This window comes from Leucoraja erinacea, chromosome 8, assembly GCF_028641065.1.
Source record: "Leucoraja erinacea ecotype New England chromosome 8, Leri_hhj_1, whole genome shotgun sequence".
Lineage (NCBI taxonomy): Eukaryota > Metazoa > Chordata > Chondrichthyes > Rajiformes > Rajidae > Leucoraja > Leucoraja erinaceus.
The window spans coordinates 22,074,055-22,218,233 of NC_073384.1; the positions used below are offsets into that span (position 1 = coordinate 22,074,055).

General features: G+C 44.8%; 3 protein-coding genes across 8 annotated transcripts; 1 reads left to right on the forward strand and 2 right to left on the reverse strand.

Annotated features, from left to right (window-relative positions):
• Positions 1-40,426: 40,426 nt before the first annotated feature.
• Positions 40,427-83,447, forward strand: txlnba (taxilin beta a). 3 transcript variants are annotated; one of them, XM_055639175.1, is made up of 10 exons: positions 40,427-40,583; positions 50,532-51,028; positions 53,175-53,266; positions 58,751-58,921; positions 62,701-62,895; positions 64,238-64,357; positions 66,596-66,670; positions 77,389-77,481; positions 78,500-78,595; positions 82,415-83,447. In XM_055639175.1, exons 2-10 carry the CDS (start codon positions 50,548-50,550, stop codon positions 83,354-83,356), a joined length of 2,265 nt encoding a protein of 754 aa, XP_055495150.1. In that variant the 5' UTR covers positions 40,427-40,583; positions 50,532-50,547; the 3' UTR covers positions 83,357-83,447. The 3 variants fall into 3 exon arrangements, with proteins under 3 accessions (XP_055495150.1, XP_055495151.1, XP_055495152.1); XM_055639176.1 differs by having other exon boundaries at positions 40,438-40,613; XM_055639177.1 differs by lacking the exon at positions 40,427-40,583 and adding an exon at positions 41,385-41,633.
• A 2,249-nt stretch (positions 83,448-85,696) lies between these two features.
• Positions 85,697-111,905, reverse strand: heca (hdc homolog, cell cycle regulator). The gene is made up of 4 exons (XM_055639178.1): positions 111,318-111,905; positions 98,125-99,132; positions 92,618-92,772; positions 85,697-91,430 (listed from the first exon to the last, which is right to left on the reverse strand). Exons 1-4 carry the CDS (start codon positions 111,553-111,555, stop codon positions 91,266-91,268), a joined length of 1,566 nt encoding a protein of 521 aa, XP_055495153.1. The 5' UTR covers positions 111,556-111,905; the 3' UTR covers positions 85,697-91,265.
• Positions 111,906-127,698: 15,793 nt separating this feature from the next.
• On the reverse strand, positions 127,699-143,550 carry abracl (ABRA C-terminal like). 4 transcript variants are annotated; one of them, XM_055639179.1, is made up of 3 exons: positions 143,170-143,550; positions 130,423-130,489; positions 127,699-128,094 (listed from the first exon to the last, which is right to left on the reverse strand). In XM_055639179.1, the coding sequence occupies exons 1-3, from the start codon at positions 143,239-143,241 to the stop codon at positions 127,910-127,912; spliced, it is 324 nt and encodes a 107-aa protein (XP_055495154.1). In that variant the 5' UTR covers positions 143,242-143,550; the 3' UTR covers positions 127,699-127,909. The 4 variants fall into 4 exon arrangements, with proteins under 4 accessions (XP_055495154.1, XP_055495156.1, XP_055495157.1 ...); XM_055639181.1 differs by lacking the exon at positions 143,170-143,550 and adding an exon at positions 133,154-133,310; XM_055639182.1 differs by lacking the exon at positions 143,170-143,550 and adding an exon at positions 133,217-133,304.
• Between the last annotated feature and the right edge of the window lie 629 nt (positions 143,551-144,179).

A 144,179-nucleotide genomic window follows, 5' to 3' on the forward strand; every position in this document is an offset into this window, starting at 1 on the left:
TTCAGGAAGGGTACAGTAATATCATATGCTCATCTGATCTTTCACCAGCTTCACTTTCTTCCTTGTACTCATACAGCACAGATGCAGGCCCTTTGACCCAACTCATCCACGCCAACTCAATTTGACCCGTATCCCGCAGAACTCATCCAAATGACTTTTAAAACTTGTTATTATACCTGCCAACGAGGTGTAATAGTCAAGGGATATGGAGGGGTGGTGGGGGGGGAGTGGGAGTGTAGCTGTCTCAAACATTTTATTAGCCTTCCCATTTATTGCTTTACACACATGCTAATGTATCTGTTGGATAATGCAGCATCTATGAACTCATAACCTCACATTCAAAATCCCTGGAGCGTATCGTTGCGTCGCAACTTCATTCCCACCTCCTCGCGTATAACCTACTTGAACCCTTCCAATCTGGCTTTCGCCCCCTCCATAGCACATAAACTGCTCTCCTCAAAGTCCTCAATGACCTCCTCACCTCTGCTGACACTGGTTCCCTCAACATCCTCATCCTCCTCGACCTGAGCGCAGCCTTCGATACAGTGAACCATAACATCCTGCTCACCAGACTCAAAGACCTCGGCATTGAAGGCTCTGCACTCAGCTGGCTCCGTTCCTACCTTTCCAACAGATCCCACTTCATCTCTCTCCACAACCACACCTCTGCTACAGCCACAGTCACTCAAGGCGTTCCCCAAGGCTCCGTACTCGGCCCCGTCCTCTTCATCATCTACATCCTCCCCCTTGGTCAGATACTCCGCCACTTCAATCTGGACTTCCACTGTTACGCTGATGACACCCAGATCTACCTCGGCACCAAATCCCCCCCCCTCTCCCATATCAACTCCTGTTTGTCAGCTATAAAAACCTGGATGCAACATAACTTCCTCAAACTCAACAGCGATAAGACAGAATTCCTCCTCATAGGCTCCAAAGTCACACTCAGCAAAATCAATAACCCCACTCTCACCATCGACGGCACCACTGTCTCCCCATTTCCCCAGGCCCGCAACCTTGGCGTGATCTTTGATTCCACCCTCGCCCTTGAGCCTCACATCCGCCATGTCATTAAAACCTCCTTCTTTCATCTCCACAACATCGCCAAACTCAGACCCTCTCTCACACCTCCCGCTGCTGAAAGACTCATCCATGCCTTCATCTCCTCCTGACTGGACTATTGCAACTCACTTCTCCTTGGCATCAGCTCCACCTACATCAACCGACTCCAACTGGTCCAGAACGCAGCCGCCCGACTCATCACCCACACCAAATCCTGGCATCACATCACTCCAGTCCTCAAACAACTTCACTGGCTTCCCATCTCCCACTGGATCACCTACAAAATCCTTATCCTCACCTACAAAGCCCTCCACCATCTGGCCCCCCCATATCTCACTGGCCTCCTCTCCCCCTACCAACCCTCACGGTCCCTCAGATCCACATCAGCCGCCGGTCTCCTCTCCATCCACAAGTCCAACCTCCGCAGTTTTGGGGACAGAGCCTTCTCCAGGGCAGCTCCCAGGCTCTGGAACTCCCTCCCCCAACTGAGCCGCAATTCCGTGTCCATCTTCCAGTCCCGCCTCAAGACCCATCTCTTCACCTCTGCCTATGCTTAGCCCCATGTCCCCCTCCCTTTTCATCTGTGCATTAATTGCCTCATATTGTGTTTTGAATTGAATTCTGTCTTTACTTTGTGTACTAGTCATGTCCCTACTATTTATTTCATTCCCCTTACATGTTTTTCCTCTACCTGCTAAATTTTTGTAAGGTGTCCTTAAGACTCTTGAAAGGCGCCCATAAATAAAATTTATTATTATTATTATTATTATTATTATTATATGACATACGTTTGAGTCTGAGATACAGCATGGAAACAGGCCCTTCGGCCCATCAAGTCTGCGCTGACCAGAGATCCCCACACACAGGCAATATTTTACACACACTTTACAATTTACAATTATACCAAGCCAATTAACCTACAAACCCCTGTACATCTCTGGAGTGTGGGAGGAAGCCAGGAAAAAAATCCACGCAGATCACAGGGAGAACGTACAGAGAAGTCGGGATCGAACCAGTGTCCCTGGCGCTGTAAGGCAGCAACTCTACCGCTGCGCCTCCGTACCGCCCCAAACTTTTCAGCCAAGATTTTCCCATTCGCATAACTTACTGCTATCCCTTGGTAGACTGGGTAGATTTGATTGGGTGAGGTGGGTTTTTGTTAAATCTTACACCAAGGGTGTAAAATGAGTCCTGGCAACACTTGTAAATCGTCTTCGCAATGTTTTCAATGTAAACAATGTTTTTCCCATAATAATTAAAAATAAACTACAGTTGCTGCTTTATAGCAAAGATAAACACAAAATGTTGGAGTAACACCCGGGTCAGGCAGCATCTCTGAGGAAAAAAATGGATAGGTGATATTTTGCGTCGGGACCATTCCGACTGATCGTGATGGGGGGGGAAAAACAAGAAATGAAGAAAAACCAGGTCAAATCGGAGCCGGCAACAGATGTCCTCTGGCAAGGAGGTTCCCTGATTGGCTGACTGTTGGCTAGACAGGTGAGAGCCCAAGAGGGATATATAGCTGCAAACTAGTGAACTGACTTCTAGTGGGGTGGGGGAATCCAGGGACCTTGACGGACTGAGCGTAATTGTTCAGCGAAACTCGCTGAATCTATGCTTGGTCTCGCTGATGTACAGAAGCCCAAATCAGGAACACCGGATGCAGTAGATTAGGTTAGAAGAGGGGCATGTGAACCTCTGTCTCACCTGGAAGGACTGCTGGGGTGGCTGGATGGAGGTATGGGAAGAGGTATAAGGGCAGATATTACATCTCCTGCGGTTCCAGGGAAAGGTACCTGGAGAGGGGGTGGTTTGGGCCAGAAGGGATGAGTGAACCAAGAAGTTTTGGAGGGAGCGGTCTCTGCGGAAGGCAGAAAGGGGTGGAGATGGGAAGATAGGATTAGTGGTGGGATCACTTTGGAGGTGATATATATTTCGGAAGATGTGGTGTTGTATATGGAGGTGCTGGGGTTTATGGAGGTGCTGGGGTGAAAGGTGAGGACCAGGGGAACTCTGTCCTTGTTATGTCTGGTGGGAGGGGGAGGGAGATCGGAACTACGGGATACAGAGGGGATACATATATGACAGATGGGGAGAAACCAAGTTCACTGAAAAATGAAGATGTCTCGAATGGTCTTGTATGGGAAAACCTCATCTTGGGAGCAGATGCAGCAGAGATGGAGGAATTGAGAGTAGGAGATAGCATCTTTGCAAGGGGCAGGGTGGGAGGAAGTGTAGTCCCAATAATGTTGGAGTCAGTAGGTTTGTAGTAGATGTCAGTCGGCAGTCTGTCTCCCTTGATGGAGGCATTGGGAGATCAAGAAAGGGGAGAGAGGTGCCCATGGCTACGCCTTTAAACTTTGCAAAAGGGAGGAGTTGAGAGAAGTTGTTGATGGTGAGGACAGGTTCCTCTAGGCAGAGGACTGTGTTAGGAGAGAAAAATGGTTTGGTTCATAGAAGAAACAGGGGGACCTTGAGACCGTCCTGGTGCGGGATGGAGTTGTGGAAGGACTGGACGTCCATGGTGAAGATGAGTGAACGGGGGTATAGAAACTGAAAGTTCTTAAAGAGTTGAAGGCTGTGTGAGGTATCTTGAATGTAAGTGGGAAGTGATCAGACCGTGTGGGTGTGTAATAGGATAGGATAGAATCGAGCTATGTGGAGATGAGTTAAATGGGGCAGAAAAATACTTTTCCTATAACAGGCTGACCAAAACAATGCACAATATTCCAAGTACAGTCTCATCAGCGAGTTGTACAACTGCCTTTCTCAATTGCGCCTGGACTAATTAACTTGTTGGCCATTCCAGGGGGCAGCTCATGAGTCACAATCGCATTGCTCTCTTATCATATATAGCCAAACCAGGCTCACCGCTCTCCCTCCACCCCTGCTGCCCTGAAGACCATTGGTGAAGCAGTATGGCAGTTAGTGGTTTTATGGGGACTCTTAGCGATACTAGCTGTTTATTCAAGATTTATTTAATTAACTGACTATAAACTTCCCAGTTGCCGAGATGGGATTTGAACCCTATCTCTCGATCATTAGTCCAAACCACTTTACTAGTTTGCCTCGGATGTTGTAAACATTTGCACACATTTTTAAGCACGATGTGTACACCGGCTATTTTGTGCTTGTTGTATTGTGCATGAGGTAACTTCCACCCACCAGTAAAGTTGGTCCAGGTAGTTCTGTAGGCCCAAGTCGCAAAGAGCATCTCATGGTTGTTTAGATTCAGACAGGCATCTAATGACACTGTCCTGAGATCCCATTTCTCCATTTACCAATAAGCTGGGCCACCATCTGTGTCTGACACAGTGAAGAAAAGGACCAACCACTGGCACCAAGTCGGCAGAGATGTGAGAATTAAAGTACCCACACGGGCACCAATGATTTGTCCCAGGTTTCTGCCAGATTCAAGTTCTGTGCCCTGTTTTTGCTTTCTGGGTCCCATTTTGTCCTCTGTACCCTATTTTAGACTTCTAGTTGTAAGATGCAATCTTCTGTCCATGTGATGAACACCCACTACCGCCCCCCCCCCCCCCCCCCCCCCCCCCCCCCCCTTCCATTTCCCCTCATCTCCATGGCAACAATACAACATCTCGGATGTCCTAGAATCTTAGGGTCAGATGCAGCACAGATGGAAAAATTGAGAGTAGGAGACGGCATCCTTGCAGGAGGCAGGTCAGGAGAAGGTATGGTCCAGATTACTGTGGGATAGAATGGGTTTATAGTAGGTCATTTGAAAAACTGTGATAGAGACTGAGATTGAGAAAGGGGTCAAAGAAACTCAAAATCAAATTGCCTCGTCTTCATCTTAAATGGATTATCACTTATTTTAAAACAGTGACCCCTTGTTCTAGATTCTAGCATAAGAGGAAACATTCTCTCCATGTTCACCCATGACCCAAGTTATCCACATTATATCCATATCTTGCCTGTTGAACTGTTTGTGTAAATGCCTCTTAAATGTAGTGATTGCATCTGATCCCACCACTTCCTCTGGTAGCATTTCAGATAACAACTGTTAAAAAAAACAAAATCTCCTTAAACTCTTTCCTCTCACCTTAAACATCTGCTCGCTTGATTTTGATATCCCTAGCATGAAAAAAGAAAATTAACCATGAACCCTATCTATGCCTCTTGAAATCTTACATACCCCTCGCACACCTTTGCTCCAGGAAAAACGAGCCCAGCCTGTAAATCTTTCCCCATAACTAAAGTCCTCCAATCTAGACAAATTCTAAGAGCGGTATCAGTTTATCCCCTGGGCTGTGGGTCTCTACTGGACCAGTCTTCGTCATCCTCTTGCCTTTCGCTCGAAGAGATTTGAGATTATTAACAGAACGCCCGGCCCCTCATCACCCCTCTTCCAGCCACGGAACTGGGCCAATTTTAATGCCCTAGCCTCCTGTCACCTAACTCACTGCCCCCAGCTGCCTGCCTTCCCCATTCCATGCATCAGAGCTGGAGGAAGGCACCATCCCATTCTGTTCTGGGCAACACTGACAAACAAACTGAAGACCCAAACACCATTGAACTCATCCTACCCAACCAGCAGCGAGGCCTGATTAGTGGTTCAATGGGAAACAATGGACTGCTGTGGACCAGATTTGATAGAGTGGAGTGCTGCACAGTGGCTCGGGCAGGTGTGTGTGCACCTGTATACACGTTTGTATGTGTGTGTGCCTATAAGTGCACGAGGATATATGTGTCTGTTTATGAACCTATTAGAGTACAAGGATGTGTGTGTGTGTATGTGTTTATGAACCTATAGGTGTATGAGGATGTGTATGCCTATGTCTCTGTATGTATTTGTGTGTGCGTGTATTAATCTATCTTTGACCGCCTCTTTAGTCTCACCTCCACATTCTTCCCCCAAAAGCCACCCACTCCTCTCCTTCACCTCTGTGCCCTGACAAGGCAGAGCAGCTGATATCACATACTCTGGGAATAAACGGGCAATTTTCTTTCCAGCATATTCAACAGTGACGATAGATCTCTGAGTCACACCTAGTCACACAGACAAAGCGCCTTCAGTAGCAGCAGCATCGCTGGCAGCAGAGTCAATGACTGAAGCCTCAGATACAGCTCCACATGACTGTCCTGTGACATGCTCCCTGATGTGGACCATCCACTCTCCCGAGTGTTCCCACGCACAGGACAGGCACGGCAGTGTTAAAATATTCCTCAATGGCTGTAGTGTCATAGAGGGTTCTACAGTACAGAAACAGGCCCTTCCACTGAAGTTTGAAATGTTAGTTTAGTTTATTGTCACGTGTACCATACGATATGATACAACAGAACTTTATTTATCCCAGGAGGGAATTTGAGCTGGCAATGGTCATAAATACACAAGATACATGAAACGTGAAATTAAAGTAACAAGTCTGAAGGATTGGGAACGTGCAAAGATTGGAGGATGGGGGAAGGGAGGAGGGGCAGGGTTGGAGGGGTCAGTCTACCCCACGACAGAAGGAGAAGGAGTTGTACAGTTTGATAGCCAGAGGGAAGAAGGATCTCCTGTGGAGTTCTGTACTGCATCTTGCTGGAACCAGTCCGTTACTGAAGGTACTCCTCAGGTTAAGCAGTTGACCGCAGTTCGAGGAGCATCCTCCCCGCCAAGACCACCTCCTATGAATCCATCTCCACCCCCAGGACAGAGCCAACCGGTCAGTGGAAAAGCAACACATGATTGTAATCGAGACATCCACAATGTATACATACACAATAAAATGAATAATGTGCCAGATGTGCCTGTTCCTGTACTGAACTGTTGTATGTGCTATGAAAGAAAACATTTAAAATGCCTTTTCACCAGTCTATCTACATGTATTGCCACTTTCATGGACCTATGGATTTAAAGATCGCTCTATTCATCAATACTACTAAGTGCCCTACTATTTACTGTATATGCTCTAATTCTATTTGATTTCCTAAAATTTATCACCATACACTTGTTGTGATTATATTCCATCTGCCAACACCCTGCCCAACTTTCCACCTGATCTATATCCTGCTGTAGCTTTAGGATAACCTTGCTTGCTATCCAGTGATTTGCTTACAACTGATGTAGTGTCAGGCTCCCCGACCTGCACTTCCTCACCAATCACCTATAAGTGAGATTGGTATTCCAAAAAACACAAGGAATCATGGGATTTGCCATGGTCATTCGCGAATGAAGGGCTGGCTGTGTATAAATTCTTATCTTTATTCATAATTTATGTGTATAAATATATTTAATCTGAGGAACGGGGGTGCCAGGTAGCGGGAGAGCTGGGTGTAACAGCGAGAGAGAGAGGGGGCAGATGCAAGTGGGAGACGGGGACAGACTGGACTGGCGGAGAGACATTCTCGGCACCTGATCTGCTGCGTGTGTACAGACCTGTGTTACATCTGTAGTCAGGATCGAACCAGGATCTCCGGCGCTGCAAGTGCTGTTGAATTGCTACTGGACCGTCCCCGACCCCTCCCGAGTGTCCCATCCCTGTCCGAGGGTGGCCGAAGATGTCCGGGGTGACCCTGGACTGGCAGGAAACTGGTCCGGGGGGGGGTGGGGGGGGAAACTTTTAAAATATTTCCCCTGCACGGAGAACCCGACCTTTTCCCTGTTGGGTCTCCGTTGTCATTGGGGCTGCAACATGGAGCGGCCTCCAGCAGGAACGACCCAGGGCTCCAGTCACGGAGCTGCGGACCTACTCATCATCGTAGAGCTGGCCGAGTTCGGAGCGGGTGGAGCGGTGGTGGCGCGCTGCTGCGACCCGACCCTGTGGATTCGGAGGCTTACTGCAGGTCCGGTGGACAGTGACACCGGGAGCCCGCGGGTCCCTGCTGGGAGACCGCTTTTCGGGGCTTCTGCAACGGCGACTTCACCCGCCCGAGTCGCGGGGTCGAGGAGTACCTGGAGCGGGGCCTTACATCACCGCCCGGCGCGGCTTCAACGGTTGCGGGACTTTGCTAGCGCCCGCCGGGGGCTCCAACAACAAGACCCGGAGCGTGGCCTTGCATCACCCGGCGCGGCGTTAATGGCCGTGGGACAATTGCCATCGCCCGCCAGGGGCTTTGACTCTGACATCGGGAGGGGAATGGGGAGTGCAGGGGAGAGATGTTTTTTTGCCTTTCATCACAGCGAGGAGGAGATGCCCTGTGATGGATTTCATTTGAGCCTCTATGAGGTTCAAGTGACAAATAAATTGTATTGTGTGTATTGTGTTTGTGTGGCGGCCCAGGCTTATAGCCAGCGCGGAGAAGAAGCGCTAACTCCAGCTCAACTCTGCCTGTCCCACCGGGTTAAGTGGCAACTCTGGACAGACTGGACACCTGCCCGGAGCAGTGGCAGCCCCCGGCTCACAGCCAGCGCGGACCGTCAGTGCAGGGGCTGTCGGTTAACCCCAGCAGGACAGGCAGAGTATCCCGTCAGTCCAGGGTCACCCCGGACATCTCCGGCCGTCCCCGGACAGGGATGGGACACTCGGGAGGGGGCGGGGACGGTCCAGTAGCAATTCAACAGCACTTGGAGCGCCGGAGACCCGGGTTCGATCCTGACTACGGATGAAACGCAGGTCTGTATGCACGCAGCAGCTGAGCTGCCGAGAATGTTTATCGCAAATGACCTATGACCTGGGCATGCGCAGTCGGAATACCGAACTCACTTATTGCGCTTCTTAAATAAAGTAACAAAATTAGCACCGCATTTCAGCTGTGGCTAACAAAGATGCAAAAAATCATTGCCAGCATTCCAGTTATCTCCTCTTGCTTCCCATAACAACCTGGGATGGATCTCACCTGGTCCTGAGGATTTATCAACTCCTCACAGCGCCAGAGACATGGGTACGATCCTGACCTCTGGTGCTGTCTGTGTGGGGTTTGCACCTTCTCAGTATGGCTTTCCTTCAAGTGGTTTCAGACACGCAGATATCTGAGCAGTTATCCTGGCTTCATATGATGTAGGCTAGTTCTCAGATGCAAGCTCACCCATTAGATCAGTGGAGCCCAGCTCTGAGACCAAGGGGACTGAAGCTGTAATGGGGTAATCAACACAAACAGTGCAAATGTTCAGCAAGTCAGGCAGCCTCTGAGGAAGAAGAAATGCTGTAATATTTTCTCTGCTGCATCTGCTAAGTGTCTTCAAGCTCTCGTCTTGTATGGTGAAGGGACATCTTGGGTTTGGGAGATGCTAAACTTTGTTCATATAAAAAATATCTAAATACTAGACCAAGTGCAGACCCGTTGGGTCTGTTCCCCCAACGTGGGGTGGGGGGGGGGGGGGGGAGGCGGCATGCAGCGTCCCACACACTAACTATCCCCCCCCACCCCCCCCCCCACACTCTCGCTAATTATCCCCCTTGATATTATATTAATATTATTAATTTGCTCCTTTTACCCCCATAACCACCCTATCTACTGATGCATAGCCCCCAACTTGCAGTCACATCTAGAGTGGGGGGGGGGGGGGGGTAGAGAGTGAGGACAGAGAGAGAAGGGGCAGGGACAGAGAGAGGGGCAAGAGGGGCAGAGAGGGGCGAGGGGAGGGGGGTGGGTGGGGAGAAGGGGAGGGTGGGTGAGAGGGGAAAGGTGGGGGTGGAGGGGAGGAGAGGGGTGAGAGTGAGGGGGGAGAGAGGGGGGAGGAGGAGAGGGGAGGGGGGGGGGGGGGAGAGGGAGGGGAAGAGGTGAGGGGAGGGGAGGGGGAGAGGTGAGGGGAGGGGGAGAGGGGAGAGGGAGAGGGAGATGTGGAGAGCAGGGAGGGGGGAGGGGGTGGAGGGAAGGGGGTAGGGGTGTGGGAGGGGAGGGGGGTTTAGGGGAGGGATGGTGGGGGAGGGGATGGAGGGAAGGAGGGGAGAAAAGAGTGGAGAGAGAGGGGGGGAGTGGAGAGGAGAGGAGGGGGGTGAGAGGAGAGGGGGGAGAGAGGGGGAGGGGGGGGGGGGGGAGGCGGGGGGGGGGGTGAGGGAGGGGGGGGGACGGGGGGACGGGGGGGGGGAAAGGGGGAGGAGGGGGGAAAGGGGGGGGGGGGGGGGAGGGGGGGAGGGGGGAGGGGGGGGGGGGGGGGGGGGGGGCGGAGGGGAGGAGGAGGGGGGGGGAGGGGGGGGGAGGAGAGGGGGGGAGAGGAGAGGAGAGGGGGGGAGAGAGAGTGCCTTTTTATTTCAACCCAAATCCCCCAAACAACCATTTGCAGGCAGTGCTTTTTTAACCATATTTTCATTGTCAAACCACATTAAGGGTACTTACTCACAGTTGTGTGGACATGTGTTCAGTGTTATTCACAGCTCAGAGAAACGTGACCCTCTGCTTTCCTCCAGCTTGCAGACTAATTGAGGCACACCACTTCCTGGTTTTATAATCCATCCCCCCTGCCGCCAGCGGGGGCAGCAGAGAGAATGGGGAATTTTGTAAAATCATTAATATCTCTGTCATTTTTCATCGACTGGAAAAATCCTCGGCACACATGCGGCAGAGGGGAGCTCTGAGCGAGGTGGCCAAAAATGACGACCGTAGGTGGCGGCGTTCTCTCAGAAATCGCAGCACAGATGGCCAAAATCGGTCAAGAACAGACTTCTAATAATATAGATGGTCAGCATGGTGGCACAGTGCTAATGTTACAGCACCAGAGACCCGCTTCAATCCTGACTAAGGGTGCTGTCTGTACGGAGTTCATACGTTCTCCCTGTGACTTGCATGGGATTTTTCTGGGATCTCCGGTTTTGTCACACACTCCAAAGACGTACAGTTTTGTAGGTTAATTGGCTTGGTATAAATATAAATTGGCTTCATGTGTGTAGGATAATGTTAATGTGCGGGGATCGCTGGTCGACGCGGACACGGTGGGCCGAAAGACCTATTTCTGCACTGTATCTCTCAACTAAACTAAAATAAAAACTATGCAAAAATCTTAAAACAATCTTGGTGTCAAAACAGGCATTCCCCAATTTACAAAAGAGTTACATCCTTCACATAAGTCAGGTTTTACATAAGATGTAATCACCAACTTTTGCCGTTGGGGCACTTTCTGCGGCCTTCTGCCAGCTTGTTTCTGATGTAAACTTGCGTGATCGTACAGTGTTGTGGACATTACAAACTGCATTAGGGACTGAGTACAGAATTACTTACCTAAGTGCGAGTTTACTTATGTAGCTTATAACGCAAGTCGGGGAGTGTCTGTATATTTGATCTTGCTAGTGTTATACGATACGATATAATTTTATTTATATCAGGAGGGAAATTGATCTGACAACAGTCATCATAAATCACAAGAGGGGAGCCAGTCTGCACCATGACCAAAGGGGAGGAGTTGTATAGTTTGATTGCCACAGATCTCCAAAAAGGATCTCCTGGGCTGATCTGTACTGCTTGGTGGAACCATATATATCCAGCAGTGTTATCACCTCTCTTTTTCCTTACACACAGCACCATTGACACTCATGTGGACCCCTATAGCGACATCCCTTCCCTGTTTGAGGGGGGGTCCCCATCGGACTCAGCCCCTCAGCCTCCAGCAGCGCAAGGACCCTAGACTGTGGTCCTCCCCCACAGAGCCTTCAGGTTGGCTGCACCGAGCTTCAGTGCATCCCTCAGCACGTACTCCTGCAGTCTGGAATTGGCCAGTCGGCAACATTCCCAGACGGGCACGGTTCACAGACTCGCCAGCTGCCTGCCACTTTTGCGGGCTGGAAGAGTCTGTGTTCCACTTGTATATGGATTGTGTGAGGTTGCAGCCCCTGTTCCAATATCTAAAGGGGCTGCTCCTTGCCTTTGGCTGCACTTCACACCCACCATCCTCATCTTTGGACACCCTGTGCGTAGGTGAGAGGGTAGGGCTGATTGGGTTGTGTGTTCCTGGGCCTGGCCAAATTGGCCATCCGTGAGTCAAGGAGACGGTTGGAAGAGGGCTCTGCCCGAGCTGGCTGCCTACCTCTTTTTTGGGGTTACGTCCGCACCCGGGTGGTTTTAGAAAGAGACCGCGCGCTGTCCACGGGCACCCTGGGGGATTTCTGAGACGGTTGGGCCCTGTGGGGGTGGCATGTACCCTCAATGATGGAGAAATAGTAATTTAATATTCAGTATTCAAACATTTTTGCTTTACTCTGTATTATGATGGTGGGTTTGTTTGCATTTTTGTACAGTACACATCATTTTTCTGAATAATTGATTAGATTATTTTTTGTTTTAAAAAAAAAACATTCCCAGACGGACATCTCACTGCATAGGGAGACCAGCAGGTTTCGCGCAGACCAAAGAGCGTCTTTCACTGAATCGGTAGTCTTCCAGTAGCATGTGATGTCCGTCTCCGAGTTTGTCTCTGGGGACTGCCCGTAAAACAGGGAGTCCTCTGTTACATGGCTGCCCAGGAAGCACTGCTACAAGGACTCCTGTATCTTTCTCCAGATCCTTTTCGCAAATCCACACTCTGCAAAGAGGTGGGCAACCCTCTCCCCTCAGTTGCAGCCATCCCGAGCACAGACTCGAAAGACGTACAGGTTTGCAGGTTAATTAGCTTGGCATAAATGTAAATTGTCCCTAGTGTGTGTAGGATAGTGTTAGTGTGCAGGAATCGCTGGTCGGTGCGGACTCGGTTGGCCGAAGGCCCTGTTTCCGCGCTGAATCTCTAACTTTAAGACATTCCTTAAATCCTCTCTCTCTCTCTCTCTCTGGTCACCTGCCCTGATACCCCCTTGTACGGCATGGTGTCAAATTGCAATTCCAAGTGTTTCTGTGAAGCACATTGCGACATGTTGCCATGTGAGGGGTGTAATACAAGTTGTCGTGGTTTCTGTTGATGCACGGTCCAATTGGAACTGGGAACTGTTAATAATCATAAACTTCAGTGCCCTATGGTGGGACTAGAGGCAAATTTCTTATTGAAACTGCATAGAAAACAAGTTGGAAATGTTTCCTTGCTGCGTGTAAGTTCAAGACTTGTATCCCCCTACTAATTTCACAGGGAAACATTTTCCCTCCAGCACAGACTTTGTTTTATTTGCCAGCTGTACCTCCCCTAATGTAAGCGATCTGGCCTTACCCCTGCCCCTTAGTGCTGTGCTCAACCTCTTTTGCTGGGTCCGTGAAACATCCAGCGAGTCAGGGGAAGCCTTGTGCACAGTGTCAGGTTACATGTCGGTGACCTGCTGGGGTCTCGAGTCACCTCCCTTCCCCCACTTCAGACACTTGGCAACCTCGGCTCTGCAAAAAAACTTCACAAACCACTGCTCCTGTACAATGCCGCAGCTCTCTGTGTGCACAGAGTCCAAAACCAATAAATCGCCAACCATGTAACCCGTCCCAGGCTCCCTCCCAGCGCTACGATTACTGTTCTTTCACCCACTTCAAATTTAAATTGCCCATTTCAGAGGGGTGAGCATATCCCATCATGGAGCTAGTGTGGTCCCGCGCAGCACAAGCCCCGCTCTGACCAGACCACATTGCACCATGGGGCCAGCAGGGGCGGCACAGTGGCTCACTAGTAGACTTGCTGCCTTACAGCACCAGAGACTGTGGGTTCAATCCTGACTACGGGTGCTGTCTGTACAGAGTTTTTTATGTTCTCCTCGTGACCATGTGGGTTTTATCCAGATGCTCTGGTTTCCTCCCACACCCCAAAGACGTGGAGGTTTGGAGGCTTATTGGCTTCTGTAAGAATTGTAAATTGTCCCTAGTGTTCGCTGGTCGGCATGGTCTCAGTGGGCCGAAGGGCCTGTTTCCACATTGTATCTCTGAAGTCTAAAGACTAATGCAATATTTGGTGGTGGGGAGCTATGTAGACAGCAAGTCATCCTCTGTGGATCATAATGGTGGATGTGTTCATTGAGGCCCACTCTGTGGATATGCTTCTCAGTTGGGGCTGATGTGTATTCAGGATGTGCTACAATCTCAAGGCTGTAATGGTTCCGAAGATCTTGTTTGGAATTGCATTGGAGATTTAATGCACAGCACTCTAGAGGGACCTTAGACCCAATAATCTCTGCATTTAGAAGCCATCCAAGCCACACTAGATATTGACAACTGCTGGAGAACAAAACTACCACAAACAGGTTACAAGCCAAACAGAGCCCCCAGGATGAGAGGTTTGTTTCAACATGGGTGGATATTAATGAGCCCAAAGCATTTTCTTCAAGAAGCCTGACATGCTAACCAGCTACTGTTCCTTCTGACATGCTAACCAACAACTTTTCCTTCTGACATGCTAACCAACAACTTGTATGTTAGCATGTTGTATGTTAGTATGTATGTTGTATGTGACCGGGTGGATTTTCCCCGAGATCGTCGGTTTCCTCCCACACTCCAAAGACATACAGGTTTGTAGGTTAATTGGTATAAATTGTATAAGTGTAAATTGTCCCTAGTGTGTGTAGGATAGCATTATAGTGCGGGGTGCACTGGTCGATGCGGACTCGGTGGGCCGAAGAGCCTGTCTCCGGCTGTATCTCTAAACTAAACTTAAAGCTATTTCCAAAATGACTGTGAATATGGTTGTAACAATATGCTTGGCACCAGGGGAATGCAGATTGAGGATTGACCTAAAGATAATTAGGAGTTACTTGGCTCATCAACGTTAACATTACCAGAAATACCACGCATTCTGCTCAATATACTGTCCCAGTTCTTCCTGAACTGATTCCAAGACATTTATTTTCCACACCAAGCCCCAAAAGCCTTTGTGCATCCTCCACAGTTGGTGATTGCTTCTCGGATCCTAAATGCTGGGATTCCAACTTGTGTCTCCTCCAATCTGGCTCGCTGTCAAATTGTCGGATTACGTTCTGCAACACGCTTTAAAAGTGGAAATTGTTATCCAAATGCAAAATACTCCATTTAAATACTCCAGTAAAACTGAAACATGAATCCTAATCTGCCCACAGTTGTGTGCATGACCTGTTGAATATTTCCACCACTTTAGACTTTAGACATTAGTTTAGTTTAGAAATACAGCGAGGAAACAGACCTTTCGGCCCACCGGGCCCGCGCCGGCCAGCGACCTCCGCATATTAACACTATCCTACACACACTAAGGACAATTTTTACATTTACCAAGCCAATTTACCTACAAACCTGTATATCTTTAGTCTTTCAAGATACAGTAAGGAAACGGGCTCTTCGGGCCACCGAGACCATGCCAACCAGTGATCACCCCTCACACTAACATACACACATTAGGGACAATTATTTTACAACTTGCCGATGCCAATTCACCTACAAACCTGTCTTTGGAGTGTGGGTGGAAACTGGAGCACCCGATGAAAACCCACGCAGTCACAGTGAGATCGGACAAACTCCGTATAGGCAGCACCCGTAGTCAGGATCGCACCCATGTCTCTGGCATGCAAGACAGCAACTCGGCCACTGAGCCACTGTGCCGCTCTTTCTGTTTTTATTTAATTTATTATAATAAGTCGTTCCACTATTTAATATCACACATACCCCTGACAGGCCTCTGATAAATACAATACAAGAAACAGTTCCCTGGCAATGTATATTGCTAGTGATGCCAGCAATAATATATTTCCAAGAGCGCTCTGTTTATGACATTCCTTTGTCATGTAGTGATGTGTAAATAAGATGGATTGAGTTAAAACTAACCTCTCCTTTCGGGGATTCTATTTGTGTTGCAACCCACCAGGACTGGTCCGAGGTTTTTGTTATTGAAAGTGCAGTTTAGTTTAGAGATACAGCATGGAAACAGGCTCTTCGGCCCATCGAGATCATGCCAACCAGCAATCACCCATACACACGTTCTATCCTGCACACTAGGGACAATTAACAAAGCCAATTAACCTACAAACCTGCACGCTTTAGGAATGTGGGAGAAAATGGACACCTAGAGAAATGGCCACATGGTCACAGGGAGTACGTACAAACTCTGAGCAGACAGCACCTGTAGCCAGGATCGAACCCAGGTCTCTGGCACTGTAAGTCAGCAACTCTACCGCTATGCTCCAGTCCATTATTGCTCCTGCCTCTAAATGCAGAGGTCATGTCTCTCTCCAGGGATCTGTGCCCAAGTCTACAATGAAGCCGCAAAGTGCTGTATTTGTGAGGGTTGCCACAATGCAGGTGAAATGCTAAACCAACCAACATTATGCCCACTCAAGGATGAGTCACATCCCGGTCACTCCCACTTCTCCCCTCTCCCATCGAGCAAAAGGTATAGAAGTGTGAAAGCGCACACCTCCAGAATCAGGGACAGTTTCTTCCCAGCTGTTATCAAGCAACTAAACCATCCTACCAATAACTAGAGAGCAGATCTGAGCTACTATCTATCTCACTGGAGACCATCAGACTATCTTTGATCTGACTTTACTGGACTTTATCTTGCACTAAACATTATTCACGTTATTCCCTTTATCATGTACCTGTACATGGCGGATGGCTCGATTGTGATCATGTATAGTCTTTCCGCTGACTGGATAGCACACAACCAAACCTTTTCACTGTACCTCGGTGCACGTGACAATAAATTAAACTCAAGTTCTCTCACCGCACAACCCTCCAGAGTTCTCTCTGCTGTACTGACAATAGGGCCCTCATCCATCACAGGAATCACACTGAGGTTTGTGGTAACTTGCTGTGTTGTCATTTTTATCATTATTATTAACATTAAGTAAAATGGGGGAGGGGAACTCCCTCAATAATAGGGATGGGTCGGCTCAGGCTTTGCTGTTTTCTGAAAAAGTGGATGAATTAAAATATAATCTGCAATTGATAAAATGTGCATCGATCCACATGCAGCCAAGAGCCTTAATAATGAGATTATGACCCGCAGAGTTAAATAATATTAGCAAGGTTTATAAAACCTACTGCCAGTTCTTTTCTATTCCTTTTGGCCCCAGCAAACAAATAATTCAGATGGATTTTGATCATAAGCAGGGAGGGGATGCCTAAAATCCCTTTTGATAGACTTTATGGATGATTGAACCAGCCATTCATTTAGCCAGGATACTAACAAACATCCTGGGTAATATAAAGCCTATAGTGATAGGCCTCCAATGGGAAAACATGTACAAGTTAGTGACTATGCTTCCTACATTTTAACAAGTTATACAGTCCGAACTATTTCATTGCCTGCAAAGTGCCCTTAGGTCAAATGTTGTACTTAGGATAGTTCCTGATTGAAGTTTGTCAAATTATGAGAGGCATTATAGGATCTATAGCCAGATAGTCAGATTGTGTAGATAGTCAGAACCTTCTTCCAAAAGGATGGATATGTCAAATATTAGAGGGTATAGCTTTAGGATTTGAGGGAGAAAGCTGAAAGGAGATGTATGGGTCAAGATTTTTTCACAGAGTGGTGGATTTCTGGACCACGCTGCCAGGAATGAAGGTGAATCAGATAAGATAGTGGTGTTTAATAGGCACATGTATATTGCAGGAGATAGAGGGGTATGAATCACGTGCAAGCAGATGGGAGTAGTTTAATTTAGCATCATATTCAGCACAAACACAGCAGGCTGAAGGGCCTGTTCCTGTGCTGCATTGTTCTAAAGCGGAACAGGCAGCATCGCACAAGAGAAGGAATGAGTGCCGTTTCTGGTCGAAATCCTTCTTCGGTCTGAAGAAGGGACTCAAGACGTCGTCCATTCCTTCTCTCCTGAGATGCTGCCTATCCCGCTGAGTTACACCAGCATTTTGTGTTTACCTTCGATTTAAAGTTCTTTCCTATGCACTGTATTGTCCTATGTTCTTCGTCTAGTTGGGGAAAATGGTGATGGGAGTCAGCAATGATACCTTCATTCTCTTGTATCTATTTGGCTGCTGGGTGAGTTGGTAAATTGTCCATGATGTGCAGGTGAGTGGTAGTACCTGGGGGAATTGAGAATTGATTAAGGGGCGGCACAGTGGTGCAGCTAGTAGAGCCATGGCCTCACAGCGCCAGAGATTCAGGTTTGTGATCTGCCTGTGTGGAGTTTGCATGTTCTCCCTGTGACTGCGTGGGATTCCTCCAGGTGCTCCAGTTTTCCCAAAGACATTCAGGTCGGTAGGTTAATCAACCGCTGTAAATTGCCCCTTATGACTAGGTGATTGGAAGTAACTAGAGGAGAGTTGATGGAAATGTGTGTAGGTGCCAGGATTGCTCTGCCAGGGGAGGTGATGGAAGCAGACACAATAACATCATTGAAGAGGCATATAGACAGTAACATGGATAGGAAAGGACTGGTGGAATACTGACCACATGCAGGCAAATGGGATTAGTTTGATTGATATCGTGGCCAGTCCAGATATGACGGGCCTAAAGGCCTGTTTGTTCAGACTTTAGATTTTAGACTTTAGAGATACAGCGTAGATACAGGCCCTTCGGCCCACCGATTCCGCGCTGAACAGCAATCACCACGTACTCTATCCTACACACACTAGGGAAAATGTTACAACTAAATGAACCTACAAACCTGTATGTCTTTGGAGTGTGGGAGGAATTCGGAGCGCCGGAGAACACCCATGATGGACCACAAGGAGAACGTATAAACTCCCTACAGACAGCACCAGTAGTCAGGATCGAACCCGGGTCTCTGGCACTGTAAGGCAGCAACTCTACCGTTGTGCCACTCTGCTGGTTATGTGCAGTATATGAATTTTGATACATTTCAGCCTAGAGTTGGCTGCTCAGTCCCATATCTATTGATTACAATGTCACCACCAAACTTTTCCAGTATTTTCTATTCTTTATATCGATTTAGCATTTAAGCCCGGAATTAAGTGTAGCCGTATGGTGGGTCCACCAGGGATATAATGTTAAGCAGGATACACCAGAGATTGCAGGTGCCAGAGTAAAGAACAAACTGCTGAGTGACCTCTATGGTTAATGCAGCATCTGTGGAAGGAATGGACAGACGACATTTTGAGTCATGACACATTTTCAGACTGATACTAGCAGACCCACTGAGTTCCTGCGTAATAAAGTTAACCAAATCTTTTTGCGACTTTCCGTTTAGATTTAACAACACAAGAGTTAAAGAGAGAGAGAAAAAAGCTATGTTGACAGGTTATTCTTAACCAGTGCAATTGGCATTCATTAGCTAGCATTACACCTCAGACATGCTGAGAGTGTCTCTTGCTGTGTAACATTCATTTATTTTTAAATGCCAGCACATCGGAACAGTGACAGAGCTTGGCCACCCTTTTGTGCGTCTGGTGATGGAGGGGGAGAGGAGGTGGGTGGGGAAACGGCTCAGGTTCACTGCAGTGGCAGCAGAACTTGCTGCTCTGATGGTATTTTTGGCCGGCTCCCTGTCGGGTGTCCTTTGCAGTTGACGTTTGCAGGTAATGCTTACATCTTCACTTTGCCCGATTTAGAAAGGAGAGGAACATACGGAGCTCGACTGAGACAGGTTCCATAGGGCCGCATGTTTTATCTCTATTTAACCACTTGACTGGATCCCCCTCAAATACCCTAAACACTCTTTAGACTTTTGAGATGCAGCGCGGAAACTGGCCCTTCGACCCACCGAAGTCCAACGCTGACCAGCGGTCACCCCATACACTTACACACTAGGGACATTTGTTACAACTTATGGAAGCCAATTAACCTACAAACCTGTAGACCATTGGAATGTGGGATGAAGCCGGAGCACCCGGAGAAAATGCAGGCTGTCACGGGGAGAATGCATAAACTCCATACAGACCGCACCCATAGTCAGGATCGAACCCGGGTCTCTGGCACTGTAAAGCAGCAACTCTACTGTTGCACCACTGTGGAGTCCACGTCTCCCTCCTTCATCCGTTACACTGACTGTAGTGTGGTGAGCAGAGTGATAAAGAAGGCATTTGATATACTTGCCTTCATTGGCAGAGGCATTGAGTGCAAGAGACAGAATGTCATTTTACAGCCCAACAAGACGTTGGTGAAACCCCACCTGGAGTATAGGTGTAGTTCTGGTCCCCATTCTATAGGACAGAGGTGATTAGGCTAGAGAGATAAAAATGCCAAGGATGTTGGATTAGAAGGCTTGATTTCTGAGGAAAGAGTGGATAGGTTAAGTGTTTTCTCTGGAATGAAAGAGGCTATGCAGTGACTTTGGAGAGATTTACAAAAAATCATGGGTGGCATAGATAAGGTGAATGGTCACAGTTTTTTTTAGTCTAAAAGTAAAGATTTAAGCAGGTGAGGGAGGATGGGAAAGTTTCTCACATAGATGGTATGTACATGGAGCAAGCTGCCAGAGGGAGTGGTTGAGGCAGGTACAATTACATTTAAAAGTTATTTGGACAGGGACATGGATAAGGAAGGTTTAGAGGGATATGGGCCAAACAGAGGCAAATGAGACTAGGTCAGGTAGGCAGGCATGTTCGTCGACATGGGTGGGTCGGGTCAAAAGGCCTGTTTCCACGTTGTATGGCTCCCTGACACTGCCATGAGTATGCATCATCTGCAAAATACACCACAGTTTATCACCCAGGCCACCCTGAGCATCTCCCATAACTGCAACCTCTACCACCAGAACACTAGCAGCAGGTCCTTGGGAATGTCACCAGTCGCACATTCCCTTCCAAGTTGCACACCTTCCCAACTTGGAAATATATCTCCATTCCCTCGTCATCGCCTTCTCCAAATCCTGGAACCACCTCCCGAACGGCACGGTGGGGGTGTTTACACAAGAAGGACTGAAAATGCTTCAGAAACTCAGCTCACCTCCAACTTCTCAAGAGCAATTAAAGGTAGGCAATAAAATAGACAAATAAGCAGTTAGAAAGGTACGTGGATAGGACAGGTTTGGAGGGATATGGACTGATCTGAAGCGCAGGCAAGTGAAACTAGTGTAGCTGGGACATGTTGGCCGGTGTGGGCAAGTGGGCCGAAGGGCCTGTTTCCACACTGTATCACCCTGACTCTAAATGCCTGCCTAGTCAGCACTGACCAGATCCCATAACAAAGGCATGAATCATCCACTTTAGGGTGGCACATACCGCCAGGGCTCAGGGTCTGTCTCAACACATGACAATGGTTGAAAGATGGGAGATTGAAAGATATAGCTCGGAAAAAGTCCCTTCAGCCCATAGAGTCCACACTGGCCAACAATCTCTCATTCACACTAGTTTAATCGCATACACCCCTTACACACGGACAAATTTACAGAGGCCAATTAACCTATAAATCCTCATGTCTTTGGGATGTGGGTGGTAGCCGCAACACCCGGAGGAAACCCACGTGGTCGCAGAGAGAACGTGCAAACGCCACTCAATCAGCACCCATTGTCAGGATGCTGGAAGACAGCGAGGCAACCCTTCAGTACTGCTCTGCAGTCCTGGGAATGGGAATGGAACTCACAAACCACTGACGCTCCAAGAAGACACCTTTGGCTGTCAAATGAGCTCCAATGGAGCTCCAGCAAGTTTAGGCGTCCAGTCGCAAAGTGGTCACGTTACTGAATAACCAACTGCAGGCTTCACAACCATTAACACCCCAGTGTCGAGAGTTCAAATCCCACCATTAGCAGTGGGAGATGTCAATGCAAGTGATTATAATAATATCTGGAAAAGGTGGCAAATATAGGTGCCTCACAGTGCCAGAGACCTGCGTTCAATCCTGACCTCAACCACCATCTATGTGGAGTTTACACATCCTCCCAGTGACCAAACGAGTCTCCCAGGAATGCTCTGATTTCCTGTCATGTCCCAAAAACGTGCGGGTTGGTAGGTTAATTGGCCGTTGTATATTGCCCCCAACATAGATGGGTGGTTGAACCGAAGGAGGAGTTGATGCAGAAAACAAAACAATTTAATAAATAGACATAAAGTGCTGGAGTAACTCAGCGGGTCAGGCGGCACCTCTGGAGAAAAAGAATGGGTTGGAACCTTTCGGACTGAAAGTAGAAGGGAGGGAACTAGAGGTAGTAAAAAGCCAAAACAGATGACCAAGGAAGGGTGGAGCCCACAGAGACCCATGGTTGGCTGGGGAAGAGATGATAACGAAGGGACATTAGAATGAAACTGTGGAGCTAGTAGGATGACCAAGATGGGGGGGGGGGGGGGGGGGGGGGGGGGGGGGGGGGGAGCAGAGGGAGTGCAGAGGTTACTTGAAATTAGAGGAATCAATTACAAAAAATAGTATACTCTCATTGTTATCTGTGAAGCTATCAGGTTGTACTACAGCGACATCTGGTTCACCAATGCCCTCTGGGGAAGGCATATGCCCTTTGGCTCCATGGCACTCAAGACCCAACAGTGTGGTTGACTCCTCGGTCGAGGCTGTACTTACTGGGCAATACATCCAACCAATAACTGCACCCCAAATATATAAAGCAAAGGGCCATCCCATCACCCCTAAGCCTGTCTCCTCAAGCTGAGGGTTAGGCCAATGGTGGGTATGTGTTCCTGAATTGTATGCAATGTATCCTGTCAGCTGCACAGTAAACCAAAAGTACAAATAGTGCTCCTCCTCTGGATTCAGGGCTGGGGTGACGAGGAGGGAATTGAAAATTGAGGAGGGTGGCACGGTAGAGTTGCTGCATTGCAGCGCTTGCAGTCTTGGAGACGCAGGTTCGATCCCAACTACGGGTGCTGTCTGTACGGAGTTTGGACGTTCTCCCCATGACCGCGTGGGTTTTCTCCGAGATCTTCGGTTTCCTCCCACACTCGAAAGGCGTGCAGGTTTGTAGGTTAATTGGCTTGATATATAAATATGAATTTTCCCTAGTGTGTATAGGGTAGTGTTAAGGTACAGCGATCTTTGATCGGCACAGACCCGGTGGGCCGAATGGCCTGTTTCCGCGCTGTATCTCTAAACTAAACTAAACTAAATACGTGACAGATGGCATTGCTAACAGCGTGACAGCCCACATCCCCCCCCCCCCCCCTCCATAACAGATGCCTTCAACAACCCAGCCCTCAGCTCAGTCACCTCAGGTGACCGGTCTCTCTGGGTGACTGTATCTTTAATAACAAAAGCTCCTCTGCCAGTTCTGTTCTTCCTTTTGTGCAACTGTCTCCTTTTTTTGATGGACTTCTTGACACGCTGCCAGGCATAAATTCTGCTGCAATCCGATCCAGGAATATGCAATAAATCCCACCGGAGACCTACGCTCGGCACTGAAGTGCATAGATCAAGGACATGAAATTCGGGCTTCAACTGCTCCTCATTCCTTCCTTGTTCAACTTTGGTTAGGCCGCGTTTGGACTTTTTGGAGTAGTGTATGCAGTTCTGGTCATCCCCATTATAGGAGGGCTGTGGAGGCTTTGGAGAGGGTTAAGAAGAGGTTTACCAGGATGCTGCCTGGATAAGAGGCTATAGGCTATAAGGAGAAGTTGACAAACTAGGATTATTTTCTCGGATGTGGGCTGAGCTGATGGAAGTATATAATTATGACAGGCATAGATAGGGTAAGCAGTCAGAAACTTTCTCCAATGATGGACATAGTTTTCAGGTCAGATGGGAAACTTTAAAGTAGATGTGGGGGCGAGTGGTGCCAAACACATTCCAAAGATGTACAGGTTTTAGATTAACTGTCTTTGGTAAAAATTGTAAAGTGTCCCTAGTGTGTAGGATAGTGTTAGCGTAAGGTGTATGGGGATGTCTGGTTGGCGCAGACCCAGTGGGCCGAAGGGCCTGTTTCCGTGCGGTATCTCTAAACTAAACTGAACAGAACAAATCCTTTTATACATAGGGTGGTGGATGCCTGGAATGTGCTGCCAGGGGTGGTGGTGGAAGCAGATATGATAGCGGAATTTAAGAGGCTTTTCGATAGGCACACATCGATGATCAACCATGATCACAGTGAATGGCGGTGCTGGCTCGAAGAGCCAGATGGCCTACTCCTGCACCTATTTTCTATTGTCTTTTGTATAGATATGCAGGGAATGGAGGGGTGTGGATTAGGTTCTGGCGGAGGGGATTAGTTTAACTTAGCATCAACATTGTGTGGTGTAGGGCCTGTTCCTGTGCTGTACTGTTCTGTGTTCTGTTTGCCTTCTCCCTCAGCCCTAGGGCTGTGACGTGGTGGATGGGGATGGGCAGCACTTGCCAGAATGCACACATGCTGAGGCAGTTTCTACAAAGGAAAACAGAGCTCTGTTCTATTTAGTGACCAATGTAACAGGATGAAGGCCATGGCATCTTTGCAACTGAATGCCAAAGCAGTGGGTACAAATCCTGTTCCGGAGAGTGAGGGGCAAAACATCCTGCGCCCTGCACGGTGCCACTGAAGGAGAGCTGCATTGCCAGCGGTCCCGACATTGGTTTATTATTGTCACTAAGTTTATCGGACCAAAGATATTTGTGTGCTATCCTGCAGGTCGTACTACACATGAGTACAATCGTACCAGACACAAGAGCAAGGGGAAAGAAAGTGCAGGATATATTATACATTCTCCCCATGACATGCGTAGATTTTCACCAGGATTTCTGGTTTCCTCCCACACTCCAATAATGTACAGGTTTGTAGGTTGTCGCTGGTCAGAGCGGACTCGGTGGGCCGAAGGGCTTGTTTCCACGCTGTATCTCTAAACTAAACTAAACTAAATGACACAGGGAGGATAATTTGGATGTGAGTGAGCACAGGATGCTGAGCGTACGTACCCCAGCCTCTGCCTCTCAGACAACGTTCCCACAAGTGGACCAGCTTCCCCGAGTAGGTGAGGTGTTTTCCACTCACCACTCTCCAAGCGGGCAGTTGGAAGTGGAATAACACAGAACTCATTGCGGGAAGCATCTGTACAAAGGGACTCTGTGGCTGCTTATCACAGTGAGGAGAGAGGCAGAGGACTTCGGGCTGTCTCTCAGTATAAATTGCCCTCTCTGTCACACTCTCCTGGCTGTGTTGTTGCTGTGGTTATCCTCTCCTTCCAGTGACAGATGCATCCATTCCATGGAGAGGCAGGCACCTGCAGTGATTCAGCCTGTTAGTTTCCACAACAGGCAGAGATTTGGACTCTTGTCTGATGCAGTGTCCCCCTGTTCAAAATGAAGTCTCAATAGAAGAACCCCAGGGACTTAGAGATTGGGCCGGGTTGTTCAGAAACCACCCAACTGCACAGAGATAACATGTCAGGCACAGCCCTCAACGCACCGCAAGACATTCAATGTCCGAGAAGTGTCCTTCAGCCCCACCTGAGTCAGCTGGTGAATTACTATTGAACACCGAGCTCAGTAATCGGACTCCTCACACTGCCCTGTATTGCCTGGGACAGGGACCTCGTCTCTCACAACTGAGGCCTCCTGTCCAACCCTGAGGTTGTTCGGTTCTCGTTCACGCCCACATCTTCAGCAGTCTGCATCATAAGCTTCGGAAATTCCCTCCAAAATCTATTCTCTGTTCCTCCCACTGATGTGTGAAAGGAGTTTGATTTGAATCATGAGTACAAGGGTGTTGTTTCTCAATTTAAGCAGGCACCTTACCAGAGATGCTGTCTGGCCCGCTGAGTTACTCCAGCACTTTGTGTCTGTCTTTGGTATAAACCAGTATCTGCAGTTCTATTTTATTACTATCAAGCAACCTTCTCCAGGTTTATCAGATTTAATCAATAATAACCAGACATTGAGCTTGCTTTATTCTCTGGAGCGCAGAAGGTTAAGGGGGGACATTGATAGAGGTCTTTAAAATGATGAGAGGGATAGACAGAGTTGATGTGGATCAGCTTTTCCCTTTGAGAGTAGGGAAGATTCAAACAAGAGGACATGACTTCAGAATTAAGGGACAGAAGTTTAGGGGTAACATGAGGAGGAACTTCTTTACTCAGAGAGTGGTAGTGGTGTGGAATGAGCTTCCAGTGGAAGTGGTGGAGGCAGGTTCGTTGGTATCATTTAAAAATAAATTGGATAGGCATATGGATGAGAAGGGAATGGCGGGTTATGGTATGAGTGCAGGCAGGTGGGACTAAGGGTAAAAAGTTGTTCGGCACGGACTTGTAGGGCCTAGATGGCCTGTTTCCATGCTGTAATTGTTATATGTTATATGGTTATATGGTTATATGGTGAACAAGACATTAATAGGTGGAGCAGATGAAACTATTTCCTCGGTTGGTGGGATGTAGAGCTGTCTGGAGCCTAGGTCATGGACTCTGTAAGAATATCCATGACACATCAACTCTGTAAGTTTATTTAGTTTAGTTTAGATATACAGCACGGAAACAGGCCCTTCGGCCCACCCGAGTCCGCGTCGACACAGCAATCCCCGCACATTAACACTATCCTACACACACACGGGACAATTTACAATTATACCAATCCAATTGACCTACATACCTGTATGTCTTCAAAGTGTGGGAGGAAACCAAAGATCTCGGTGAAAACCCACGCGGTCACTGGGAGAACATACAAACTCTGCACAGACAGCAATCGAAGCTGGGATTGAACCCGAGTCTACGGCGCTGTAAGCGCTGTAAGGCAGCAACTCTACTGCTGCGCCACTGTGCCACCCCTTAAAACTAGGGGGCAGAGATTTAGGGTAAGAGGTCAAAGATTTAGTGGGAATCTGAGGAAAATTGTTTTCAACCAGACCATAAAACAAAGTGATGGAGGAATTCGCCAGACATACATGCATTTAGATGGACAAGGGCTGATTAGGGATAGTCAGCATAGAACACAGTACTTAGAAGATCTTGTCTCATGAATCTGATTGAGGTTTTTGAAGATGTGACCAAAAAGGTTGATGGGGGCAGTGCTGTAAATGCTATAAAAGGGCGGCACTGTGGCGCAGCTGTAGTTGCTGCCTTACAGAGCTTGCAGCGCCGGAGACCTAGGTTCGATCCTGACTACGGGTGCTTGTCTGTACGGAGTTTGGACGTTCTCCCTGTGACCGCGTGGGTTTGCTCTGTGATCTTCGGTTTCCTCGTACAGGTATAAAGGTTAATTGGTTTGGTGTATGTGTCAATTGTCTCTAGTGTATGTTGGATAGTGTTAATGTGCAGTCGATGGTTGGTGCGGACTCAGTGGGTCGAAGGGCCTATTTTTTCCGCTGTATCTCTAAACTAAACTAAACTATATAAGGATTTCAGCAAACCATTTGACAAGCTTAGATAGGCTGCTCTGGAAGCTTAGATTGTGTGGCATCCAAGGAGAGATAGCTGAATGGATAGAAAATTGGTTTCATGGAAGGAAGCAGAGGGTGATGGTGGAAGGTTGCTTTTCGGACTGGAGATATGTGACTAGTTGTTCCGTGCTGGGACCATGACTGTTTGTCATCTATATCACTTATTTAGATGAGAATGAACAAGGCATGATTAGCAAGTTTGCAGATGTGATTGTATAGTTAATAGTGAAGGTTTGTCAAATATTGCAGCAGGATCCTGATCATTGGGCAGGTGGGTTGAGGAATGGCTGATGGAATTTAATGCAGAGAAATTTTGAGGAGGTGCATTTTGGGAAGTCTAACAAGTCTACTCAGTGAATGACAATAGACAATAGACGATAGACGATAGGTGCAGGAGTAAGCCATTCGGCCCTTCGAGCCAGCACCGCCACTCAATCTGATCATGGCTGATCATCCCTAATCAGTACCCTTTTCCTGCCTTCTCCCCATATCTCCTGATTTAAAGGTTTAAATCAGGAGATATGGTTTAAAGAGAGGGGAGAAAGATCTGATAGGAACCCAAGGGATAACATGTTTTCCACTAAGGGGGGTGTATGGAATGAGCTGCCAGAGGAGGTAATTCGGCCCGAAACGTTGGTAATTGAGCTTTTCTGTGTAACCTCCGGGTACTATCATAACATTTAAGAGGCTTTTGGACAAGTACATGTATAGGATAGGTTTAGAGGGATATGGTGTCAGTGGGACTATTGTAGATGGGACATATTGGTTGGTGTGGGCAAGTTGAGCTGAAGGGCCTGTTTCCATGCTGTATGACTCTAAGACTCTATGAATCTATGTGGTGGTGGAGACAGATATGATAGTGGCATTGAAGAGACTTTTAAAGAGAAGAGGCATGTTAGGAATGGAGGAATACAGATCATGCACAAGGAGAGGAGATTAGTTTTCCTTGGCACCATGTGTTTGGCACAAACACTGGGAGCTGAAGGGCTTGCTCCTGTGCTGAACTGTGTTCTATGTTCAATAAATCTTGCTTCCTTTGTAATGCCATGTTGGTATTTCTATGGTGTTTCATTGGCTTTGCTGGCAATTGTACAGACTGAGCTGAAACCGTCTGGAGATGGTAAGGGTGGCAAAGCCATCTTTAACCCTGGCATGCTAACCTACTTCAGGGCTGATGCCCTGTGAGGCTCCAGACTGCAGGGCATCATCTCATCTCGCTGTCCGTCCACCATCAGTGAGTCAAATCCTGGAACTTCCTCCTTAACAACATTCACACCTCAAGGACTGCAGTGGTTCAAGAGGCCGCGAAAGGGATGGGTAATTAAATACCGGCTCACTGCAAAGTCCGCATCCTTCATATGTTTTGGATTAAAACGTCGATTAAGGCTCATAATAATGCAAAAAAAAGTATCTGCTATTGGCACAGCATGTCAAAAATGGTCAAATGCTTCAATTAAATCTCGAGGACCATTCCCAAAGACTCAATAGGCCTGATGCAAGGTCACATGAAAGTCATAAAATCACACAGCAGGGAAACAGGCCGTTTGGCTCATCAAGTTCTTACTAATCATCAACCACCCATTGATAAAAATCCAACAATAATCTAATTTTCTTTTTTCTCCCCACATTTCCATTCATCTCCCCCCAGATACTACCGCTCCCCTACGAACTAAGGGAAATTTGCAGCGGCCATTATACTCGCCAACCCGCAGGTCTTTGGGATGTGGGGGGGGGGGGGAAACCGGAGCACCCGTAGTAAACCCATGCAGTCGCAGACATGCAAACACCACATAGGCAGCAACAGGGGTCAGGATTGGGTGTGGGTGGTCAGAGCTATGAGCTCTACCAGCTTTGCCACTCTTCTGTCCTGGAAGGGGCAGATGACAACATCAGGCCCCGAGGATGCAAAGAAATTTGAGAGGCTGTAGAGTCATAGAGCCATAGAGGCCCTTCAGCCCAACTTGCCCACACCGACGAACATGTCCCTTGCACAGCAGTCCCACTTGCCTGTGTTTGGTCCATATCCCTCTAAACCTTGCCTATCCATGTAACTCTCTAATTGCTTCTTATACATTGTAATTGTACCTGCCCCAACTACCTCCTCTGGCAGCTCGTTCCATTCACACACCACCCTTTGTGTGAAAAATTTACCCCTCAGGTTCCTATAAAATCTTTCTCCCTTCACCTGAAACTTATGCCCTTTGGTTCTCAATTCCCTGATTCTCAATATGCCCACCCGATCTATTTCACCTCTATAAGATCACCTCTCATTCTCTTGCACTCCAGGGAAAAGAGTCCTAGCCTGCTCAACCCCCCCTGTTGCTCAGATCCTCGAGTCCTGGCAACTTCCTTGTAAATCTTTCCAGCTTGACGGCATTAGGTTTGGCCCCAGAACGAGCAAAGTGGCTGAGACCATGATTAGTTTCACGAACAAGGCGTACATATTAAAATTAGCAGGGGTTATTGTGGCAGGGAGGTGGGGAGGGTGGGGGGTGAGGCCAGCCCTAACCCTAATTCTACTCCCAGCACCAACTTATAGGGGATGTGGGGGGGGGGGAGAATGGGGGTTAGAGATTAGCGGAACGAAGGGGGGGAGGGGGGGGGGGAGAGGGGGGGGGGGGGGGGGGGGGGGGTGGGGGGGGGGGAGGATGGGGTGGGTGGGGGGGGGGGGGGGGGGGGAGGGCGGGGAGGGTGGGAAAGGGGAAAGGTGGGGGGGGAGTGTTGATTGGGAATTGGTACACATGAGGAGAGAGGCACAAGAGTTTGCAAATGAGGCGGGATTTGGATTGCAGAAAGCAAGAGGCTTGAGTGGAATGCGGGGAGCGACGCGCTAGCATCATCTGTCAGAGGGGAATGAGTGCTCGTTGAGAGCAGGATAAATCATCACTCGGACTGTGAGAGGCGTAAGTGGGACAGTGCAGCGTACGGTGATGAATTGTCAGCTGTGCACCTTGCCCAGCTCCTCAGCTGCCTGCCTGACGAGCTGCTTTGTAGTTCTGCCTGTCGCTCTGAAACGCTCTGAAGGTTGAAAGTGAATGGGCTGCCACTCGGGTTAAACACTCAGGCTCTAGAAGGCGCTGGCCAGGCTGCATTTGGAGCTCGGTGAGAAATTTTGGGCACCATATCTGTGGAAGAATGTGCTGGCTCTGGAGAGGGTCCAGAGGAGGTTTACAAGAATGATCCCAGGAATGATTAGGTTAACATATGATGAGCGTTTGATGGCACTGGGCCTGTACTCGCTGCTCTAAACTCGCTTGAGTTTAGAAGGATGAAGGGCGACCACCTCATTGAACCTTACCGAATAGTGAAAGGCTTGGACAGAGTGGATATGGAGAAGATGTTTCCACCAGTGTGAGAGTCTAGGGCCAGAAGCCATAGCCTCAGAATTAAAGGACATTCTTTTAGGAAGGAGATGAGGAGGAATTTCTTTCGTCAGAGGGTGGCGAATCTGTGGATTTCTTTACCACAGGAGGCTGTGGAGGCTGTCAATGGATATCTTTAAGGCAGAGATAGATAGATTTTTGATCAGTACAGGTGCCAGAAGTTAAGGGGAGAAGGGAAGAGAATGTGATTAGGAGGGAGAGCTTGATCAGCCATGATTGAATGGTGGAGTAGACCAGATGGGCCAATTGGCCTAATTCTACTCCCATCACTTATGACCTTATGACCTACTCGACTCCCACTCAACAGAGAAGGTAGATACCCGAAGCACCGACTATCACTACAGCGATGTCCATTCCCATTAGAAGCAAGCGTGATTCACTAATTCAACACAATACTGAAGTGCGTGCGTGCAGTATAAAGAGATTTAAAAAAAACAAGGCAGACTAATTAGGCTAACAGTGAGTATGTGCAACATCAGCAGAGGAGAGCGTCAGGATTTTGGATGAGTTTTCAGCCCAACGCTCTCACAAAGAAGCAAAGGTAAACAGGTTAATGCTGCTGTTAAACAGATGGAGGTCAGGTTGATGTCACACAAACACATTAAGCATTTGTAGACTGGGATTAACAGAGGTTTGCAGTCTCTTGAGTCAGCAGCGAGTTGAGTTTATTATTTAAACTATCTCACATAATTACAGACACACCGGTTCCAGAAGGTCATGGGGAGAAAACATTGGGGAGGCTCTTCGCTAAGTCACAACAAGGCACTGCATTTAGATTGTACCTGCAGCACAAGGGAGCACTGTGACGTGCTGTGTCAGAGCTTTCACAAACAATCCCCGGCAACAGGGCCACAGGACAGCATCAGTCGTTAGTGATGGGTGACCACTTTGTCGGGCATTTCCCTCCAGCAGCAAGGGGATCGCTGAACTTCCAGCTCCCCATCCTTGTCATTCTCCCACTTTGCCTCACCCTTTGGCCTCCTGCACTAGTCCAGTTTAAGCACCTGACCTTACAACTAGGCACGTTACAGTAGTCCATACTGTGAGCAAATTTGGGCCCCATATCTGAGGAAGGATGTGCTGGCTCTGGAGAGGGTCCAGGGGAGGTTTAAAAAATGATTCCAGGAATGAGTGGGGTGCACATGAGCGCCTGACAGCACTGGGCCTCTGCTCATTGGAGTTTAGAAGGTTGGGGGGGGCACCTCATTGAAACTTACAAAATAATGAAAGACATAGATAGAGTGGATGTGGAAAGGATGTTTCCACTGGTGGGAGAGTCTAGAACCAGAGGTCATAGCCTCAGAATTAAAGGGCGCCTTTTTAGAAAGGAGGTGAGGAGGAACTTCTTTAGTCAGAGGGTAGTGAATCTGTGAAACTCATTGGCACAGAAGGCTGTGGAAGCCATCAGTGGATCTTTTTAAGGCATAGATAGACAAATTCTTGATTAGAACAGGTGTCAAGGTTATGTGGAGAAAGGAGGAAAATGGGATTAGGAGGCAAAGATCAGCCATGATTGAATGGTGGAGTAGACTCGAGGGGCCGAGTGGCCTAATTCTACTCCTATAACTTGTGAACGTGAACTTCCTGACTCAACACTGTTTCCCATGATACCTTCTCCTGACCAGTTTACATCTCCTTATTTGTCCCGGTTACAATCTCCTTTACACTTATAGCATCAGTCCTCTCTGTCCTTGCACCTCCCCTGCGCCTCACGTGCCCACGCCGATAAACATGCCCCATCTAACTAGTCTCACCTGCCTGCGTTTGGCCCATATCCTTCTAAACCTGTCCTATCCATGTATCTGTCCAAATATTTTTTAATATTTTGATAATACCGGCTTCAACTACCTCCTCTAGTAGATCATTCCATATACTGTACCTACCACCCTTTGCGTAAAAAAGTTGTTCCTCAGGTTCCTATTAACTCCTCCCCCCTCACCTTAAACCTATGTCCTCTGGTTCACGATTCCTCTGCATATAAGACTGAGCATTTATCCTATCTATTCCCCTCAGGATCTTATATACCTCTATAAGATCACTTCTCGTCTTCGTGCACTCCAAAGGAATAAAGTCCTAGCCTGCTCAACATCTCCCTAAAGCTCAAGCCCCCAAGTCCTGGCAACATACTCGTAAATCTTCTCTGCATCCTCTCCAGCTTAACAACATCTTTCCTAATACAGGGTGATCAAAACTGAACATAATACTCTTAATGTGACCTCACCAATGTCTTGTACAACTGTAACATAACGTCACAACTTCTGTACTCAATACTCTGACTGATGAAGGCCAATGTGCCAAAAGCCTTGACCACCCCTTATCTACCTGTGACGCAACTTTTAAGGATTTTAGTCCTTGCATTTTTTTAAATCTGAAATTTCTCTTTTGCTATAACACTACATTCTGCACTTGGGCATTTGTCAGTTTGCACTAGATTCAGATTCAAACTTTATTGTCATTGTGCAGTGTACAGTACAGAGACTACCTCTTGTACTTGTGTATGGTTTGTTTGTACTCATGCATGGTATGATTTGACGGGATAGCACCCAAAACAAAGTATCTCATTACATGTGACAATAATAAACCAATACCAATACCAATGCCAATTCACATCGAAGCAGCACTTTTGAAACACGAGCCATACCTCAGATTATTCCAGCAAGAACTGTTGAGGCAGACCTTGCCTGAGACACAGGTGATTCTGTCTCCTGTTGCCATGTGATCTAGTTGCTATGGGGTGAGGTCATTTATGGTATGACATTCTTCCCCCTGAATGAGACACATCACTGGCTTCTATGATGGTGCAGTGGTTAAAACCCAATGCGGGTGGAATTTAAATTTTGTGAATAAGTTCATAACTGATAGGAGAAGAATTTAGCCATTCGGCCCATCAAGTCTAATCTAGAATGCTCGAGTTTGGGGAAACATCAGCAACTGTAATAATGTCCCATCCAGTTCAGTGTTGTCCCTCAGGGGGAAATCTGTCCGTATCCAGCATGGCCTACAGGTGACACGTGTCACGTGCCCGTGGGGCGCACGGTGGCACAGCGGTAGAGTTGCTGCCTTACAGCTCTTGCAGCGCCGGAGACCCGGGTTCGATCCCCACTACAGGGGGTTTCTGTATGGAGATTGTACGTTTTCCCCATGACCCGTGTTGGTTTTCTCCGAAATCATCGGTTTCCTCCCACACTCCAAAGACACACGGGTTTGTAGATAAATTGGCTTGGTAAATGTAAAGATTGTCCCTAGTGTTGATATTCCCTATCCCAAGGGATAGTGTTAAGGTGTGGAGATCACTGGTCGCCATGCACCTGGTGGGCCGGAAGGCCTAGTTCCGTGCTGTATCTCTAAAACTAAATCTCTATAACTAAAATGATGACTGAAATGGCACATCCTACTACACAGTTGTAGCCAACATCCTTCTTAAGGTGCAATTAGTAATGGGCAATAAATGCTGTCCTTATTAGCAATGTGCAGATCCTCAAAATAGTGAATGAAGAAGAAATAAGCCTCCAGGTCTTCCTACTAGTCCTGACAGGAGCTTTGTGGTTCCTGAATTTGAGTGCAGGCTGCTAGAGCGCTGTTTTTTCATGGATTATGAACCAGTATCACCAGTCCTTGCAAGGGTTGGTACTGCAAGCTGCACCTATTTACATACAAAAGGGACTGATGTTCCCATCAAGAGTGTGGAGGTGCACAGCAAGGACTGCTGGAGATAAATGAGGTTATTTGGAGCAACAGGAGCCGGTGACTTGGTTCGAAAGACAACATTCAGGGCAAGCGGGACAAGGGTCACATGCAGGAGTTCTGTGAATGGGCCAGTAGGTGAGGTAGACACAAAATGCAGGAGTAAGGAATAGGTGACATTTTGGGTCGAAACCCATCTTCAATGAGAGTCTGAAGAAGGGTCTCGACCATAAACGTCACCTATTCCTTTACTCCAGACATACTGCCTGACCCGCTGAGTTACTCCAGCATTTTGTGTCTTTCTTCGGTGTAAACCAGCATCTGCAGTTCATTCCTCCATGGAAGGAGAGGAAGTTGTTCAGAATCACAAGGGCAGCCATTTGGTCTACCCTGCCTGCTTTTATGTTCCTTTTCCATCTTATTTTTTGTTTGTAACTTCCCTGCTTAAAATTATCGTTGTAATAACGTTCCACCATTGTTGTGAGATCATTCTGATGCCAATAACTCTCTGGATGAGAATATTTCCCTGCATTTCCCTTGCAGGTTGGTTGGCAATGATTTTGAATCAGTGACCTCTGGTTTCTCACTCGCCAGGGGGAATAGATTTATTTCTTATGTACTCATGCTTTGATCTTTTCTGTTATTTTAATGAGGCTTAGCTCTTCTTTAAATACATTTTGTCTTGGCCCTGTTGTGAATGATTTCACTGCCAGGTCCATCCCGGTAACTTTGGTGGAAGACAAGGCCTTGACATGGAGGATGAACAACATCATCACTCTCCATAGAGGGAACTGGTTTCCTAAAGTGAGGCGCTCCTGCCACCTAGTGAGCAACTGTGGAACTGCCGCCGATCTGGGCATGAAAAGTAAAACTTCGGTAGTCTACTGGTACACAAAAAAGCTGGAGAAACTCAGCGGGTGCAGCAGCATCTATGGAGCGAAGGAAATAGGCAACGTTTTGGGCCAAAACCCCAAAATTCAATGTTCATGAACATTCATGAACATTGAATTCTCCCAATTTTGTTAGTCCTTGCTGTCTCCTCCCCTTCCTCAGCCTTCCTGCTGTCTCCTCCCATCCCCCAGCCTTCGGGCTCCTCCTCCTTTTTCCTTTCTTCTCCCTGCCCCCCTACCCCCCATCAGTCTGAAGAAGGGTTTCAGCCCGAAAAGTTGCCTATTTCCTTCGCTCCATAGATGCTGCTGCACCCGCTGAGTTTCTCCAGCTTTTTTGTGTACCTTCAATTTTCCAGTATCTGCAGTTCCTTCTTAAACATTCAGTAATCTGCTATCTGCCTATTCAGATATCTTGATGGTTCGGCATCTGGCTCACAAGCCAGGCTCCCTTCCGACTTTGCAGATGTGCAGTTGAAATTGGTATCATGGTTGGCACAGATGCCGTGGGCTGAAGGGCCTGTGCTAGCTTGGACTCCAGTTCCAGCTTTCACCTTGACACTCACCTCTCTCTGTTTCCTGCAATGCCTTGAAACTTATGGGGCCTTTGTTTCCTTAAGCTTCCTTTAATCTTATGTGTCTAATTGGAACATTTATGAATTTACTGCATAACATTTAGTGAATTAAAAATATGTTGGAGTATTACTAAAAATAAAATCCATTAGTCTGGAAATTCTGCATGTTCTAGCTCCACCAAATTAGCTAAGGTGCTGGATTGACAGAATTTTACTATTGCATCTGACCTTATGGCACAGGCTCACTTCACAGAATGATTCTGTGCACAGACATATCTGGTCTGAATGCGGAGGGCCTGTTTTTATGCAAGCTCAAAGCTCAACCAGCAGGGGTAGTGCCTTGAATGTGGCACTGAAGGAGCTGGCTTCCTGTAAATCGTAGCACAGTGGAGTAGCCAGTATAACTGCTGCTCATACATCCAGTGGCCAAGGTTCAATCTTGGCCTTGGGTGCTGTCTGTGTGGAGTTTGCACAGTGGCCCTGTTTCATCCGGGTGCTCCCCAGTTTCCACCCACATCCGAAAGGCGTGTAAGTTGATTAGTTTGTTGTCTATTGAAAAGTGTCCATGGTGTGTAGGTGAATGGGCAAAGTTAATGAGTATGCAGTCAGAATAAAATGAAATGCGATTTGTGTAAATCAATGTCAATGAGTGCACGATAGGCCACATGAACACAAAGGGCCAAAAGACCAGGTGGCATGGTGGCACAGCGGTAGAGTTGCTGCCTTACAGCATCGGGAACTCACATTCAATCCTGATTACGGGTGCCGTCAGTAAGGAGTTTGTATGTTCTCCCTGGGACCGCGTGGGTTTTCTCTGAAATCTTCCGTTTCCTCCCACACTCCAAAGACGTACAGGTTAGTAGGTTAATTGGCTTGGTATTTAAGTGAAACTTGTTCCTAGTGTGTGCGTGTGTGTGTGTGTGTGTGTGTAGGATAGCGTTAATGTGCGTGGATCGCTGGGCGGAGTTGACTCGGTGGGCCTGTTTCCGCGCTGTATCTCTAAAACTAAAAACAAAAACCGATAAACACTGAACACTTATAATGAATGTGTTGCTATCCACCATTTGCCAGGAGGCATTTGCTAAGATGCCTCATTAAATATCATTGCAGAAAATAAAGCTCATGATGGTGGAGCTCATTTAATGATGACAGAAGACTGGTTGGAGAACAAGAGTCACAGGTTAGGCAGAACTGGGTCTTCTGGCTGGCACAGTATAATCACAATCACAATCATACTTTATTAGCCAAGGTATGTTTAGCAACATACGAGGAATTTCATTTGCCAAGTCAGTCATACAGATAAAAAGCAACGGAACACACAAAGCACATTTTAACATAAACATCCACCACAGTGACACCTCCACATTCCTCACTGTGGTGAAAAAAAGTTAAAATCCCTTCTATGCTCTCCTGCGGTTGGGGGCCTTCAGCTCTCCATTGACGGGACGATCTTACTCCCATAGCCAGCGGCGTTTTGGCCCTCCGCATCGGGACAATCAGCTCCTGCATCGGGAGGATTTCAGCTCCCTTGTGCCGGTGATCGGACCCCGTGTCGGGGCTGGTTGAGCTCCCGACTAGCCTCTCCCGAGACTGCGAGCTCTTGATGGTAAGTCCGCAAGCCGCAGTTGGAGTGATCCCAGGCATGGGATCAGCTCCGATGTCAAGTCCACACCTCGTGGTGGGGCACGTCAGTCCGAGGAGGCCTCAGAGCAACCGGAGACGCGATCCGGAAAACAATCGCATCTCCGGGAAGGTAAGAAGCTGAGAATAAGTTTCCCGCTCCCCCCTCATAAAACAAACCGGAGAACATTTACACAAACTTTTAACACACATAACAGATTTATAAAAAGGCAAAAAAAGCAGACAGACTGTTGGCGGGGCTGCCAATCGTGCAGCGCCCCTGGTGTTTGGGTGGTGTGTCACTTGGTACAGTGCAGTATTTCTGACGTATGTCTTTTTATGTAAAAGACTTGGATGAATTTTAGCTAACTTCTACAAACATATTCTTTCCCCCTCCACTGTCTGGGACAGTAGAGACCCTTCTTCAGGCCGGATCTGAAACGTCACCCATTCCTTCTGTCTAGGGATGCTGCCTGTCCCGCTGAGTTACTCCAACCTTTTGTGTCTATCTATCTTCGGTTCAAACCAGCATCTACAGTTCCTTAGATTTACGTAAGAATTATTTAAGCCGAAATCTGGAAAGCTTCAAGAAGTGGATTCCTGATCCTCTGGACGAGACAAAGTTCTTTTGAGCTGGATATTTACTGAATCCTTTAATCGGGTATATGGATAGGAATGGATTAGAGGGATGCAGGCACAATGCAGGCCTGTATGGAACTTGCTCAGATAGGTCACTTGGATGGCACAGAAGAGTTGGACAGACTTTGAATCCATGATTTAATGTTCATACTGTTGGGCTGTAAGTTACAAAAGTGAAATATAGGCTGCTTGAAACAAGGAACTGCAGATGTCGGTTTACAAAAAGGACACAAAGTGCTGGAAATACTCAGCGAATACCAGCGAGATACTCAACATCGCTGGAGACAATGGATGGGTGACGTTTCGTGTCGGGAGCCTTCTTCCGATGGGGTGCTGTTTTTCTAGTTTGCTTTTGGTCTCACCGTGGCAATGGAGTCAGCCGAGGACAGATAGGCCTGTGTGGGAATGTGAAGGGGAGTTGAAATAGCTTTCAACCATCAGCTCCAGACTGCCACGGTAGACAAAGGGCACTTGCTCTGCAAAATGGTTGCCTAATCCTCACTGGGTCTCGCCAATACAGAGGTGAATCTCAGCCCGACCTGGAAGAGCTGTTTAGGTCATTGGATGAAGGGGCTCCCCATCCAGCTCCATCTTCCTTGTATTCCAACCCCCATATGTGGTTCCACCCATCCACCGCTCCTTCACTTCCCCTGCACTTCTACACACCAGCCATCTTTCCTCTTTCTCACCCTCTAGATCTAGTCTTTAGACTTTAGAGTTACAGTGTGGATACAGGCCCTTCAGCCCACCAAGTCCATCCCAACCAGCATCACACCAACATTGGCACCAGTCTACACACAAGGAACTGTCACACAAGAAGTAATTTAACCTACAAACCTGGATGTCTTTGGAGTGTTTGAGGAAACCAGAGCACCCAGAGCAAACCCACGCGGTCACAGGGAGAACGTACAAACAGTGCCCATGGTCACGATCGATCCTGGGTCTCTGGCGCTGTAAAGCCCCTGTCCCACTTTCACGACCTAATTCACGACCTCTGCCAAGTTCGCTCTTGACTCATACTCTCAGCATGGCTGCCACGAGGTCGTAGGAGGTCTTCCTCATGCTCGTACTCGTGGCATCAAGTAGGTTGCGGCATTTTTTCTAGCTTGATAAAAAAATGTCCACGAGTAAAAAAAAAAAGTCGGCATGGAAAAAATCGATACTTTTTACTCGTAGGTTGGTCGTAGGTAGGTAGTAAGTAGGTCGTGATGCTAGTCGTAAGCAGTCAGAGGTGGTCGGAGGCAGTCGGAGTGAAAAAAAGGGCAGTAGAAAAAAAAGGTTATTTAAACAGCAGAACGTCACCTCATTCACTCCAAGGCATGTTCATTCATAGCTGGAGAGGTTTTTGGAGAGGAGACTTGGCATAGAGATGGCACCAAAAAGGCAGCAGCGCAGGGAGAGGGCACAATCCTAAAAAAAAACTGCCATGCAGGTGTTGCCCACCCAGGAGGAGGAGTGGCAGGAGATGATGCCACAGGAGGTGATAGTGCAGTAGGAGGTAGCCCTGCATGAGGGACCCCTGGAGGAGGAGACCAGGTAGTATATGTCCCCACCACCACCACATCCTTCACTGCCTCATTTCATAGCAGCCCTTTCTCCTGTGTCTGACACAGCATCATAGGCAGATACCCCATTGGTGGTGAGGGAGGGCTGGAGGAAGGTTATGCCCTACACCTTCACCAGGCAGCAGGAGGGGGACCTTGAGGAATGGTTCCAGCAGAATGCCATCCTGAACGAAAAGGAAAATGAAGGGTACAGGGACAGGGGCAAGAATGGCATGCTTGCCATCCACTGCCCCACATGTGTGCTTAAAGTTCCATCTTTTGTCAAAGTCCAGCGAAACTCTCTTCCAGTCATCTGGTGTACTGGGACAGTCGATCACATCATCTCCATTCACCCATTGAGACCTCTTCTTGTGCTTCCTCTTCACCCTTGCTTTTCCCCTTCTGCCTTTCTTAAAAGGACCTGAAGCAAAATGGCCACTGCAAACAGCAGTAAAACATACATGGTCGAAGCCAGTCTTCAACATAGTCAAAGGAGGTCGTAGACATAGTCATGGAAGGTCGTAGACATAGTCGTGGAAGGTCGTAGGCTACTGCGACCTCGATTTTTTTTTTAGGTCGTTTAAGGTTGTCAGAGGTCCCGATTTAGGTCATGAAAGTGGGACAGGGGCTTAGGCAGCAACTCTACCGCTGTTCCACCGTGAATTAGCATCTCGACCCAGAAAGTCAACCATTCTCTTGCCTCCACAGATGCCTCTCAACCTGCTGATCAGCCATCTCACAGCCCTGGAAGTGAACCTTCAACCCATCATGTCTGAGGCAGACATGATGGCAACCAGAACTGCACAGAATACTCCAAATAGGGCCTTATCAAAGATTTACAAAACTACAACATGACTTCCAACTCTTATACCCAAATGCCCCTACCAATAAAGGCAAGAATACCACAGATCTTCATTAGCATTCTTAGTATCACCACTTAAAATGTGGAGCAGGCTCAAGGGGCTAATTGGACCACTCCCTTCCAATTTATTCCCAACTCTTGTCTCTCCATGTCATCCTGAATCACATTTGCATTCTGAAATGGGGGGTGGGGGGCGCGTGCGATTGATTTAAGCAAGAGTCTTAGTATGTCCTCGTGATTGGGGTAATCTCCCTGCTCATTCAGTGTTGACCTGGTTTATTTTTAGCCTGGAGCTGTTCCTGCTCACTTTCACTCAGCTGTCCTGTCACTCGAATAGCAGCGTCTCTGAGTCTGTTCCACAAAGCACTGGGACGGCCGGAGGTGAGCTTGCAACTAACTTTTTCATCTACGGTGTGTGTGTGTGTTTTGTGTTTTTTGTATGTATCTGCACACACTCGTGTTTGTACACATGTGGTTGGGTTGGTGTGTAAGGGGAAGGAAATCACCGTAGCACTCAGCCCCCTTTTGTGGCCGCTGATAGTTTACTGTGCGCTGGGAGTGGGTGGGGTGGCTTTGTGTGATTTCGGTCACCGTTGCAATTGTTAGGTGCTGTTGTTCCTCTTTCTCTCTCTCTCTCTCTCTCTCCCTCTCCCTCTCCCTCTCCCTCCTACCCATTTCCTCTCTTTCGCTCTCTCTCTCTCTCTACATAATTTTCATCAAAATCTTTTGAGGTCCTAAAACATAATCCCTCTACAAACGATGGTATACTTTCAGCTACCTGGTGTAAACTCTAGAATAACGACCTCCAAATATCTAACTTTCTCTCTCTCTCTCTCTCTCTCTCTCTCTCTGTGTTTCTTCGTTTAAAATACACCTCCCAAACCCAATCTCAGAGGCTTGAGCTAACAGCTGTGTTAGTTATTCATCATCTCTTTTTAAATACACCTCTGAATATACCTGGGGATATGTTGTTACAAGATACTACATAAGTGGAAGTTGTTGAATGTCAGAGGGGAATATTGTTTTAATTCATTCAAGGGATATGAGCACTACAGCAATTAATTGCCTGAGAAGGTGGTGATGAGCTGCCTTAAATCGCTGCAATCCTTGAGGTGTGGATTTGCCTTCAATACTTTTGGGGAGGGAGTCCCAGTGTTGTGGCATCAAAGGAACGGTGACATATTCCCCAGTCAGTATGGCTTGAAGGGCAATTTCAAGGTGGCGATGTCCTCATGCTTTTGCTGCCCATGTCCTTGTAGCCAGTTGAAGTCGGGAGTTTGGAAGATGCTGTTGAAGGAGTCTTGTTGAATTGCCGCAGTGCATCTTGTAGAAGATACAAATTGCTGCTACTGCCCTTCAGTGATGGAGTGAGCGAATGTTTGTTAATGCTGTTGTGGTGCTTGAGTGTTGTTGAAGCTGCACTCATCCAAGGTAAGAGGGGAGTTTTTCCATCACACACCTGACCTGAACCTTGTAGATGATGGAACAGGCTTTGGGGAGATATGTGAGCTATCGCCACAGGATTCCTAGCCTCTGATCTGCTCTTGTTGCCTTATTGTGCACATGGCTACCCCAGTTCAGACTCTGGTCAACGGTAACTCTTGGGATATTAAGAGTGGTGATTCAGTGATGTGTATGCCATGAATACCAGGGGGTGAGAGCTGGATGTTCTCCAGATGTCAAGCAATTTCCACATCTGTGTTCTTCTTTTTACAAAAGCCCAACCTCAACCACTGATCAGGTAATAACTTGAGATGGTGTAACTTGAGTTATACCTTGAGTTCATATAATCATATTGAGTAATAATCAGAGTTACTAATAATAATATTTTGGAGTGGTTTATCGTTTCATCACTCTAATAATTGTATTATGGATAGAAACAAAGTTCTGGAGTAACTCAGCAGAACATAGAAACATAGAAAATAGGTGCAGGAGTAGGCCATTCGACCCTTTGAGCCTGCACCGCCATCCAATATGATCATGGCTGATCAGGCAGCATCTCTGGGGGAAAAAGGGTGGGTGATGTTTCGGGTTGGGACCCTTTTTCAGACTGAAAGGTTTTCAGTCTGACCCGCTGAGTTACTTCAGTACTTTGTGCCTATCTTCGGTGTAAACCAGCATCTGCAGTTCCGTTCTGCATCACTAATAATGATACTCTTCACTATCTCAAGCAGGAGGCAGGTTTGCACTGTACGTTTGAGCTGTGATTGGTGTGATTCCATCGACATCCAAGTGGGTGATAATAATTGGGAGCCGTGTCATGATGCCCAAAATAACAAGCCGCTACTTCCTCGGGCAGCTGACAGCTGCTTGCTCTTCACAACATTTGACGCACACACAGGACGTTTTTGTTTCCCTTGGTAACAAGGAGCTGGGTCACTTGGACATTCATCTCAGTTACTGGGTCCCTCCAGGGTCTCTCCATCTCGCCCATCCCCAATCACACTGAGCTACTCGTTATGGCCAAAGAATAGACCAGCTCAAGTAATTGGAGTCTATTGTTTCTTAATAAAAAGTAGATAGATTCTGTCATAGAGCCATAGTCCTAGAGTAGTAATACACTGTGGAAACAGGTGCTTCGGCCCAACTTGCCCAACATGCCCCAACTACACTAGTCCCACCTGCTTTGCCCATATCCCTCCAGACTTGTCCTATCCGTGTACCTGTCTAACTGTTTCTTAAACGTTGGGATAGCCCCAGCCTCAAGTACCACCTCTGGTGGCTTGTTCCATACACCCACCACCCTTTGTGTGAAAATGTTACCACTTTGTGTGAAAAGGTTATCCCTTTGTGTGAAAATGTTACCCCTTTGTGTGATGTTACCCCTGTCATAGAGAGATACAGCACAGAAATAAGAGTCTTCCAGGTCACCCAGTCCTTCTCTCCAGAGATGCTATCTGGCCCGCTGCAGCTTTTTGTGTCTATCTACAGAAACAAGCATCTTGTGGGCACCTTGGTATGGCAGCCAACAAGTGCCCATTTCCACATCTGGCACTAATCCCGTTTTATTCTCTCCACATTCACACCAACACCTTTCAGAATTCTACCACTCACCTACACACCACGGACAAATAATTAACCCATCAGCCCGCACACCTTTGAGTTGTGGAAGGGATTTGGAGCACCAGGAGGAAACTCGCATGGTCACAGGGAAAAACCTGCAAACTCCACACAGACAGTATTGAATCAGGGTCACTGAAACTCTGAGGCAGCAGCTCTACTTGCAGCAACGTTGTGCCTTCCAAAACTCCCCCCCCCCCCCCCCCCCCCCCCCCCCCCATTTGTCCCCCAAAATTAATCACCACTGATGGTGACAATGTCTTCACCAACTTGTGCCCTGGAATTCCCCTCACTGAACCTCACTGTCTGACTAGCACTCTTTCTCAACCTTTCAACAATGGGCAACAAAGAATTGGTTTCTAGTCGGGAGGGCCCATTTTAATCCACATAGAATAGTTCAGCACAAGAATAGATCTTTCGGCCAAATATGATGGCCAGTTAAATTAAACTCCCCTCTTGCATGTGATCCATATCCCTCCATTCCTTACATATCTATATTCCTATCTAAAAGCCACGTTGGCTTTTAAATCTCCTTTACATTTTCTGCTTCTGACCTCGGCCTCCAACACTCCAGAGAAAACAATCCAAGTTTGTCCAACCTCTCCTTATAGATGCTCCTCTTTAATTCAGGCAGCATCTTGGTAAATCTCTTCTGCTCTCTCTTCAAAGCCTCCACATCTTTCCTGGAATTGGGGTAACCAGAACAGCACACATGACTCTTTATAAAGCTGAAACAATAGACAATAGGTGCAGGAGCAGGCCATTCGGCCCTTCGAGCCATTCAATGTGATCATGGCTGACCATCCCCAATCCTGCCTTCTCCCCACATCCCCTGACTTTGCTATTTTTAAGCCCTATCTAGCTCACTCTTGAAAGTATCTCGCCACCACCGCCCTCAGGCAGAGAATTCCACAGACTTCATGATCCTTGTACTTCATGATTCTTGTACTCAATGCCCTGAGCAATGATGACTAGCATACAATATAAAGTTATAAGGTCATGTGATAGGAGTAGAATTAAGCCATTTAGCCCATCAAGTCTACTCCGCCATTCAATAATGGTTGATCTATCACTCCCTCCCAACCCCATTCTCCTGCCTACGCCCCATAACCTCTGACACCTGTGCTTTCTTTACAACTCTATCTAATTGTATTTGCACTTGAAGGATCTATGGACTTGGACCTCTCTACATCAATGCTGCTAAGGGTCTTGCCATTAAATGTATACTTGCATTCGACCTCCAAAAGTGCAACACCTCAAATTCATTTTTTTAGATGAAACTCAAAGTAAACAGTATACACATAGCAACGATAAATACAATGACGTGCCAAACAGTAGAATGGTGCAAGATTGCAGAACAAAATCCAAGTAGTACAAACGAATATTAAAGTACAAAGGGGATTTAAATTTGAAGGGGGTCTGAATGTTATGTTTTTCACACATGGGGTGGTGGGTCTAGAGAACAGCCTACCAGAGGATGTGGTAGAAACAAGTATAATAACAATGTTTAAAAGACATTTGGCCTAGTGCATGGATAGGAAAGGCAAAATGGACAACACTTGGGTCTTGGTCGGCACAGATGAATTGGGATAAAAGGTTTGTTTCCGTCCAGCATAACTCTATGAATCTTTGGATTTCTATTCAAATCATCCCATGGAATCCTCTAAATCCCCCGGGGCTCCAGAATCAGAAATCCCCAACGCAACAAAGAAGCGTGATGATGCTGTTTTACTGCCATTAATCAATCTTTCTTTTAGGCAGCAGTATATACAACTCACTGGTAAATAATGGGGCCACTCATTCACCCCACTTCCAGACCTTATACAAGTTGAGTTTCAAGAGTCAAGAGTGTTTTATAATCATGTGTCCCGAAACGGAAGAATGAACAAAGTGCATCAGTAATATATACACACACACACATACACACACACACATACACACACACATATACACACACATATACATATACACACACACACACATATACACACATACATACATATATGTATGTGTGTGTGTAACAAACCAACAACAATAATGCAAAGACAAAATGCCACCCATCGATGATATGATTATGGTATGAGTGCAGGCAGGTGGGACTAAGGGAAAAAAGTTGTTTGGCACAGACTTGTAGGGCCGAGATGGCTTGTTTCCGTGCTGTAATAGTTATATGGTTAATGTAGTTTGGAGCTTATTTTGAAGTTGTAGTGTTTAATAGTCTGATGGTTGTAGGGAAGAAGCTGGTCGTGAACCTGGACTTTACAGTTTTGCAGCTCCTATACCTTCTTTCCGATGACAGCAGTGAAATGAGAGTGTGACCAGGGAGGTGTGGATCTCTGATGATGTTGGCTGCCTTTTTGATGTTTTTTACTTGCCTATAGATCCCTTCAATGGGAGGTCCTGATGGAGGGGGCCCATGATGGACCTGTTCAACACTTTTTGCAATCTTCTTCGTTTGTGGGCTTCCGAGTTATTGAACCAGGCCGTGCTGCAACCAGTCAATATGCTCTCTACTGTACACCTGTACAAGTTTAAGAGAGAATTCATTGAGGTGCTGAATTTCCTCAATATTCTAAGGAAGTAGAGGCATTCATATGCTTATGCACAATCACAGTGAGGTATAGGTATTGCAGACTTATCCAGGCATGTAGACTGAGATAACACTCAAAAGCATCCTACACATAAATCACACATATTCTACAAGACAGTGAAAAGAAAAAGACTGCAAAAACAAAACATGAATGGTACGGTGGCACAGCAGTACAGTTGCTGCCTTATACCGCCAGAGAACCGGGTTTGTTCCTGACTACGGGTGCTTATCTGTACGGAGTTTGTACGTTCTCCCTGTGACCTGCGTGGGTTTTCTCCACGATCTCTGGTTTCCTCCCACACTCCAAAGATGCACAGGTTTGTAGGCTATTTGGCTTGGTATAATTGTAAAGTAAATCGTCCATAGTGTGTAGGATAGTTAGTATGCGGGGATTGCTGGTCAGTGTAGACTCAATGGGCCGAAAGGCCTGTTTCCATGCGGTGCCCCTAAACTAAACTAAACCTAAACTAAACTCCCCCCCCAGATTCTACCACTCGCCTACACACTTGGGGACAATTTGCAGGAGCTAATTAACCAACGCATTCATTGTGATGTAGGAGGAAACCAGAGCACCCACTGGAAACCTATATGGGCCCAGGGAGAGCAGGCACCACTGCGCTGCCTACAATGGTCATGGCATGAATGCCACATGCCACTTACCAGCCCACACCTGATTATTGTCCAGGCCTTGTGCATGCATGTTTGGACCGGTCGTTTATTGGGGATAGACACAAAATGCTGGCGTAACTTCCACCGTCTCTCTGACCATCACCGCCTCCTCGGCCGATCCCACCAAAGTTGCCACTGCCGCCAACCTTCACCACCACCCCGGAAACAACAACGCTTCTGCCATTGAGTTACTCCAGCATTATGCGTCTACCTTCAGTATAAACCAAGATCTGCAGTTTATGCCTGTCCCGCTGAGTTACTCCAGCATTTTGTGTCTGTCTTTGGTTTAAAACCAGCATCTGCAGTTCCTTCCTGCACATTTTGTCTGCTCCACTGTGAAATCTCCTCAACGTATGTCTACTTTGAAGAAGTTCTCCTCCTCTCTCCGACGAGAGTTCTGCAACATCCTCTCTCACTGCCTTTCCCCCGACTCTAGTCTGAAGAAGGGTCTCGACCCAAAATGGCACCCAATCCTTCTCTCCAGAGATACTGCCAGTCCCGCTGAGTTACTGAGTTACTCCAGCATTTTGTGTCTATCTGCAGTTCCTTCCTACACACTTCATTTGCTAGGGAGTTGTGGGTGGAATTGAATATAATACAATCATGAAATTCCTGAAATAAAAAAACCCAGAAAAGACTGGAAACACACAGCAGAGCAGTAGATCCCTGAAGAGAGAAATAGCTGATTTCCTACATCTGCAATTTTTTAAATCTTTATTTACAGAAGAAGTTACAAACCTGGATTGAAAACATAGAAGAAGCACAGCTTGTTTTTCTTTACAATTTTTAAATGATCTTAATTAATGATTATCACATGTATGCCTCAAACCTGATACTTCTTAATGCGTTATAACCTTTTATATTATCGTTAAGTGAGACCAGAGGCCTATGAAAAGGAGTTCAAAGACGTACAAAGATGTACAGGTTTGCAGGCGATTTGTCCTGGTAAAATAGTCAATTGCCCCGAGGGTGTGTCGGATAGTGTTGGTGTGCAGGGATCACTGGTCGGCGCGGACTCGGTGGGCCAAAGGGCCTGTTCCTGCTCTGTATCTCTAAGCTAAACTAAACTAAAGAATGGCCTTAACTAGCAGCGAGTTGTCTAAAGGCGGTAATGATGGCAGAGTCTCAGGATCCATTACCAGAGGCATGGTTGCTGCTCACAGACCATATCCCTTCCAGGACAGCCAAGTGTCCAACACAATCTGACACGTGGGGGCAGCATAGAAACATAGCCAAGCATAGAAATTAGGTGCAGGAGTAGGCCATTCGGCCCTTCGGGCTGCCATTTAATTTATCAACCCTGGTTCATCTCCTCAGTTCCCGGCTGCCTTCTCTTACCCTTGATCCCCTTGGCCACAGGGCCACAGCTAACTCCCTCTAAATATAGCCAATGAACTTTATTTTACCCTCTGTGGCAGAGAGTTCCAGATATTCACCACCCTTTGTGTGAAAAAAGTTTTTCATCTCGGTTTTAAAGGATTTCCCCCTTATCCTTTAAGCTGTGACCCCTTGTCCTGGACTTCCCCAACATCGGGAACAATCTTCCTGCATCTAGCCTGTCACACCCCTTAAGAGGCATGAGGCATTGGGCCAGAAAGGGCGATCCAGTCCAATGTTTCGGGCTGAAATTTAACCCTGGTTCTCTCCTGTTGGCTGAGAATGTTTAGTTTTATCTCAGCGTAGCAGCATCTGCAATATTTATTTTAATTTACATTTAAAAAACTTTGTTTTGACCATGTGTTCATGTGTGTGTTGTGTGTGTGCACATGTGTAGATTTGTAAATATGTATGTGTGTGATGCTTGCTGTGTTCATGTGCGTATGTGTGTGTGTACAAATATACGTCCACACCCATGTATGCATGCATTTTTGAGTATGGAAATATGTATATGTATATGCACACGCAAACATTTTTCTTCCATATTCAAGCAGATGACTGTCACAGCTAGGTTAATGGGAAGGGAAACTTAAAATATTTCAAGGGTTGAGACTGTGCTAACCCAGAAAAAGCTCACAGCCGTGATATGAGAGTTCACTGTGCTGTCCTTCTGTGGGATTAGCAGTGAAGCTGCCCAGTCAGAGGGGAGAGGGGGGAAGGGAGTGTGTGACAGTGACTCTGGAAAATGCTGGTCAGCACAGCCCGATTTAGATATGATCGGAGGGACAAGTCATCGTGGAGCAGCTGCTGCACACTGGGCAGCTCCACGCACAAGGCAGTGGGTTATAATTAACACAGCCTGTCATAGCATCATAGCATGGAGCCTCTGCCTTAAAGGAGAATCCCTCTGCAGCTCATCGCATGCAAACACCATGAACACTTGCGCACATGTACGCCCACATGCACACGCATTCACGAGCACGCACACACACGCTTGTACACATACACTGGCTCTTGCCAACTCCAAGCACAAGTATACACACAGCACACACATACACACAATCTAAGACTACACAACCAGGCCTGCATATTCGATATGTAGTAATGCGCAAACACACAGACACTGATGAGGCCATTGTAAGACCCATGGACTCTTCCACAGGAGGGTAGAAGGTGGTTGACAGAGAAGGTTATTGGTAGGTGGATAGCTTATGCGCTGATATGCTCCTTCTTTCACTTACACAGGGTCTCTGTGTGCTTCTAATACATAGGCTTGTGGTTCTCAATACCATACCAAATGCCCCTTCCCCCTATCTCAGCAAACATGTTGGGGTGCTTCATTGCCTTTAAGAACATCCATTAACCTTTCCCTTCATCTGCCTGGTATTTTCTTTCCACGACTGCTTGGAATAGAATGTTTTGCTCAAGACTTTGGTGTCAGGCATACAAACACTGTGAGACACAAAGCGCTGGAGTAACTCAGCGGGTCAGACAGCATCTCTGCAGAGGGATGGATTGACCATGTATCAGGTCAGGACTCAAATTAAGCCTATTTACAGTATGTTCTCCAGAGATGCTGACTGACACACTCAGTTACCCCAGCACTTTGTGCTTTTTATTTGTAAACTGGCATCTTCAGTTCCTCATGTCTTACAATATGGCCTGCACAGTGTAGCCATGCATCACTGGAACTCAGTGTTGGGGACATAGGCCAGGGGGAGAAGAAGGAAACTATGTTGGTGATATCTTTAGAGAGTTGTGAGGTGCATGTTGTAAATAATCCAGTCTCAGAACCATGTTTGAAAGTCAGAGTTGCTGCTCACTGGACCATAATTTTTGTGTCAGATCCAAGATCTTTATCTTCAAAGGTCCATCCCCTCATTTAACCAAACGTTGGGCTGGCACTTTGAAAATGATGGAAAAAGCTTCATTATTGATATCCCTTTTTTGTCCACCATCTCTCCCTAGTAATGGAGTCAAAGACCATGACCAGAAGATGTTGCTGATGCTAGCATTACTCTCATTGAAGATTATGCCCACAGTGTCTATTGATGGAGGATCTATACTGGGATTTAGGAGCAGCCCTTTCACCAGTGGATGAGACATCCACCAATGGCACTCCCTGTGGCAGACATCAGTAAGACCATTCTTGGTTAACATGGTCACCTTTCTTGATCATGATTACAGCATTTCTGATGTTGTCTGGTATATCCTTCTTTGCCCAAATATGGATGATGAGACTGTGGCTCTGTCATTGAAAGCTCCTCATCTCCGCATTTTAGAAGAGCATTAGTATTCCAGGCAGTGGCGGACTGGCCAGGGTGTCAGCTTGCCCAATGGCAAGTGGGCCCCTGATGAAGTGGGCCCTCTTTGTCTCCTGGCAACCAATATTTTTAGACCCAGTCCGCCACTGATTCCAGGTGTGACCTCACCGACATATCTTACAACTGGGACAGCTCCATGAGACTGGGAATGATAAAGGTTTGGGAGTAGCTCCTTTGCATCAAGGAATGTTGCTTGTTGCTGAGAAGAGAGGGAAATGCTTGAAAACCATGACTTATAAAGGCTTTGACACAACTGGGTCAGTGCAGCCAGTGTATGTGTGGCTTTGACAATGTGTTATTCCTCCTTAGGCAACGTTGAACAACAATGGAGTGCCATGAGTCCGCCAACAACAATAATCCCTCACAACATGTCCCTCCTGATGGAATTGGGATGCAGGAACCTGTCCAATCTCCAGCATTGGCACCCAACGCTGATCAACTAGAGAAGCAAGGAGCACCTGAGAAAGACCCAAAAGATCCCATCACTTCCGATCAGGCGCCGGTAAAGGCGGCTTCCCATGCACTGAAGGAGGAGGCTCTGCCTGAGCCGGACCCGATAGGCCCTGACATCGGGGAGGAGCTGAACAGGCAGCTGGAGGACATCATCAAAAACTATGGCTCCGGGGACAACACGGTGGGCAAGGAGGTGCAGGAAGAGGCGGGGAGAGGTGAGGCTTTGAACAACGGAGAGGTGGAGGCCCAGGAAGATGGGGACAGGGAGCAGCCAGGGTCTGCATTCACTGATGATGCCGACAAGGAAACAGAGAAGGAGCAGAAGGTGGATAAAAAGAAGCTGAAGGGAATGGGTGAGTCGAAACAGAAAACAAATAAAACTGCAGACTCGTAGGGTCATACAGCACAGAAACAGGCCCTTCAGCCCGACTTGTCCATGCCGACAAACATGCCCGTCTATACAGGTCACATTTTTCCACATTTTGACCCATATCCCTCTAAACAAGATACAAGATACATTTAATTGTCATTTGGACCCCTTGAGGTCCACACGAAATGCCGTTTCTGCAGCCATACATTACAAACACATAGACCCAAGACACAACATAATTTACATAAACATCCATCACATCGCTGTGATGGAAGGCCAAATAAACTTATCTCTCCACTGCACTCTCCCCCTCCCATCTCAGAGTCAAAGTCAAAGCCCCCGGCTGGCGATGGCGATTGTCCTGCGGCCATTAAAGCCACGCCGGGTGATGCAAGGTCGCACACCGGGTCTTGGTGTTAGAGCCCCCGGCGTGCGCTCGCAGAGTCCCGCGGCCATTTCAGCCGCGCGGGGCAGTGATGTAGGCCCCGCTCCAGGAGCTCTTCAACCCCGCAACTCGGGCGGGGAAAGTCGCCGTTGCGAGAGCCCTGAAAAGCGGTCACATGAAACCTGCACCAAACCCTGGGAAAAAAGATTGAACATTCACCCTATTTATTCCCCTCATGAATTTATACACCCTTATGATCGCCCATCCTACAATTGCCACAGTCCAACAAATAAAGATCTAGCCTGCCCAACATCTCCCAATAACTGAATCCCTCAAGACCTGGAAACATTCTCGTATATCAGAATAAAACAATGTACCTCAGAATAAAAGGACATAAGGACATGCCTTTAGAAAGGTGGAGGAATTTTTTTAGTCAGAGGGTGGCGAGTCTGGGATTATTTGCCACAGACGCCTGTGGAGGCCATCATGGGTATTTTTAAGGTGGGAATTGACAGATTCTTGATTAGTATGGGTGTCAGGGGTTATGGGGAGAAGGCAGGAGAATGGGTTGAGAGGGAAAGATAGATCAGCCATGATTGAATGTCGGAATTTACTTGATGGGCCGAATGGCCTAATTCTGCTCCTATGACTTATGAAAATCTTTTCTACACTCTTTCTAACTAAAGCTAGAACAAAGGCTGGGATCTGAAAAACAAAAATGCTGAAAGAACTCGGCCTGTCAGGCAGCTTCTGTGGAAAGGGAAACCAGCATGGGGTTATAATGGAGAGGGGGGAGGTTAGGAAGCTTGCAGGCAACACAAAAGTTGCAGACAGTGAGAAAGGCAGTCAAAGGATGCATTTAATTTTGTAAAAGTTTGGAGCTAATAAGAAGTGTTAAATTGCAGAGAAGGGAGGGGGGTGGAGAAAACAGATGGGAATGCTTGCAATAGGGTGGATATGACACAGAAGATGGATGGTCACAGTACATATTGAAAAGTGTAAATAAAATGATACAAATTAAATATACGAGGAGGGAGAACTTACTAAATGCTATAAATGTGAGATGGAAAACTGGATGGTAGGTTTTCTGAAAATGTTGAATCCAAAGTGAACTCTGCCATGGTAGGATGAATAGGATTGTACATGATTATTCCAGAGATTACAAGGAGATTCCATGGGCAACAAAGAGGCATGGCTGGTAGAGCTAGTGTCTCGTAGATTCAGTATGGGGAGGAGGGGAAGGAGAGATAGAAATTTGGAATTTACCTCAGAAAATGGCAAATGGCAATTAATGCTGGAACAATTATTTATTTAAAATTTGAGATTGAGGTAATTCATAGATCGCAAAGTAATAAAATATGATGGTTAAGTTACTAGAGGAGCAGCCAGAGTTTGGATCACTGATGCAGGGATGTGAGTTTGAATCCCGCCACAGCAGCTGGGTTAATTAAATACAACATGATTGAATAAAAACTAGAACTTTCAGTCATTTTCTATGACAAAAGATTGCCGTTAATATCCATATGATGTCCTTCAGGAAAGTAAATCCACTGACCTTACCTGGATGATCCATCAATGGCATTGTCTTCTCAACACAAAAGCATCTTGATATGAATGTACAGCATTTTACCTCAGTATTTTCCTGTTGCCAGCTCTACAGTCGCTGGACATGTTGTTACCATCACTCCACTGGGGGAAAATAGATTTCTGTTTTTAACAAAATTTCTTCTGTTTTGAAATACAGGGAAGGAGATCATTGCCTTGGTGCAGAATCTGAGTAAGATCAGCTCGCCCGAGGAGAGGCAAGATGCACTGCTCCTGAAGTACTCGGAACTGGTCAGTAAAAGTGACTCCATCGACTGCATGCACTTTTCCCACTCCTTGTTGGGAATGCCTGCCTCTTGTGTCCTTAAACAGGTAAAGCTCCGGGTGACAAGTGGTCATGAGGTCATGGTGCTACAGCAACAACATGTCAACACCTTTAACAAGATGCCCGCCAGAACCATGCTCTTTACTCTCCATTCTAAGCCCAGGGATTCATGGTCAACTGACAGTGCTTTATATCATACTCTCATCACAGCAGGATGTCCCAAAGAACTAGATAGCCAACGAGGTACCCCAAACTAGAGTAATCTAATGAAAAACATTTTTTCCCTTTGAGAAAAAGTAGACTGCAAATGCTTCCATGGATCAGTAAAAAGGAAAACATTAGCAAAGATTAATGTGGGTTCCTTACAGACCGAGGCAGAAGAAATTATAAAGTCACGGCATGAAAGCAGGCCCTTTAACTCAGGACGGCATGGTGGCACAGCGGTACAGTTGTTGCCTTACAAAGCCAGAGATCCGGGTAGGATAGAATTGGTGTATGGGGTGATTGTTGGTCGGTGTGGACTCGGTGGGCCGAAGGGCCTGTTTCCACGCTGTATCTCTAAACTAAAACTAAACTCAGCACGTCCATGTCAGCCAAGATGTCTTTCTGAGCTGGTGCCATTGTCTGTGTTTGGGGCCATATCCCACCAAACCTTTTCTATCCATGTACTTGTCCAAATGCCTTTCAAATGGTGTAATTGTACCTGCCCCTACAGGTTCCTCCAGCAACACATTCCATATACACACCATCCTTCTTGTGACAATGTTGCCCCTTTAAACCTTCCCCTTATTCATACCCCTTATGATTTTTATATACCCATATAAGATTCTAGGGAAAATGGCCCAGCCTCGCTTTACAGCTAAATCCCTCCAATCCCGGTAACGTCCTTATGTTTTCATTCCAACGAATAACCATAGAACAAGTGGGATTAATTCAAGATAACGTGGCTAATTAGTACGTGGAGCCAGAAGGTTTACGTGAGGTCCGAAATGAACACTGTTCATCAGGATTCACAAAGGAAAAAACTTTGTGGTTGGAGAATTTGGTGTAGGTTTTGGTGAAAGTCTTGTGCAAATTCACAAACTGATTATTTTGGCATATAGAAGACAGATGGTAGAGGATTGTTTTTGTGATTGAATACCTGTTACTACGAATGTCCCACAACAATCGGTGTTGGAGCCCTTTAGGGATTTGTTTAGTTGGGCCCATTTGTTGGCATGGACAAGTTGTGTCCTGACTTGATCTGTTTTTGAAGGAGGTGTCTATAGGTGGCACTGATTGTCATCTTTCCAAAATTCTAGATGTTTGAGAGTGCTTCCCTCAGAATGTAAAGTAACAATTGTAACCCCCACTATTTAAGAAAGGTAGGAGAGAGAAAACTGGAAACCATTTTCCAATTAGCCTGGCACAAGTAATAGAGTAAATCCTAGCATCTATTATTTAAGAAGTTGCAACAAGGGCCATAGAAAATATTGTCAACTTTGAATATAGAAAGAGAGATCATGTTTGACAAATCTGTTAGAATTTTTTGAATTTCTAACAGTGGAATAAATAAGAAGGAACAAATAGATGTAATGCATTTGAACTTTGCTTTATATTATACTTGCATCACAGCAGGATGAGTTATTACACAAGAGTCGAACATATGTGTTGGGAGTAAATATGATTGTGGACTGAGTTCGAGAGAGAAACCATAATGAATAATTTTCAGGTTGGAATAGTGGAGCTGGTAGAGATGCCACAAGGTCCATCTGTCATTATGGATTATACATATGTGGGGACTGTAAAATGTATCCATATTTACCAATTACACAAAAATTAATACAAAGAACGATATCAACGCCGGTTGCAAGGAAGTTACATGGAGACCTCAAAAAAAGTAAATGGTTAGGAGCATGGCAGATAGTCTTTACATGGTAAAATATGAGGACATCCACTTTAGTTGATAAGGATAGAAAATAGGAGTTTATTTTAAAAGGTGAGCGATTGACATGTGTTGGTGTTAAGGAGAACTTGATTATCAATGAAAGTTAACACGCAGGTACCAGAAGCAATTAGACTTCTAGTGACGGCTGTGGAGGCCAAGCCATTGCGTATTTTTAAAGTGCAGATTCACAGATTCAATGATCAGTAAGGGTTTCAAAGGTTATTGGGAGAAGGGCAGGAGAATGCTAAGTCCTTCAGAAAGTCTTTGATAGAATACTACAGGAGAGTTGTGGGAAGATAGAAGGGAAAGGTAGATCAGTCATGATTGAATGATGGAGTAGATTTGATCGGCCGAATGGTCTAATTGTGCTCCTATGACATGAACATGAACTTATGTATTAAGGAGGCAAACAGTCCATTGGTCTTTTTTGTCAAAGGATTTGGGTATCATTCTGCTATTTAGCACTGAGATGAGGAAAAACTTCTTAGGACAGTGATGAGGAAAAACTTCTTCACCCCGAGAGTTGTGAATCTGTGGAATTCTCTGCCACAGAGCGCAGTGGAGGCCAATTCACTGGATGTTTTCATGAGAGAGTTAGATTTAGTCCTTGGGGCTAAAAGAATCAAGGAATATGGGGGGAAAAGCAGGAAATGGGTAATGATTTTAGATGATCAGCCATGGTCATATTGAATGGTGGTGCTGGCTCAAAGAGCCAAATGGCCTACTACTGCACGCATTTTTCCATGTTTCTTTGTAACTGGAATATTATGCATGGTCTGATCTCCTTATCCAAGGAAGGATATAGTTGTAATTGTAGCAGTTCATTAAATTGATGTTTGGACTGGGAATCTTCTGAGAGGGGATTAAGCAAACCAAGGCCACGCTTCCTCGAGTTTAGTAGAACAAAAGGAGCTCATATTGTAACGGTTCCCATAAGCCTTGGACAGGTAGATGACAGAATGGTGTTTTGCCTGGTTGGATAGCTGGAATCAAACATCAGTGTCAAAATTTAAAAATAGGCCATTTAGTACATGATGAGAAATGTCTTCACCCAGAGACTAGTATTTCTTTTCAATTTTCTTCACAACAGAACTGTGGAAGTTTAGTCACTGAGTTTACTCGAGACATTTTTGGAATGTGGGAGTAAACCGGAGCACCAGGGGAAAACCCACACAGGGGAGAAAATACATACTCCGTGCAGACAGCATTCATAGTCAGAATCAAACCCGGATCTCTGATGCTGTAAGGCAGCAACACTGTGGCCTGTGCCACTCTGCCATCCCATCCTATGGCAGAATTTATCTCCCATGTTATTGTCCTTTGTGTAATGGAAATTCTCCATTATAGAATTCACAAATCATTCCCTAAAAAGTTCTCCCTTACCAAATAGATGCAGTATTTTTGGGTTCCTGTTGGGGTCACTACAGAGGCCAATATGGCTCCCTGCTGCCATCTTCAGGGATGTAGCAGTACTCCTTGCCTTCCAAAAATATCCATGTCAAAATGTTGCTGATGGGATCGAACCACCAGTCACATCTTCCCATTTCCGCCTTTTTCTGCTTTTGGTAGAAACCACTCTACTCAATCTTGTTTATTGCATTCGGTATGGCCTCCTTTACATCAACGAAGCCAAGCGTAGTCATGGCGACTGCTACGCAATCACTTGAAATTATAGGGTCACACAGCATGGAAGTAGGCCTTTCAGACCAACTCCCCATGCTGACTAAGATGCCGCATTTACACTTGTCCCGGCTGCCCATGTATGGCTCATATCCCTCTAAACCATTCCTATCCATGTACCTGGCCAAATGTATTTTAGATGTTGTTATACTCCTGCCTCAACTACCTCCTCTGGCAGCTCGTTCCATATAACCACTACCCACTGTGTGCAAAAAGTTGCCCCGCAGGTTCCTATTAAATCTTTCCCCTCTCACCTTAACTTGCGCAGTGTGTGCAAATTCCAGTATTTAAATCTGATATAGGACATTTGGACAGAAGCATGGAATGTGAAAGGTTTAGAGGGATGAGGGTCACATGCAGGCAAATGGACTAGTGTAAATGGACATCTTGGTCAGCATGGACATGTTGTGTTGAAGAGCCTATTTCACCGTTGTATGTGCTTTGATGTTAGGTAGCACGCCTGCTGTCCAATGTGCTTGATGAGGTACCTGGTGTATCCAGTATCCAATTCCCATTTCCTGGGAATTTCCAACTCTTTTCATAAGGAAAGAGCTATGATGTGATCTGACCTCTCTGGGGATGGATGGTTGTGTTTCACCATGTTGAAATGTAAATTTCATGGGAAGATGGTCATAGAGTAATCCAGCGTGGAAATAGGCCCTTCAGCCCAACTTGCCCACAACGACCAATATGTCCCATCTACACTAGTCCCACTTGCCTGTGTTTGGCACAGACCCCACTAAATCTGTCTCATCCATGTACCGAAGATAGACAGAAAATGCTGGGGTAACTCAGCGGAACAGGCAGCATAACTGGACAGAAGGAATGGGTGATGTTTCAGTTCTCGATCCGAAACGTCATCCATTCCATCTATCTAGAGATGCTGCCTGTCCCGCTGAGTTACTCCAGCATTTTGTGTCTTTCTTGGGTGTAAACCAGCACCTGCAGTACCTTCCTACACTATCCATATACCTGTCTAATTGCTTGCTTCATAAACATTTCGAAAATCAGGTTAAGATATCAGGAATTAAGATTACAGAAAGTAAGCATGCAGGTATAGCAGGCAGTGAAGAAACCTAATGGCATGTTGGCCTTCATAACAAGAGGAGTTGAGTATTGGAGCAAAGAGGTCCTTCTGCGGTTGTACAGGGCCCTGGTGAGACCACATATGGAGTATTGTGTGCAGTTTTGGTCTCCAAATTTGAGGAAGGACATTCTTGCTATTGAGGGAGTGCAGCGCAGGGTTCACCAGGTTAATTCTCGGGATGGCGGGACTGTAATATGTTGAAAGAATGGTGCGACTGGGCTTGTATACACTAGAATTTAGAAGGTTGAGAGGATATCTAATTGAAACATATAAGATTATTAAGGGATTGGACATGCTAGAGGCAGATAACATGTTCCCAATGTTGAATAAGAATAAGGGGTAGGACATCTAAATCGGAGATGAAGAAAATCTTTCACCCAGATAGTTGTGAATCTGTAGAATTCTCTGCCTCTGAAGGCAGTGGAGGCCGATTCTCTGGATGCTTTCAAGAGAGAATTAGATAGAACTCTTAAAGTTAGCGGAGTCAAGGGATATGTGGGGAAGACCGTAACGGGATATTGATTGTGGATGATCAGCCATGATCACGGTGAATGACGGTGCTGGCTCAAAGGGCAAATGGCCTACGCCTGCACCTATTGTCTATTGAACCATTGGATTAGATTATCAACGTCAGGGTGATTGGAGTGGGTGGTCTTGTGTCACGGGGATGATGTTCCTCCTGCTGTTGCTGGCCAGTGCCAAGTGTTCCTCAGTCACCCAGTGACCCTCTGGTGTGTGCCTGTTGTCTACCTGCAGCTGGAGGAGTACCGGGGAGAGCAGAAGCAGAGGAAGTTGGTCCAGAGGAAGCAGACGCAGCTGACCAAGGAGAAGGACCATCTACAGGGTGAACATACCAGGGCCATCCTAGCCCGCAGCAAGCTCGAGAGTCTGTGCCGGGAGCTCCAGAGACACAACAGGACCCTCAAGGTGCGTAGTAGAGGGAACAATCCCCAGCTTAAAGTAAGATAGCAACCATTAAACCCTACACGTGAGTAACTCTCGTAAACACAGCTCGCCGTCTGTCATCTGCTGACAGAGCGGAGAGAAGACAATCTCAGTGTAGGAAGGAAGTTCAAGTTCAAGTTTATTGTCATGTGTCCCTGATAGTACAATGAAATTCTTGCTTTGCTTCAGCACACAGAACATAATAGGCATTGACTACAAAACACATGAATAAATAAACTGATAAAGTGCAAATGACAAATAATGGGTTATAATGTTCAGAGTTTTGTCCAAGCCAGGTTTACTGGCCTGATGGCTGTGGGGAAGTAGCTATTCCTGAACCTGGTCGTTGCAGTCTTCAGGCTCCTGTAACTTCTACCCGAAGGTAGCAGGGAGATGAGTGTGTGGCCAGCATGGTGCGGGTCTTTGATGATACTGCCAGCCTTTTTGAGGCAGCGACCGATAAATCCCCTCGATGGAAGGAAGGTCAGAGCAGATGATGGACTGGGCAGTGTTTACTACTTTTTGTAGTCTCTTCCTCTCCAGGGCGCTCAAGTTGCCGAACCAAGCCATGATGCAACCGATCAGCGTGCTCTCGACTATGCACCTGTAGAAGTTAGAGAGAGTCCTCCTTGACAAACCGACTCTCCGTAATCTTCTCAGGAAGTAGAGGCGCTGATGTGCTTTCATGATAATTGCATCAGTGTTCTCGGACCAGGAGAGATCTTCAGAGATGTGCACGCCCAGGAATTTGAAGCTCTTGACCCTTTCAACCATTGACCCGTTGATATAAACGGGACTGTGGGTCCCCATCCTACTCCTTCCAAAGTCCACAATCAGTTCCTTGGTTATGCTGGGGTTGAGGGCCAGGTTATTGTGCTGGCACCATATGGACAGTTGCTCAATCTCTCTTCTATACTCTGACTCATCCCCATCAGTGATACGTCCCACAACAGTGGTGTCGTCAGCGAACTTGATGATGGAGTTCGCACTGTGACTGGCTACGCAGTCATGAGTATAGAGTGAGTACAGCAGAGGGCTGAGCACGCAGCCTTGAGGTGCTCCCGTGCTGATTGTTATCGAGTCTGACACATTTCCACCAATATGAACAGACTGTGGTCTGTGGATGAGGAAGTCGAGGATTCAATTGCAGAGGGATGCGCAGAGACCCAGTTCTGTGAGTTTGGTAACCAGCTTGGAGGGGATGATAGTATTAAATGCCGAGCTGTAATCAATGAATAACAGCCTGACATAAGAGTTTTTGATGTCCAAGTGGTCCAGAACGGAATGGAGGGCCAGTGAGATCGCATCCACCGTTGATCTGTTGTGACGGTAAGCGAACTGCAGTGGGTCCAGGTTTTTTTCAAGGTAGGAGTTGATTTTCGCCATGATCAACCTCTCGAAGCATTTCATCACCACAGGTGTTAGTGCCACAGGTTGATGGTCATTGAGGCACGTCACCTTACTCTTCTTGGGCACTGGAATAATTGATGCCCTTTTGAAGCAGGTGGGAACCTCAGATCTCAGTAGTGACAGGTTGAAAATGTCTGTAAAAACTCCAGCCAGTTGGTCCGCACAGGTTTTTAGAACACGACCGGGTATACCATCAGGTCCAGGTGTTTTTCGGGGGTTCACCCCTCTGAAGGATTTCCTGACGTCGGCCTCTGTGACTGAGACTGAGATACCATCACAGCGAATGAGGGCTCCATGCAGATGCTGGTTTAAACCGAAGATAGACACAAAATTCTGGAGCAACTCAGCGGGGCATCTATGAAGTGAAGGAATGGGTGACGTTTCAGGTCGAGACCCTTCTTCAGACTGAAAACAATCTCGGTATTCTCCTTCGGTTGGTGTTACCATGGACAGAGCTGGTTTAAATGGGTTGGGGGTGGGGAGTGGATCACACAGTGGTAGGGTGTCTCAAGTGTGAGGAGATCTGACAGAAGTATATAAATTATAGAGATATAGATCCAGGAGGCAGTTAGAAAACCTTTTCTCAGGGTGAAAATGACAAATACTAAAGGGCATAGCTTTAAGGTGCGATGGGCAAAGTATAAGTAAGATGTGTGGGGCAAGTTTTCTTTTTTACACAGAATGTGGTGAGTGCCTGGAACACATTGCTGGGGTGGTGATGGAAGCAGATACAATGGTGGCAAGCAAGAGGCTTTTAGATTGGCACATGCACATCCAGGGAATGGTGAGATATGGATCCCACAGAGGGAAAGAAGATTACTTTAACTTGTTTGGCACAGGCATTGTAGGCTGAATAATCTGTTCCTGTGCTGTACTGTTTTATGTCCTCTGGTCAAACCAGGTACAGGAAGATCAGCAGATTCCACCATCCACAAAATAAAATGTTCCATTAGTGTTTGACCTAAAAAAGATTTCTGGGAATTCTTTAAAAAGTGAAGCAAGCATATTTCACAGTAGGTTAATTGGCCATGGCAAAGTACCTTGATGTGCGGGTGTGTAAATAGCATGTGTGGGAAATTGATGAGAATGTGGGAGAATTAAACGGATTGGTGTGAATTGATTGGCATGTACTCGAAGGGCCAGTTGAATAACTCAAGGGTTTTTTTTCCTTCCTCACTATCCCATCTTAACCTCTCCTCCTTTTTCTTTCTTACTTTCTCCATTTTTTCTTTCCACACTATTCATCCTTTGCCTCCCCGTTTCTCTTCACCTTTCCTCTTTCTGTCTCTCCCATGCTTTCTGCCTCGTACCTCTCTCCCCCTCCTCTTCCCCCTCCCCCCCCCACCACCTTAATGCGTTACCCAACATTCTCGTCTCCCTCTCCCACATTTTCTCTCTATTCCTCATTGACTGCTTATCGAGTCCACATCACAAGATTAGAAATTGTTCAGCCAGAGCTGAACGCACTTCTCGGAATCTGCATACAATGGTGTCTTGCACTTCTTGTGCTTCTTGTGCGTGGTGGTGGAAAGATTGGTGGAAACAGGGCCATGACGTGAACGCTCTTTCCTTGACTTTTTTCCCCCCCCCCCCATTGAAAACATTTGAGGAAGGACATTCTAGCAATTGAGGGAGTGCGTAGGTTCACAAGGTTAATTCCCGGGATGGCGGGACTGTCATATGCTGAGAGAATGGAGCGGCTGGGCTTGTATACTCTGGAATTTAGAAGGATGAGAAGGAATCTTATTGAAACATATAGGATTATTAAGGGTTTGGACACACTAGAGGCAGGAAACATGTTCCCAGTGTTGGGGGAGTCCAGAACCAGGGGCCACAATTTAAGAATAAGGAGTAAACCATTTAGAATGGGGATGTGGAAACACTTTTTCACACAGAGAGTTGTGAGTCTGTGGAATTCTCTGCCTCAAAGGGTGGTGGAAGCCGGTTCTCTGGATACCCTGGCAAGAATGCATGGGGAGGCAATTCCCTCAAGCAGCTTCTGGAGCTTGGGTTGTTTGGAACCTGCCTCCACCTCAGAGGGCGGTGGAGGCAGGTTCTCTGGATGCTTTCAAGAGAGAGCTAGATAGGGCTCTTAAAGATAGCGCAGGGGATATGGAGAGAAGGCAGGAACGGGATACTGATTGGGGATGATTAGCCATGATCACATTTAATGGTGGTGCTGGCTCGAAGGGCCGAATGGCCTACTCCTGCACCTATTGTTTATTGACTGTCTTGCTCAATCTCCTCCCCTCTCCCCCTTTATTTTCTTCTCTCTCCCTCATTCTCTCCCCCACCCCCTCTCCCTCTCCCTCTTTCTTACCTACGGACCTGATGCCTCCCCCCTGCCACAGGAGGAGAGTTTACAACGAGCAAGGGAAGAGGAAGCAAAACGGAAGGAGGTGACCAAGCATTTCCAGGACACTCTGGCCGACATTCAGACCCAGATAGACCAGCACACCCAGCGGAACATCAAGCTGGGTGAGGAGAACACGGAGCTGGCCAGCAAGCTGCAAACCATCATTGAACAATACGAGTCTCGAGAGGAGGTAATGACCAGGGCAGGAAGCCAGGCAGTCTGTTCCTTACACAACATCTGAAGCTCCTGCCCAGTATAGACGTCTTTCACCTTGGCATCTTAGTCAGCATGGACGCATTGGTCTTGTTTCCACGCTGTATGACTATGTTTTACAGCTAGTAATTGGAAGAAAATGAATTCAGTGCCACAACCATGCCAAGAAGCTTAATTGGTAAAGGGGTAGAAGGAGAGCATTGTATCCACACAAGCCATAAAGGAGCCCTTAGTCAATAGCCCTGCCAGAACTACTATACCGATCCAGGTCCTTGTAAATACGATGAGATTATCAGCCTCCATTGCCCCTCCAGGGACCTCTCCCCATCCAGGTGAAATTGATTTCTTCAACTGCCTAGTTTAGTTTAGTGTAGAGATGCAGCGCAGAAACAGGTCCTGTGGCCCACTGTGCCCATGCCGACCAGCGGTTCCTGCACACTAACACTATCCTACGTACACTAGGGACAATCCACCTCTTTGTCTTCCTCACTTGTCACCTCCATCCTTGGTTACTCTATCCACTCTTTTCTCTCCCATCTGACTCATTTGCCAATCAAGTGCACAAGTTATAGGAGTAGAATTAGGCCATTCGGCCCATTGAGTCAACTCCGCCATTCAATCATGGTTGATCAATTCCTCCTAATCCAATTTTCCTGCCTTCTCCCCATAACTCTCGACACCCGTTCTAATCAAGAATTTGTTTATTTCTGCCTTCCACTGACATGGCCTCCACAGCATTCTGTGGCAATGTTCCACAGATGAACTACCCTCTGACTTTCCTCCTCACCTCCTTTCGAAAAGAGCACCCTTTAATTCTGAGACTATGACGTCTGGTCCTAGACTCTCCCACCAGTGGAAACATCCTTTCCACATCCACTCTATCTATGCCTTTCATTATTCAGTAAGTTTCAATGACGTTCCCCCTCAACCTTCTAAACTGCAGCGAGTAGAGGCCCAATGCTGTCAAACATGCATCATATGCTAATCAACCCCCTCCTTACCTCGATCCACCTGTGACTTGCCAGCTCTTGGTCCATCCCTTCCCCTCATCTCTCTCCACCTGCTGCCTCCCCTCCACTCCATCAGTCTGCAGAAGGATTCCTGCCCAAAACACTGTTTGTCCATTTCCCTCCACAGATGCTGCCTGACTGGTAGTGTTCCTCCAGCAATTTGTTTAAGGTTTTACTGTCTCTGGTGTCTCTTGAGGCAGTGGGAAATTGGAGTTGGGCTTACTCACTGCGCAAAAGCTCTTGAACCGGTTTCGCCAGAATGCAGTCACTAACCATTTTGTCTGCCCGTGTGTTTAATCTCCCCTGCAGCACTTTGAGAAGATCTTCAAGCACAGGGATCTGCAGCAACAACTGGCAGATGCAAAGCTACTGCACGGACAGGAACTGATGAAAGAGGCTGATGAACGGCATGGGCAAGAACGAGAATATGCAAGTATTGGCCGATCTTTCCGTCCACAAGGAGATATGTTCATCTAACCTCACATCTCTGTTCACCCACCATCGGTGTAGATGTCTGTCAATTCCTCAAGGGTCGGTATAGTGGAGCAGCGGTATAGTTGCTGCCTTACAGCGCCAGAGACCCGGGTTCGATCCTGACTACGGGTGCTCTCTGTACGGAGTTTGTACGTTCTCACTGTGACCTGCGTGGGTTTTTCGCTGGGTGCTCTGGTTTCCTCCCACACCCTTATGACGTACAGGTTTGTAGGTTAATTTGGCTTCCGTAATTGTAAATTGTCCCTAGTCTGTAGGGTTTTGCTAGTGTATGGGGATCACTGGTCAGCATGGACTCGGTGGGCCAAAGGACCGGTTTCTATGCTGTATCTCTAAACTAAACTAAACTAAGTTAAATCAGCCAATTCATTTTGAGGGATGTGGGCCTGATGTACGCAAATGGGACAAACTCAGGTAGGCAACTTTGTTGGCATGGGCAACGTAGGTTGAAGGACCTGTTTTCAAGGTATATGACTCTGACTCTAAATGTTGGTCAGGTCTTAGATTATTTTGTAGAATATAGTTAGTTAAACACATGCCTAGTGTTATAGAGAATCATGGAGAGAGATATAGCATGGAAACAAGCCCTTCAACCATTCAGCCATTGAGTTCACCAAGACTATTAACCACCTATTTGCACTAATATTCCATTAATCCTATCTTTATTCTCCATATATTCCCCATCAACTCCCTCAAGATTCTACTCACAAACCCACCAGGGAAAACGTATAGTAGCCAATTAAACAACCAGCCCACCCGTCTTTGGGTTGTGGGAGGAAACCGGAGTTCCTGGAGGAAACCCACATGTTCACAGGTAGAACATGCAGTGAGATATGGGCCAAATGCAGTCAAATGAGACTAGCTCAGCTACAACAGCAGGTCGGCATGGATGTGTTGGGCGGAAGGGACTTATTCCATGCTGTTGGGCTCCATGGCCCAGGTCACTGAAGCTGTAATGTAGCAGCTTTACTGGCTGTGCCGCCCTTGCTCGTGCTGGTAGGAAGCCAAGAGGAGTAGATGCGAAAGCCTTTCTTTGACCTCAACAAGGAGAGCTGGTGACCAGATCTGTGTGTGACACACCAGGGGATCTTCCCATTGCCGAGAGAGTTTTGCACCCATCCCACATAAACTAGGCAGAGCAGGAGACTGGGCAGACTGTCTGAGGGAATTGGCAAAGTTGGCTGGCACAGCCTGAAGTACTGCTGCCTCATAGACCCAGCGACCCAGGCCCAATCCTGACCTTGGGTGCTGTCTGTGTGGAGTTTGCACGTTCTCCCTCCAACCCCAATGGTTTTCCCCAAATGCTCCAGCTCCCACGCAGATCCCTAAAACATATGGGTTAGTAAGTTAAGCAGCCGCTGTAAATTTTCCCTGGTGTATGGTTGAGCGATAGAACGTAGGAAGAGCGGATGGGAATATGGAGAGAATAAAATGGGATCAGTATTGGATTGATATAGATGGATGGCTGGCACAGACTCAGTGGGCTGAAGGGCCTGCTGCCATGCTGTATGACTTCATCTATGACTGTATTTAACCCCTCCAGCCTTCTCCACCATTGGAATAACCACACACTTCATTATAACCAGTTGTACCAGAGCTGCTGATGAACCCCAGTTATGATGGACCGAAGGGCCTGTCTCCATGCTGTATGGCTCTATGAGTCTGACTCTATGTGGAGTGGCTCAGAAGGGAGATTAAAGGGCAGTGAGTGATCATGAGGTGTTGCCCATCATGGGGGTTTGTGCAGGCTTGAACGACCAGTTTCAGTTTAGTTTATTGTCACGTGTACCGAGGTACAGCTAAAAGCTTTTGTTGCGCGCTAACCAGTCAGTGGAAAGACAATGCATGATTACGATCGAGCCATCTACAGCTGGTCTTTTCTTGAGTTCTATCTCTGCCAAATATTAGTGTTGGCACTGGTACTGGAATCTGGAGAGAGTGGATGGAATGTAAAGGGGAATAAAATGGCATTAGTGGAAGATTAGTGAAAATAGATGCAGATTTAATTTAAATTAAATTAAAATTAATTTAAAATCCAGTTAAATTTCTAACTGTTGATGTAGATGCTGAAATATGTGTTTTGGACGTGGAAGGGTAGGGTGGGGAGGTTGGGGGTAGCTGTCATTCATGGCTAATTGGCTGTTTTCCATCTCTCTCAATGTCTCCCTCCTATAGCTACTGACCCAAGCTGCTGAGTGGAAGCTGCAAACCAACATCATGAAGGAACAAGAGACGCTGCTCAAGTCCCAGGTTGTCCCACTATTGATGTCGGCACGGAGGCATTTGTGCACAGCTGCATGGTGTGCCAGCTGTGCCTCAGCTGCTGACTCGTTGATTCATACCCTTTGCATGGGAAGACATGCTCCTCCATTTTTAATGCACCCATCCCTAACACAAAAGTGAGACCTAACATAGCTGATACCAGTAAGTGTGATATTTTAACCTGTTGCTAATCATAAGAAGCACTTATTAAAGAGTTTGGTTGGAAAGCTCCACAAGATGCTGTATTAAGCAATGAGATGAATGGTACTTCTACCCATTTTATGGGTGGAGTAGGGTGCAAATGTCAAGAACTGGATGTTTTCAAACCAAGGGGATCCTTTACTTCGAAACCCAAGAGACTGCGGGCGCTGGAATCTGGAGCAACAAACAATCAGGGGGTCGGGAAGCATCTGTGGAAGGAGATGGACAATTAACTTTTTGGGTCAGGACCCTGCTTCTGGACTGGAAGGGTAGAGGGAAGATGACCATTAAGGAGGAGAGGGCATCCGCAAAAAGAGACTTATTTTAACACTATCTCCAGTAATGTGGCACTCCCTCAGTTGTGCATTAGGCTGCCAACCTGCTTTCTGGGCCCCCATCTACAGTCTGGCATGGACCTGCCTTCTGCAATACCAAAACATTTTGTAGCTAATGCACGTCCTTACATCATGCTTTCATTAGTTATTCATTTATGCCAGGTTTTACAATTTGATCTTGCAAATGTTGGGGATGCAGCTCAGTGGGAGAGCACATGTTTTGCATATATGAGGCTCTGGGTTCAATTCCTGGCAATGCCGCACTGGTACCTGTGATTTTTTTTCTTTCCAATACCAGTATATTGGCAAGGATCTTAACTAAGTTCCAGACGTGATGGGGAGGAGAAAATTGTGTCTGGTTAAGAAAGTTAAACACCCACAGAACAGCAAAGTTGTTGCCTCGGGAAACCTAACGGGAAACCATAACGTTACTGAGCATTTTGACTGGAAGGTTGACACCAGTGGGGTTCCACTGACTTGGTTCTCAAACCATTTTGTTATCGACATTAGATTTGGATCTAAATGTAGGGAACGGAAGGAAGATACTACAATTGAGCATGTGTTTAAAATTGCAGACGACAGCTTTAGACTGCAGGATGATAGAGATATCTAGAGGCAAACTTGAAAGTGCTTGACAAAGAGTGCTATAGACTGCTATAGGTGGGGCAATGGGGTTCATATGGAAGTATACCCACTGGTCAAGTTGGACTGAATGGTCTGTTTCCATGCTGAGTGATACTGTATGGCCAGAAAAAATATCAAATACAGCAAAGTGGAAATTGAAGTACAAGGCCAGGTTGAAGTACAATGAATGGAAAGATATTGAATGGTGTAGGTGAACAAAGGAAGTGTGGATGAGAAGAACTTTTTTCACACAGAGAGTGGTGAATCTCTGGAACTCTCTGCCACAGAGGGTGGTTGAGGCCAGTTCATTGGCTGTATTTAAGAGGGAGTTAGATGTGGCCCTTGTGGCTAAGGGGATCAGAGGGTATGGAGAGAAGGCAGGTACGGGATACTGAGTTGGATGATCAGCCATGATCATATTGAATGGCGGTGCAGGCTCGAAGGGCCGAATGGCCTACTCCTGAACCTAATTTCTATGTTTCTATGTTTCTATGGATGTAACAAGTAGAATGGATAAGGGAGAGCTAGTGGATGTAGTGTATCTGGACTTTCAAAAAGCCTTTGACAAAGTCCCGCACAAGAGATTAATGTGCAAAATTAGAGCACATGGTATTGGGGGTAGGGTATTGACATGAATAGTGAACTGGTTGGCAGACGGGAAGCAAAGAATAGGAATTAACGGGTCCTTTTCAGGATGACAGGCAGTGACTAATGGGGTGCCACAAGGCTGGGTCCTGGGACCCCAGTTGTTTACATTACATTTTAACGATTTAGACAAGGGAATTAAAAGTAACATCTCCAAGTTTGCGGATGACACAAAGCTGAGTGGCAGTGTGAGCTGCGATGAGGATGCTATGAGGCTGCAGGGTGACTTAGATGGATTGGGTGAGTGGGCAGATGCAGTATTATGTGGATAAATGTGAGGTTATCCACTTTGGTGGCAAGAACAGGAAGCAGAATATTATCTGAATGGTGTCAGATATGGAAAAGGGAAGGTGCAACGAGACCTGGGTGTGCTTGTACATCAGTCACTGAAAGTAATCATGCAGGTACAACCGGCAGTGAAGAAAGCTAATGGTATGTTGGCCTTCATTGCAAGATAATTTGAGTTTAGGAGCAAGGAAGCCCTACTTCAGTTGTACAGGGCCAGGGTGAGATCACACCTGGAGTATTGTGTGCAATTCTGGTCTCCTAATTTGAGGAAGAACATTATTGCTATTGAGGGAGTGCAACGTAGGTTCACCAGGTTAATTCCCGGGATGGTGGGACTGACATATGATGAAAGAATGGGTCGACTGGGTTTGTATTCACTGGAATTCAGAAGGATGAGATGGGACCTTATAGAAATATATACTGTAAAATTCTTAAAGGGTTTTTACAGGTTAGATGCAGGAAAAATGTTCCCGATGTTGGGGGAGTCCAGAACCAGGGGTCACATTTTAAGAATAAGGGGTAAGCCATTTAGGACTGAGATGAGGAAAAATGTTTTCACCCAGAGAGTTGTGAATCTGTGGAATTCTCTGCCACAGAAGGCAGTGGAGGCCAATTCACTGGATATTTTCAAGAGAGTTAGATTTAGCTCTTAGGGCTAAAGGTATCAAGGAATATGGGGAAAAAGCAGGAACGTGGTACTGATTTTAGATGATCAGCAATGATCATATTGAATGGCTCGAAGGGCCGTGTGGTCTACTGCTGCACCTATTTTTCTATGTTTCTATGATCCATTGATCCTTCAAGACAGTAGGACAAATGAACAAACATTGCTTTCCTTTTTTAGCTGAGGTTTAAAATATAAATGCATGGCATTCCTGCCAGATATGTATGTAAGATAGGATGATATAATAGATAGATATGTATGCAAGATATGCATTCTGAGGAAAGGTCCTGACCCGAAACGTCACTGATCATTTTTTCTCCAGAAATGCTGCCTGACCAGTTGAGTTACTTCAGCACTCTGTGTATACAGTGTCTTCAGTATAAACCAGCATCTGTAGTTCCTTTCTACACAGATATGTGTACAATATCCATCATCCTCAGCTCGAGTACAGAAAACAGTTCTGATATTGCCTGGATTGGAGTGCTTTAGCTGCAAGCAGAGATTGGGTAAAGTGGGTTTATTATCACTAGAGAGGAGAACCTTAACCCTAATCATGATGTGCAAAAACTGTATATCTGTGGAATTCTCTGCCTCAGAGGGCGGTGGAGGCAGAGAATTCCACAGGATGCTTTCAAGAGAGCTAGATAGGGCTCTTAAAAATAGCGGAGTCAAGGAATATGGGGAGAAGGCAGGAACGGGGTACTGATTGGGGATGATCAGCCATGATCACATTGAATGGTGGTGCTAGCTCGAAGCGCCGAATGGTCTACTCCTGCACCTATTGTCTATTTATATACTATTATCAGTTCGGGAGGGCACAGGTTTACAGTCAGAGGAGATAAATAAAAAAATCTATTTCATGCAGAGGGTGGCAGTTATTTGTAATGAGGAGTCAGAGGAGGTGGTCGAGCAGATTTAATTATTACGTCTAATAGTCATTTGGTCAGCTATTTAGTTAGGAATGGAGTAGAGGGATACATGTCTAATGAAGGCAAATGGGATTGTCTTTTCTCAGCTGTTATCAGGCAACTGAACTGTCCTCTCATCATCAGAGACCTTCAATCGGACTTTATCTTGCACTAAATGTTGTACCCTTTATCTTTTATCTATACATAGCGGTGATTGTAATCATGTATAGTCTTTTCTTTGACTAGAGGGCAAGCAAACAAAGGCTTTTCACTGTAACATGTGACAATATTAAACTAAACTAAACATCACAGTTGCCATGGACACATTAGGCTGAAAGGGCCTATTTCAGCACAATGGGATTCTATTATTCTATATAACCAGGTTCATGTTTTAAATTAAAAACAGTTAAAATGATTGTTTTACTGCAGATAGATTGAATTTTAGGAATAGCAAATGTCATATTGCCCATCAAAAGATTAAAAAAATGTTAGGCAAACAGCTATACTTTCAAAAAACATTCAGATATATATAATTATGAGAGACACAGATGGGGAGACAATCAGAATCTTTTTCCCTTAGCAATGTTATGAAAAACAGAGGACATAGTTTAAGGTGACAGAAAGGGAATCTGATGGGAAAGCTTTTCACACAGAGTGATTAGTATTTGGATCTCGTTGCCTGGGGTGGTGTTGTAATCAGATACAATCACTATGTCTGAGGCATTTAGACAATCACCAAAGGCATAGAAGGGTACATACCTAACTTGAGTAAATTGGATGAGTGGATACGGACAAAACAGTTGGCATGAACACCGTGGGCTGAAGGGCTCATTTCTGTGCTGTATGACTCCATGTCAGAATCAAATGAATACAGGGAAACCAAACCACTCGTGCAAGGACATAATTAGGAAAAATGTTGCCAGTGTATTTGTGACCAAACTTCATTGAGAATGAATGGCAAGTGGAACTCTTGAACCTGTAATGTAATGAAGTGTCCCAACTAAGTCACAGCGACCAGGCAATAACATTGCAGCCAGTCACACATGGAGCCACCAAAGCTTGGCCAAGGAGTGTTCCAGGGATCAGAGAGATGAGGGTGAGCAATGTCAGAGGTCAGGGGCCCAGTGATGATGCAGTGAAGGGTGAGCATGTAGAATAGGTCACATGGAGGTTACAGGCATGACTACTTTATGCAGGAGCTCATCTATTCCACAAGACATGTCAGTGTTAGGCTGGGTTGATGTTAGAAACAAGTATGTGCTTGGGCCGAGTCTGCTGTTTATAAATAAATGTGCTAATGCTCAGGTCCCTATAAATAAAGGCATGTTAGCAGGGGCAATATTGCATTGCTTGGTCAAAAGTGTATATGATTGTGCTGTGCACCTGGGCTGCTGCTGAATTTCAGATCGGGGAAGATCATGTATCAAAAATGATATAAATTCTAGGGTTGGGGCTAGATTCAGATAGGCTGTCATTTTAATTTTATACCTGAGGAGATCTCCACTTTACAACCATAGAGGTAATTTCTGAAATAGTTCTCTAGCATAACAAGATCATTTTTTGAGTGTACTCCACCAGTCCCTCCACCGTGATGGTTAAACACCCCACTAAAAATATGAGTATGGGTATCATAGAACATCTATGGGGGGGGGGGGGGGAGAGAGAAGGGGAGAAGGAGCGAGACGGAGTGGAGACAACTTTTAATGCCATACACAGCTGTGAAGCTCGGCGGACATTTAACATTACCGGTCGGTTATCCTTGGTTCTGAAAACTACTGCTTATGTTTTTTTTCCCCAATGAGCCAATGAAATTCACCGGTCAGCACCGGCTACAACCTATGAGTACCTAAGAGAACCTTCGACCTCCTGGCAGCCCATTAGGACCTCCTTGCGACCCACCTACGGCACAAGAATCCTCGCGACTGTCCATGGCAGCTTCATTCTAGTCACCGCTAATTTTTCAACATGTTGAAAGCAATAGTTTCAACATGTTGAAAAATTCTCGGCGACCATAACGAGGCCACGACTAGTTCCCAAAATGTGGGAACTCCACACGACCATGCAGGCGACTTCCCTGGCAACCACCCGCAAACATGTGGTGACTGCATGGTCTCCTGCAGTTGCCTAAAAAGTCGCCTAAGTGGGACAGGCCCATTAGTCACTGATAAAGGAGAAAAAAAGTTCTTGCCTCAAAGGCATTAAGGAGTTTGGGAAGAGAGCAGAAATACAGTATTGAGATGGATGATCAATTATCACTGACAAATATTTTCTTATTTTCAATGATTTACAGTAATAGCACTTTCATTTATATAGCACCTTCCACTATCTCAAGCTATCCCACCTAACGTTGCAAAGGAGTTTAGTTTCATTTATTATTGTCACGTGCACCAACATACAGGGAAACGCTTTTGTTTATTTACTATCCAGTCAAAGACAATACATGAATACAATCAATCGGTCCACATTGCACAGTGTAAAGGCTAAAGGGACAAAGTATAAAATGACCAGGTAATCGGTTCAGGATTATATGTTGGCCCAGAGTCAATGGAGAGTCCTCTGTACTACCCTGAAACAGTGCTTGTGGCAATTTTACGTTCCACCTGAGATACTGGGCAAGGCTCCAGTTTAATATTTCATTCCAAAGTGGAGCACTCTCCCTCAGCAACAGACTGAGACACCAGCCTGGATTTTATGCTCAAATCACTGGAGTGGGGTTTGAACCTACAATCTTCTCGTTCCAAGGGCAGTGTCAAATAAAATAAACTACACTTTTCAATCACAGGTAGTATGAGTCCAAAGCATGTTATGTATTCTAATGCCGATTGGCAGTGATAGTCATTTTGTTGTACTGATCAGCTCATAGTTCACAAGAATCCATAATTCTCCATCCCTTTGCTGTGTCGGCTACGAGATTGTGGAATGAATTGCCTCTGCACGTTAAACAGGCCCCTTCTCTAGCTGTTTTTAAGTCACTCCTGAAGACATATCTATTCTCCATGGCCTTTGTAGACCAGTGAGGTGTTGATTGTTTATTAACTTTATTTGCTTGGTTTTGCTGCGTTGTTCGTACTCGTGTTTTATGTTTTTTAATTTATTGTTTGGATTTTTGTATGTAATTTATGCGCCTCATGTTAGTTATATGTTCTGTTGTTCTGCCTGTTTTATGATGTCTTGCTTGTTTTCTTTTTTCTGTACAGCACTTTGGTCAGCTTTGGTTGTTTTTAAGGTGCTTAATAAATAAAGTTATTATTAAGTTATTATTATTATCCCAGTGGACGGCTAGGAACAGCGGCATTGGGACTGAGTGTGCTTGTCCTGCTGACAATTTGGGCTGCTCTGCTTTCTCACACGTCCCATCACAAGTTTTTGAGGGATTTTTTTTTTTCCCCCATTTGAGCTATGACTTTAGAGAGAAAGAAAGATGTTCAGTAAGACAGCAATGTGAGGGAACAGTGAGAAGGACAACAGCTATTAGCACGAGGTATATCTCCCCACTAGTGACTATTGAGGAGCGACCGTTTGATTATTTAAAGGAAAAATAGATGATGCATACAAGGACAGGTGGTGCTGTGGGATTGCATTGCTCCAGTTGAAGAACTAACACCAATGACGGGCTGATTGGCCCAACGATCTGCAAATCTGTGTGACAACAGACATTATCTTGTCAACATGATCCGTATTTTGGCTTGGTAGAATTAGTTTAATTCATGAGATTGGGACTTTGCGGGCAAGACCATCATTTGTTGCCCACATCTAATTACCATTGAGAAGGTGGTGGTGAGCTGTCTTCTTGATCTCCAGTGGTCCTTCTGCTGAAAGAGCTGTTGAGTCAGGAGATTGAGGATTTAGACCCAGCAGCGATATATATCTAAGTGGGGATTGTGTGTGGCTTGGAAGGCAAGATGCACATACTGTAATTCCATTCTGCCTGTAATATTTATCCTTGTTGGCAGACGACACATGTAACAGCTGTCAGAGTAGCTTTGAGAGTAACTGCTACCCATTGTGTGGATGATACACACTGCAAACAGTGTAAAGGGACTGAATGTATAGGGTGGTGGATGGGGTGCCTATCATATATGCTGCCCTATCCTAGTGTCAAGCTTCTGTGGTGTTGGAGCTGCTTTCATCTCGCATTCCTTTAATAAGAAGAAACTAATTGAAATTGGGCTGACAAGATAAGCCGTGTGATGAGCTAAGGCATGAGCATGAGAATTCATTGATGTTTAATTACACTTACTATTTTAAAGCTATTGGTAAATTAATGTTAATGCATTAATCACTAACATTGGATGAACACAAATCCATAGACAAGTGTAGAATGCAATAATGTTCTCAGGAGATCCAAGGGCACGCATTGACTTTCTGTCTCCTCAAGCCTGCTGCTCCATTCACTAGATGATGGTTAGTCCAACCCTGACCTCCTCACTCTCTCCACATACTCCCTTGTAATTTTGAAAGCCAAAACCTCTGCCATGGAAACATTCTATGGCTGCACTTCCACTCCCCCTTGGAATAGAGAACTCCAAAGATCACCGCACTCGGAGAGAAGTTTCTCTTCATTCCCATCTGAAATTGATGACTCCTTATTCTAAAATTATATGACCTTCTGAAAGAAAGTAACTAATTGAAATTAGTCTGTGCATCCACTCTAATCAAAGCAGTGCATACCCCTTCTACTTGCATTTCTATTTCAAGCACCAACATTCCAGATTTTCTTGTATTGCAACATTCTGTAGTCACGCTCAGTTAAAATATAATTTGCACTTTACAGATATAATTTGCTTCTTCATTCCATCTTCCAAAGTGGATAACATCACATTTTGCCCCTTGATACTCCATCTGTTGGATTCTGGTGTACTTTTGCACTATCCTTTTGTAGGCTATGTGGGTCCACCTTGTGACTTGCAAACTCACCCATTGTGTCATAGTCTGGCTGCAGTACAGTTGGTGCTAAATCACCAGCATGGATGAGAAGTAGTTGATGCCCCAGCAAGATCTCTGTGATGCACAGCTAGATATTGCCAATCCAAAAATGACCCATTTATCCCTACGCTGTTACTTACCTGATTGTCTAGTTGATTTCTACATGTCCTACTGACACCTATTCATAATAGAATCCAGTATTCCCCTTGTTGCAGATGTTAGGCTAACTGCCCATACTTCCCTCTTGTCTCTGTCACTACTTCTTTGAACAGTGGCGTTACATTTGCAGTCATTTTGCGAGACCTCTCCAGATCCAAGGAATCTTGGCAGTAGATTGCAACCAATGCAAGCCAAAAGTTCCAGAGCCTTTAGTTTTGTTACTTTGCCGAATATATCTCTAAAGTATTGTAGAAAAAAAAGGACTACGGTTGCTGGTTTATACCAAAGATAGACACAAAGTGCTGGAGTAACTCAGCGGGTCAGCCAGCATCTCTGGAGATCTTTCTCCCCTCATCTTAAGCCTATATCCTCTAGTTCTCGATACACCCATCATATCGCTAAGCAGCAGTGAAACAGGCCCTTTGGCCCAACTTGTCCATGCCGACAAAGTTGTCCAGCTGAGCTAGTTCCACTTGCCACTGCCTGGCACATATCCGTCCAAACCCTCCCTATACATGGACCTGTCCATGTATCTTTTAACTGTTGTAATTGTTTCCATCTCTGCCATTCCCTCTGGTAGATATTTCCATATATCCACAACCCTCGGTGTGAAAAAGTTGCCCTTCAAGTCTCTTTTAAATTTTTCCCCTCCCATAATAAACCTGGGCCCTCTAGTTTTAGACTCCCCTACCCTAGGGAAACTACGGTGACACTTCACCTTATGCTCCTTTGCTGAGATTTATGAAATATTTCCTCATGTCTGCTGCTGCTGCTGATTCACTGTTTTACCCTTCAGGTTATTTCTATTTTAGCCAACTATCCTCATATCCTCATGCCTATTTCTTTATTTATATCCAGGACACTGGTTTTGGAAACCAAGTTGCTCACCCTCAAACTGAATTTGAAATGTTACCATCCTATCATCACTTTTTCCTAGGGGTTCTCATTATGTTGTGGCCATTAATTAATCTTGTGTCACCATACTGTATAATGTCAAATCCTTCATGTCTTCATCTGTCTTGTACACCCTGCACAATGCCTTTCACCCAGGATGAAAGCTATTTGCATCACTTTAAGTCACTGGGATGCAGTAGGCAATGCACACACCATGCGCTCTCACACACTGTGTGGGATGATGTTCAAATTTAGTGCGCTGATTGAGGAATGAATACAGGGAGAGCTCCTGTACTCTTCTTCAATGCAATGCAATTGATTATCTACATTTATACAGCAGAGATCAAACGCATTTGGCCCAACTGATCGAAGCTCTCCAAGGTCCTTTCCTGAGCTAGTGTTTGGCCCGTGTCCCTGTAAATCTTTCCAATTATTAAAAAAGCATTGTAATTGTATCCATCTCTACCACATCCTCTGGCCGTTCATTCTATATACCCACCGCTATCCGTGTAGAAAAACTTGTTCCTCAGGCCCCCTTTACATCACTCTCACAATGACCCCTGAGAAGGCAGGTGGGGCCTTGATCTGATATTTCATTCTTTGGGCGGCACAATGGTGCAGCGGTAGTGTTGCTGCCTTATAACGCCAGAGACCCGGGTTCGATTCTGACTACAGGAGCCATGTCTACGGAGTTTGTACATTCTCTCAGTGACTGCATGATGTTCTGGCTTCCTCCCACACTCCAAAGACGCACACATTTGTAGGTTTATTAGCTTTGGTAAAATTGTAAATTGTCCCTAGTGTGTGGGATACCGCTCGTGTACAGGGCGATCATTGGTTGGCGTGGACTCGTCGGGCCGAAGGGCCTGTTTCCACGCTGTATCCCTAAAGACTAAAGGCAGCATCTGCAACAAAGCAGCACATGCTTGCTGCTTCAATAGAACATTCAGCCCGGAGTATCTGCCTTGGAGAGCCAGCCACTGAAGTGAAAGGTTTACTGTAGCTTGCAATGGGAATGTTCTTCTCTCCAAACCTAACGTGCGTCTGCCATTCTATTTTTAGATTACATTGTACTCGGAGAAGTTTGAGCAGTTCCAGGGCACGCTGGCGAAAAGCAATGAAGCTTTTGGCACCTTCAAGCAAGACATGGAAAAGGTCAGTAACAAGAAACTCTTTGGATAATCACAGATCATGAGAAGATCCAGATAATGGTACCTGACCCAAAACATCCACTGCCCATTTGGTATTGGTTTATTATTGTTGTGTGTACCGAGATACAGTGAAAAACTAGACACCCAAGTTTAAAATGAGAGACCAAGACCTGAAGGGCAAGTATTTCACCTAGGGAGTGGTGGGTATGTGGAACGAGCTGCCAGAGGAAGCGGGAAAGGTGAGTTCAGTTACAACTTTCAAAAGACATTTGGACAGGTCCAGGAATAAAAACTATTTAAAGGGATAAGGACCAAATGCAGAAACATTGGATGAGCTCTGGAAGGCACCTTAGTTTTGCATGGATGAGATGGGCCCAAGCACCTGTTTGTGTTGTATCCGTACTCTATTGAACTTAAAACAACACAGTACTGGAACAGGCACTTTGGCCCACCATGCATTTGCCAAACCTATGCCAATTTAAACTGCATATCTAACAAAGACACAAAGTACTGTTAGGTTTTGTTTATTGTCACGTGTACCGAGGTACAGTGAAAAACCTTTGTTGCATGGTAACCAGCCAGTGGAAAGACAATACATGATTACAATGGAGCCAAACACAGTGTACAGATATATATTGTTTAGTGCAAGATAACACCAGTAAGGTCCAACCGAAGATAGTCCAAGGGTCACCAATGAGGTAGATTGTAGTTCAGGATTGCACTCTGCTTTCAGTAGGATGGTTTAGTTGCCTGATAACACCTGAAAAGAAATTGTCCCTGAATCTGGAGGTGTCCGTTGCTATACTTCTATACCTTTAGCCCAATTATAGGGGGTTACTGGTGTAACTCAGTGGGTCAGGCAGCATCTTGTGCGAACATGGATAAGTGATGCGTTGGCTGGGAAATGTAAACTTGAACCAATAATCAACTGACCCAAGATGAAGGGGGGCAAGATGACAAAGAGCTACCTACTTCAAAAATGTGTTTCTCTGGCTATAACACTGATCATTGTACTCTTACAGATGACGAAGAGGATGAAGAAGCTTGAGAAGGAGACCGTAATGTGGAAGACAAAGTGGGAATCCTGCAACCAAGTTCTGCTGGGTATGATTGAGGAGGTGAGGATTACTTCTCCCCCACCCTTACACGAGCCACCAATCCCCATCAGCCGCTCTTCAAGACAGTTGGCAGAAGAAGATCCACACGATAACAAATTTCAAAATATTGGTGGATGAGAGGGATATTAATTTTGAGCTGGAGTAGAAATGTAAGATACAGGTACAACAAAGAATACGATTGACCATTTTCAAAAAAAAATATTCTACCTTCCATATCCTTTTTGGAATGTCTGAATGTAATGGGCTTGTGAGAATGTAGTTGCTTTTGTAACAAACCTGGTTAGAATGTCAGGGAGACACAGGCTTTTTTTATACTGTCAGCCCTTTGTCCAGGATAGTCAGTGCTCTTTGCGCACCCTGTCATTATAAATAAGGTCATGGTTTCCTTTGGTAAGTTGTCAGTTTTATCCAGGTGTCTGCTCTAATAAGCATATAGACGTGAGGATGAGGGGTGATCTTATAGAAGTGTACAAAATCATGAGAGGAATAGATCGGGTAAACACACAGTCTATAGCCCAGAGTAGGGGAATCAAGAACCAGCAGAGGACATGGGTATAAGGTGAGGGGGGAAAGATTTAACGGGAACCTGAGGGGTTACTTTTTTACGCAAAGGGTGGTGGTTGTATGGAACAAGCTGCTGGAGGAGGTAGTTGAGGCAGATAATGGGTTCCAGGACAAGGGGTCACAGCTTAAGGATAAGGGGGAAATCCTTTAAAACAAAAAAAAAAAAGCAAAGAGTAGGAGTAAACGGGTCCTTTTCACAATGGCAGGCAGTGACTAGTGGGGTACCGCAAGGCTCAGTGCTGGGACCCCAGCTATTTACAATATGTATTAATGATCTGGATGAGGGAATTGAAGGCAATATCTCCAAGTTTGCAGATGACACTAAGCTGGGGGGCAGTGTTAGCTGTGAGGAGGATGCTAGGAGACTGCAAGGTGACTTGGATAGGCTGGGTGAGTGGGCAAATGTTTGGCAGATGCAGTATAATGTGGATAAATGTGAGGTTATCCATTTTGGTGGCAAAAAACGGGAAAGCAGACTATTATCTAAATGGTGGCCGATTGGGGAAAGGGGGAGATGCAGCGAGACCTGGGTGTCATGGTACACCAGTCATTGAAGGTAGGCATGCAGGTGCAGCAGGCAGTAAAGAAAGCGAATGGTATGTTAGCTTTCATTGTAAAAGGATTTGAGTATAAGAGCAGGGAGGTTGTACTGCAGTTGTACAGGGTCTTGGTGAGACCACACCTGGAGTATTGCGTACAGTTTTGGTCTCCAAATTTGAGGAAGGACATTATTGCCATAGAGGGAGTGCAGAGAAGGTTCACCAGACTGATTCCTGGGATGTCAGGACTGTCTTATGAAGAAAGACTGGATAGACTTGGTTTATACTCTCTAGAATTTAGGAGATTGAGAGGGGATCTTATAGAAACTTACAAAATTCTTAAGGGGTTGGACAGGCTAGATGCAGGAAGATTGTTCCCGATGTTGGGGAAGTGCAGGACAAGGGTTCACAGCTTAAAGATAATGGGGGGAAATCCTTTAAAACCGAGATGAGAAGAACTTTTTTCACACAGAGAGTGGTGAATCTCTGGAACTCTCTGCCACAGAGGGTAGTTGAGGCCAGTTCATTGGCTATATTTAAGAGGGAGTTAGATGTGGCCCTTGTGGCTAAGGGGATCAGGGGGTATGGAGAGAAGGCAGGTACGGGATACTGAGTTGGATGATCAGCCATGATCATATTGAATGGCGGTGCAGGCTCGAAGGGCCTAATGGCCTACTCCTGCACCTAATTTCTATGTTTCTATAATATCGCAGTGTTTAAGAAACATGTAGACAGGTACATGGATAGGATAGATTTGGAGGGATATGGGCCAAAAGCAGGCATGAGGGACTAATGTATATGGAGCATATTGGTCAGCATGGGGAAAGTTGGTCAAAGAGCCTCAGAGCATTGAAACAGGCCCTATGACTTAGCTCTGAATCAATTTCTTCATTGAAGATCATCTCCTGTAACTCGATTGTCCTACATATCAGCTTCAATAGTACAGATGCTCTCTGGGTATGATAGGGCTCCGTTCCTGAGAACTGTTTGTAACCCCGGACAGTTTGCAAGTCGGAAATCCATTCGGGGCCCGTGTTCGCACACAGCAGAAAGATATTTGCAGAGCTGGATTGTGCCAGAGGAAGATAGTCTGGAGAAGCATTATAAATTTTGTTTTGCCATTCTTAAGAATAAATTTGACTAACAAATTTAAGGATTAATAATGATGCTCTCTTAAAAGATTTTACTGCAGATGAGGTTTGAAATACTATTTGCAGTGTTAGAAGGGACACTGCTGCTAGCCCAGATGGTGTGTATCCAGGATTCACAAAATGGGCATCAATGTATTAATTATAAGAGCTGCATGGTGACACAGCGGTAGAGTTGCTTCCTCAGAGTGCCAGAGACACGGGTTCGATCCTGAACTATGTGTGTTGTCTGTACGGAATTTTTGCATTCTCCCCGTGAGCTAAAATGGATCGGAGATCGTGCAAACTCCACACAGACAGCAACCGAGGTCTGGGTCAAACCCAGGTCTCTGGCACTGTGCCGCCCTTTTAAATGCTTTTAAAAAGGTGATCTCAAATACTGGGGAAATTAGTGGGGAGTGGGGAGCATATATGTGCTTTAAGGAAGGTAAATTGCTGGCATAAGGTAGAATACAAGATCCAAGCTAAAAACAAACATTGCTGGGAATATTCAGGAGATCAGAGAGAAACAAAGTTAACGTATCACGTCAAATATCCTTCATCAGAACTGGGAAAGACAGAAAACATTGAAGAGGAAGTGGGGAAGGAATGGATAAGAAGATATAGTCAAGTAAAGTATCCTTTATTGTCACTCAGACTTTTCAGTCTGAAATAAATTTTGAAAAAGGGAATATCTCTGATAGGGTGAGGCCTGGGCTGCTGCACAGGAACAGGCCATTTGGCCCACAATGTCTGTGCCGAACATGAGGCTAAAATAATCCCCTCTGGCTGCACATGATCCATATATCTCCATTCCCTGCATAGCCATGTGCCTATCTAAAAGCCTCCACAGTAACTGCTGCTCTATCACTCCGGCAGTGCATCCCAGGCACCCAACTCTCTGTATATAAATTTAAAAAAATCTGTCCTGCACATCTCCTCAAAACTTTGGCTTTCTCACTTTAAATCTATGCCCTTGAGTATTTGACATTTCTAACCTGGGAAAAAGGTTCTGACTGCACCTTATCTACTCCTCTCATTATTGTATATACTTGTATCGCATCTCCCCTCAAACTTCGATGCTCCAGAGAAAACCGATGCTCCTGAGGAGGAATTTCTTTAGTCAGACGGTAGTGAATCTGTGGAATTTAAAGGGCATTTTGACGGGCACACAAACACATAGCGAATGGATCATAGCTGCTGCACCCGCTGATATGGATCATGGTTGGTCTGCTGAAGGGCCTAGTTCTTGTTCTGTACTGTTCTACGCAAGATCAGGGAAGAAAATTCATTAGAATCGTGAGGAATACAGAAACAGATTCTTCGGCCCAACTCATTCATCTAAGATAGTGCCACTTGCCTGCACTTGGTCCATATCCCTCCAAACCTTTCCTATCCATGTACCTGTCCAAATGCTTTTAAATTATGTTATAATACCTGTCTTTTGGCGGCTCATTCCATATACCCACCGCCCTCTGTGTGAAGGGGTTGTCCCTCGGGTTATTTTTAAATCTTTCCCTTGGAGAACCAGTACGGACTGAATGGCCTCTGGCACTGAGAGACTCTGACCCTGGTCTGCTCTGTTGCAGAGAGAAGTGCGATCCAAGGAATACGAGTGCTTCCAGTTGAAGATCAAGAGGTTGGAGAACCTGTGCCGGGTGCTGCAGGATGAGAGGACCGAGCTCTACACAAAGATCCTGAACATGCGCGGCAAGGCGGGGACAACAGAAACCCAGGCTGCCGACCAGGCGGACACTGAAGAGGAGACAGAAGACGGCTTTGCCCTCAGTGTCGCTGCAGGGCAACAGCGTCTGCAAGACATTGCCGCAGCGTTCACGGTCGTCCACTATGCAGAGGGCAGGCAAGACAGTAGCGTTTCCCCGGGCTCACTGGAGCCTGTTGCAGAGATGGTGAACTCCCCGTTACTGGTCCAGCAGACAGCGCCAGGAGATGCTGCTGGAACAGCCGACCCGGCTCTGCCAACAGAGTCTGCTTCAACTCCTAGCCCACTGCCTGACTCTACTGCTGTTCCGCCTCCACTACCTGCCCCGGCCTCTGCTCCCATTCCTGCTTCGGTTCACACTCCACTCGCTGTACTTCATGCTGCCGCTGCCGGTCCAGCTGTCGAACCTACTCCCGGTTCAGGACTTGCTCCAGTCCCTGTTCCAACTCCAGTCCATGTCTCCACCCTGGTTCCTGCTCCAGCTTCTGATCCAGCTCCCGTCCCTGCTTTAGTTCCACTTCCAGTTTCTGCTCCAGTTCCTGCTACCACTACCGCTTTCGTCCCAGCTCCAGTTCCTGCTTCGGTCCCTGCTCCCACTCCAGTTACTGACGCCGCTCCAGTTTCTGCTGTGGTCCCTGTCCTTGTTCAAGCTCCCGTTCCTGCTCCCTCTCCAGTTGCTGCAGTTTCCTCTCCTATTACACGGGCCATTCCCACACCAGCTCCTCCCTGTGAAACAGCAGAAGCTAGAGCTGCTGAAGCTGCAGTGGCCGGGAGGGCGGGAGGCACTGACTTGGATACTGTTGACTGATTGGGAAGTAGTCGGGCATTGGCAATTACTTTTTAACACTTGTCAATAAAGGGTTAATTTGTTTTCCAATACTTGGTGCAGAGATATGAAATTAATCTGTTTCTCATTATTCTATCATTCCACAAAATATGTTACGCTCAACCACAAGAGGGGGGAATCTTATACTGGCCGAACAAAAAGGACAGTATATGTGCTCGAGTAACTCAGCGAATCAAACAGTATCTCTGCAGTCTTTTTTACAGGAAAACGGCAAGAGAATTGGGTTTGAGGGGGGTGGGGGTGGTGGAATAGATCCACTATGATCAAATGGCAGAATTGGCTTGATGGGCCAAATGGCCTAATTCTGCTCCTAAGCCTTGTGATGTTTTTTGTAAATGAGCTCTACAGTTCATTGTCTCGGCATGGTGTATCTCTGGAATTCTCTAGCTGAGACATGTGTAGCTTGGCTCGGTAAAGCTAATGAAAGAGGAGCTAGATATATTTTGTAAATGCTGGGGAATGGAGGCCCTTGTGGAAGTGGTGCAGAAGAGGGAGATGGGTCTTGAGGCATCTGCCACAACCCTGTCTAATTCACCGTGGTGTCCATATCACAGCTGGCTGAGCTCCTGGGTTTTGATCATTTGCAAATGTGGAAACTGTTCAATATTATCTCAAGTTAACGTTATTAGCAGATTAAACCTAAACTATGGGTGCTGGAACCAATCACTGGGAATTCCACTGTAAACTCCCCCTAATTCTGAAAACAACTGTTCACTGTCACACATTTTTCTGTCATTTAGCCAATTTTATAACCATGCCCCACTGTGCTTTATATTCCAAAGGCTCCAACAATGATATGTTTATTAAATGACCCTATTAAACATCTTTTGGAGATCCATCATTACCCTCGTCCGCCCCCTCTTTTATTCATATAAAAATTATCAATATAGTTAAGGTAAAATTTAACAAAACCATGCTGACTTTCCATACTTAGTCAATTGACTAAGAGTTCTATCTCAGAATATACCTAAAAATTACTTTGCTACTGGGCTTATCATTATATCCCTATTTTCTTTTTAATATAATTTCTAACATCTATAGTTTTGAGCTTCAAGCATTAACCTCCAAATCTACAGATGTTTAGATGGCCAAAATTTCAACAATCCCCCCCCCTCCCCCAACCTTCCATCTGTTGTCGCTTAACTTTGCTTTTTTCAAAAATAAACTTTATATATAATAAAACGTATATAAAAAACAAGGAACTGTGTTAAACCCTTAAAACATTCTCAGTGGGTCTATACATTAAATATTGCTAGTGTTGTATTCAAGAGTCTGAACAGAGCATATGTCTACTTTAAGTATAGCTAATGTACAGTACCCACATCCTTTCTGTTTATCCCTGTACTTACATTTATGAGATGGCTATCTGATAATCAATTTTAGGAATGTTGCTAGATTTAAATATTGGCCAGAATACTAAAAGGAACACTCCTTCAAAATGGCACCAAAGTTTTCAACGTTTGGTTCATAATTTTCACATGAAATCACAAGAGTGGTTGGCAATCGATCATCAGTTTGCTATTTCTCACTTCACAGGGCACAGATTTACCTGCATTTACAACTGTTCACTTTATTGTTTAATCATTAAAGTGTTTGCTCTGCCTTGAAGATCATAACTATTCTAATAGCACCAACTGGCTGGGGAAATGCCACACCATCTAATTTTACTTGTGCTATTATTCCAAACCATTCATCTGATAAACGGGTGTCTTGTCAATCCATGAATATGAAAAAGAAATATTTACTTTAAAAGGCAAAAACATTTACTCCAAAGAAACAGTATTCTTCCTTATTTCTCCAAGCAAAACATACACTTGTCTTCCAAATATTAAGGCAGGCTTCAGCTTCAGTAAAGATATCTGCAGCACGTAATGACAAACGTTTAGAGATAATAACACCTAAAACAGCACTACATCTTAATTAGATACGGCTTAGAGTGGATGTGGAAATGGGGGTTTCCAGTTATGGGAGAGTATAGAATCAGAGGACACAGTTTCAGAATAAAAGGACGTACCTTTAGAATGGAGATGAGTTTTGTTTCAGATGGTCAATGTGGAATTAATTGCTGCAGACGGCTGTGAAGGGCACGACTTTGGGTATTTTTAAAACAGAAATTGATAGGTTCTTGATTAGTAAGGGAGTCAAAGGTTAGATGGAGAAGACAGGAAACAGGGGCCGAGAGGGAAAAAAAGATCAGCCACGATTGAATCTCGGAGTGGACACGATGGGCCTAATGGCCCAATTCTACTCGTTTTATGGTCATAACCATTGAGTGCACAAAGAAACACACGTGACACCAAATCAAAAGGCTTCTTACCATAATTTATTGCAAGTAAAAATGTGCTCTTAACCAAAATTGTGGCTTTTACCACCTGAACAATAAGCTTTACAACACAATATCCTCAAACCTTTGATCGCCATTCACTTTTCACAAGTGGAGCAGTGAAGCATCTCAATAAAAGCATGAAGCCTGCACCAGGTTCAGGTCTGCCAGCTTGTGTTCCTCAGGCTTAGAAAGCAGTTAAAAACGCTTACTTGTATAATACTGTACTAACCCTTATTGTATGCACACAAGCTCAAACACACTCTCTCAGACACACAAACTTTTCCTAATGCAAAAATAACTTTTTTTTCCAAGAAACAATTTATATTCTGTATATTTTTGACTGGGATAAGCAGCGTGAGGCCATCAGCAAATGTCATCATTAAAACGGGGCATTTAGAGGGGAGAAGCTTCTAATGGGATCAGAAGTCCCAATCCAATCAGTCTGGTAAATGTCAACAGTGCAAGGAAAAGTCTTAGTCCAAAACCATCAGCTCTGACAGTCAGGTTAGGGATCACACCAACCACTTGGGTTCACAGGGAGAAGGGGTGAATAAAAGGATTGGGGATATGGGGGGGGGGGGGAAGATGACAACCATCCTAATAGGCTGTAATGGAAAATGGAGGAGGACTGGCCAAATTTTGTGAATTCCACCACAGTGAAGAATGCTGTGATGGATGTTTGTGTTAAATTTGTTTATTGTACAGCTGCTGGCGAATTCATTTCTCTTGCACTTATGTGCAAGTGAAGAATAAAACTTGATTGATTGAGGCTCATTCTCCAAAGTGAAGAATCAACTTCATAAATGGAAACCCTTTCTCCAATGCAGAATCTTTTATCCTTTATCAATACCGAGCAAGGCAACAAGCTCAGAATTTAGACCACAGTGAACAGGTGTACAAGAGCTTCCAAGGATCCTCTTCCATCTGATTGCCAAAGGTTCAAAGCAGACCAATTCTCCAATTAGATCTACTTGTATAGCACCACTACTCAAATAGGATGCAGGAGGTACAGAAGGAAGATGTACCTCTAAAAGAGTAATCCAATTACTCTCAACATGTCCACTATACCATAAGACTTTAGAGATACGGCACGGAAACAGGCTGTCCGGCCCATCGAGTGTGTGCCGCCCAGCAGTCACTAACACTATCCTACACACACGGGACAATTTTTATCAAAACCAATTAACCTACAAACCTGCACGCCTTTGGAGCACCCGGAGGAAACCACGTGGTCACAGGGAGAACGTACCAGCTCCGTACAGACAGCACCCATAGTCAAGATCGAATCCGTGTCTCTGGCGCTGCAAGGCAGCAACTCTACCGTTGCGCCACTGTGCCACCTCTTCTTCTCCCTATGGATGTGCAGTATTTCTCCTCTTCTAACACAGGTCCAATTATATGTTGAATGTTACACTTAAATCTGGCTCTTGCAACATTTTGAGAGTTCAGTCAAGTTTAAAACCAGTCGCATAAATGTGAAGGTGGAGTGGTTGTGGAGGGAGAGATTTACTAGAGAGCATCCAGAGGTGAGAGGTTCAGGTTAGGTAGAAAGATTAGCAAAGTTGGAGTTTTTTTTTTTAAGACAAGGGGCGATCTGATTGAAGAGCTGGAAAACATCAAGAGTCTGAAGAGTAAATAAGGAGAAACTGGTCTCAGGATTGCAAACCAGGGTTCATTGATTAAGGGAGATTGGTAGTGGAGGGGAGACAAGTGTTGTAACAGATTCTAATGGTGTGTAACATTGGTTGCATGGGCAAAACAGTAAAAATTTAATCACTATTTTCTTAAAGGAATCGGTTAGATATACCTGCAGATTTGGAGGAAGAGGGTGAGGGAACAGTACAGGCTGAATGTTCTTACAAAATGTCAAAGACCCAATGCATGAAATAGTCTTCAACTGTGTTGTAACCATTCTATAGGTCATCGCTCGTGATCTAATCATGTAAACTCTATTCCCCACTGTAATCTGCCTTCAGATAGTGGTTTCCCCTAATCTAAACCCTTCAGAATTTTAAACATCACTATTAAATCTCACTTTAAATAACCCAACTCCAAATATAACAATCTCAGACTCTCCAAACAATAGACAATAGGTACAGCAGTAGCATTCGGCAGCATTCGGCCCTTCGAGCCAGCACCGCCATTCAATGTGATCATGGCTGATCATCCCCAATCAGTACCCCGTTCCTGCCTTCTCCCCATATCCCCTGACTCCGCTATTTTTAAGAGCCCTATCTAACTCTCTCTTGAAAGCATCCAGAGAACCTGCCTCCACCGCCCTCTGAGGTGGAGGCAGGTTCCAAACAAGCCAAGCTCCAGAAGCTGCTTGAGTGAATTGCCTCCCCATGCATTCTTGCCAGGGTTACATCAGCACAGAGTCAGACAACGCCAGGCTGATGCAGCCATAGCAAGCAGAGACAGCAGTGAACACCTCAGAGTCCACAGTTCATCAGCACACATCCAACCTTTACTAATAATACTTGTAAAAGATTTTTGGGGAGGAAGGGATAGCGGTAAAGCAATGGCACATACATTTGTTGATAATGGACTCAGCAGCACAATATGGGACACTGCACATTGAGGCGGCATAGTGGTGCAGCAGTAGCATTGCTGCCTTACAGCGCCAGAGACCCAGGTTCAATCCTGACTACGGGTGCTTGTCTGTACGGAGTTTGGACGTTTTCCCTATGACCTGCATGGATTTTCTCAAAGAGTTTTGTTTTTTTCCCCACACTGCAAAGACGTATAAGTTTGTAGGTTAATTGGCTTGGTATAATTGCAAATTGTCCCTCGTGTGTAGGAAAGTGCTAGTGTACGGTGTGATCCCTTGTCGGCATGGATTTGGTGGGCCTGTTTCTGCGCTGTACCTCGAAACTAAAAAAACTAAACATAGGGTCACCCGGTAATGGGGCTGGACCTCTGGGTAACAAGTCCTTGAGAGGCTGGACCTAATGGTGCCCTTTATGCTCCATGTGGTAGGATGGGTCCTACTAGATTATTGCATGGATGTCTGATTTTAGATGGTCTGTAGCTTCCTGGGCAATTCCTTTAATAGGATAACTTTTTCACAAGGGTGGTGGGTGTATGGAACAAGCTGCCAAAGGAGGTAGTTGCTGCCTTACAGCGCTTGCAGCACCAGAGACCCAGGTTCGATCCTGACTACAGGTGCTGTCTGTACGGAGTTTGTACGTTCTCCCCGTGACCGCGTGGGTTTTCTCCGAGATCTTCGGGTTCCTCCCACACACCAAAGACGTACAAGTATGTAGGTTAATTGGCCTGGTGTACGTGTAAATTGTCCCTAGTGTGTGTAGGACAGTGTTGATGTATGGGGATCGCTGGTCGGTGCGGACTCAGTGGGCCAAAGGGCCTGTCTCCGCACTGTATCTCTAAACTAAACTAAAAAAACTAAACTAGATGTACGAGACATTGGCACGGCCACATTTGGAGTACTAAATACAGTTCTGGTGACCTTGCTATAGGAAGAATGTCATTAAACTGGAAAGAGGGCAAAGAAGATTTCTGAGTATGTGTTACCGAATCTGGATGAATTTGAGTTCCTAGAAGTTTCTAGAGTGTAAAAGGTCAAGGGGTGACCTTATAGAGGTTTATAATATAATGAAGAGAGTGGATAAGGTGAATAGCCACCATCTATTTACAGGTAGGGAAGTCTAAAACTAGAGTGCATAGGTTTAAGGAGAGAGGGGTAAAGATCAAAGAGACCAGAGGGGCATTTTGTTAAACAGCGAGTATATGGTACTAGGAAATGGTAGGGACAGGTAGTTACGTCAATTAAAAAAAAACATGGATAGGTAAAAGGGATGAGAGAAATTGGATAAGGGTAGGAGAAAAGAAAAAAAATTAAGAAGAGATTGGGAGAAGCGAGAAATTCAACACAAATTCTATGAATGTTACGATTGTTAAATTTAACAATGAGTCCCAAAGGTTGTATTGAACCAAAAAGGAGACTAAAGTGTTGGTCTTTTAAGTGGCCAAAGACAGTGGAGTCGAAATGATAGTGGAATGAAGAAATAAAATGACTGGCAACTGGAAACTCAGAGTTACTAGAGCCATAACCCAAACTCAAAGCAATATTCCAATAATTGACCTATCAGCTGTTGCACAAGGAGGCATCACTGCTTATGAGTTACGGTTTATGGGTTCAAGTCCTAATCAAACAGCCTGGACAAATTCAGGGGCCCACTCTCCCACCCAACACTAACGAGGTCCTGTATGTTTGAAAGTTCTGTCTTTTGGTATTATTACCAAGCAAAGGAAGGACATTATCTTCAGTTCCTATTCAACATATATCCCACAATCAACATGGCAAAAGCCACCTGTCATGTTGTGATCCAATTAGTCACTACATTTTGAAATAATTGAAAATTTGAGCAGAAACTCACATTGATATAAATCCAAGTCTTCATTCACAGAAGATGTGGTTTATCAGCAGGTGTACAATAATCTGAATTCTCAAGGCCAAAGTAAGCTGCAGAAAGTGGTAGACATTGCCTGGCCCACTTTGGGTATTGTCCTCCCCACACCATTGAACTGATCCTCAGGAAGCACTCCCTCAAGAAGTATTCAAAGATCCACACCCTGTCCTGACCACTCTCTTTGCTCTGCTACTATCAGGAAGGTGGTACAGGAGCCTGAGAATCGTTACCTCCTGGTTAAAGAGCAGCTTCTTCCCATCACCCAACATGTTCTTGAACTACTCTGCGCAACCCTAACCACAACTCTGCCACAGCACCCAACCACTATGGACCTTGCACTACCATGGTTGCTCAATATACTTTGGTTTTTGCATTATTGTGATGTGGTTTATTTTGAAGAACTGATCATTTATTTTAGATGTATTTGTCATGTTGCATTCAATGTGCCTGTAAAGCTACAATAAGCAAAACTTCCATTCTTCCTGTACATATGGCAAAGAACCACTCTTGAAGCAACAGGGATTTAGGTCTTGGGGAAAAGGCAGGATGAGAATTTGTTATGGCAGTAATATATGCAGTGTAGAGACTAAAGGGGAAAAAAGTCTTAAAGGGGGAAAACATGGCCCTATCAAATGAAAGCAGCAAGCCTCAATCCACCTCCTTTGCACAATAATTATTTCCCCTCTTTAAATCCAACATATCACAACTGGAGTCTTGAACCAACCCTAATAAGGGCAGGGAAATACTCCGGAAAGGGAAGGCACCCGGTGCCTAGAGTAGAGTTACATTCAACCGTCAAGCACCAATTACCAACTACAATAGCAAAATAAAACCCCTTTTGATTCTTTTCAAGGTGGAAACAGAACCTTGGAGGATGCAGTGTCAAACCAACCCAACTGATCGAACTAGCAGCTTGTATGCAAATCTTTTTCACTTGGAATAGGCAACTTACCAATTCAGCTAACCCTCCTGCGACTCCCAACCCAATAACCAATGGCTAACACTGGATAAAGACTTACACACAAGCAACCAAAACAGAAACGAGTAAAGGTTCTATACCTCTACATAATAATTACTCTAGAAAGAAAACAATAAAAAGAGAAACCAATCGTCAATAAGCTTCCAACACTTTGAAGGAGGAAAAGGGTTTTACAAAGTGGTAGTCTAGGTTGCCACAGTGCGGACATTGTTGGACGTTGCTGTATTCGGAGAAATACTGCATCCCCACTCGCACATCGATGACCGGCTTCCCACAGTGCTTGCAGTTCAGCCTCGCCTGAAAGGAAAAAAAAGTTATTTAATCACGATTTTGAGTGTACATGAGAAAGCGAAGACAGATATCCTTGTCAACTTACGATATGGAAAAGATGAGGAATGCAGCTTTAATTCCCCTCTCCCCAAAGAGTTAGGGGAGTGGGGGGGGGGGGGGGTTTAGAAACCCCCATCACGCTGAGGAGTACCTGGATGAGCAGCAACCTGCAGAGGAACAGTCCAAGACTTGGAGAGAGGGTTCGTCTCACCCAACATGCGCTCAATTGGCCAAATAGTCTTTCCGTGCTACAAATTTATACGGTACAAAAGGTGGATTAGGTATACAGATGACACTGGAAAATATTAAAATGGGTAATAAAAAGTGTGCAGAAGAGCATAAGGGTAGAGGAATTTGGATTGGCAACTGTTCTGCATTAAAGGATTTCCAGTATCTAAAGATACTGTACTCATCCAATACTGTACTGCACCTCATTGAGGCTAGAAGGAGGTGCAGCCAGGGATCTGTCAGCTGAACCACCATCAAAGCAGCAGAGGGAAACATATGCACCCATTTTATTCTTTCCACATTCCATCAACCCTACAGATGAACTATACACCAAGAGCTGTTTACAGCTGCCAACTAACCTACAGATTGTACTACTTTGGGGAGTGGTAGGAAGCCCATACAGTTACAGAGAGAATGTGCAAACTCCAGAGCTTAGATGGGCTTTTGTCCAGCTACAGCAAGTCAGACTCATATTCTTGGGATAAAATGTTGGCAACCCATGAAGGCTTTCAAAAGAGCAAATGAACAGCTCCTCTTAAGTTCCCAATTTGAGAAAATTGCCTTCCCCAACCTAGCCCCCATCCCCACTCAAGGGTAAACTATCTGTGACCAAATTATTGGTTCCCATCTTGACTCATGTGTCTGAACGGGCTACGATCTATTATGTGTACTTTGAAGCACCACGAACACTTGACCACAATGTAGCCAATAACAATAACAGCCAAGGAAACACCCTCACTCACACCCACATCACTATCCCTTTGGCAAACCAACTTTAAACAGGCAAGGAAACAAAGAGCTGGTGTAACTCAGCAGGATAGGCAGCATCTCTAGAGAACATGGATAGGTGACGTTTCCGGTCTGGATCCATCTTCAGACTGATTGTTGTTTGGAGGGACAGAAATGAATACAAGTGCAGCACTCACCTGACAGCAAGGAGACGCAGCCAGAATATCATAAGTGTACATGGTTCCCAGCTGGTGCCAGCCCCCTTCCCAACGCGACTTGCATTTGATGCAAATTATCTTGTGCACTCCTTCTAGGCAATCCACACAAATGGCATAGAGGTGCATGAGCCTTCCTGAAACAACAAAATGTGGGTCAGGTCTAACCACCGCAATATTATTTGCAGTAGGTACATTATAAGCTGGGGAACATGACTCTTACACAAGGTAGACCTAACCAGCTGGTAAATTTCGGCCACAACGCAAGTGTTACTTCTACAAGAGCAGCCAACAAACATTCAGAAACACACTACAGATCCCAGCTTTCATGGACAAGCCCACAACCACACAAAACATGAACGATCACATAACAATTTCCATTCTAAATATTTACGTAATTTAGTTTGAAGAACTAAAAATTATGGCTTAAAATAGTGAGATCAGAGTGCATGTCCCAATATTTTTTTGGACAATATTTTCCACTGCTAAAGGGCTCAGGTTGCTATGCACACAGCAGTTTAGTGATACAAAGCCCTCTTCAGGCAGGTCCACAAGGTTGGCTGACTCTACGTCTGCACTGGAGAGTTTCTTCTCCCTCAGTGCTGCAGTCTTTACAATTCAACATTACACCAAAATATCAGTCTAGTCCCTCGGAAGCATGTAAAAGAACCTGTGGCACTATTTTGAAGAAGAATAGGACGATTCCTGGTCCACTAGCCAATATCCAACTTTCAACCAATCATACAAATCCGATCACAATCTTCCCATTGTTTCTGAGAGCTCGCTGTAAGCAAATTAACTACCCTCATTCCACATTGTAGCAGTGACCAAACGTGTCTACAGCACTATGGGGTAGTCTAGAATTATGAATTGGACTTTGACACAGATGAATGGGACTATGAATTGGATGTATTCAAGAGCGAGTTAGATATAGCTCATAGGGCGTGGTGGGAGATTGCAACCTTCACGTGGTCCGCCCTGTTTCAACGAATGCAATCAACCCAGCATGCACAATCAAATAAGATCAAATAGAACAAGTTGTCCCACAACTTTAGGCTGTGCACGCCATACGCAAGAAGAAGCTCATAGGTCTAACGGAATCAAGAAATATGGGGAGAAAGGAGTACTGATTTTGGATGATCAGTCATGATCATATTGAATGGTGGTGCTGGCTCGAAGGCCTACTCCTGCACCTGTTTTTAATGTATCTATGTTTACAAATGAAAGGTTTTTCCCCTCTAGCCCCACTCTCGAAGCCACCTCTGTCTTTGGACCAAGGCTTCCTTTGTAAGTTCAGTTAGAGAGTTCAGCATGGAAATAGGCTCTTCATCCAACTCATCTATGCCGACAGACACCCATCTAAACCGGATTTATTTGCCCACATTTGACCCATATCCCTCTAAACCTACTGCATCCATGTAGCTGTCCAAATATTATGTTATTTTATTTGTTATGTTATTGTACACTCTGGCAGCTCGCCCTCAGTGCAGAAAACTGCCCCTTGGGTTCCTTTTAAATCTTTCTCCTTTCATCTTAAACATCTACCCTGGGTTTTGATTCCTTGAGGAAAAGACTGTATGCATTCACCCATCTATGACCCTCATAACTGTATGCACCTCTAGAAGAACACCCCCATCCCTCCACCCCCAACCTCCTACAATCCAAGGAACAAAGTCCTAATCTGCCGAACCTCTCCCCAAATCTCAGGCCCTTTCTTATAAATCTTCTGTGCATTCTTTCTAGGTTAAGGACTTCTTTCCAAGACCAGGGTGACTAAAACTGTACACATTATATTAAGTGCGGCCTCATCAGCATCTTGTGCAAGTGCATTCTGCAGTCGGTGCCCTAAATTCCACTGTGCCAAATGCCACTTTCTAAGAACAATATATTTGTACTCCTAGGTTGCTCTGTTCTACAATAGTTCCCAGGACCCTACATTCCACTGTCCTTCCCTGCTTTGCCATTCCTCAGCTTACAAAAACAATGTATTTCACTGCAACATAGTCAAATGACCCAGTCATACTCACGAACATGGTACAACAGTATTTATTGAAAGGCACTTATAACACACTACAGCATGTTGCTTCAGCTGAGTATCAGCGTAGACTGGCAGCACGAGTTGGGTTGCGATAACATGAACAGTGTAGTAGGCAGAGATTCTAATAATAAAGCACGCGATTGGTTAGTAAGTGAAGTAACCAATCTACAGACATGCCACATGATAATAAAGTATCAATCAATCAATATTTCAGTTTTCAGTAGCTAAAGATGGAGCAAATAAGGGCCACTACAATTTCTTCCTTATCTTCCCACAAGGTCCGAGAATGCACCTAGTCCGACACTGGGGATTGATCCACCTTAATGTACTTTAAAACTGTCATTATCTCATCTTTGGTCATTTGCATTTAGTCCAAGAGATCACAATTAATTTCCCTCAATTCCTTAGCTGCCTCGATTTTCTCCACAATAAAAATGGATGAGAAATATTCATTAAATTAATCCCCCATGACAGACAGCCAAGCTGATCTTCACCAGGAAAATAGGCAAAATTCATTTATAAACCCGCAGTGTAGTCATGGATTTGCAAACAGTTCATGTCTGGAGATCGTTCAGTCCAAGCCAATATCACTGTGACCTCAGAACATGAGCTCGTCACCTCTGCTCTCCCAAGTTCCATCCTCACAATGCCCAAAGTCCCATCATAAAGTCATATGACAAGAGCAGAATTAGGCCATTCTGCCCATTAAGTCTGTTCCACCATTCAATCATGGCTGATCTATGTCTCCCTCCTAACCCCATTCCCCTGCCTTCTCCCCATAACCCCTGACACCCGTACAAACCCACCTCTTCACATTCAGAGACCTTGGAATCAATCCCATGTCTTTTGTCTCAAGAGCCTTGAGAAAGCAGCACAGTGGCGCAGCAGTAGAGTTGCTGCCTTTACAGCACCAGAGACCCAGATTCAATCCTGACTATGGGTGCTGTTGGTATGGAATTTGTATGCTCCACGGTTTTGTAAGTTAATTGGCTTGGTAAAATTGTAAATTGTTCCTAATGTGTTTAAAATAGTGTTAATGTGTGGGGATTACTAGTTGGTGCAGACTCGGTGGGTTTGTTTCCTTGCTGTAGCTGTACACTAAACCCGATATTTCTGTCCGCCCATCAGCACCTTCTCAAGCCCTAGTCCGCCATTCTCAGAGATTTTCTGCTCGTCCATTCACCACTACAATCCTCTCACAATGACTAAATGTGTTTAAATGAGCAGCAGAATCTCAGCCGAAGGAGTGGCAAATCTTCAATTATCCTAGTGTCATGGACACTACACTTATGAACCAGCAAAAGGTGCCAACTATTACCCACCCATTACCGTACCCTAGTCCCATTTTATTCTCCCCATTCCGCTCAACTCAACCCAGATTCCAACACACACCTACACACTAGGGGCAATTTACAGTGGCAAATTAATCAACATCTCTGTGGAATGCAGGAGCAAAAGATAAGGTCATGAGGATTATAACCTTATGTGTTTCAGGTTAGAGGAAATGTGAAGGTGAAGAGTTTAAGGTAAAGGAAGATGTGCCAGGCAAGTTTGTTTGGACACAGTGCTAGATGCCTGTAACATGTTGTTAACGGAGGCGACAGAAGCAGATATAATAGGGGCGTATACAAGGCAATTTTGTACATAGGCACGGAATAGAGGGATACTACCATGTGCAGGCAGATGGGATTAGTTAGAATGGCATCACGGTCAGCACAGACATGATGGGACAAAGGGTCTCTTCCTGTGCTGTACTGGTGTAGGTTATCTCTGTATTTGGTGCAAGTAATTTTTCAACTGGATAACATCAGCAGTTTATCCCTACAACTCTAACCTCATTCTATCAAAGATATTCCCTTTGTGCAAACCTTTCCTCCCATCCTCTCTGCAACTTAAAATCAACTGGTGTTCCCTCTTAAAGCAGGCTGCTGGAAATACTCAGGTCAGGCAACATGCGGAAAAAGAAACAGGATTAATCTTTCAGATTGGAAACCCTTTATCAGAACTGGAAAAGAGAGAAAATAAATTAATTTTAAGTAGGGAAAGCAGGGAGATTCTAAGTGTGTATCCATTGTACAGAGAGACCAAGTAGCAATTAGCGGAAGATTATGCTTCACTCCCAATTGAGAACTAGACAGACACAGAGACTGGTTAGCACGCAACAAAAGCTTTTCACTGTACCTCGGTACACGTGACAATATATTAAATTAAAATTACTGCTGCACTCCTGTTTGGTATGACTTGTCAGGATGGGTGCAATACAAAGATTTTCACTATATCTTGGTACACAACCGTAATAAACCAATACCAATGTGTGCCTACGCTACTTCAATTTCCCCGGGTTCAGCCCGTATGAATTAGGTATGTTGCAAAACTTACCTTCAGCGTCGCTGCAGGTCTGTCGCTGCCCGTGTGCGTGATTTTGGCGCCTTTGAGAGGGGGGGGCGGGTTTAAACGAGATTTTCTCTCGGTTATTCAAATCGAGGTTGTTCCGCCTACTTAGTTGCTGACGAAAAATCGCTGCGACCTTAGTTCGCTGCAGCTATTTTTAAACTATATTGATTTATTTAATTGTTATAGTAGGTTAAAAATCATCCTCTAAACCCGCGACCGCCGCCAATGGGACGGATCTCATGTAGGGGACAACGCAAGGTAGGCTGTTTATTTTTACATTAAAAAGCGCTTCTTAAGATCCCTTTATACAAAATTTTATGTTGCGAGTAGCTGGTTTGGGGGCCCATTAAATCCCGCAGTATTTTTCTGGGCATATGGGGTACAAATTCACCGCAAAGGGAACGTTCCAAACCATCGCGTTCCACACGATCCCACTCAAAAGCCGATTTATATGGCCATTAATTTACAGCAATTGAACACTAAATTCCTTCCATTTGGCCTGTAAATTAATGTCAATGAGATTTAAAAATCATGTTTTATTGTGAATTCTTGTCTGAATGTTCTTTGGACACTTAGGCTATTTAAAAATGTTCCTTAAGAAATTTAAGAAATTTAAAAAAATTTAAAACTTTCCTTAAGAAATGGATAGGTGTTTAGATCTAGTAATTGAATTTTGGAATTAGCTACAATTGGGTAACTAACTAATTATATGCTTTAATTTCAGGTCATCCAAGTAAGATTGTTTAATATTTGTTTCAGAATGCTTCAGTCTATAATAACTGAAAATTTATTTCAGTTCTCTTAATTTTTAATAAAGTTATAGGCTTCGGACTGTCCTCGATCACAGCTTTTGTGTTAAGTCAATGGAAAATCAATGGGGAACAAGATGCTAATTTCCGAGTGTGAAAATGGCCATAACTTTTTTAATACTGAAGATATGAAAGTGAATTAGGTGTCAAATTAAACTTCTTTTTATGCTTTACCTGATGGGATAAATTGCAGACTTGATTTTTAAAATCTCAATATTTTGTAACATTGCTATATGAATGTGACCTACCTTGGAGGTGACAGGGGACGTCATATTCGATCTCATCGTGCCGGGAGGGGCTGAGAAACAGGGTGCCGTCCACCAGCGGGAAGAGTTCGAAGACGGGCAGTGCCTTGTGGCAGAGGGCGCAGTTGACCACGTTCCTCTGGCTGGCGCTCAGCGCCGCCAGGATGAACTTCCTCAGCTCCTCGCCTTGGCCGGCCTGCGCGTCATCCTCCATCCGCACGTGGTAGGTGTTCACCTTGTGCTTGGGCACATGGGCCAGCAGCTCGGACAGGTCCAGCCGCCGGAGGAACTGCACCGAGGGCTCCAGCCGCCCGGACGGCGGCTGAGGAGGCAGCAACGTTGGCTCACCCTGTCCAAAGCGGGAGCCGCCGGGCAGCAGCTTGCGGCAGGCCTCGGCCTGCAGTGCCGTCTTGAGGAACTCGCCCAGATGACGGGCCACCCGGGGGCCGCCTGCGGAGAACGGTAGGTAGGGCTGGCCGGCCAAGGGCGGGGACTGGTGGGGCGGGGAGCCGCAGGGCGAGCGGTGGCTCCCGTTGGCCGGGCCTTTCTCCTGAGAATTCTGCCGGTCCACCGAGTGCCGTCTCTGCCCCTCGTGCAGCTTGGCCGGTCGGTTGAGCTTGCACTTCTTGCCGTCGTCAGACACCAGCTCTCCCGCCTTGGGCACGCCCGCCTTCTTCTTCTTGTCGTCCTGCCTCCTGCGCACCTGGTACCAGTCCACGTCCTTCCTCAGGTGGCCCTGGCCGCAGCGGCAGGAGCAAAAGCGGAAGGCCAGGTCATAACCCTTCTTGTTCCACATGTTCTGCCGGCACTGTTTCTCATTCCAGCTGCGAGCTCGGCCGATGCAATTGAACTGCACCAGGATGCTGCTCTCCCACTCGTAGAAGCACTGTAGGTGCATCCAGTTGCCGAAGGGACAGTGCTCGTTGTTGCAGACCACTCGCTGGTAGTCATCCTTGTCCAGCTCCACTGATCGGCCCATGCCGCACACCAGAGGTGTAGCACAGGGCGCATCTGTGGGACGCAAGAGAGAGGGTGGGTTACTAGAGCAGTGTTTGTCCACAGTACTGAACACCCAGCGCGCGCATGCAACCAATACCACATACAAACCCCAACCAAGTACTTCCATGCACACCACACCAAACACACACAGGCCCCAACAAATACATGCATGCCCCCACAAAGCACCTGTATCGCCCGGCAGCAAAACAAATGCACCGGCCCCAACAAACACGCACCCATCTCAAACACCTAACAACAAGATGCAGTCTCAGACATACAAAATGTAAACAGGACCTTCAGTCCACTGAGTACACACCAACCATTTATACCAGTTTTCAATAATCCTTTTTTATCCTCTCCACCACCCCTCCCGCGGATTCTATCAAGAACCATAGTTTAGTTTTGTTTACAGACATAGCGCGTAAACAGGCCCTTTGGACCACCGGGTCGCACCAACCAGCGATCCCCGGACGTTAACTCTATCGTACACACACTGGGTACATTCATACCAAACCAGTTATCCTACAAATCTGTGTGTCTTTGGAGTGTGGAAAGAAACTGAAGATCTCGGAGAAAACCTACACGGGGTCAAAGGGAGAACCTACAAACTCCATACAAAACAACACCCGTAGTCAGGATCAAACCTGGGTCTCTGGCACTGTAAGGCAGTAGCTTTACTCCTATGTCACCTTGGTTGAAGGTGATGGTGCAAAATTTAGTAAGAGCCTAAGGGGCAACGTTTTCACTCAGAGGGTGGTGGATATATGAAATGAGTTGCCAGAGGTGGTAGTTGAGCCAGTATATGAGGTAGGTACTCAAACAGGATTTAATAGACACCTGGACAGGAGCATGGATAGGAATGCTTAAGAGAGATATGAGCCCAATGCACACAACTGGGACTAGCATAGATGGGGCCTCTTGGTCTGCATGGACAAGTTGGGGTGAAGGCCCTGTTCCCATGCTGTATGACTTGATGGACTATTTTCCTATATCACTTTAGTGTAACAGCCATGGCTCAGTAGATAGTCCTCTGCTTCCAATTCATAAACTATGGCTTAAGATTGCTCTGGAATTAAGCACAATATCTAGGCAATGCTCCCAGTGGAGAGCAAGACTGTACTGCCAGATGTTCTTCAACTGGGACTATTCCTTGGAGCGCAGGAGGTTGAGAGATATAAAATGAGGTGTATAAAATCATGAGAGGAATAAATCAGGTAGACACACAGAATCTTTTGCCCAGAATACATAGGCTCATATTGGACACAGGTTTAAGGTGAAAAGAGAAGGATTGAATAGGAATCTGAGGGCTAACTTTTTCACACAAAGAGTGGTGGATATATGGAACAAGCTGCCAGAGGAGGTAGCTAAGGCAGGGACTATTGTAATGTTTAAGAAACAATTAGACAGGTAAATGCATAGGACAGGTTTGGAGGGATATAGGCCAAATGCAGGCAGGTGGGACTAGCGTAGATGGGACATGTTGGTTGGTGTGGGCAAGTTAGGCCGAAGGGCCTGTTTCCACACCGTATGACTATGATTCTAATTGGATGAGGCAGGTCTACTCTCAGGGGCGGTGTCAAAAGATCCAAATTCCTACATAAGACAAAGAAAAGAGGAATCCTCTTTGGTAGCTCAACCATTTACTTCACCCTCAGCCATTACATGAAAATGCAGTCTATTTTGATTATGACCATAATTTTTTGTGGGGAATTGTAACATAGCTTAAAACAAGATATGCAACAACTAGTTGTAAAACAATTTAGAATCTTGCAAGAACTGACAACATAGGAAGGTGTAAAACATCTTGGATGTCATAAAAACATTTACGATCACCTTTCAGACAATAAAGAAGTTCTGACCTTTGCACTTTCCATACCTTCAACAAGATACCACCATCATACACATCTTCCCCTCAATATTACAAAAGGTCCATTCCATTTGAAGAATGGTCGGAAGAAGGGACTCAACCCGAAAAACGGCACCCAATCCTTCTCTCCAGAGATGCTGCCTGTCCCGCTGAGTTACTCCAGCTTTTAGTGTCCATCTTCGGTTTAAACCAGCATCAGCAGTTCCTTCGTACACATTCCATTTGAATTCCCTGGTCTGCTCTTCCCCCTCCACCAACTTGTCCACTGCGAACTGCACTTTCCTGTGGATATGCAGGAGATGCGACACCTGTCCTTTCACCCCTTCCCATCATCCATGGTGCTGAACGCTCCTTCCAGGTGAAGCAGTAATTCAATTGCAAAGGTTCTAATCTGATGTACTGCACTCAGTTTCACAACGTGCCCCCGTTTCAACAGGGAAAGGAAAATGCAGATAGGGTGACCACTTTGAACAGCATTGTGTTCAGTTAGCAGAGGGAAGCAGAGTTTCCCCATTGGCTGCCATTTTTAAATTTCCACTCTGGCCTGATGCAGTGTAAGCTTGAGGAACAACACATCTTTTGTCTGGATATGTTGCTGCCCTCCAGACTCTACATCATTCTTTAACTTCAGGTATCTTGTATTCTCTGACCATTCCATCTTGTTACATCGGCTCTTTTCATTTCTCCCTCCATTAGTACAGCCCAAATCATTGGGCTTGTCCATCAGTTCTAAAATTTACAACTTTTACAGTCCTTTGTGTTCTCCCTCTCTAATTTAGCAGCATTTATTTTCCTGTTCAGATCCCACCTTAACTGCCCGCATTAACCCACTTGGTGACTTCCTTTGTTATAGTCTATCCGACAATAAATCTAGCTTCACTCTGTCAGAGATGTTCCCTTTGTCCTTTCCACCCCTCCAACCTCACTATCCAAACCTTAAAACCAACGTTTTTTCTCTTTTCCAATTCTGAACAGAGGAAACCGGACATGAAACATTAACTACGTTTCTCAGTCCACACAAATGCTGTTGATGCCGAGTGTTTTAACTGCTTCCTGTTTTTGGTTTGTTTCTGACCTTTCAGTGCTCCTGTTAACGTAGGAAATGCAGCAGACAATTTCCACACAAAATATAATAACGACCAGATAAAAGGTCAGATTGTGCAGCCAGGAGGTCAAAGAGTCAATGTCCTTGTGGGATACAGCAAGAAACAATCCCTTCAACCTATTCAGTCCGTGCTTATCATCAACTACCCATTTACACTCATCCTATATTAATCCCATTTATTGTAATCTTAGCAACTCCCCCCAGATTCCACCACCCACATACTAGAGCAATTTATAACGGCCAATTAGCCTACCAACCTGCACATTTTTGAAAGTGGGAGGAGACCAAAGCACACGGGGGAGAACCCATACAGGGAGAATGCAGAAAATAACGTTACAGCATTACACTTAAAGAGAAAATATGCATGGTCTGCAATGAGATAGGTTGGAAGATCAGTACTTCGGCCTAGCTTATGGAAGGACTGCTTACTAGTTGATAACAGCAAGGAAGAAGCTATACGTAAATCTGATGGGACTTGCTTTCAAGCATTTGAAGAGGAGAGGGGATGACCAATGTAAAAAATTAATTATGTTGGCTGCTTTCCTGAGTCAGCATGAAGTGTAGAGAGTTGATGTTGAGGAGGCAGATCTATGTGATGGACTGGGCTACACCTACAATTCAAGTTACAGGATTTAATGTCGAGAGACGAAACTGCTGAGAAGTTTTTTTTTTTTTAAAACCGATCTCAACAAAGATGCATTTTTCGAGCACATCCCAATTGTTGCTCTTCAAACCCCAGTCCGTGGCTCAGCAGATAGCTCTTTCCTCCCTGAGAGAGAAGATTCACATCCCACTCTAGGAGGCTTGTGCTGAAACAGAAGCTTCCCCCTATAATGCATTACTGAGGGGGTGCTGCTCAGTCTGAGGAAATTCCTTAAACTAAGACCCCGTTTGCCATCTAAGAGATACAGAAAATCCCGTGGAAAATCCACAGGAAAATCACACAGACTTCCACACAGGCAGCACCACGTCAGAATCAAACCTGAAACTCAAAACCTGCAAGCCAGCTGTTACTAAAGCAGATGATCGGGTCTTTATTGCATGTGTGTGGGAGCTTGCTGTGCTCCCATATTTCCTATAATAAAAAATAAAAAACTGCCAAGTCCTTGGGACAGCCTTGTATGGTTGTGACTGACTCTAAATAAATACGTCTTGCTTTTACCTTTGACTAATTTGTAATATTTCAAATTTTAGATGATAACACTCAGATGAAGCCCTTGGGAATTTTTTAATCTGATAAAATGACACATTACAACTATTTGCTAATACACTCAAAGTAGAAAATAAGTCTGAATTCACTGCAAAATCTATAATGTTGAGGCTATGAAAGATAATATAAATAAAATGATCTGCTGTCTCCTTTTATACGCCAATATTCATATGTCATTGCTATATTAGGGGTCATTCACATCAATTATCGTGAAAATGCTTTTAGCCTTTGTGTAAAAATGTCTTTGTGGACAGTCTTCCACAAGTTCAGTTTCAGTTCAATTAAGTTTATCGTCATGTGTACCAAGGTACAGTGAAAAGCTTTTGTTGCGTGCTAACCAGTCAGCGGAAAGACATTGTTGTTGCTGAAGGTGCTCCTCAGGTTGGCATAGTGCCATGGAGGGGGTGAGCTATATTGTCTATGATGCTCCACAGTATGAGGAGCATCCTCGTCTCCAAGACCATCACCGGTGACTCCAACTCCACCCCAGGAAGAAGCCAGCCTTCCTGATGAGCTTGTTAATTCCATTGGCATTCGTGGCCTTCGCCCTGCTACCCCAGCACACGGCAGAGAAGAAGATGGCGCTGGCCAGATTGGTAGAACATCTGCAGCATTTTACTGGAGATGTTGAAAGAGCGGAGCCTCCTCAGAAAGTACAGGCAGCTCTGTCCCTTATTATACAGTGCCTCAGCATTCCTGGACCAGTCCAGTTTACTGTCCAGGTAAACTTCAAGGTACTTGTACTACTTGGTAAACTGCACATCCACACTGTTGATGTAAACTGGGGATTGGGGTGTTCCTCTCTTCCTAAACTCCTTAGTCATGTCGGTGTTGAGCTGCAGGTGAAAAAAAGTTAAGTGTACACACACATACACGCAATAATAGTCTATGGAGTTCAGAACTCTCTAATTGTGGTAGGACGATAACAACTGGGAAGAAGCTGCCCTTGAATCTGGAGGTGTGTGTTTTCACTCTTCTATACCTTTTGTTCGATGGGAGAGGGAAGAAGAGAGTATGGCCAGGGTGCGACTTGTCCTTGATTACATGATTACAATCGAGCCAGTCACAGTGTACATGATAGGGGAATAACATTTAGTGCAAGATAAAGCCAGTAAAGTCCAATCAAAGATACTCTGAGGGTCACCAATGAGGTAGATAGTAGTTCAGAACTGTTCTCTAGTTGTGGTTGGATGGTTCAGTTGCCTGATAACAGCTGGAAAGAAACTGTCCCTGAATCTGGAGGTGTTCGTTTTCACACTTTATACCTTTTGCCCGATGGGAGAGGGGAGAAGATGGAGTGGCCAGAGTGCGACTTGTCCTTGATTATGCTGCTGGCCTTGCCGAGGCAGCTCGAGGTATAAATGGGAGTCAATGGAAGGGAGGATGGTTTGTGTGATGGTCTGCGCTGTATCCACAATTCGCTGCAATTTCTTACGGTGATGGATGGAGCTGTTCCTAAACCAAGCTGTGATGCATCCCAATAAAATGCTTTCTATGGCGCATCTGTAGAAGTTGGTGAGAGTTGTTGGGGACATGCCAGACTTCTAAGGCAGTAGAGGCGTTGGTGTGCTTTCTTGGTCAGAGATTGGAAAATTTATAACAGGAAGTAAGGAAATGAAGGATGTGATTGTCTTCACAAAAGTCACAAACACCTGCTATAAAAACCAAAAAACTTGTCCAGCAAGAAAGGGGAACTGAAGGAAATTCAGTAAACAGAAGCATTCAGTAAACAGAAGAAGTAAAACATAGAAACATAGAAAATAGGTGCAGTAGGAGGCCATTTGGCCCTTCAAGCCAGCACCGCCATTCATTGCGATCATGGCTGATCGTCCCCAATCAATAATCCATGCCTGCCTTCTCCCCATATCTCTTGATTCCACCAGCCCCTAGAGCTCTATCTAACTCTCTCTTAAATCCATCCAGTGATTTTGCCTCCACTGCCCTCTGTGGCAGGGAATTCCACAAATAAAAGTTAGTTTCAAACTAATAAATCCAGTATACTTAATGATCTACAGCCCAAAGTTTTGAAACAGGTGGCAACAGGTGGATGCTCTGGTCACTGCCTCCAAAATTGTCTGGATTCTGGAATTTCTCCCGACCAAGCAAATAAAAAGAAAATCTGGGAACTGTTGGCAGGGTAACTGAAAATCAATGGAAAGTAAAATGAGAAATTTATAATGAAAAATGCAATAATACATGTTGACAAGAATAGAATTGAGTAGTCGGTATAGATTCATGAAAGGGTTACCAAGTTTGACTGACAGACTGGGAGGTCTTCAAGATGTGATTAGTGAAACAGTGAGAATACATGCCCATTTCTTAGGTAGGCAGGCATTGACTATTAGGCTACATCAGGAATCGGTGCCTAGGACCCTGGGCTCCAGCTACACAAGTTGCACCAAGATTTTAGTAGAGGGGACCAAATGTCATATTTCCAAGTCTACAAATGATGCAAAACAAGGTGGAATTGACAGTAGAGAGGAGAATGCAAAGAGGGTTCAAGGGGATTTGGACAAGCTTGAGCAAGTAAGCAATAAGTAGCAGAATACGTTGCAAAATGTGTTATTCTCTTTGAAACACAAAATAGAAATGCAGAATATGCATTTTAAATGGTGTGAGATGAGGGATGAGGAAGCAAAGAAGGCGGCAAGTTGTGTACTAGCCTTTAGGATAAAATATAATAGAACATAGAACAGTACAGCAATGGAGGGGGAGGGGGGGAGAGCAAAGGACGACCCTGCATGGGGGATCCGCCGAGAACTAAGGTAGCCACAAATAGAAAATGTTAAAAATGGTTTGTCGCCACTGTTTATGTGGAGCCATTTTGTATACCTTGGGTCCCTCCCCCGTTTTGAGAGGTCCCCACCCGAGACCTCCCCCCCCCCCTCCAAGATATTCTGTCCCCCCGTCCCCCGGTCCCTCCCATATTTTGATAGCGATTTCCCTGCCTGCAGCGATGATGGCGATGTTGTCCGAGGAGCGCTGACCTTCCTTCCCACCTCCTCTGTCTCTTATTAGTTAGTGCAATGTTTAACCTGTCAGATGGGTATAGTCAGTTTTAACAGCTATTATCATAAAATGCCTTTAGAAAATTCCTTGCAACCTGTATATTTTGTTGTGGATAAATTATGTGGGAAGCGATAGTGTTTCTGTACCAATTGCAATAACAACCCATGCTATGGCCATGTCATGATAATTTTCGGTCCTTCACAGAAAACATGCTTGCATCAAACTGTAGTGTGCATGGTTAAGCATAAATTTTATCATGGTCCAGGAATTATTGATGCAAGTTGATCATACGCTGAATAATCAACCACATTTTTGTTTGGAAGTGGAAAGAAATAATAACAATTGCAATGTGTAAAAAGAATTGAGATACCGTATTATAATTTTGCTACGTGTCATTGTGGTATATATCATCTCTTCATTGGTGAATATGTTTAGTTTGTGACTTTATTAGAAGCAGAAATAATACATGAATGCTTCATTGAGCATAATTCCGAATGGTAACTACGCACTTCGTCCTAGCACATTATCGCACGCATCGTGCAAGCCATCTTAAATGACCACCTAAACTATCATTTGGCAACGCAAAAGCTGCCAAGGTTGCCCGGCTGGCAACAAGGAAAAAAAGTGAGAGCCCTGGAGAATCTCCCATCGGGCAAAAGGTATAAAGTGTGAAAACGCACACCTCCAGATTCAGGGACAGTTTCTTTCCCGTTGTTATCAGGCAACTGGACCATCCTACCACAACTAGAGAACAGTTCTGAACTACTATCTACCTCATTGGTGACCCTCAGACTATCTTTGATTGGACTTTACTGGCTTTATCTTGCACTAAATGTTATTCCCCTATCATGTACACTGTGACTGGCTCGATTGTAATCATGTAATCAAGGACAAGTCGCACCCTGGCCATACTCTCTTCTTCCCTCTCCCATCGGACAAAAGGTATAGAAGAGTGAAAACACACACCTCCAGATTCAAGGGCAGCTTCTTCCCAGTTGTTATCGTCCTACCACAACTAGAGAGTTCTGAACTCCATAGACTATTATTGCGTGTATGTGTGTGTACACTTAACTTTTTTTCACCTGCAGCTCAACACCGACATGACTAAGGAGTTTAGGAAGAGAGGAACACCCCAATCCCCAGTTTACATCAACAGTGTGGATGTGCAGTTTACCAAGTAGTACAAGTACCTTGAAGTTTACCTGGACAGTAAACTGGACTGGTCCAGGAATGCTGAGGCACTGTATAATAAGGGACAGAGCTGCCTGTACTTTCTGAGGAGGCTCCGCTCTTTCAACATCTCCAGTAAAATGCTGCAGATGTTCTACCAATCTGGCCAGCGCCATCTTCTTCTCTGCCGTGTGCTGGGGTAGCAGGGCGAAGGCCACGAATGCCAATGGAATTAACAAGCTCATCAGGAAGGCTGGCTTCTTCCTGGGGTGGAGTTGGAGTCACCGGTGATGGTCTTGGAGACGAGGATGCTTTGGAACAAATATGGCCACAGAACATACTTTTCAGGAAAGGATCCCTCTGCTTAGAATGTCTGTGCCGGACATGATGACAAGATAAACAAATCTCAATTGCACGTACATGATCAATATCCCTTCATTCCCTACAAATCCATGTGCCTATCTAAAAGCCTCATAAACATCACTATCACATCAGCTTCTGTCTCCACTACACACCCTGGCACCATGTACAGGCACCCACCACTATGTAAAATAACTTTTCCCGCACATCTCCTTTTAACTTTGCTCCTCCCACCTTAAACCTCTGTCCTCTTAGTCTTTGACATTTGCACCCTGGGAAAAAAGTTCCAACCATCTCCACTATCTACACCTCTCATGATTTTATTTATATGCTCCCATCAGGTCTCCCCTCAACCTCGGGCATTCCACAATCCAAGTTTGTCCAGCCTCTCCTTGAAGCTAATACCACCCAATCCATGCATCATTCTGGTACGCATTCTGCACCCTCTCCAAAGCTTCCGCATCCATATAACAATTACAGCACGGAAACAGGCCATCTCGGCCCTTCTAGTCCGTGCCGAACACGTATTCTCCCCTAGTCCCATCTACCTGCACTCGGGCCATAACCCTCCATTCCTTTCCCGTCCATATAACTATCCAATTTATTTTTAAATGATAAAATCGAACCTGCTTCCACCACCTTCACTGGAAGCTCATTCCACACAGCTACCACTCCCTGAGTAAAGAAGTTCCCCCTCATGTTACCCCTAAACTTCTGTCCCTTAATTCTCAAGTCATGTCATCTTGTTTGAATCTTCCCTACTCTCAGTGGGAAAAGCTTATCCACGTCAACTCTGTCTAGCCCTCTCATCATTTTAAAGACCTCTATCAAGTCCCCCCTTAACCTTCTGCGCTCCAAAGATGGGCGTTCCTGCAATGGGCGACTAAAACTGCACAAAATGCAATGGGGCGACCAGAATTGCACACAGAACGCAACTGCACTCCTTGGAACAAAGAGAGCTGCTGGAAGATTTGATGGAGGTGGACAAGATTATGAATGGTTTGGAATAATAAGTAGAGGGAATCTGCATCATAGCAGATGGTTCAAGGGCCAGGCGGCAAGCAACAAAAAAAATAATATCATTCAGAGGAATCAGTTTTGTTGCATATATTAAAATATCATTTATGATGCCTGTAGGGGTGATAACAGTTATTCAGGATCTTCAGGAGGGATTTAGATAAAGACACTCGAAGGCCTCCTTCTGTGATATAAAAACGATTCTGAAACCATCCAACTAAGTGACACCACAACTGCAATGGGGTCAGCCTCACTGGGCCAAGGAAAATGAAGAATATCAACTCAGCCTATGAGACCTACCTCCCACCACTGTCCAGTGGCTCCATGACAGAGCAACATTAGGTATTGGGTGTGAATCAATCACAGTTCAATAACCCAATCCCAGGCAACAAGGTGGGATTTGATGCTATTTATGTCCTCGAAGTGGATGGGTACAAATAAAAAAGGAGAAAAAAAATCCAGAAGATACATTCCCTTGCCCATAACATTTAATGATCAGTGATATTCATTCACTCCCAAATGTCTCAGTGAAAATACAGCACCCTCCATAATGTTTGGGACAAAGACCCATCATTTATTTATTTGCCTCTGCACTCCACAATTTGAGATTTGTAATAGAAAAAAGTCACATTGTCAGATTTTAATAAAGGCCATTTTTATACATTTTGGTCTCACCATGTAGAAATTACAGCAGTGTTTATGCATAGTCCCCCCCCCCCCCACCCCCCATTTCAGGGTGCCTTAATGTTTGAGACACAGCAATGAAAGCAGCCATTTTTAGTATTTTGTTGCATATCCTTGGCATGCGATGACTGCTTGAAGTCTGCGATTCATGGACATCACCAGTTGCTGGGTGTTTTCTCTGGTGATGCTCTGCCAGGCCTGTATAGCAGCTATCTTTAGCTTATACTTGTTTTGGGGGCTAGTCCCCTTCAGTTTTCTCCTCAACATATAAAAGATATGCTCAATTGGGCTCAGATCGGGTGATTGACATGGCCACTCAAGAATCTACCATTTTTTAGCTTTGCTACAGCAGTATGTTTGGGATCATTGTCTTGCTACAGAATGTACTGCCGGCCACTGAGTTTTGAGGCCATTGTTTGAACTTGAGCAGATAGGATATGTCTATACACTTCAAAATTCATTATGCTACTATTATCAGCAGTTGTATCATCAATGAAGATGTGAGCCAATACCTTCAGTAGCTATACATGCCTAGGCCATAACACCCCCACCACCGTGTTTCACAGATGAGGGTGGTATGCTTTGGATGTTGGGCAGTTCCTTCTCTCCTCCAGACTTTGCTCTTGTCATCACTCTGATGTGTCAATCTTCGTCTCATCTGTCCACAAGACCTTTTTCCAGAACTATGGTTGCTCTTAAGTACTTCTTGCCAAACTGTAACCTGGCCATCCTGTTTTTGCAGCTAACCGGTGTTTTGCATCTTGCAGTGCAGCCTCTGTATTTCTGTTCACGAAGTCTTCTGCGGGCAGTGGTCATTGACAAATCCACACCTGACTCCTGAAGAATGTTTCTAATCTGTCAGACAGGTGTTTGGGGATTTTTCTTTATTATAGAGAGAATTTTTTTGTCACCAGCTGTGGAGGTCTTCCTTAACTGCCAGTCCCGTTGCAGTTAGTAAGCTCACCGATACTCTTTCTTTTTAATTATGTTCCAAACTTGATTTTGGTAAACCTAATGTTTAGCTGATGTCTCTAACAGTTTTATTCTTGTTTCTCAGTCTCATAATGGCTTATTTGACTTTCAATGGCACAACTTTGGTCCTCATGTTGAGAGCAGCAATAAAAAAGTTTCCAAAGTGATGGAAAGACAAGGTGCTGAGAGCTCTCTTATACCTGCATTAAGGAGGCAATTAAACACACCTGAGCATTTCCAAAGCCTGTGAAGCCAATGTGTCCCAGACGTTTTTAATACATTTTAAATGTATAAAAATTGCATTTTTTTTAAATCTGACAATGTGCACTTTAACCACATGTGATTTTTTTTCTATTACAAATCTCAAAACGGTCAGTGCAGAGGCAAATAAATAAATGATGGATCTTTGTCCCAAACATTGCGGAGGGCACAATAGCGAGTCACACAACACGGAAACAGGCCCTTCGGCCCAATCTGTCCATGCTGGCCAGGATGCCTTTTTAGCATGGTCCCATGTCCATCTCAATCTTTCCTATCAAAGTACCCGTACAAATGTATTTTAAATGTTGTGATAATCTGATATAGGATGGTGTATTTTTAAAGCCAGCGTTTGGTCCGTGGGCCTGGCCTCGCACATACAATCGGCCAACCAGAAACCAGTGACATTCTCCACACAATCTGCTCGTCCGCACCGGAGAAACTTCACACCCAAAACATAAATAAAAAACCAGCAACCTGTCGGTGCCACAATCACGCCGCATTGTTATTATTTTAGTTGGAAGTGTTTCGCAGGATTATCTCACCGTGGTCGTTGCCCGCCTCGGACGGGCCGGCTGAGGCTCCGGTAGCCCCTGCTCCTGCCCCTGCCGCCGCTCCAGCTCCAGCCGCCGTCGCCACCACCGCCGCGGCTCCGGTCCCAGCCCCGGCCCCGGCCCCGGCTCCGGCCACCAGAGCTGCCGTCCCGGCCGCCGCCTCCTGCTCGTCGCCGCTGCTGTTGGTGCGCTTATTTTTCCGGCCCTTGACGCTCTTCTGGTTCGGCATAGTAAGGGTGAGGGTCCGAGGCCTGGCGCTGGGCTCATCCGTCCGCTGTCTCCGTCTCTGATTTACATAACCCGCATCGCTCAGCTAGCTGCCTGCTCTCTCTCCCTCCCTCCCTCGGCCGGTCCCGCCGCTCGCTATGGCTCCGGTGGGGCAGTGAGGTGCGGGCGGCGTCGTCAACAGGGAGGGCGCGTCCCGCTGTGTTATGTTGTGTTGTGTTGTGTTGTGAGGGGGCGGCGGTGTTCGTTAACCAGGTGCGTGAGCGCGCGCCCCCGGCCCGACCGTCAACCGACCGCTTCGACGCAGCGAGCGCGCTCCCGCGTCGGCCTTTTCCGCTTGGTTGGGTGTGGGTGTGTGTGTGTGTGCGCGCGCGCGCCCCCGGGCTGTCCCACCGTCCGCAGTGAACGCGCTCCGAACCCAGGCGCACTCCCGCGTCGGCCTTTTCCGCTTTGGTGAATGTGCGCGGGGGCGCGCGCGCCGATCCGCCCTCTTCGGGCGCCGACTTCACGGCCCCTTGAGCTGCTCCAGCACAGACTGTCCGGTTGTACTTTCAATCAAATCCCACACCACACGAAGAACACCGCTCCCCTCTCCACCTCCGACCTGTGGAGATCAACAACGGGAGGATTTCCGCGGGCCGAAACTGCAGGTTGTTGTGGTCTGCAGCCAACCGATCCGCTTTCTGCTTGCTCAGCTGCAAAAAAGAAAACTGGCAGTAATTGATGCTGCGAACGCTCAATAGGTCAGGCATTATCTGTGGCAAGAGACATCGGTTGAACGTTGCAGGTCAAAGACTATCTTGAAAAAATAAGTTCGTTTAAGAGTCAAGAGTTTTTATTTGTTTGGCATATTGCACTAGGTATGAACTTGAACGGTTCACTTGCTGCAAGCACGTTGGCCAGCAACACCAATAAATATTCCAGTACAAAAAAAAACAGTACGTGGAGCACCAAAAGTAGTGCTGCTGAACCCTACATCGCTGCTGAAGTAGGGTTGTGGCTGCACCACTTTTGGTGCTCCACGTATTTATTTTTTTGTACTGGAATATTTATTGTTGTTGCTATGTCCACGTGCTTGCAGCAAGTGAACGTTTCATCGTTCAAGTTCATACCCAGTGCAATATGCCAAACAAATAAAAACGTAACCACAACCCTACCTCAACAGCTTTGGACTTTGGGCTGGGTGGCTCAAGAACCCGATGGTTGAATGGGAGGAAGCCGTTCTTGAAATTGGAGCTAATAGCGCTCCGGCTCTTGTATCTTCTCTTAGGTCGTGATGCAACGTCCGTGTGTTCGTGATAAGCTCGATTAAAAGTTAGATAAAGTATTTGACAACATGTCCGTTTAAGTTGCACAAAGTGCTAAAGGAGCGACTAAGATAAAGGGAAGATTTATGTGCATAGATCTGGGTTTTCTGCTGTTTGTGTTTGATGGATGTTCATGACGTTCTCTCTGAATTGGAGAAACCGAAGCCAATAGCAGATTAAGAGATGGCCTTTCATTATGCAGTGTCCCATAGCAAACTGATAACCCTATCAGGCCCGGGCCCAGTAAACCTGCTAAAATGCATAATGTCTTTCCCTTTTCAATGCTAATTTGTCCCAGAGTATCACTATCCCACTCCCTGAATTCTACAAAGTCGTTTTCCTTAGTTAGTACAGATGAAAAGTATTCAATTAAAATCTCACTTACCTCCTTCGGTTCTACACTTAGATTACCCATTTTGACCTCCTTGTCCTTAACATACTGTACATAAAATGCTTGCATATACAATAATTTGTAGATGTGAAGGAACTCAGCAGATCGCAATGAACTCAGACAGGCAATGTTTCAGATTGGGGCCTTTCTTCAGAAAGGATAAGGATCAAGACGGAATTTAATTGCAGAAGAGCCAACTTCTGCAGGTTGAAGTTACTCAGAAATCTAAAATTAAAAGAGCTATAATTAAACACAGAGGCTATTTAACTAACAATGTTTTGGGAATAGATAGGAAACAATGTTTCAGGTGCGGATAGGAGATAAAGTAGTGATCAAAGTGAGACCTTTCTGGATTTTGACAGAGATGGACAAAGTGACAAAACCCAAAAAACAGAATATAGGTCATATGTTATGACGATTGCACGTGAGAGCGCAGCTAAAAAGGGAAAGCACAGAGGGGAAGTGAAAAAGTAAATAGGCTAATGAAAATATTTTGAGAATAGATTCAGTGAACACAAAAGGAAACACAAAAGTAATGTGAAGCAATGTAAGAAAGCAATTAGATAAACGGGGATTAAATTAGGACTCCAGAGGTGATCTATGCCAAGCAGCATGGAAGCAGGCCCTTCGACCCAATTCGTCTGTGCCAACAAGAGGTCTCTTCTCTGCTAGACCCATTTGCCTGCATTCAGCCCATAGCTTTCTAAACCTTTCCTATCCATGAAGCTGTCAAAGTGTCTTTTAAATGTAGTTATAGTATCAGCCTGAACTATCTCAATTGAAAGCTCGCTCCATATACTCACCATCCTCTGAATGAAAAAAAATGCCCTTCAAGTTCTTATCTTGCCTTCTCACCTTAAATCTTTTTCCTCTGGTTCTTCATTCCCCTCCGCTGTGAATTCATCCTATCTATTTCCCTCAAAATTTTATACACCTCAATATCACCCCCTCAGACTGCTGCGCTCCAAGGAATAAAGCCGTATCCTGCCTAACCTTTCCCTATAGCTCAGGCCCTTGAGCTACAGGCAACATCCTTGTAAATCTTTTCTGCATCCTTCTAGCTTAATGAAGCCTATCCTATAGCAGAGTAACCAAAACTCAACACAGTACTCCGAATGTGGGACCAAAACTGAACACAGTACCCCAAATACAGTAACCAAATCTGAACACCGTTCTGCAAAGCCCATCATAGACTATTCTGGTCAGCACTGCAGACTGCCTCCTCAGAAAATAAGTGTTGTATAAGAAGGATAAGTATCTTAATGAAAACCATCAGTCAGCCACATATTGCATACAAAAAACTCAAATAGTTTAACAGTAATTGATGTTCAACATGATTGCATCTTTAATTAGAGGAAGGGATATGGATTATTTGCAGTCAGATAATAGTTGGTCTTGGCATCGTGTTCGGCACAGGTATGGTGGGCTGAATTCTCTGTTCTTGTTCTGTACTGTTCAATGTTCTAACATGTACAGAGGAGATTTACTAGAATGTTGCCTGGGTTTCAACAACTAAGTTACAGAGATAGGTTGAATAAGTTAGGTCTTTATTCTCTGGAGCGCAGAAGGTTAAGGGGGGACCTGATAGAGGTCTTTAAAATGATGAGAGGGATAGACAGAGTTGATGTGGACAAGCTTTTCCCTTTGAGAATAGGGAAGATTCAAACAAGAGGACATGACTTCAGAATTAAGGGACAGAAGTTTAGGGGTAATATGAGGGGGAACTTCTTTACACAGAGAGTGGTGGCGGTGTGGAATGAGCTCCCAGTGGAAGTGGTGGAGGCAGGTTCATTGGTATCATTTAAAAATAAATTGGATAGGAATATGGATGAGAAGGGAATGGAGGGTTATGGTATGAGTGCAGGCAGGTGGGACTAAGGGGAAAAAAAATTTGTTCGGCATGGACTTGTAGGGCCGAGATGGCCTTTTTCCGTGCTGTAATTGTTATATGTTATATGGTTATATGTTAAGAAACGTTTGAGAACCAACTTCAATCTTCATAGAATAACAGGATCTCACCCAAGGAGGCCACTTGCCCCATTGTGCCCGTGCCAGCTTAAAGAGCATCCTTTTGGTTCCACTTACCTGCCTCGCCAGGCACACCTTCACTTGACACGGTATTTATTGATGACATTTAAAATCAACATGAGCTCACACTTTCTTGATCGACTTAGGTATAGGTTGGCACTTGTATTCGTTTTACTATTGTCACATGCACCAAGATGGAATGAAAATTGTGTTTTGCATGCTAATCAGATAAAATATCCATACGTGAATATAATCAAACAATACAGAATGTAGTGTTACAGCTACAGAGAAACAGAAAAAGAAAGTGCCAAGGCCATAGAGAGATAGATTGGAAGATCGGGACTACACCCTTGGCTTACAGGAAGTCTGATGACAGCAGGGAAGAAGCTATTGTTGAGTGGACTTTTGCAAATGCCTTGCGAAACTCTAGGCATATTGCAACATTTGTTCTACAATCACACCTGATGTTACCCCAGAGATTTAATTTAAATTCCTTTTCAAAAAACATTTTTGGGACTTGGGCATTTATCGCTCAATCCTTGTTGCCCATGAGTAGGTGACGGTGAGCCACATTCTTAAACCACTGCAGTGCTGAAAGTCATAGTCATGAAGCATAGAAACAAGCCCTTCGGGCCGACTCCCCATGCTTACCAAGATGCCCCATCTACACGTACCACTTGTCCATGTTTGGCCCATATCCCACTAAACCTTTCCTATCCATTTAACCGTCAATATGTCTTTTACATGTTGTTACAGTACCTGTCTCAACTACCTTCTCTGGTAGCTCATTCCATATACCTCTTATAAGCAATATTTCTCTTATTGCTTCTTCCACTTGCGCAATAAATGTTTATATTTATGTATAAAACTCCCCTCAATCCCATCACTTACTATTCCCAGCGTTTACAAAAACTGTGAACTGAGTGGGCATAGCTCTAGTTAATTACACTGCATGTACATCAAATGTAAGCATAAAACTTACCTAGGCATAGGAAAAAATAAAATTAAAGAGCACCAAAAACATGTGATAAAATACATATGAGGTGGAGTCACTGTTGTAACATAGTACTACAGTCAATGTGCACACAGCAAGCCCCCAAAAATAGCAATGACTAACTATGGCTAAGGGGATCAGAGGGTATGGAGAGAAGGCAGGTACGGGATACTGAGTTGGATGATCAGCCATGATCATATTGAATGGCGGTGCAGGCTCGAAGGGCCGAATGGCCTACTCCTGCACCTAATTTCTATGTTTCTATGTTTCTATGTTTCTATTCTATTTTAGCTTTGTTGTTTAAGAGAGAAATATTTGTATGGACAACAGTGACAACTCTTCTCTTCCTTGAATAGTGCTATTTGTGTTTTTATATAACTCACTGTTACCTCTGATGTGACAGGTGGTGATTGGATTCGCAAATACGCGCATAGTTCTCCTGCCAAACTTGAGGTGAGCCATCCAGTGGCAGAGCTAATAGAAACCTGGCTCGATCTTGATCTCCAATGCTATTTGTGTGGAGTGTGTAGGTTCTCCTTGTGACTGTGCAGGTTTCCACTGGCAGCTTTTGGGGGTTTCCTCCCAACACCCCAAATCCTGCAGATTGCTGGCTAATTGGTCACTCTATCTAAGTCAAAGTTGGAAGATAAGTAATTGATACTGGGGAGGGTTGATGAGAATGTGGGAGACAAGAAAAAAAAGGATGAATATGGGATGAGTGTAAATGGGTGGTTGAATGTTGGTTCGGACTCCATGGGTCAAAGGGAGTGTTTCCATGCTGTATCTCCCTGATTCTAAGAAATACAAACATATGCAAATGCTATCTGCATTTAATGTGCTCTTCCAAAATAAGTCAAATGTAAATTCTTGGACATATTTAATGTAAAGACATCTATATTACTAAAAGTCTGTTCTTGACCTTTCTGTGCTGCGATTTCCGAGAGTATGCCGCCACCTACGGCCGTCATTTTAGGTCACCTCGCTCAGAGCCCCCCTCCGCCGCATATGTGCCGAGGATTTTTCCCGTCGATGAAAATTGACAGAGATATTAATGTTTTTACAAAATTCCCCATTCTCTCTGCTGCCCCTGCTGGAGGGAGGGGGAGGGACTATAAAACCAGGAAGTGGTGTGCCTCAATCAGTCTCTGCAAGTGGTGTGCCTCAATCAGAGCTCTGAATGACACTGACAAATGTTTATAGCACTGTGAGTACACTTAATTTGGTTTGAAAATGAAAATATGGTTAGAGGTAAAAAAGCACTGCCTGCAAATGGTTGTTTGGGTTTGGGTTGAAGTAAAAAGGCACAATTCCCCCCCCCCCCCCCCCCCTCTCCTCCTCCCCCCCCCCCCTCCCCCCTTCCCCCCTCCCCTCTGCTCCTCCCCCCCTCCATCTGGGAGATCCTGGCAACCTCAAACCGCCACCCCCTCCCCTCCCTCCCCCTCCCCTCCCCCCCCCCCTCCCCGTCCCCCTCCCCCCTCTCCCCTCCCCCCCTCCCTCCCCCCCTCTCCTCCTCTCCCCCCCCCCCCCCCTCTCTCCCTCTCCCCCCCCCCCTCTCCCCTCCCCCCTTTCCCCCCCCCCCCCCCTTTCCACCCCCCTCTCCTTCCCCCCCCCCCCCTCTCCTTTCCCCCCCTTTCCTTCCCCCCCTCTCCTTCCCCCCTCTCCACTACCCCCCTCTCCACTCCGCCCACTTCAGTGTGCAGTAAAAAATAAATAGAAATAAAAATACATACATCATGAACAAATTAACACTCTACTCTCTCCTAAACATCAATAGGCGTTCTGATCAGCAGCGGCACGACAGTGGCTCTGCTGCAGTGTGTCCAGGTTGATGGTTGGTGCGCGATACGTTGGCAGGGGGCAAAGTCCGTTTATCAGTCTTATAGCCTGCGGGAAGAAGCTGAGGAGCATCCTGCTGGTTTTGCAGCTAATGCTCCTGTACCTCTTCCCAGATGGCAGGATGGAGAATATGTGATGCGATGGATGGTAGGGGTCTTTGATTATTATGCTGATACATCTCTTCCTGTATATGTTTAGCAGGAAAGGGCGTGGAGCACCAATAATCCTGCTGGCGGTCTTCACAATCCTGTCTAGTTGGTGCCGTTCGTATGCCTTGCAGCTCCCGAACTAGGAAGTGATGCCATAGGTTAATGTGCTCTCGATTGTCCCCCTATAAAAAGTTCGTAGGTGTGTAGTGGGGAGACCTGCTTTACGTAGTCTTTGGAGAGGGTGTAGTCGCTGCTGGGCTCTCTTGACCAGTGCTGTGGTCTTGGTCGTGGACGTCAGGTCATCTGACAGGTGGAATCCTAGGAACTTCACGCTGCTGACCCTTTCCACATCAGCTCCATCGATGTGCAGAGGTGTATGGTGTTGTTTTCCCGCCCTCCTGAAGTCAACCACCATATCCTTAGTTTTTCCCACGTTGAGAATGAGGTTGTGGGATTTGCACCATCCGAAATCAGAAATGCGTGAAATATTCAGCAAGTCAGGCAGTAACTTAGGAAGTGAGAAAATAAATCGGTTTTAAGTTGTTGAGAGAGTGGAGATAGGATGGATGGGACAAAGGGAATTTAGAGGTTTTTATTATTTTTTGACATAAAAATAGTAAATTGGGAATTAAGTGCTCAAAATAATTGAAGGAATATAAATCTTGAAGGTGACATAAATTAAGAAGAGAATGCATTTCTGATTGTAATTATATTTTTTCTGATGTTACACAACAGAATGATAAATGTTCTAGTGAAATACGTAAGCTTAAAGGGAGCACAGGAAAGAAATAAGTTTCAAGAGAACCAACTCAGAGAGTGTGGGAACCAGACCCTGGTGAGCAATTGGAATTTCTGACTAGTTGGACGGGGATTATTGGGGTTTTACTGTTCCACTTTTCTACATTACAGTGTTGACCATATTTGGGACATCTTTAATTATGAATACACAGGAATGTCATGAAATGGATGGCAAAGAAAAATCAAAGTATAAAATATCCAAAGATGCTCCTCAATGATGGTGGGGGTTAAACGTTAGATATATTTGAGATGGAGATGAGTAAATATTTGAAAGATAAAGGGATTGAGGATTGTGGGGAACTGACACAGAGGAATTGAGGCCTCGACAAGATCAGCAATGATCACATTCAACGATGGAGCAGTCTGAAGGAGCCGAATGGCCTGCTATTTTCTTGCAGACACAAGGAACTGCAGATACTGGTTTACAAAAAAGGATACACCATGCTGGAGTAACTCAGTGGGTCAGGCAGCATTTCTGGAGAACATGGATAGATGACATTTCGGGTCAGGTCATAACCCAACAATCATATACATGTTCTCCAGAGATGCAGCCAGATCCGCTGTTACTCCAGCAATTGTGTCTTTCTTTCCTTATTTTCTCGTGTTTAGGTGTGTTCGACCACTACAGTACAGGACAGGCTCTTCAGCTTACTATGTCTGTGATGATCATGATACCAAATGAATGTAGCTGTCCTGTGCCTGTACATGATCCAGATCCATCCCAACACCCGTCTGTTTATGTGCTGCTCTATACGTCTCTTAAATACCGCTATCGTATCTTCTTCCATCACCCACCATAGCCTTGGCACCTACCACTCTTGTAAAAAAAAAAAAAAGCTTGCCCAACCTCACGATAAAGTTCTGCCCTCTAGTATTTGATATTTCTATCTAAAAATGCTATCTACCCCGTTTATGTCTCCCATAATTTTAGAAAAGCCTCCACATCCTTCCTGCTTTGTGGTGACTAGTACTGCTCACAATACTCCAAATGTGGCCAAAGTTTTATTGAGCTGTATATGACTTCCTGATTTTTATACTCAATCCCCCGATCATTGAAAGCATGCGATATACTTTGTTTACCACCTTATCTACTTATGTTGCTATTTTCAGGTAGCCATGGACTTGCATCCCAAAATCACTATGAACTTCAATACTTCTTAGGGCATTAACTGTGTCATTTTCCTTTACATTTTACCTCTCAAAATGCAATACCTCAACTTGTTCAGATTAAACTCCATTTGCCATGTCTACAGCCATATTTCCAACTGTTCTATATCCCACTGCATGATTTGATAACCTTCATCACACTATTCACAACTCCACCATTTTTTGTGTCAACTGCAAATGTACTCATCAGCCCATCTGCATTTTTGTCCAAGCAATTTATATATATTACAAACAAGAGGTCCCGGCACTTATCCCATGAAGACCACTGCTGGTCACAGATCAGAAACACCCCCTCCATCTCTACCACCTGCCTTCAATCACCAAGCCAATTTTGAATCTAATCTACTAAATCATAATAGATCCTATGTGCTCTAATCTTCTGGATCATTTTACCACCTTGTCAAATGCCTCACTAAAGTCCACATAGGCGACATGCACTGCCCTAGCCTCGTCAATCATCTTTGTAACATGCTCAAAAAACTAAATAAAACATGAAGCAATGAGAGGTGGAGAAACTGGATGGGAGTATTCAGCATTCAGACCCTGCCGTGGCATTAGATCAAATACCGGATACAAATATCCTGAAAACACTCCAGCAGCAGAAAACCATAGACCTAGTAGTTCAGAGCATCAGCGTAGAATTTCCAGCACAAGGTGGCCATTGATTTCATGGCAACCAAAACTTGAGGTAAATTTATTGTTTCTCATCTAGGTCCACAATTGCTTCGAGATCAAATCATATTGAAATAATAAGACTAGCATCTCTAAAACACATAAAATACATATGAGCTCAAATCATCCCAGAACAATAGGAGCCAATGAGACTGGCTCCACTTGATTGACTGAGAGATACAATGTAGAAACAGGCCCTTTGGCCCACTGTGTCTATGCCAATCATCGATCACCTGTTTACATTAATTTTATGTTATCCCTCATTCGCATCCATTCCTTTCACACTCGGGGCAATTTAGAGGCCAATTCATCTACAAACCCGCATGTCTTTGCGATGTGGGAGGAAACTGGAGCACCCAGAGGAAGCCCACACGGTCACATGGAAACTCCACACAGACGGCACTCGAGGGTAGGATCATACCTAGGTCTTTGGTGCTGTGAGGCACGACTCTACCAGCTGCGCCACTATGCTGCTCTCAAATGTGACATGACGTAAATAGGCAATGCCACTGTTACAGTTACAGTATGCAAACATTGAATTAAGGAGATTGCACATTTCAGCAGCTAATATTGAACAGTGGTAGTTAAGCTTTGGATGTCTTCCTGGAAGTGAATGACTTTTTAAAATTGTGTTCCGCATGCACAGATGCAATTTTTTTTTTCTTTCTTCCTGCCTGCTTTCTTTCCGGAAGCTGTTGAGATGTGCCAGTGCTAGTGTTAATGTTTCAACACACCCAATGGCCTTCAAGCTTATTGCCTGTTTGAAAAGCATCACAGCCTGATGCCGTCTTTCATGAACTATCACTAACTCACTACCAGCCAATGCAGACGAATGGCAAGCAAGTTCTAGAAGGTTTAATCTACAGTATCTCTTCATTACCCCAACATACCACATGTTACAAAGGAGGAGCTCCCACCCATTCCATTGATGTGCAGAGGAGTTCTGGAATTATGTTGAACAGCCCACTCTTTTCATGCTCCGTGATTCTTTATGGTTCACATGAACCATTCGACCACTGCAACGGTGACACTTCAACATCATTTGACATTTCCAATGGGCTGTGTACTTGTCCCGACTGTCCAATCTGTTTTTTTAATTTTTGTCCTGAATCATGCCCTGCATGACCTTGGGAGAGGAATGTACTTGAGATACAGACTGGATGGATTTCTCTTCAACCTCCAGTGACTGAAGGCAAGGACCAAGGCGCATGTGCTTCCAAGATGGCGCCCAACACAGGCGATTATTTGTGTGCTGGTCGCAGAACCAGATCTACAATCACATATTATAATTGCTCCACACTTTTACATCTTTCTATACACTCGATTGTAATCATGTATTATCTTTCCGCTGATTGGTTAGCACGCAACAAACTCTACCTCGGTACACGTGACAATAAACTAAACTGAAACTTAGAGTTCAGTTCAGTTTTATTTGTCATATGTAGGTTAACACAGGGTCACCGGTATAATGAAATGTGTTTGACAAGACAACGGGTCACCTCAGCAATATTACCATATAACCATATAACAATTACAGCACAGAAACAGGCCATCTCAGCCCTTCTAGTCCGTGCCGAACACGTATTCTCCCCTAGTCCCATCTACCTGCACTCGGACCATAACGTTGCATTTCGTTGTCTATGCATTTCGTTGTCTCTGTACTGTACACTGACAATGACAATTAAAATTGAATCTGAATCTAACCCTCCATTCCTTTCCCGTCCATATAACTATCCAATTTATTTTTAAATGATAAAATCGAACCTGCCTCCACCACCTTCACTGGAAGCTCATTCCACACAGCTTCCACTCTCTGAGTAAAGAAGTTCTCCCTCATGTTATCCCTAAACTTCTGTCCCTTAATTCTCAAGTCATGTCCTCTTGTTTGAATCTTCCCTACTCTCAGTGGGAAAAGCTTATCCACGTCAACTCTGTATTATTACAAGGATAACAATAAGATAAAATAAGATAATATAGATATAATATAGATAGAGGCACCGTTTGCTGATGGCTGCACCCTTGGAGCACATTCAGAGTTTGATCTTCAAGTAATCGTCTACATGTTTGCCAAAACATCATGGCCGTTTGTTCTTACAATCAGTCACAACGAGATTGGGGACCTGCACCAATTAGTCCAGGCCTTGAAGTATATCCGTTCAGTATAATTATCGATGGTGCTGAGTGAAGATACACTTCAATCACTTGGGAAACATCATCTCTTCTGATGGCTCTCTCAACAGGGAAATGGTGGCTCGTATCAGCAAGGCCAGAGAGTTGCTTGGTCACCCATGCTTTCGTGATCAAGCTGTCAACCAAGATCAAACTGAAGGGTCTCGACGCGAAACGTCACCTGTTCCTTTTCACCAGAGACGCGGCCCTCTGAGTTACTCCAGCTTTTTATATTTATAGTCATATAGGCTATGAGATTGGATACTTTACAGGAAATACATAAAACAGCTTGTGGGTTTCCACATAATATCTCAGCAGTCACTCATGGGCATCAAATGGCAGGTCAGGGTGTCAAACCTAGATTTCAGGACAGGGTCAGCACCGAACCATGATCCCGAGAGCGCAGATGTGCGAGATAGGCCATGTGATCAGTATGGCCACTCCCGCATGCCACGTCAGCTCCTTTATGGAGTTATTGCACGGAGCCACCAGAAGAAAGGGCATCCAAGAAAACAATTGAGAATGTCATTCAAACACAGCCTTTAACAGAGTAGCATTCCTGTATGAGAGTTGGAGAACCAAACAGGCTGATTAATTTTGACCAAAAAGGCCTGAATCAACTTTAAAGGTAGTTGATAATCGGAGTCACCAGAGCTGAAGAATGCGGGAAGGTCTAAGCATCTATATCTGGCACAGCATCCTTTTCATGCCCCCAGCATTGCTGAGTGTGCGCCTCCAGGGCTGGTCTTGCCATCACAGTCAGGCTCACCAATAAAGATTACACAACTGACATAATTGAACTTGATGGTCAACTGACGAACCTTTTCGGCTCATCTTCTCTCACCTATATCTTTCAAATTCATTTCTCCCCCTTGCTTTCACTTATATGCACCAATGCCAATTTTAGTTTTGATTTTTACGAGTTCCTCATTGAATTCATAAACGATTAACAGCATAAAATACCACATATCTACAAGCATTTATCACACAATTAAACTCTTTCCACAGCCTGAAGTATGTCAATCAAACACTCCACCGCGCCTTCATTTATTTATTTCCTTTCTAGATAGGTTCTTCAGGCTGACAATGTGAAGCTGTTTACATAATGAATGTTTTAACAGTATCATGCAGAACACTGCCTTACTGTGTTTTCAGAGCTTCACATTCTTAGCCCACGAGACAGCCCCCACAGTCACCAGGATAAGTGCCTTCAGCTGTACAATGAATAATTGCAATGTTTAGGACTTCAATTCCTGCACAACTGTTTATCTCCATGGACTTTGCAATAGTAAGAGTCACTGTTGTGTTGGGACTGCAGCTTGGGAGGATTTTCATGTTGTTTGAACTGTTGCTGTGGTTAGATAGAACCTTTAAGCCAAACGGTATATCTAAGGCAAAAAGGAAGACTTACATTTATATAGCACCATTCACAACTTCAGGATGCACCAGACCCTTTTGCAGTAATTTAAGTATTTTTAAGGTGCAGTTATTTTGTAACGGATACCATGAACAAAGTAACCTCCGACAAATAGCGATAGAGTCATAGTCATGGAGGGATATTGCATAGATATAGGCACTTCTTCCCACCGAGTCCACACATTTGTCAACCATCCATTTCATGCTAATGCTACATTGAACCCTATTTTAAAATCTTCTGCATTCTCAACTGCTCTTATCTGCATACTCGAAGCAAATCACGATAGCCAATTAACCTAGCAGTTTTTGGAGTGTGGGAGATAATTAGAGCACTTGGAACAAACCCACACAGCAGCAGAGAGAACACGCAATTTCCACACCAAAGCAGTGAAAGTCAGGATTGAACCTGGGTCACTGAAGATGTAAGGCAAAGGTTCTACCAGCTCTGCCACTGCACTGGACATTGTGACCAGATACATTTTCATGATTTCGAATGAGAAATTAGTACAGGTCATGACGCCAGACAGAATTTATTTGCTCTTTCATTTCCATTTAGCCTTACGTCAGAGAAGGCGGCTCCTGTTGACTCAAGGAGCAATCTCATTCAAGTCAAGTCAAGTCAAGTCAAGTTTATTCGTCACATACACATACGAGATGTGCAGTGAAATGAAAAGTGACAATGCTCGCGAACTTTGTGCAAAAAGACAAACAAACAATCAACCAAACAAACTACAAAAAGAATGGAGCAGAATCACATATTCTTTTACATATTAAATATTGTGAGCGGAAGGAAAAAGGGAAAAAAACAGCAATTTAAAAAAAAGCAGTAGAGTGGTACAGTAAAGTTAGTCCCTGGTGAGAAAGGAGTTTACAGTCCTAATGGCCTCTGGGAAGAAACTGATTTTATCTGTCATCTAAATTTCAAGTCAAGTCGAGGTTATTGTCCTAAGCACATATACGGTGATGGACAGATACAATTAAAATATTTCTTGCAACACCAAACACACAAAACATAAATAATATAAACTATTCATAAATTACACAAAATTTCTCAAAGATAAATGATTGCAAAAGAACTGACATTTGCATAAATCACATTTAGAAAAAAACCCGTGATAGTGCAACTGTTGTTGAGATAGGATTAGGGTTCTCCACAAATTCCCAACCACTCTACCACCCATTTACACCCTAGATGCAATTTGCAGTCACCTAATAACCCAACGACTGCACATCTTTTAGACGTGTGAAGAAACTGCAACACCTGATGAAAACCTACTGGTCACAGGGAGTATGTGCTAGCGAGTTTGGAAATGGCGCCAAATTTTGCTGTTTTGCACATGTGACAATAAAGCAATATAGAACTCTACAAAGACAGCACCTGAGATCAGGATCGAACCCAAGGCACCAGAGGTGTGATGCACGGCTTCACTAACGGCAACACTGTCCTTGTTCTTTATGAGAGAAAGCTTGGTGGCAGGTTGAACTGAGGAGGATGCTATGAGGGTGCAGAGTGACTTGAACAGGTTGGGTGAGTGGGCAGATGCAGTATGGGTAAATGTGAGGTTATTCACTTTGGTGGCAAAAACAGGAAGGCAGATTATTATCTAAATGGTGTCGTTGGGAAAAGGGGAATCTTGGGGTCCTTGTTCGTCAGTCACTGAAAGTAAGCATGCAGGTTAAATAGAGAGAGTACAGAGGAGATTTACTAGAATGTTGCCTGGGTTTCAGCAACTAAGTTACAGAGAAAGGTTGAACAAGTTAGAGCTTTATTCTTTGGAGCGCAGAAGGTTAAGGGGGGACTTGATAGAGGTTTTTAAAATGATGAGAGGGATAGACAGAGTTGACGTGGACAAGCTTTTCCCACTGAGAGTAGGGAAGATTCAAACAAGGGGACATGACTTGAGAATTAAGGGACTGAAGTTTAGGGGTAACATGAGGGGGAACTTCTTTAGAGAGTGGTGGCTGTGTGGAATGAGCTTCCAGTTAAGGTGGTGGAGGCAGGTTAAATTTATCATTTAAAAATAAATTGGATAGTTATATGGACGGGAAGGGAATGGAAGGTTATGGTCTGAGCGCAGGTATATGGGACTAGGGGAGAATATGTGTTCGGCATGGACTAGAAGGGTCGAGATGGCCTGTTTCTGTGCTGTAATTGTTATATGGTTATAGGTACAGCAGGTAGTGAAGAAACCGAATGGCATGTTGGCATTCATTACAAGAGTTTAGTATAGGAGCAAAGAGGTCCTTCTGCAGTTGCACAGGGCCCTAGTGAGACCACATCTGGAATATTGTGTGCAGTTTTGGTCTCCAAATTTGAGGAAGGATATTCTTGCTATTGAGAGAATGCAGCGTAGGTTTACAAGGTTAATTTCCGGTTTGGCGGGACTGTCATATCTGAGAGATTGGAGCGGCTGGGCTTGGATACTCTGGAATTTAGAAGGATGAGGGGGATCTTATTGAAACATATGTTTATTAAGGGTTTGGCCACACTAGAGGCAGGAAACATGTTCCCGATGTCGGGAGAGTCCAGAACCAGGGGCGACAGTAGAATAAGGGGTAAGCCATTTAGAACGGAGATGAGGAAAAACTTTCACACAGTGTTGTGAATCTGTGGAATACTCTGCCTCAGAAGGCAATGGAGGCCAATTCTCTGGATGCTTTCAAGAGAGAGTAAGATAGATCTCTTAAAGATGGAGGAGGGAAGGGATGTGGGGAGAAGGCAGGAACGGGGTACTGATTGTGGATGATCAGCCATGATCACTGTGAATTGCGGTGTTGGCTCGAAGGGCCGAATGTCCTACTCCTGCACCTATTGTCTATTGAATAGTGCTTCATCCATGAGAGGTCAGACAATTTGGTTTTATTCCAATCCAAAAGGTGACACTTCTAGAAATGCAAAGAGTCCCCAGGCATTGTCTGGCTAATGTGCTCCAGTCTTTGGGCTTGAATTTGAACCTTCACTTTGCTGATTCAGATAGAAATGTGCTGTGCACTAAGTCAGGCATGATGTGGGTCAGCTGGAATATTGGATGAAGGAGATTGAGCGTAAAGAGAGAACGGAACATAAATGTGTTAAAATGTATTTGCATATAAAGAATAAACTTCAAAATATAGATTAGATAGGTCAAATTGTCTGCTTCTGAGTGTCCACAATAAATGAGATAAAGTTAAGCTACAAGGTTGGAAAATAGATATTTAAAAAACTCAAAATAAACAGATGGATAGATGTTTTACTTTATTGCATGGTTTCTACATTTCAAACAATCCAATTACAATTAGAAATCCAAAATGTCAATCTTACTACAAATGGCATATATAAAAAAATCTATTGTGTGTTTCCAGAGCACTGGTTACAATGGTATCACCATCTTCGCCCAAAGGCTCGAAACATTGGCAATATTGCTGCTGCACCCTTGTCTTTGTTCCTGTCATCAATCCTCTACTAAAACAATTTCAGCATTGTCATGAACCCCTTGTAGTAGCAGTTCTTCAGTGAAGCTGACAATTTTCTTCTTTTTCGCTGCTTTCAGAGTTCCCACCAGAGCCTCGAATAGATTGGCACATCTATCATCGCTGAACAGCACTCCAAACTTCACCCTGATTTTACCATCTGGTCCTAGATATATTCAAAGGACAGTGGAACATCAGTGCCAGTTATATGTACTCTTCAATACCCAATATCACAGGGGTTTCTGTAACTTAATATTAACAGGGCTTAGAATATCCAGGGCAGTAGCCATCAGAAAATTGACTTTTTGGGAATAGGTGGATTTCAATCTGTGATCCCACTATTAAATCAGGAAAAAGTTAACCAGTGTTCTGTGACTGACCTGCATATTTCTAGATGTCCTTACGTAACAAAAATCTGTCAATCACAGTTTCGATTTTTTTAATTGACCCGTATCTGCTTTTTTTTGTGAGAGAGAATTTCAAAATTCACTACACTTATTAATGAACCCCTCCTGATATCAGCACCAAAGATCCCATATCTCTTGTAGGCTCTCGCTATTCCTTCAAGTAATTGAGTTATTCAGCTGGGAAGAATGCCCTTTGGCCCAAGAGCTAGTCCCATTTGCCCACGTTGGTTCATACCCAATAAACCTTTTCCAACCATTTCCCTGTCCAAATATCTTTTAAACGTTGTTATTCTACCTGCCTCAAACACTTCCTCTGACAGCTCATTCCACCCCTCACGATTTTATATGCCTCTAGAAGACCAACCCTCAGCCCCTTCCGGGCTGCGAGGAATAACGTTTTAGCCTGCCCGTTTCTGTAGCTCAGGCGCTTGAGTTCTGGCAACATCCCTGTAAATCATCTCTGCACCCTATCCATTTTACTGAGGGAGATGTTGAGGGCAGTGATAACATTTGAAGCTTGGCAAAAGTTTGGAAGTTGGAACAGTAATTATGCCCACACTGTAAATTATATACATAAGAATAGAGGACCAAGAGTAAGGTGTTTACTGCCCCTGCAGCTAATTCCAATGTACACGTGGAAGTGCATGCAGCCTTTACGACAAATGCAGAAGTCCTAACGATGAGGGCCAAATTCCAATGGCAATTTTCCAACCCATCTCTGCACGAACTCTGAATAAAGTTGAGCACGAATTTGCTGGAAATCCCAAAGAATCAGCACACACCCTGGACTGGTTTAGACCTGCCTCAAATACGTTCATCAGAATGGCAATTTCACAAAAGAAAAGGCTAATTCAATTGATTAAATCGTTAATAATACTAACACAATTCTGTGTTCTGAGTTGATTTGTATTTGAGCTATTAATAATTTTTTTTAATTAGTTGAGTTTGTTTTATTATTTTTTACAAGTTCTTGATGCCTAATGAATCTAAAAAAGCCTGACAGATTTAAACAAGTGGAAAGGCTTGGGTGTGAAGTACCAAGAGTTCCCAGGGTAATTTCCTGACAGGGCCAGATTATATTATTTAATCCCTTGTCTCCAGAGTATAGCAGAATCAACCAGGCTCAGCCCATTATATACCTGCCCACAATCAACCACTCATTGACACAAACTCATTTTATTGACCCCATTTTATGTTTCCCCTCATTCTCATCAACTCCCCCCAGATTCTACCATTCACTTACATATTGGGAGCAATTTACAGTGGTCAATTAAGCTACCGACCTATCAGTTTGGAATATTCTGTGCAGTTCTGGTCACCGGATTGCAAGAAGAATGTGGAAGCATTGGCGAGGGTGCAGAAACATTCGACAGGATATGCCCTGGATTAGAGATATTAGCTTTAAGAAGAAGTGGACAAACTTACATCGGACATAGAACAGTACTGCACAGGAACAGCCCCTTTGTTCCACAATATCCGTGCAGAACATGATGCCAAGTTAAACTAATCTCCTTTGCTTGCATGTGATCCATATCCCGCCATTCCCTGCATATCTATCCATGTGCCTATCTAAAAGCCCCTTAAATGCCACTATCGTATCTGCTTCCACCACCACCCCAGGCAGGGCTTTCCAGGCACCTACCAGTCTCTGTGTAAAAATTTGCCCCATACTCTGGAGACAGAGGCAGAGGCAGAGGCAGAGGCAGAGGGGTGATCTAATAGAAGTATATAAAATTATGAGAGCGAGAAAGGGATATTAGGGAAATAGTCAATTAGGGTGGAAATGTCAAATATTAAAGGACATAGCTATAAAGTCAGAGGGTCTCTAGCGCTGCAAGGCAACAACTCTACCGCTGCTCCACCGTGCATTCTTGTAAGGCTTGGGTTTAATTTGTGCTCTCTAGTCCTAAACTCCTCAGTCCATCTGCCTGTTTTTTTAAGATACTAAATCTCTGATGTGCACTTCTGCCTTATTTTGTTTCATGACAAATCATGACAAGGACTACATAGCAGCTAGAGAATATAAAATATGCTCGAAACCACCAATTTTTCAATTTAGGGTTTAAACGGTTCTTTAGTTCACTGACCTGGAGATCCAAGACGACGAATCTCTTCAATCAGAAGACCGATCTCCTTGTTAGTATCCATTCTCACCTAAACAGAATTAACCATTCACATCAATATGTTGATGAATACGATTGAAAGCTGTGTAAGACAGGACAGCATGCTTCTAATTTGTCCTGCGGATTTTAGATCAGTTAAGGAAAAGACAAACGTTGTTGGAAGAGTTCAAAATTTGAGGAGATTTGCTTGAGTAGATAACGATTAACATGATGGTTTAGCAACCAAAGATAACAAAATAAAATAAGATTAAAGCAAAGAAGACGAGGAAAATCCATTTTACTCAGCAAGAGGGAGAAACAATCTCCAGGGCTGCGAGGAAAGAGCATGGAATTAAGTCTTTGCAAGGAGCTGGCAGATGTGATAAGCTAAATTAACCAGTTAAGCTATACAATTCTAAAAGACTTGCTTACTGAAGCTAACACAGCACACAAGTATAGAATTACAGAGCCAAATGCAAGTTAATGAGAGATGAGGCTCTAAAACTAATATATTTCCGATACTATAAATATAAAATACAAACAGCGAGTGCTGGAAATACTCAATAGGAGGGCCAACTGGAAGAAAATCAGTTAACCCTTTAGGTTGAAAATTGGATCACGTGGGTAACAAAGAGCTATGTCACTCACATGCACCCCTAAAAGGTCAACTCAAATGACACATCCAAAGGGATCCATGGGCTTGGAATTCAATGCAGTGCTAATAAAATCTATCATAGTATCACCTTAAGCAGAACAATGCTTTGATACTTAAGAGAATATCATCCTTCTTGAAGAGAGAGGTAGTAAAGTCAATGGTTCCCCAGGCTCTAGAAATGAAGTGAATGTGCACTAATTCAGATCGCCAGTCCGTCTATTTAATAACTGCATCTGTGCATTGGTGTTTCAAACCTTCAGGAAGGTAGTCAGGTCTTACAGCAATCACAGGAATTAAACAGAGGATAAGAGGCTGCTGGTTTTGTCTGAACAAGTCCTTTGTAAAGGAATGCGATGACTGCATTGTACAAATTTTCTGGCAAACCACAAACTGAACAGTTCTAGTTTCAAAAAACTTCATGTGATGCTGAAATACAATCTTAAGACATATTTCTGCATTAGACTCATCCTCACCAACATATATCTACAGAAACAGGAAGCTTTTGCATAAGGGACGTTGATAAACCTTACTAACTGTCACAAATTAAAGTTACAGAACATACAGCACAGAAACAGGCCCTTGAGTCCCCAATGTCTATGCTGACCATTAAGTACAGCTAATCTCTCTCATCAGCACTTGGACACTACATTTCAATGCATTGGTGATTCAATTGCTTATCTTGATATTTCTTTAAAATATTCCTCTGTTTCCATCACCTTCAGGATGAAAAGATTCTTCCTTATATCTCCTCCAAAACTCACATTCCTTACCTTAAATTACCATTCACACCTCTGCTATGGGGAAAGATTCATTGTTGTCTACCCTATTCAAGCACCTTATAATTCTGCATATCTCTTTTAGGTTCCCCACTCTAAGGAAAACACCCCCAGATTATTCATTACAATTGAGACACCGCATTCCAGACAATATCCTGGTGAACCTTCTCTGCGACTTCTTCAATGCAATATATTTCTACCGATACAGATGTTTCACTAACATTGGCAATTTAACCCATTTCTACTGCTTTGGCCACAGTATACAATGCCAGCTGAATTTTCCTGTAGGGGGTGTTGAGGATTGAAGGTGTGCTTGGGGGCTGGTGGGAAGGAGATGGTGAAAGGGAAGGGGAGTTACATGGGATCGATCATTTAAGATGAGGGGCATAGAAATCCCTCGCAGAGGGTGGCGAATCTCTGTAATTATCTGCCCTGGAGGTTTCTGCAAGCTAAATCATTGCAAGTATTTAAGGTGGAGAGAATATTTTTGGAAAGATTGGGGGATTTGAAAGCCACAGGAGACTAACATTGAAGTGGAGTTGAGGCCAGTGCATGGAGCCATAATCGTACTGAATGGCAGGTCAGGTTTGAGGGTCATAGGGTCTTATTTTATGGTCCTATGTGGTTGTAAGTTGGGAGGAGGAGATGGAGAAAGGGAAGGCGAAGTGAAAATTGGGGTGGGGGAATGAAGGTTAGATGTTGAGTTGACGGAAGATGGTGAATGGGGTGACATTAGCAGCAGCGAGTTGAGATGGGACCAGGGGCAAGGGAGAATTAAATAACACCATCAAGATTGGATGAAGGGTGAAAACATAAGGTAGAGTTGCCAGACAGAGGGACGGCGAAGCACCCGTCACTTTGAGAAGCCACATTTCCAGTGGTTAAATGTGTAAGTGGAGCAGCGCCAAGCGATGCACGGACGGGGATCTGGAGCGCTGCCGCACTCCTGAACAGCACACGTGAGACAATATAGCCGGCGCGGAAGTAAGCGACTTTACCAACGCCCAGTGTCGAGCACAACCGGACATGTATTACACAGGCAACAAAGCACAGGAAAGATACAGCCCTATTATTAAAAACAAGGTTTGCTTAATTAAATAAAATAATACACCCACTCCAGTCGCTTTGTGGAATAAACATTCTGCTACTGCTGTAAAATGCAGAAACACGCGCATTTATTAAAAGATCGGCAAATGCTGCCGAGTTCACGACTCGCAATCAATTTCCCAGTACATCCGCGCCCCCACCCACCCACCCACCCCACCTCCCAGTGCGCCACAATTACCAGTCAAAATACATGCACTTCAGCCTCCTCCGCGCGACTGTTAAATTCTTTTCGGTGGGTTACCCGACAAGTACAGGAAGTGTTAAAGATGAGGAAGTTGAGACAAGGGACTGACTCCCTGGTCTGACGTCAGGGAGCTTTCTCTGAGTTGCAGCGGATTTCCACCAGGGTTTGGTTACTGTCCTCCCGAGACTCCAAGGCGACTGGTGCTGAACTGGCTGTCGTTCCCATTCCTGGATTACGAACTGCGTCCCAGCCAGTTACGTTTCTATGCGCATGGAAATTAAATGTAGGACATGATTGCACTGGGGCGCAGAAGAAATCCACCTGCATGTTAAAAACCAGAGGAACTCAGCAGGTCAAGCAGCATCTGGGGGCGTTTATCATTCAGAAGAAGGGTCTCGACCCGAAACGTCACCCATTCCTTCTCTCCAGAGCTGCTGCCTGTCCCGCTGAGTTACTCCAGCATTTTGTGTCTATCTTGAGTTTGAACCAGCATCTTCATCTTAACTGTTACTTGTCCACAGCAGATGCTTCACCTTTGTCCCCCGATGCATACACCTAGTGGTTTCCAGGTCCAACACGATGCCAAGATATTCTTCCATTACCTCCATACTTATTTCTTCAGCAATGAAACCTCAACTCCCCATTGATTACCGTTTTACCTGTCACATTGACTCCCCCTTTTGGCCCTTTACACTCTATGGATTTTTAAATTTCCAATAGTTGATGTAACATTGACTGCCTTTTGTCCAGTCCCTTAGCAATTCTGAGCACACAGGGCTCCTCATTTCAGACCAACCCCAGCTTTGTCATTATTTCCTCAGGCAAGGGGCGTGTTGTTGCAGTCCGGTACATTATCTATCTCGCAGACACCATGTCATACCATCCTCGGGAGCATGACCCTACCGTTGAAAACCAGGCCACCATCTCCCAGATAGTTACAGATTTTCTCTCCACAGCCTCCAATCTCATAGTGCCCCGACCTAAACTACCCACTTCTATCTCTTACTTAAGATCCATAAACAGGACTGAATTGGTGGGCCCACTGCTCTTGCCCAAACAAACTCACTGTTTCATACCTGGACACATCCAGTCTACCCTTGTTCATTTTCTTCCTTCTTATGCATGGGACATCTTTCATTTCAACATTTCAATAAGATCCCTGGTCCCAACCAGCTCATCATTTCCATGGATGTCCAGACTTTATACACCTCCACCCATCAGGAAAGTCTTGGGACTCTCCGTTTATTTTCTGAACAAAGACCCACCATTTCCACTTTATAAACACTCTCATTTGCTTGTCAAGGTTTGTCCTTATCCTCAAAAACCTAACTTTTGACACCTCCCACTTTCTATGGATCGAAGTGGGAGACATGGGCATTCACATGAGCCCTAGCTGCACTTACTTTTTGATGACTGCATTGTCTTTCTTCCAATCCTATTTTGGCACGTACTCAAGAAATACAACTACTTCTCCCACCCTACCTCCTTTCTCCACCACTGCCGTATCTATTTCAAGACAAGGCCTTTACTCCAAAACATCCAAAATCTTCGGTGGACCGAAGGGCTTGTTTCCACGTTGTATTTCTAAACTAAAAAAAACAGAAGCAAAACTATGTCTGGTAACCACAAACAATGTACCCACTATGGGCACGTCCAAGGAACGGGACCTCACATGAGGTAGCATCTGGAGACCAGCCAAACAACAGGAGTGAATTGAATTCCATTTCATTATTCAACTGTTGACTCACAAGTTATGGTAGAATTAGTCCATTCGGCCCATCGAGTCTACTTCGCCATTCAATCATGGCTGATCTCTGCCTCCAAATCCCATTTTCCTGCCTTCTCCCCATAACCTTTGATACACGTTCTAATTTAAAATTTGTCTATCTCTGCTGTAAAAATATCCGACGGCCTCCACAGCCCTCTGTGGCAATGAGTTCCACAGATTAACCCTTTGACTAAAGAAGTTCCTCCTCACCTCCTTTCTAAAAGAGTGCCCTTTAATTCTGAGTCTATGACCTCTGGAACCTCCGGAGGTCTTTATCGAGGCGCCGCGGTCTGGATGCCTCCTGGATCACCCATAGAAGCCCGGGACGGGGCCTCGCAGGTCAGACGGAGGAGTCGGGACCTCGCGGGTTGGAGTCCGGGTCAGCAAAGTGTCCAACGGAGCAGAGGCTGGGGCCCAAGTCGGTGAAGCCTCGTGACGATGGGACCTCGGCTGTTGTGAAGCGTCGCGGCGGTGGCGATGCCTCACGGGTCGACCCGTGGTCAAAGGTCGATGAGAACGTGGAGGGGGAGGGGAAGACCTATGGGGGACCCAGAGTGGGGGGACGCGTGAGGGGGGAAGAACAAAGGAGGACCCAGCGTGGGGGGCCACCGTGCGGGAGGCAGGGGGGAGAACAATGGACAATTGGGGAGGGTGGGAGAACAAAGGACAAGGGGACCCGGCATGGGGGAACTGCTGTGGGGGGGAGGGATAACAAATGGAGCATGTAACTATGTCAGCGCCGTAGGTGGCTGCTATTTGTATACATTGGGTATGCAAGTAAAGAAGAAGTGCTAACTCCACTGCTCCGCGCTGGTATCCCGTCAGTCGAGGGCTGCCGTTTAACCCGGCGGGACATGCAGAGTTGAGCTGGAGCTAGCGCTTCTTCTCCGCTCTGGCTGTAAGCCTGGGCCGCCACTGCAACAGGCCGGTGTCCCGTCAGTCTAGTGTCACCCCGGACATCTACGGCCGCCCCGGACAGGGATGGGACACTGGTAGCACGTGCCATTGGTAGTAATCCAGAGATCCTACAGGATCCTTTGAGGTCCTATTTTTAAGTTTATCTCCTAGCTCCCTAAGTTCACATTATAGGACCTCATCTCTTAACGATGTTCCAAACAGTTGATTTTGGTCAGCCTAAGGTTTGGCTGATGTCTTGAACAGTTTTATTCTTGTTTCTCAGTTTCATAATGGCTTCTTTGACTTTCATTGGCACAACTTTGGTCCTCATGTTGATAAAGAGCATTAAAGGTTTCCAAAGGTGATGGAAAGACTGGAGGAAAGACTAGGTGTTGAGAGCTCACTTATGTCTGTATTAAGGAAGCAATTAAACACACCTGAGCAATTACAAATGCCTGTGAAGCCATGTGTCCCAAACATCACGATGCCCTGAAATGGGGGGACTATATATAAACACAGTTGTGATGTCTACATGGTGAAACCAAAATATATAAAGATACCCTTTAATAAAATCTGACAATGTGCACTTTAACCACATGTGATTCTTTTTTATTACAAATCTCAAAATGTGGAATACAGAGGCAAATAAATGAATGGTGGGTCATTGTCCCAAACATTATGGAGGGTGCTGTATATTATTATCACGAGTACAGTAAAATCTTTGTTTTGCATTCTATCCAGGCTAATCATATCATAAATGACTACATCATGGTCGTACAAAAGGAAAAAAATAAATAGAATGCAGAATATAGTGTTACAAAGAAAATGCAGGTAAGAAAAGTGCATGGGTTGTGGCAAGATAGATTGGGAATACATCCTTAGCATATGTGTCTTTTTACAATACTGGAGAGTTTTTGATGAACAAGATTAGTATTCACTTTTTTACACCAATATACTGTTCTTAAAAAAAATCTGCCCATCATGTGAAATCTGCCCATCATTAGATAACTTCAAGACTGAAAGTCAAAAACCTATTTCATGACAGACAAATTTTCATCGTTTTACCACCAATTTGGACCAAAAAATGTGAAGATGAGATCTAGGCTTAATATCTTCATCAATACCAGGAGAAAAATACAGTAAGTACAGCGTGGCAGATGCAGTATAACATAGATAAATGTGAGGCTATCCACTTTGGCGGCAAAAACAAGGGGGCAGATTATTATCTCAATGGGGTTAGGTTAGGTAAGGGGTAACCCCTGGCTGAAAGTATAAGAATTCATCCGAATATTCAGGGCTATAATAACAGGGACTCAAAGAATAAAATCTCATTATATGCAGACGATATACTTTTATATATTACAAAGTCACAAACGAGCATAACACATTTATTAAACTTAATAGAGGAATTTGGGTCTTTTTCTGGATATAGAATAAACTGGAATAAAAGTGAAATCATGACATAAAAACCTCAAGAACCTACACACTTATTGAAGTTCCCCTTTAAAATCGCAACAGAAAAATTTTAATATTTGGGTATTCAGATTACTAGAAAATATAAAGCATTATTCAACGCTAATTTCATACCTTTATTAAATAAACTTAATACGCTGATTAAATTTTGGAAACCACTTCCCTTATCATTATTAGGTAGAATAAATGCAATAAAAATGATCTTCCTACCGCAATTACTATACCCATTTCAGTCTACAAGTCAGTATACATACCAAAATATATATTTTTTAAATTAGACTCTAATATTACTAATTATATTTGGGACTATAGATCACATAGAATCACCAAAAAAACACTTATGTAAACCAAAAGAGGTCGGGGGACTTTCACTTCTGAATTTTATGTATTATTACTGGGCAGAGCATATTAAGAATATGATTTATTGGTTGGATAGTTCTACCCAACAGACAGAATGGTTAAAAATGGAGGAGGATTGCCATCCTTGTAATATAGGAACGATCCTCTTCTCCCCAAAAAAACTGAATAACACAATATATAAGAAGAACCCAATTATATATGGTACAATAAGAATTTGGAAACAAGTAAAATTATCTTTAAAATTAAGAAATCTATCATTGTTAATGCCAATTGCGAATAACCCTTTATTTAAACCATCTCTTATTGATAAGACATATAACCAATGGGAAAGTCTCGGAATTAGAAGGATCGGGGATATGTACGAAATGGGAAACCTACTATCATTCCAACAATTACAATTAAAATTTAAATTGAAAAACTACCAATATTTTAAATATCTTCAGATTTGCGATTTCATGAAAAAATATATACAAGGATATCAAAAAATAACCTCTGAAGTATTGGAAGAAGCAATGAATATTGAAGCTGACTCACAAAAATTAATATCATATTTATATAATAGTATTCTAAATATGGACCTACCATCGATAGAGGTACTTAGAGAAGAGTGGGAACGGGAACCAATGATAAAAATCACGAAGGTTACATGGGAAAAATACTTGATATATATTCACAAATGTTCAATTAATGTAAAACATAATCTAATTCAATTTAAAATTGTACATAGATTATATTATTCAAAAACAAGATTGAACAAATTTTATCCAAATATATCCGCCACTTGTGATAAATGTCTAGCCCAAAATGCAAGTATAACACACTCCTTAGTTTCCTGCATAAAACTTTATAGATTTTGGAATGATATTTTTGAAATAGTTACAAAATTATTCAAGACAAGAATGGAACCTAATACTGAAATGATTATATTTGGCGTAATGGAAGATGGGAATAAATTGAACACATCTCAAAATCTATTCTTTAACTATGGTTTAATAATAGCAAAAAAATTAATGCTTAAATTTTGGAAGGGTACATCGATACCAACGCTTAAAATGTGGATTGCAAGTATGTTGGCCACCGCTCATCTTGAGGAAATGCGATTCCTCCTAATGGATAAATCAGACCAATTCATAACGAGTTGGTCTCCATTTGTCGTTTTTTTGGAATCATATGGTGCAACACAATTGTAAAATAACTGTTTCAGGACTGGACGAGGGTTGGTCAAGATTATAAATAATGATCTTTTTTTCTTTAATTTAATTTTATTTTTTCTATTTTCTCTTTCTCAACTTTCTTCATTTACTCGTTTTCTTTCTTCACACACTATATATTTCACATCTTTCTATCCTTTACTATCTAACTTATTTTTCTTATTCTAATCTTTTTTCAATGTAACAAAAAAAAAGCTGTACATAAAATGTATTATGAAAATATATATTAGGCACTTTGGTGCCATATGACTGTACTTCTAATAAAATAAAAAAAATAAAATAAAAAAAAATAAAAAAAGTTAGGTAAGGGGGAGGTGCAGTAGGACCTGGGCGTCCTTGTACACCGGCCACTGAAAGTTGGCTTACAGGTACAGCAGGCAGTGAAGAAAGCTAATGGAATGTTGCCTTCATAACAAGAGGATTTCAGTATAGGAGTAAAGAGCTTCTTCTGCAGTTGTATAGGGCTCTGGTGAGACCACATCTGGAGTATTGTGTATAGTTTTGGTCTCCTAATTTGAGGAAGGACATCCTTGTGAATGAGGCAGTGCAGCGTAGGTTCACGAGAATGAACCCTGGGATGGCGGGACTGTCATATGAGGAAAGATTGAAAAGACTAGGCTTGTATTCACTGGAGTTTAGAAGGATGTGGGGCTATCTTATAGAAACATATAAAATTATAAAAGGACTGGACAAACTAAATGTAGAAAAAATGTTCCCAATGTTGGCCAACTCCAGAACCAGGCGCCACAGTCTTAGAATAAAGGGGAGGTCATTTAAGACTGAGGTGAGAAAAAACGTTTTCACCCAGAGTTGTGAATTTATGGAATTCCCTGCCAGAGGGCAGTGGAGGCCAAGTCACTGGATGGATTTAAGAGAGTTAGATAGAGCTCTGGGGGCTAGTGTAGTCAAGGTATATGGTGAGAAGGCAGGCACGGGTTATTGATAGCAGACGATCAGCCATGATCACAATGAATGGCGGTGCTGGCTCGAAGGGCCGAATGGCCTCTTCCTGCACCTATTTTCTATATTTCTATATAAATTAAAGATAATACAGTACTGTAAAGATCCCATAACAGTCGTTGTGCTTGGTATCCAATGTCACAACGACCGCTATCGGGGTCAGTACCCCCGTAAGTTAAATCATGGAGGCTCCAAACCTCTAATGCATTTCAAAAAATCAACGAGGTATCTTATGGTAGTAGCGATTACTGGGCGTTATTTATTTTTTCTTATTTTCCAATTTAATATATCAAAAACATCGTGGTGTCAAAAAATGCAACGACCGTTTACGATAAATTTCCCGACTTTTTTAAATAAAAATAATTTTTGTTTGTTTACATAAGTTGATCTTCAAAACTAAGAAACTGAGCCAATCTTCAATTTGGCAGCACACTGTCTCTTTTTACTTTTTACTTACAAAAAAATCAGCCCAAATCAAACGATCTGACAAATCATCGACCATCGATAGCACAAATCCATAAGGTAATGTACCGTCCAGATCACATTGGTGAAAATGTTTGGTTCGCGCTGATAATGTAACGTTAGTTTTCAGGGCCACCAAACCGTTTAGTGTCCATCGCAACGTACGTTTGTGTGTATGAAGTGTAATGCGCGTTGCGGTGTCCACTCAGATGGATGTAATATTCTACTACATGATCAGGTGAATGAAGTGGAAATGGTGTTTGTAATTTTATTGTTCCATGTGGTATTCATAAACACAGAAAGGAATAAGAAATACGTGCACCTACTGTGCCAACCAGGTCACTGGTGGAAACCACTCGACAACCGTTACACAAAATGTATTTGTATTCCGATGCCATTTTTGGAAACTTGCCATCAATATGCTATCTTTACAGTTTTCACATTGTAAAAAGACACATGTATATACACATACTCATAAGTACACATACATATATATGCTTTGCTAGGCGGAATACCAGATATGTTACTGTATTTTTCTCCTAGTATTGATGAAGATATTTCCCTAGATCATTATCAAAACCTGTACATACGAGGGACCATATGAAGTTTATTTATGAATTAAATATTCATAACTAAATGTGGCAGCGTTTCTAATGTCACATTTATGGTGTCCAAATTGGTGGTAAAACGATGAAGATTTGTCTGTCATGAAAAAAGTTTTTTACTTTTGGTCTTGAAGTTATCTAATCTAATTTATATTATAATTATATTATAATTTGTCAACAAAATAGAGAGTACAGAGGAGATTTACTAGAATGTTGCCTGGGTTTCAACAACTAAGTTACAGAGATAGGTTGAATAAGTTAGGTCTTTATTCTCTGGAGCGCAGAAGGTTAAGGGGGGACCTGATAGAGGTCTTTAAAATGATGAGAGGGATAGACAGAGTTGATGTGGACAAGCTTTTCCCTTTGAGAATAGGGAAGATTCAAACAAGAGGACATGACTTCAAAATTAAGGGACAGAAGTTTAGGGGTAATATGAGGGGGAACTTCTTTACGCAGAGAGTGGTAGCGGTGTGGAATGAGCTCCCAGTGGAAGTGGTGGAGGCAGGTTCATTGGTATAATTTAAAAATAAATTGGATAGGCATATGGATGAGAAGGGAATGGAGGGTTATGGTATGAGTGCAGGCAGGTGGGACTAAGGGGAAAAAAATTTGTTCGGCATGGACTTGTAGGGCCGAGATGGCCTGTTTCCGTGCTGTAATTGTTATATGGTTATATCTGATATTTATAAGGTTTCACATGATGGATAGATTTTTGTTAAGAACAGTGTATTGGTGATAAAAACTGAATAATAATCTTGTTCCTCAAAATCTCTCCAGTTTTGTAAAAAGACACATGTACACACTGAACTTTTTTTTCTCTCTCATTTATTATATTGTTTTACAGTATACTGTGTTTACAGATTCTGTTGTGCAGCAGCAAGAATTTCATTGTTCTATCTGAGACATATCACAATAAAACACTCGGACTCTTGGTCTAGCCAATATACAGGTCACATCACAACACAACACAACGGTTTATTTGTCACATTGCACAAAAGGTGCAAGTGAAATGATATGTCAGCAGCGATACACTGATAAAGGGCACCCACAAAAACACAATAAAATTTTAACATAAACATCCACCACAGCATTCATCACTGTGGTGGAAGGCACACAATTTGGCCAGTCCTCCTCCATTTCCCCCCGTGGTCGGGACCTCAACCCTCCGCAGCAGTCGCTGCGGGCGTCCAGATGGTAAGGACAAGGTACAGGACACAGAGGAGACTTGGGCAAGGGATCCATCTGTGACAGAAGTGGGAAAGCCCAGAGGCCATAAGGACTGTAAACTCCTATCTCACCAGGGACTAACTTTACTGTACCACTCTACTGTTTTTTTTAAAATTGCTGTTTTTTCCCCTTTCCTTCCGCCCACAATATTTAATATGTAAAAGAATATGTGATTCTGTTCCATTCTGTTTGTAGTTTGTTTGGTTGTTTGTTTGTTTGTCTTTTTGCGCAAAGTCCGCGAGCATTGCCACTTTTCATTTCACTGCACATCTCGTATGTGTATGTGACGAATAAACTTGACTTCTCATCTCTAGTCTTTGATCTAACCATCTGCCTGTCAAAAAATCCTCCTCGCCCTTGTTGACTAATATCTGCCACACTTTGTCCTGCCTCTCTCCTTTTCTAGCATTCTTCACACCCTACAATCAGTCTGAAGAAGGGTCTGGACCCGAAACGTCACCTATCAATGCTCTCAAGAGATGCCACCTGACCTGTAGAGTTACAGTTCAATAATGTTTTATTGTCACATGTGCAAAACACAGTGACATTCTTTTTCAAGTCGCCAGATAACTCATTAGTCTTATGGAGCGGCCTTCGATCCAGACGAGCCCCTAGACCGTTCAGCATATCGATATTCCTCTTCTCACCCAGCAGTTAGAATAGAATAGAATAGTTTCTTTATTGTCATTGTAACATGAGCCATGTACAACGAAATTTAAAAATGTCAGCCAGTCAGTGCACCATTCAAACATTTCTAAAAGCTAACGATACATAAAGTTACTCCAGCACTTTATGTTCGACTTTGTATTTATTCAGATTCCTTCCTGGATCCTACGTATTCTGACCATCCAGAATCCTACCATGCAGTGGTTTACCAAATACCCTGCTAAAGTCCATGTTGACAAGTTCAACTGCCCTGCCCTTCTTGGTCACTTGAAAAAACCCCAAATTAACTGAACAAGATCCCTTGGACAAATCAGTCAAGAGTTATTCCTTGTGTCCAACATTTCCCACATTCTCTCTACAATTTAATGCTAGTTTCCTCACCTCCAGATGAATTGGACCGCAAACGTTTCGTTCTTCACAAGTGCTGCCTGACATGCAGGGTGTTTCTGGCATGTTTTAGTTTGCAATGTGGAGACACAAGATATGCGGGGTTTAAAACATATGTTCAGCTTTGTTTTACATCTAACCCCCGCGGGCCTCGATCGTGCTGCCAAATGACGTCCTGCCGCCAAAATGAAGCGGCCGTTGCCGTTAGCTTCGGCATCGCTTGGACCGCGTGAGCCACAATCCAAGCGCAGCAGACCGTCGACGCCAGGACGCCATTGGACAAAAGTCTGGCCCGATAATACCTATTTAAAATGCAATAGATCGCTGAATCGGAACATTTGCCAGGCTTGACTAGAGGTCAGGGCACACTGCCGGTACATTCCGTGCGCGCATTAGCGAGATAATACACCCGCCAGGTTACACTGTCCCTCGAGCTAGCGCAGGGTTCACACAGGCGCAGAACCATGGCGGCGCTGGGTTTACGCATGCGCAGAAGCGAGAGTGGCTGGGATGAGAGGGGGAAGGGGTAATCTCGCGAGATGACGGCGGTCCCGTTCCGCCCCACCCCCTCCTCCCTCCCTCCCCCCCTCACGGAGCGCGGCTCGCGGCTCGCCATCTGGTTGCGGGACCTGGGCGGCCATTACGCTGGGAAGACTTTAGGAGGTAGGAAAGCGGCTGGGGAGCAGTTGGTGGAGGGACAAGCGCTGCTGCGACTATAGGAAGACGCAGTGTGGAATAAGCGTCTCTTTTTTATTTGTCGAGAGTTGTAGGATCCGGGAGGCAGAGGATGGGAGCTGGATGAGCGGTGGGCAGTTGAGTGGGGGATGTGAGAGCAGGCCGACATGGCCGGAGTCGGTGTTTGCAACTACATTTCCCATCGTGCACCCACTGAACCGCGCAATCGTAGAAACATTGGGGGAGAAAAAGTTTGTGAAAGCTCTGGAGAGTGCGGGCCACTTTCATTTCCTCTGCCGATTGAGGGTGGACGCTGGCAAGTAATACTG

What these genes read in the sequence shown, in the direction of transcription:
- heca (XM_055639178.1), bottom strand. Translation starts at nt 111,555, where the DNA reads ATGCCGAACCAGAAGAGCGTCAAGGGCCGGAAAAATAAGCGCACCAAC. An exon ending in CGAGGCGGGCAACGACCACG is followed by an intron (nt 99,133 to 111,317) that starts GTGAGATAATCC and finishes TGCGTCCCACAG; the next exon opens with ATGCGCCCTGTGCTACACCT. An exon ending in CTGCGTCTCCTTGCTGTCAG is followed by an intron (nt 91,431 to 92,617) that starts GTGAGTGCTGCA and finishes TTTTCCTTTCAG; the next exon opens with GCGAGGCTGAACTGCAAGCA.
- abracl (XM_055639179.1), bottom strand. Translation starts at nt 143,241, where the DNA reads ATGCCAGAAACACCCTGCATGTCAGGCAGCACTTGTGAAGAACGAAAC. An exon ending in GCGGTCCAATTCATCTGGAG is followed by an intron (nt 130,490 to 143,169) that starts GTGAGGAAACTA and finishes AATTCTGTTTAG; the next exon opens with GTGAGAATGGATACTAACAA. An exon ending in TCGTCGTCTTGGATCTCCAG is followed by an intron (nt 128,095 to 130,422) that starts GTCAGTGAACTA and finishes GAATATATCTAG; the next exon opens with GACCAGATGGTAAAATCAGG.
- txlnba (XM_055639175.1), top strand. Translation starts at nt 50,548, where the DNA reads ATGGAGTGCCATGAGTCCGCCAACAACAATAATCCCTCACAACATGTC. An exon ending in AAAGAAGCTGAAGGGAATGG is followed by an intron (nt 51,029 to 53,174) that starts GTGAGTCGAAAC and finishes TTTGAAATACAG; the next exon opens with GGAAGGAGATCATTGCCTTG. An exon ending in TCCTGAAGTACTCGGAACTG is followed by an intron (nt 53,267 to 58,750) that starts GTCAGTAAAAGT and finishes GTCTACCTGCAG; the next exon opens with CTGGAGGAGTACCGGGGAGA.